The 144,179-nt window shown below is 45.3% G+C and overlaps 1 protein-coding gene across 1 annotated transcript; it reads left to right on the top strand.

Moving 5' to 3' along the window:
* Positions 1–80,506: 80,506 nt before the first annotated feature.
* Positions 80,507–140,019, top strand: TRIM67 (tripartite motif containing 67). The gene is made up of 10 exons (XM_054446170.2): positions 80,507–82,457; positions 115,459–115,554; positions 117,309–117,431; positions 118,409–118,519; positions 119,627–119,780; positions 122,212–122,357; positions 125,183–125,321; positions 127,477–127,780; positions 131,658–131,820; positions 133,209–140,019. The coding sequence occupies exons 1-10, from the start codon at positions 81,417–81,419 to the stop codon at positions 133,272–133,274; spliced, it is 2,343 nt and encodes a 780-aa protein (XP_054302145.1). The 5' UTR covers positions 80,507–81,416; the 3' UTR covers positions 133,275–140,019.
* Positions 140,020–144,179: the final 4,160 nt, after the last annotated feature.

Below are 144,179 nucleotides of genomic sequence, written 5' to 3'. Positions count from 1 at the left end.
ACCTGCGATCCTTCGGAGGAGAAGAGGCGTTCTGGTTTTTGGAATTTGCAGCCTTTCTACTCTGTTTCTCTCCATCTTTGTGGTTTTATCTACCTTTGGTCTTTGATGTTGGTGACCTACAGATGGGGTTTTGGTGTGGATGTTCTTTTTGTTGATGTTGATGCTATTCCTTTGACAGATTATTTTTAAAAATATTTGTTAATTCATTCAAGATAATAAACCTATTACATGTTTATACAAATAATCTTTTGTTTTTTGGAGACGGAGTCTTACTCTGTCTCCCAGGCTGGAGTGCAGTGGCATGATCTCAGCTCACTGCAACCTCCGCCTCCTGGGATCAAGTGATTCTCCTGTCTCAGCCTCCTGAGAGCTAGGACTACAGGCACCTGCCATCATGCCTGGCTAATTTTTGTATTTTTAGTGGAGATGGGGTTTCACCACGTTGGCCACTCTGGTCTCAAACTCCAGACCTCAGATGATCCACCCGCCTTGGCCTCCCAAAGTGCCGGGATCACAGGCACGAGCCACTGTACCTGGCCACAAATAAACAAATAAACAAAATGAAATATGACAAGAACTATACTGCATTATGTTCTTGCCCATCTCTTTAATGTCTGGCTTAGTGGAAAACAGCTGACTTCTCTGTCATATCTGCTTCTGCATTTAATGTGTTTTGATAAGTTGTTTTGGTGGAAGTATATAAAGAAAATCTTACTTTGCACAGACGTGTAGTTAGAAAATGGAGTTCAATAGCCTTTCAGGTACTGAGGATTTTCTTGTTTGATTCTACATCAAAACTCAACAAGAGGTAGTTTTTAAAGGCTAGTTGCAATGTGGAATCTGAAATTTTATCAATGAAACTTTTATATACTTTTTTGTTTGTTTGCTTATTTGTTTGAGACGGAGTCTCGCACTGTCACCCGGGCTGGAGTACAATGGCGTGATCTCAGCTCACTGCAACCTCTGTCTCCCAAGTTCAAGTGATTCTCCTGCCTCAGCCTCCCAAGTAGCTGGGATTACAGGTGCACACCACCACGCTCAGCTAATTTTTTATATTTTTAGTAGAGACAGGGTTTCACTATGTTGGCCAGACTGGTCTCGAACTTCTGACCTCGTGATCCACCCGCCTCAGTCTCCCAAAGTGCTGGGATTACAGGCACAAGCCACCACGCCTGGACCTTTTATATATTTTTACACTAAAATCTATCGGTCGGTCATCCTGCACTTTGTTTTTGTTTTTGTTGTTGTTTGTTTTTTGTTTGTTTGTTTTTTGAGACAAGGTCTCACTCTGTTGCCCATGCTGTAGTACAGTGGTGCAATCATGTCTTACTGCAGCCTTGACCTCTTGGGCTGGAGTGATCCTCCTGCCTCAGCCTCCTGAGTAGCTCAGACTACAGGTGCGCACCACCATGCCCAGCTAATTTTTAAAAATTTTAGCAGAGATGAGTTCTTGCTGTGTTGCACAGGCTGATCTTGAACTCCTAACCTCAAGCAATCCTCCAGCCTCAGCTTCCCAAAGTGTTGGCGTTACAGGCGTGAGCCACCACAGCTGGCCTCAGACTGCACTTTGAATGGCTCTTTTACCCACTGGCAATCTGGAAAATATTTCTTCACTGAATTGTGCAGAATTTCCAAATAACAACATTTCACACAATATCAAAAAACCACATTCATTAATTTTACTACCAATCTCACTGGAAAAGTTTTAGCAGATAAAAGTTTTCCAAAATTCTAATTTCCACTTGAAAACTTGAATTTATCAATTGCAACATTGATAGGCTCATTTTATTCATTTTCATGAAAATGTCCATATGAACAACTCTAGTTTGCCTTTCAGTTGTTCTGTCAAGCAAAATTGATGATCCTTGAAGCTGGTTCAGCTCCGTCACACGTGCTTTCTGCAAGTTCGGCACACAGCAGCAATGCTTCATGGATGCTTTGCATTTCACCACTTGGAATATTAAAGAGATCTTTATTAAAGGGTTGACACAATAATAGTCTTGGGCCAGGTGCGGTGGCTCACGCCTGTAATCTGAACACTTTGGGAGGCGGAGGTGGGCGGATCACCTGTCAGGAGTTCAAGACCAGCTTGGCCAACATATAGTGAAACCCCATCTCTACTAAAAAAAATACAAAAATTAGCTGGGCGTGGTGGCACATGCCTGTAATCCCAGCACTTTGGGAGACCGAACTGGGAGGATCACCTGAGGTCGGAAGTTCGAGACCAGCCTGGCCAACATATAGTGAAACCCTGTCTCTACTAAAAACACACAAAAATTAGCTGAGCATGGTGGCACATGCCTGTAGTCCCAGCTACTTGGGAAGTTGAGGCAGGAGAGTCACTTGAACCCGGGAGGCAGAGGTTGCAGTGAGCCGAGATCGCGCCATTGCACTCTAGCCTGGGTGGCAGAGCAAGACTCTGTCTCTCAAAAAAAATTAATTAAGTAACTAATTAATTAATAGTCTTTAGTCCTTCATCCAGGACATTCTTAAGTAAGAGTGGCTTTTATTTTCAACCACAAGCGTGTGGTGGGAAAGAAGACTATGACAATGACCAGTGGTAGAGTTTAGTGCGCCTGCCTTGATCTATGTTTTATCCATCACTGCTTCTGCACTAAGGGTGCAAATGGAAATAAAGTTCCAAGATAAATCATGAGATTCAGAAAGTTATTCAATCCTTTGAATATTTGTCACCATTTGTATCTGTTGCTGAGCATTCATATCAAATAAGTTACTCTTCAAAGAATAGTTGGTGCTGACACAGCAAGTCAAGCCATGTCTGTAGAATTGCTCAATTGTAAGGCGAAAGGAAATTTCTGAAAATAAGATATCAACTTGGTCTTCACGTTGTGCAGCTGAATCTTTAGTTCAATGAGTCCCGGCAACATTTGAAGTGTCACTACCTTGCATTTTCCTGACTTTTCAACCAGTAGGCATTCAGGAATGTCAGCTGCTCAAGACTTTCTTAGTCTCTCAGCTATCGTGTGGGCTTCTCCAGCCAAGGCAATGTGGCAGCTCACCGTTAGATAGAGGCTTCAGTGACTTTCTCATTTCTAGTTTGAAAAGCTGAAAGAAATTTTGGTTTTTAAAGAGCTCATAGGGCCTGTAATCCCAGCACTTTGGGAGGCCGAGGTGGGCGGGTCACCTGAGGTCGGGAGTTCAAGACCAGCCTGACCAACATGGAGAAACCCCGTCTCTACTAAAAATACAAAAAATTAGCTGGGTGTGGTGGCACACGCCTGTAATCCCAGCTACTCGGGAGGCTGAGGCAGGAGAGCCTCTTGAACCCAGGAGACAAAGGTTGTGGTGAGCTGAGATCACGCCATTGCACTCTAGCCTGGGCAACAAGAGCAAAACTCTGTCTCAAAATAAATAAATAAATAAGTAAGCTCATAGTATGTATGCATAAAATATTCAATTCCTTTTTCTTTCAACGCTAAACGATCTTGAAAGAATGCCACAACTTATTGGTACCATAATACTATATGATAATGTCCTGTTGCATAAGACACAATGGGGTACATAATGAACATCTATAGAGCTGAGAAGATAGCTTTCATTATGATTTCATTTTTCTTTTTTTCAGTTCTTATTTGCAGTTTTATCCAGTTTCTTTGGCGTAGAGTCCTCCTTTATACTTGTTGATATGCCCATTTCGGTATCTTTAAACAGAAGTCGCAGCTATGGGTTGAAAAGGCAAATCTTCTCATCTCTCTTTTTAAAGCCAACGATCCATCCTCCTCAATTCTGAAGACGAAGCTTTGGCTCTGTTTTCAAGTTCTTGATAGATTCTAATCACTAACCCTTTGTCAATTTGTGTTGTGAATGTTTTCTACCAGTTTGCAGCTTATCTTTTCACTCTGTTTATGACGTGTCTTGATGAACAGAAGTTCTTATTTTTAATATAGTCAAGTGTATTGATCTTCCCTTTATGACTTGTATTTTTTGTGTCTCCTTTAAAACATCCTTTTGTTTTAAATATTGTCTTGTAGAAGTTTTATAGTGTTGTCTTTCACATTTTAGACTTTATCTGGAATTGCTATTTGTATACAATATAATGCAGGGATTTGATTTCATCATTTCCCCCACTCATCTGAAATGCTACATTTGTCCTAAATGAAATATACATATGCATGGGCCTATTCCTAGGCCCTCAATTGTGTTTATTGTTCAGTGGGTATATCTTGTGCCAGTACTACACTGTCTTTATTATAGCTTGGAAAATTATAGCTTACTTATTATATTTCATAGGCAGGTCTCTCTACCTTGTTCTTTTAAGGAGTGTCATGACTATTCTTGACCCTTTTTTCATCCTTATAAATTTCAGGAAAAGGCTTTTAGATTTTATTTAAAAAGAAGAAGGAGGAAGAGCACGAGGAGGAAAAAATGGCAAAAAAGAAGATGAAGAGGAGAAAAGGCAACAGCAGCAAAGAAAACAACTGTGTGGGGATTTTCACTGGAATTGCATTAAAATACAGATTGGAAGAGAAATTACATTTTAAGATATTGAGCCTACATATTTAGGAATGCGGCATATTTTTCATTTGCTTAGGTGATCTTTCATGTTTTTCATTAAAGTTTTATCCTTCATCTCCATAAAAGAGACTTGAATATTAGATTCGTTCCTAGGCATTTTACCTTTCTGTTGCTAGTATAAATCTTTTTTAAAATTACCTTTTATAACTGATTAAAGTAGGTATGTAGAAATGCAATTGAAATGCAGTCAAAATATTGATTTTGTATTTAGCCATATAGTTTTTGGGTTTTTGTTTTGCAATGGGGGTCTCACACTGTCTCCCAGGGTGGATTGTAGCTCAATGTAACCTTGAGGTCCTGGGCTCAAGTGATCTCCTTCTTCATCAGCCTCCCGAGTAGCTAGAACTACATGTGTGTGCCACCACACCCAGCTAATTTTTGTTGTTTTGTAGAGCTGAGTTCTCACTATATTGCCCAGGCTGGTTTCATACTCCTGGCCTCAAATGATCCTCTTGCCTCAGCCTCCCAAAGTGCTGGAATTATAGGCATGAGCCACTGCACCTGAACTAAAATCTCTCTTTTTTTTTTTTTTTTTTTTTTTTTTTTTGAGATGGAGTTTCGCTCTTGTTGCGCAGGCTGCAGTGCAATGTCATCATGTCGGCTCACTGCAAACTCTGCCTCCCAGGTTCGAGCGATTCTCCTGCCTCAGCCTCCCACGTAGCTGGGATTACAGGCATGTGTCACCACGCCCGGCTAATTTTGTATTTTTAGTAGAGACGGGGTTTCTCCATGTTGGTCAGGCTGGTCTTGAGCTCCCGATCTCAGGTGATCTGCCCACCTCGGCCTCCCAAAGTGCTGGGATTACAGGCATGAGGCACCGCACCTGGCCAAATCTCTTATTAATTTTGATAATGTACCTGTAGATTCTTTGGGATTTTCTACATAGGCAATGATATCATGCTCAAGTAATGACAGTTTTGTTTCTCCATTTCCAATCCGTATTTTCCCCCTTGTTTTACTGCACTGGAAAAGAAGTGAAATCAATTGTGCTGTGACTTTGTTCCTGATCTTAACAAGATGAGTTCAATATTTCACTTTTAAGTATTATGTTTGCTGTAAGTGTTTTGCAGATGCTTTTTAAAAATCAGGCTAAGGAAGTCTCTTTTCCTCCTAGCTTGCTAATAATTATTTTTAAAATAATGGATGATATTAATATTATCAATTTTTTTGCATCTATGGAGATACCTGTCACATCCACCAAATTTTTTAAAATTATAGTTTATCTGCCAGACGTGGCGGCTCATCCCTGTAATTCCAGCACTTTGGGAGGCCAAGGTGGGAGAATCGCTTGAGCTAGGAGTTTGAGACCACCCTGAGCTTCATTAAATCATTCTGATATTTCTATTTTTCAGGAAGAAGTAAAGATATAATATTTACACTTTAAGTTAAATATTATAATAAAATATTCACTGTAATCTCTAAACCAGTGCTGTCCAACAGAAACAAAATGCTAGATTTTATATATATATATATATAAAAACACACACACGAATGCAAGATGCATATGTAATTTTAAGATTTCCGGCTGAGTATGGTGGCTCACACCTGTAATCCTAGCACTTTGGGAGGCTGAGGCGGGTGGATCGCTTGAGACCAGGAGTTTGAGATCAGCCTGGGCAACATGGCAAAACCCTGCCTCTTACCAAAAATACAAAAAAAAAAAAAAATAGCTGGGCATGGTGGCATGCACCTATAGTTCCAGTTACATGGGAGGCTGAGGTGGAAGGATCGCCTGAGTCCAGGGGTGTCGAGCCTGCAGTGAGCTGAGATCACACCACTGCATTCCTGCCTGGGCGACAGAGTGAGACTCTGTCAAAAAAAAAAAAACAAAGAAGGAAGGAAAGAGAGAGAGAGAGAAAGAGAAAAGGAAGAAAGGAAGGAAGGAAGGAAGGAAGGAATTCCAGTAACCACATTTAAAAAGAAGACACAGGTGAAATTAGTTTTAATTATATATTTTAGAAGGCCCAGCATGGTGGCTCACACCTGTAATCCCAGCATTTTGGAAGGCTGAGGTGGAAGGATTGCTTGAGCCCAGGAGTTCAATACCAGTCTGAGCTACACACTGAGACTCCATCTCTAAAATATATATATGCATATATAAAAATGTAAAGCAATAATTAACAGAAGAATGCACAGAAAATTTCAAATCTACTATCAATAGTGGAAATTATGCTATACTTCTCTTTGTAATTGATAGAACAAGCAGGCCAAAAAAATCTTTAAGGATATAGAAGATTTGAAGAGCATATTAATATATTGGGTTAGTTGATGAATTTATGAAGAACATTACCTCTAAAAATTAGAGAATATATATTATTTTCAACCACACGTAATATTTTTAAAAACTAGCCATGGGCTAGATCATAGAGCGAACTTCAACAAATTTCAAATGACTGGAATCATACAGATCACATCTGGCAACAATACAATTAAATCCATGACAAAAAAGATACCAAGAAAAATCTCCAGCACATAAAGGATATCAAAACACACTTCTACACAGCTCAGAAGCAAAGAAAGCCACCGCAACAGAAATTTTTAAAACTTAGGACTGAGCCATAACAAATGTAACACATATACAAATTTTTAGAATGGCAAAAACAAAACTTTGAAGGACATTTGCTGTCTTAAATGCTTACCTATGAATAGAACAGAAGTTCAGATTAAATGAGCTAAACATCTAAATTAAGAAGTTAAAAAAAGTAGAGTAAGACAAAAAGAAAGGAAATAGTAAAGGTGGCAAAAATTTAAAAAATATATAACAATCATACAGTAGAAAGGATCATAAGGCTAAATATTGGTTCCTTAAAATACTATTAAAATAGCCCAAAAGATTTATCAAGGAAACAAGGAAGAAAGCACAAATAAATAACTTTAATAATAAGAGAGGGCTATGACAATAAATGCAGCAGAGATTTAAAATATGATATGAAGGCCGGGTGCGGTGGCTCACATCTGTAATCCCAGCACTTTGGGAGGCCAAGGCAGGTGAATCACCTGAGGTCACGAGTTCAAGGCCAGCCTGGCCAATATGGCAAAACCCCATCTCTACTAAAAATACAAAAATTAGCTGGGCATGGTGGCGGGCACCTGTAGTCCCAGCTACTCAGGAGGCTGAGGCAGGAGAATTGCTTGAACCTGGGAGGTGGAGGTTACAGTAAGCTGCGGTCGTACCACTGCACTCCAGCCTGGGTGACAGAGCTAGATTCTGTCTCAAAAAATAAAATAAAATAAGAATAGTTTCATGCTAATACGTTTGAAATCTTAAATGAAATGGATAAATGCCAAAAAATATATAGCTCATCAAAACTAACTCAAAAAGAAATTGAATATCTTCATCATTCTATAATCAGTTAAGAAATAAAACCTATAGCTAAAAATCAATTATAGATTCAGATGCTTCACAAATTCTACTAAACATTGAAAGAACAGATCATTTCAATCTTACACAGAAAAGGATGGAAAATTTAAATACTAGCAAATAAAATCCAGCAATGAATTTAAAAATATATTATTTTTCCAGGAATGCAAGATAGTTTTAAAATTAGAATATTGATGAATGTATAATATTTTGCTACATTCATAAGCCCATTTCTCACATCTGTAATAATTCTCTGACACTGCTTTTAAACAAGTCAGACACATGTCTCCCGCCCTCGCTTGCTATACTACACCAGCTGAGAAGTGTTCCTTGGAGTTGACAGAGAGGAAAATACCAGGGAGATTAGTGAGAATGATTTCAATGCCACGTGGGGAGGTGGGGCCAAAATAGGACCACAGTGGATTGAAGACAAATGGGAGGTGAGGACCCTTTGTGAAGCTGTTAAGAGTTGGAGGCAAAGGCTGGGCGCAGTGGCTCACACCTGTAATCCCAGCACTTTGGGAGGCCGAGGTGGGTGGATCACGAGGTCAGGAGTTCAAGACCAGCTTGGCCAAGACGGTGAAACTCTGTCTCTACTAAAAATACAAAAATTAGCCCGGCGTGGTGGCGGGCACCTGCAATCCCAGCTACTTGGGAGGCTGAGGCAGAGAACTTCTTAAACCTGGGAGGCGGAGGTTGTAGTGAGCTGAGATGGTGCCACTGCACTCCAGCCTGGGTGACAGAGCGAGACTCCATCTCAAAAAAAAAAAAAAAAAGTTGGAGACAAAAAAAAAGAAAACAACAACAAACAAACAAAAAGAGATGGAGACAGAAGAACCGAGAGGCAGATACAGTTTCCCAGCTTCCTGGGCCCCTCCTACAATCCCAAGAGGGTTTGTCTGCATTTCCTTCATACTTCCCATTTTAGTTTGCAGTTTTATTTGAGCCTATTCAAATCAATTTCTGCTCTAATGATATTCACCTAAGATAACCGCCTTCTTTGTGAAGGAATTCCTACTTATCTTTAAGACAGAGCTGAAGTTTCAACTTTAATGGGATGTCTCTCAGATGCTCAGACATATTTGTTTCCTTCCTTCTATGTGATCTTGTAGCACTTTGTTTATAATCGTCTTTATTGTCTAATTTCAATACCAGATGAGAAGCATCACTTATGACATCACATTACAATCAGTTTTTAAGATACAGATTTCTTTTAATGCCTGGGATATACTAATGGTATATCCTCAGCAACTGTTTCTTAAATAAATAATATCAGACATTATTATGTACTGGGCACTGTGTTTGGTGTTTATGCACATCAACTCATCTAGCCTTTATAGCTATGAGATACATACTTTTATTATCCATTTAATAAATTACAAACTGAGGAACAGAGTAACTTGCCCAAGGTCACATAGCTAAGTACTTAGACTAGGGTTCAGATCCAGTCAGTTCCCAGAACCCTCTATTATGATATGGAGGTCATTCCCATTTTAATTTGAAACATTTATTACATTATCATCTTAACTTGAAAGGTTTTTCCAAGGGACTCTGTCTACAATCAGAGGGAGACTGTAATTTACCTGTATATTTACATCTTGCACAGTGACTTCCACGGCTTTAGGAAGGTAAGAATGGTGTCTTAGTCTGTTTGCAGGTGAACATAGCTCCCTGAGGTTGATCATTAGTCACTGGGACAGTGACATGGGGCTTAGGAAATGGTGAAGGTGATGAGAACTGGAGTTTTTTGTTTTTTGTTTTTCTTTTCGAGATGGGGTCTTGCTCTGTCACCCAGTCTGGAGTGCAGTGGTGCAATCATAGCTCATTGGAATCTCAAACTCATGGGTTTAAGAGATTCTCCCACCTCAGCCTCTCAAGTAGCTGGAACCACAAGTGCACACCACCAGGCCTGGCTAACTTTTAAAAACTGTGTTGTAGAGATGGGGTCTCGTCACGTTTGCCCAGGTTGGTCTCAAACTCCTGGCCTCAAGCAATCCTCCTGCCTTAGCCTCCTGAAGTGCTGGGTTGATAGGCGTGAGCCACTGTGCCCGGCCAGAACTGCTTTCTAAGCTACATGTTGCCCAGTGTTGCCCACAGATACTGTGAGGTCGTGGTTATTATCCATTTCTTTTACCGTCTAGGATTTGCAAATATCTGTTTTTGAGAATGATGTTCACTAGTTCCACTAGTGCATATTCCCTAGTTCTCATTGATTTCCAGGCCCTGTGCTGAGCACTCCATTATTCCACGCTGTCCTCGTAGTACAGAGGAGGAAGGTCGGGCTGAGAAATATCAGGATAACGTGCATAAATTTTACACAGCCAGGAGGAGATGAAGCGAGAGTCTGACTGCAATGCATGCTCTGAACAACCGTCCTCATGAACACCACGTCGCCTACGCTCTGGGTCCCTGAACGCGGTCTCAGCTGCTCACTGGTCTCCAGAGAGCCCAATATGGACTCTGGCTGGGTGTTGGGATGTGGTTAACTGGGATGGAGGAAATCCTTGTTTTTCCTAAGGTTGCATCGACTGGTCTTTATGTTGTGTGTGAAATCCGCCCTCCTCAAAGCACACGGAGAAGGTGCTCGTCAGCGCCCCCTGCTGGTCTCAGAATGCTAAAGAGGGTGGATTTATGGGAACCCCCGCGGCCAGCTCTGCGTGGTCACAGTATCCAACATCCAAGCAGATCCCTCTTTCTCAACAACAAGCACCACTCTGTTGTAAGGTTGCTAGAGAGCTGGGCCAGCATGTGTGGGGAAATTCATACACTTCCAGCATGTGTGGGGAAATTCTCCAGCATGTGTGGGGAAATTCACACATTTCCCAAGGCTTTATTGGGGATCATGAAGGGATTTTATTTAAGACAGAGTAAGCTGCATGTGGCCAAGGGACCTTGCAAATTTAGTGGAGGCAGCCGGCAAAAAGGAAGGGGTATGAGGGGGGGGAAGGATAGGCCAGAGTCAAATCCTGGCTTCTGCGTTTATGAGCTTTGTAAATTGGTAAGTTGTTTTTCCCCATTAATTCATTGCCTTGTTTTCCCCATCTGTAAAATGGGACTAGCCATGCTTAATTGGCAGTTCTGAAAATTACCCAAGAAGATGCAGCCAAAGTTGCTCAGTAGCTCTTCAGTTAGACTGTCTGTGAAATCCACGTATGGTTTAGACCCAAACACCCATATCAATGGTTTGACAATTCCAAAGGTAGCTGCCGAAATGAAGAAAATTAAGGGTCTAGGGGAAATCATTTTCTCTCTTGAATATGTTTCTTTAAAAAGAAAAAGAGCCTAATATAAGTGACAATGTGTGGATTAATAGCTGGGTGTTTCTAAAGGGTTGAAAATTAAGCGCCCAGTTATCTGGTCAACTTTAAAATAAAGGCAGTTAAACACACTCTGGGCCAGGCGTGGTGGCTCACACCTGTAATCCCAACACTTTGGGAGGCCGAGGCAGGCAGATCACCTGAGGTCAGGAGTTGAAGACCAGCCTGGCCAACATGGCGAAACCCCGGCTCTACTAAAAATACAAAAATTAGCCGGGTATGATGGTGCATGCCTGTAATCCCAGCTACTCAGGAGGCTAAGACATGAGAATCATTTGAACCCAGGAGGCAGAGGTTGCAGTGAGCTGAGATTGCACCACTGCACTCCAGCCTGGGCAACAGAGTGAGACTCTGTCTCAAAAAATGAAAATTAAACACACACACACACTCTGTCATAGAAAAATTTCTGGGCACTGTCTAATTAAGGACACCGCTCTGCTCCAGAGAACCTACGGGGTCATGTTCTCACTCGCCGCTCCCTCGTCCTCAAAGGGAAGTGCTGCATATATAAAATCACTGAAAGAATCACACGATTTCCTTTATTTCTCTGGCCTTAAAACCTCCTGAGTGGGTAATCCGACTCACAGGTCTAGGAAAAAGGCCATTCAGGATAGTAATATTGGCGGGTATTTTACAATGGAGCTGCAGACATCAGCACCAGCCTCCCAAGGACACCTTGAAGAGGGACACAAAGGATGCAATTCATTCTTGAAGAAGAAGAAAAAACAATCCACACAACTCAGCCAGGGCCTGCTAGCATTACCAATCCCCACCCTTCCCTCCTGCTTTTCTTATTTCACAGGCTCTGCGGCTCCCTGCAGATGGAGCTGCTGCCTGTGCTCCCAGGCTGCTCTTTCTGTGGCGCGGCTGACCATTCTGCTGCCCTCTGCCCTGGGCTCCCATTCAGGCAGAAATTCCCATTAGACGCTCTGCACAGAAGACAGGACTCGGCTGGCAGGTATTGTGCTGGGCTGAATTGGTGCAGCTGCTGTGTGGCATTTTGATTGATGCTGAGTCCGGATGCGACCTTTTGAAACGCAGTTTCCTTTGGAAAGGCAGCTCGGAAAATCACTCTGGCTGTGTGTGTGTATGTTTTCATGTGTGTGTGTTCATGCGTGTGCTCTGCACGCTCTGAGTGACTCTACAAATACACGATTTGTTCCTATTGAATTTAACTGAAGCATCCCCAAAAGAGCAAAACAACTTCCTTATCCACAGATCCTTAGCAGAGGAGAGATCCAGGCCTTTTCATGTCTAAGACACACTAAGATTACCCATCATTTTACCTTGAGCCGGGTGCAGTGGCATGTGCCTAGAATCCCAGCTACTCAGGAAGCTGAGGTGGGATGATTACTTGAGCTCAGGAGTTCTAGGCTATAGTGTGCTGTGATCACGCCATTGCACTCCAGCCTGGGCAGCAGAGTGAGATCCCATCTCGGAATTTAAAAAAAGAAATCACTTTGCACCTAATACTTCAAAATAGGCATTTGTAGTGAGTTTCCATGATGCCCCCAGGGTATTTCCAATTCCAGGAGCTCACTGCTGTGCCTTCCCCTTACAGGTAAGTACAAAAATGTAGCTTTGTCCCATAAGACATTAGACAAAAAAAAAAAAAAAAATCCAGCCTTGCAGTTGTTCCAGCTATTTTGGAAAATAAGACCTGGTGATTCTGGATTCCACAGTCTAAACAGCAGTCAGAGTGACAAGATTCTATAGAAGCTGCACTTGTATAATCCAGTTAATAACCAAATCAGCCATTAGACACACATCCACTGGAAAGCAAGTCGATTAGTTCAGGTGGTTGTGAATGGTCTCATCATTTCATTTCACAGCAAGCTGTGGCATTTCTTTTGAACTAAGGAAGACACGAAATACAAAGCTTTTTTCCAGTTCATGGCACTGCCAAACTATGAGTTAAGAAATCCATTTCGTGATGTTATATTTTTTGCACATGGTAGTCTTTCTCATTACACTCTTCCCAGTTGCGGTCATTCCTCTCTACTACACAGTTCTTACTCAGTGCAACATTTCAAGAGGCACTCATGGTGACCTCACAGTCCCACCCTTGGGATTTGGAGGAAGGGGCACCATTTGAGAGACAAATGAGTGCAAAACTAACACATCAATGATGGTAGGAGCAGGCCAAGCCCCAAGAGAGAGTTTCCATATGTTACCTAAAAGGCCTGGAGGACACCAAACCTAAAGGGGTGAACAGCTCATATCCGTAGAACTGGAATGTAATTTAAAACACACGCCCAGACTGGACATGGTGGTTCATTCTTGTAATCCCAGCACTTTGGGAGGCCAAGGCAGGTGGATTAACTGAGGTCAGGAGTTTGAGATCAGCCTGACCAACATGGTGAAACCTCGTCTCTACCAAAAATATAAAAAATTAGCCGGGCATGGTGTGGCCACCTGTAATCCCAGCAACTTGGGAGACTGAGGCAGGAGAATCACTTGAATGCAGGAGGCAGAAGTTGCAGTGAGCCGAGATTGTGCCATTGCATTTCAGCCTGGGCAACAACAGTGAAACTCTGTCTCAAAAAAATAACTAAATAAATAAATACAAATAAAACACACCACTGAACCAATTCTGGTAACCCCATATATGAATACGAGATGTACTAACACCAGGATGGGTGTGAATTGCATTTGAAGGCTAAAGAGCAGGGAGGCAGAGTGTCCAAATGTGCAGGCAGAGTGTCCAAATGTGTACTGTCTGTGCCTCAGGCAGAAAGGGTGTCCTCATTCTAGAACACCCTTGTTCTTTAGCCGGAAATGCTCCAGGTGCAAGAAGGGCATTTTTCAATCTGCTTTGGGTGGATAGAACTGTCCTTTGGTAACCATTTATTTTGCCTGCTTCAATTCTCTGCTCAAAACACAGCTCTCTGACCTAAGAGCTGTGTCCCATATTGTTTACTCTGCGGGGCGTCCTGGGCAAATGGCTGCCCACACTCTCCACCTACAAGGGCTTCCCATCTAAGGAATGCTTTGCCCTATCAATGGGTGCCGAGTGAATTTGGCCAGTGAGCCTGCCCCAAGATGGTCATCAACTCTAAGGGGAAGGATAAAATTATGTTTCTGGCCTTTTAAACCTGGATCCCTGACTCTGAACCATGGAGACTGTTGAAGGTACTGCCCACCCACGAGGCCCCATGAAAGCACACAGTAAGGCACCCTGCGGCTTGAGCTCCTCTCTTAGTTGTCATAAGCATGCCTGTTCAGCTTACTGGCATTTGATATTCATCAAGCTGGAAGGCACAACTTGTCTCTACAGTTTTTCACAGAGAGATTTTGGTAGGTTCAGATTGTATTTTTTTGGTTTATGTTGGGTCGGTTGTTTAGTTGGTTGTTTAGTTGGTAATTTGGTTTCTTGCTTGTTTGTTTAGTTGGTTGGCTAGTTGTTTGTTTGTTTGGTCTGTTGGTTGGTCGGTTGGTTGCCGAAGTAAGATTGTGAGGAGCTCATTGCACACCCACATTTGCTCTGACTTACCACTTAAAGTGAAGTCCAGGGGCCTGGGTTCTAGTACCAGCTCCATCCCTAGCTAAGTGTCACCCCCTGGGTGTCTTACTTTGGGTTCCCTAAAGGCAAACTCTGAGACAAGAACTTGGGAACGAGTGGCTTATTTAAGCAGGAAGCACAAGTGAGGCATGGGGAAATGAGGCCAGGAGGGAGAAAAGTCAGGAAAGGGTGTGCTGGGTTCTCCCAGGGCACCTGAAGCTCAGTTCCACCAGAGGCCCTCAAAGGAGAGTGTAGAAACACTTCAAAGCTGTCCATGTGAAAGATGGGGAGAAACCCACCAATGCCACCTGATGTGGCTGACGTTTGCCCTTGGAGTCATGAAATCCTCAGCATCGTCCAGGCTACCCCACATACAGACTGAGCAAGATTCCATGATGGAAGCCATTGGCCTGCAGGGACTGCCCACTGAAAATATAGACTAATGCAGAGGTGGCTGAGGGGACAAGGATACCAGGGTCTTTGTCAGTAAAATGAGGAAGATGAACTAGAGCACATCTCTGGCTCCCTCTGCCTGGGCAGTGACTCTCGCATTCCTGGACTGCAAGGCGACAGGACAGCACCTGCTTGTGACCTCAGAGAGCTGCATGTGGTGGGCACATCCACACAGGTGTCCAGTGCACTGCAGAGGGGCTGCACAAGGGCCTGGCTGCACCAGAGATTCGGGTTCCAATGTTCTTATAAAGTCAGGAAGGAAATGAAAGTATTCTAGCAATTGCAAGGTCTTGAAAGTAGCTATCCCATGAAGAGGCTGCCGTTTCCCTCGGAAAACTTGCGTTATGATGGTCTGATGACCCTTTCTTTTTGCTTACTTTCCACTCAAAAAGTGGAGAAATATGTTTTAATCATTAATAAACAAAATAATTGTACACACTACATAATTCATAAATACCTCCACATCTATTATCTCACTTAAACTCCCCAGTAATCTTGTAAGATAGGTAGGAAATATATCCCCCACTTAAAGGTAAGGAAACTGAGTATTAAAAGAGTTAAAAATTAATATTAATAGTAAGTCACACTTGGATAGCACTTCACACTTCCCTGAAGTCACGGTGCTGTGTCCTGTTTTTGCCTGCACCTGGCGACAGACTCAGTCCTTGACCACAGGGATGGGTGTGTGGCTGTCACGGTAGTCCATGCCCCTGGGCATGGGCTCAGTGACTGGTTCAGAAACAAATCAGTTAAGATTCTTCTTCTTTTTTTTTTTTTTCCTGGTAGAGCTAATAGGGAGAGTCTCTCTTTATTCTCAAATCCTGGATTTGGAAAAAGGAGATTCTGGGTCTTGTCATAGAAAATGAAAGAAGAAAATGAATCCACGCAGAGCTGAGTAAGGAGATTGGGGGAGGCTGAGTGAAAGGGATTCCCATGGATGCCTGAGGCCCCATTTCCAGTGCCTAAGACCCCAGAGTGGTCTCGTTCTGTGTCCCTCCTGAGGTTTATTTAATAATTAATCCCTGAAATCTATAAGCCATCTTGTATGCTCTCAATAAGTACCCCCGCCCCCGTTTTCTTCTTTTTTTCTCTTTTGAGATGGAGTCTCACTCTGTTGCCCAGGCTGGACTGCAGTGGTGCCACTTTGGCTCACTGCAACCTCTGCCTCCCGGGTTCAAGCAATTCTCCTGCCTCAGCCTCCCAAGTATCTGGGATTACAGGCCTGCACCACCATGCTTGGCTAATTTTTTGTATTTTTAGTAGAGACGGGGTTTCTCCATGTTGGTCAAGCTGGTCTTGAAATCCTGACCTCAGGTGATCCGCCCGCCTCAGCCTCCCAAAGTGCTGGGATTACAGGCATGCCCAGCCAATAAGTCCCATTTTGAGTTGAGCCCCTGATCAGCCTACACTTACCAGGGCTCCAACCATCAGCTCTGCAGCTATTCGCTTCACTAAGAGACATCAGGGACACATTCCCGACTGTGGCTTCAATGTATTTAGGTGGCATTAAAAGAAAATATTTGCAGGATGATTTTTCACCTTAACTTCAACTGCTTCTAGATTTAAATTTAATTTTGTAAATTTATTTTGATTATAAAACCAACACAAACTTATTTCAGAAAATGGAAAGTTTAGAAGTGTACAAGAAAGCAGGTAAATGTTTACTTATAATCCCACCACCCAGATACCTTTGTTATTAAAGTTTCCTTCTAGCCATTTTATGTATGCCCCAAATGCCCTCCTCATGGCTCACCTGGGAAGCCAGCAGTGTCACTGTGCAGTACTGTCACACTACAAGGTAACTCGTACCTCACGTTTCCTGTCGTTGGCAGTCTAGCCTTCTCATCTGCACCCTCCAATCCCTACACACGTAGCATTTCCGGGACTCCGCAAGAGGGATTCCCAGGTCTCCCAAGCCCATCTGGGGGCCACCCGTCCTGCTGGCCAGCCACACTCACACTGGACTGTGGCTGTTCCAGAATGTTCCTTCTCCTGTCACTTCTTCCACCTTCATAATCAGCTTCTCTAACTTACCATTGCTTAGAGTCGCTACTGATTTCTGTGTAACACATTACACCAACACTAAAGAAACATTTGAAATGTTTTCTAAAAAGATAAAAAATAATGTTGGTTATCTTACTGCTTCTGTGGCTAAGGAATTCAAGAGCGGATGGGTGTTTCCGGATCCAGGTATCAGGTGTGTTTGCAGCCAGAACGTTGGTAGGGGCTGCAGTCTTCTGAAGGTTGGACTGGGGCTGAAGGATCTGCTTCCAAAATGGCTCATGTTAACTTGGAAATCACACAATTTATAAATTTGGAAAGGAGACTTTATTTCTTGTATAGGGTTATAGCCTGCAAGGTGGCCATTTTGAGAGGGGGGGAAGCATAGCCTCTGGCCAAAGCTCCAAAAGCAGGCACTTCCTGTATTTACTTACAATCCTTATTGTTACGTGGGTAGGTATAAGAGACCACCTGAGCAGGCTTAGTGTGAGCAACAAGGCTGTTTATTCACTTGGGTGCAAGTGCGCTGAGTCTGAGAAAGGAGTCAGCGAAGGGTGGTGAGATTATCATTGGCTCTTATGGGTTTGGGATAGGCGGTGGAGTCAGGAGCAGGGATGGATGTTACAAAGTACATTCTCAAGGGCTGGGAGAATGTTACAAAGTACATTCACAAGGGCGGGGAGGGTGCATTGTCACAAGGGCGGGGGAGGAATATTACAAAGTACATTCACAAGGACGAGGAATTTCACAAAGCACATTATCACAAGGGCAGGGGGATATAAGGATGGCTTGACCGTGGTGCAGCCAGCTCAGAGGATCTTAGACTTATAATCCCGCCACTCAGATACTTTCATTATTAAAGTTCCCTTCTAGCTGTTTTATATATAACCCATATAAAACAGGGAGTGGTAGGTCAGGAATTTAAGCTGAATGGGTTGGTCAGGTGAGAAATATTTACTCAACAGGTTTTAGGAAGAGCTATGAATATTCATGAAGGTGGTCCTAACACATGCACATTGATCAAACATGGATTTTATGTCCAACCCCATTCACCTTGGGACTTCACATTTGAATGCATTACAATTAAGGCCCATACATCAAAAGGGCTTTCAGAAGGCCCTCAAGTGCACTGCCTCTGTAAGCCAGCCAGAACTGGTCCATGGTCAGTGGTCTTCTTACAAGGAGAAAGTTACTGACATTAGTCTTTTGCCCAGTCAAAGCTGTAATTTTGGTTTGTGGAACGGGGGGGTCAGTTAGTCAGCATCTGGCAATGGAAGAGCTTTAAATTGTTCTAATATCGCTTATCTTGAGGCCAGTGCTTGTTTAGGTGCTGGAGGAAAACAAAAACCTTGTGGCAGTTAGAACAGAGTTTTTAAGCATAGGGGCACATGATTTAACCCTTACCTGGCATGACCTTAGGTCCAATTTCTAATTGGGTATCTTACACCACCAAGGGTCCGTTCTGTCAGTCTTATGATCTCTATTTAACATTAATGCTGGTTAGTCATTGTGTCTAAACTGCAAAAGTGAGAGGTTCTAACAAGGCATGTCTGACCTCCTGTCTCATCATGTCTGGAAACTCAGTTTTTAAGGTATTTCCGGGGTGCTCTTGGCCAAGAGGGGGATTTTTCAGTTGGCTGAGGGGCTTAGGATTTATTTTTAGTTTACACTCACATAGTTAGCAAGGCTGTCTTGGCAGCAAGCCTCAGTCCCTCCCATACAGACCTTGCCATCATGCTATTTGAGTGTCCTTAAAGCATAGCAGCTGGCTTCTTGCAGCGTAGGAGATCCAACAGAAAGAGCAAGACAGGTTGGGCACAGTGGCTCATGCCTGTAATCTCAGCACTTTGGGAAGCCGAGGTGGGCAGGTCACCCGAGATCAGGAGTTCGAGACCAGCCTGGCCAACATGGTGAAACCCCGTCTCTACTAAAAACACAAAAAATTAGCCAGGAGTGGTGGCAGGCACCTGTAGTCTCAGCTACTGGGGAGGCTGAGGCAGGAGAATTGCTTGAACCCAGGAGGCGGAGGTTGCAGTGAGCCGAGATGGCGCCACTGCACTCTAGCCTGGGCAACAGAGCAAGACTCCATCTCAAAAAAAAAAAAAAAAAAAAAAGGAAAGAGCAAGACAGATGACATGGTATCTTTTGTGATCCTGCCCTTAAAGCCACATTCAGTTGCTTCCATGATATCCTATTGGTTATACAACCCTATTCAGTGTGGCGGGAGACTACATAAAGGTGCAAAACCCGAGGGACAAGTCAATAACATATGTATATGGCTTAACAATCCTAACATTATCACCAAGATTATCATCAAAAATAACAGTTGCCAGTATATACTGTTAACTTCTTTATCCTATTCTCCTTTTGTCTACCTTAATTTCTTTCTCTCTTTTTCTTTTTTCTTTTTTTTTTTTTTTAAGAGATAGGGTCTTACTCTGCTACCCAGGCTGGAGTGCAGTGGTGTGATCACAGCTCACTGCAGCTTCAAACTCCTGGGCTTAAGCAGTCCTCCCACCTTGGCTTCCCAAAGTGTTGAGATTACAGGTGTGAACTGCTGTGCCCAACCCTATCTTCTTTTCTAAATAAAATACTGTCACACAAATTCCTAGTTTTTCAGTTCCTACTTCTTCTATCAGTTGACTTTCCACTGTGGAAGATGTGGCGTTAGATCCCGTATGTTGTTCTTCTAGCCCTACCCTTTGCCATATACTTCCTTCATCTTCCCAATATATTAATAATTAGATAACTATTTTTTGGTTAAATCAATATAGTATGTTCTTAAAAATTATGTCCATGTAGATGTTATTTACAAAGGAAGCTATGTTGCATGCTATAATACATTTCCTTGTGTTCATTTTCCCTAGAGTTATTAATTGCCCCATATTTCACTTGTTTAGTATTTTATTCACCTTTCATCTTCAATATATCTAAGAGAACTTTTTTAAAAATCTTAGGCTGGGCATAGTGGCTCACGCCTGTAATCCCAGCACTTTGGGGGCCAAGGCATGTGAATCGCTTGAGCCCAGGAGTTTGAGACCAGCCTGGGCCAACATGGCAAAACTCCATCTCTACAAAAAAATAAAACCAAAAAAAAACTTAGCTGGGCGTGGTGATGTGCACCTGTAGTTCCAGCTACTCTGGAGGCTGAGATGGGAGGATGGCTTGAGCCCAGGAGGCAGAGGTTGCAGTGAGCCAGGATCGCACCATTGCACTGCAGTCTGGGCAGCAGAGTGAAAACCTGTCTCAACAAACTAAATAAATAAAAATAAAATAAAAATCCACTCCAATGGGTTCAAACAGTATGGTGGCTCACATTCACCCACATCCCCTACCCCATCCACCCTCAAATAAAATGTCTTTTTTGGAGCCCTCTGTCTTCTTGCACCGATTTGGTCTGCTTCTCTGTAGGACTGCTGCACCACTGTTGCCCTGGGATTTTCCCCATCAGGAAATCCTAGGGATTCTTTCTCTTCACTCTTGCTGGATTCCCTATTTTATGAATGCCTCTCTTCCCCTTTCTTTATTAATTGACTTATTTTGGTGAAGAACATCATCTAGCAGCTTTTTGTGAAAGAGTATATGAAACTTAAATTTTTGAGACCTTATAATACTTGAAGATGTCTTTATTCTATCTACATTTAAACCATAAAGTATGGAATTCCACTTTTGAGATAATTTCCCAGCATCCTGAAGGCATCACTCCACTGTCTTTGACCTTCTGGGGCTACTGTTGGGCAGTCCAGTGCCACTGTCTTTCATGTCATAGGCATTCCTGAGGTGTCTAATAATTCTCAGTTGATTATTCCTATTTAAAAGTGAGATTCTAAAATCTTTGTTTGGAAGCTTCACGTGAATGGATGAGAACTTTTGACTTTTTTGTTTCCCTGTAGGGTGATCAGGTGGGAAATGCTTTGTTGGAAAACTCCCAAAGGCCATTAACGCTGGTTCTTTTCTCTTGGGCTCATTCATCTCACTAGAGAAAAATCCTCCAACCTCCTGCCTATTAACATTCCGTGCACAAGAGAGGGGGAAAACTGGAGACAGGGTGTCACCATTCAGTATGTGGACGTTTACATACACACTCATGTTCAGCTGCACCTGGTGCCCCACATTCAGAGGGAGACTCAACCTCCAGTTTTCTGCTGGGGCAGGGTAGACGCGATTGCTTAGCTGTGGAGAAGAGGGGATCCTGAAATATAACTACCCCTTGTAATCATTTCAATGGATCCTCCTATTTTTGTCCATCCCTCCTATCCCTGTTTTTAGAGGTACCTGGAACCTCCAATCCCGGTGCCTTTTTGGAGCTGTAGTGAGAATTGATTTGCTTCTTTTTGGCTTCCTTGCCCATTCCCGTTGCCCGCTCTTGTGGTCTCAGGTTCTGCTCTGACTACTGAGTCAAGTGCCATTGGTCTATCTGCCCTCCAACTTCCAAAATGATGTCCGTATCATTCATCTGAGATCTTTTCTCTCATATTGTGGAATTATAATTGTTTCTTTCTTTCTGCAATTTTAGTAGGCAGTACGAGGGGGAAGAAAGACAAATACGTATGTTCAACTTACCATGTTTAACCAGAAGTCTTTTCATAGGCTTCTATGCCGTCGTTGTTGTGGTGGTGGTGGTTGTTTTTGAGACAGGGCTGTCTCTATCACCCCATCTGGAGTGAATGGGATGATCACAGCTCACTGCAACCTCTGCCTCCCGGGCTCAAACGATTCTCCAGTCTCAGCCTTCTGTGTAGCTGGGACTACAGGCATGCACCACCACACCCGGCTAATTTTTGTGGTTTTGTAGAGACAGAATCTTACCATGTTGCCTCAAACTCCTGGGTTCAAGTGATCTGCCCACTTCAGCCTCCCAAAGTGCTGAGATTACAGGCATGAGCCACTGCTCCCAGCCTCTATGCTGTTTTTTATTTCATTTTTTGGTAACTCACCAATTTATGTTCTTTCTCCACTGATAAGATTATTCTTCTTTCTTTACTAATATTTAGGAGCTCTGTACATATAAAGGTATGATTATTTTAAATATATTGTTTTCATTTCAATTTTTTAAAGCATGTTCTGAATTTTTCTGGTGGACCAGAGTACTATCAAGAATTTTTATTGCCTGCATTTGCATTTGTGAAGTTTGTGAACTAAAGCCTAAATGATATCATGGCACACCCTATAAATGAAGAGTTTGTAACACCTTGAATAAAGTGGCAGAAGAATTGAATCAGCCATAGCATATGATAATATAAATATGCAGAATTCTAAAGATCCTATTCTCTGGAAGGCAGTACCATTTTCATATTTGAAAGTGGTTATATGGAGTGTTCTGCATCTGTATGTACCAAATAAAACAGTCTATTAGCAGGGAAGAGTGCCTTTCTTCCCACTTCCAGCAATAATCGAATTAGATAATAGTGAATATATATTTAAATAATGCTACAATGCTAATGTTATCCTCCAATGACTAAAACAGCCTTATAGAATTATTATTTGAAGATTGCTTCTTGGTAAAATTTTAATTATCAGTTCTAATTTTCCAGGAGTTATAAAATAAAAGTTTAAAGTTTTTTTATATTGTTTTAGACAATGCACTTATATAAACAAACTTTCTTGGCTTTAGGGTTTTAAAAATCAAATGCAGAAACAGATGAAATACCAAAACAGTTCTAAGAGGACATCTTTCCACTATGAAACCTGACATCAGTAACTGCATGCAACTAACAATACCTGTCACATTACATTCCAGTTGTTCATATCAATTTTATTAGTTTTGTAGTTTAGGGGTATTTAACTTTTAGATTTGTGTATTAGTCAGGGATCTCTAGAGAAACAGAACCAATAGGGCATGCGCACGCGCACGTGTGTGTGTGTGTGTGTGTGTGTGTGTGTAGAGAAAGAAAGAGATGTATTTTAAGAAATTAGCTCACACTAGCTGGGCGCAGTGGCTCACACCTATAATCCCAGCACTTTGGGAAGCTGAGGCTGGAGGGAGGATCGCTTGAGCCCAGGAGTTCAAGACCAGCCTGGGCAACATAGCGAGACCCTTGAGTCTGTTTTTTTAAAAATTGTTATATATTTAAAAAAGAAAGAAAGAAAGAAATTGGCTCATATGATTATGGAGTTTGCAAGTCCAAAATCTCCAGGGCAGGCCAACAAGCTGGAGACCCAGGAGAGAGCTGTTGTACAGTTCAAATCCAAATGCCCTCTCCTGACAGAATTCCTTCTTGCTGGGGAGAAAGCAGTCTTTTTCTATTAAGGCCTTCAACAGATTGGACGAGGCCCACCTGTATTGTGGAGGGTATCTGCCTTACTCAAAGTCCACTGACTCAAATGCATTAATTTCATCTAAAAGAAAACCTTCATAGCAACACTTAAAATAATGTTTGCCCAAATATCTGGGTACCATGGCCTAGCTAAGTTGACACATAAAATTAAACATCACAATTTGTTTTGGTTTTAAAGTTGTTTAAGAGCCACAAGGATCAGGATTTCAAATCTTGCCTTAAATACATATTTTTGAAGTGTTATAATAAAAACACTTTAACAGCACTGGGGCGGTGGCGGGGGTGGGGGGTGGGGTCTGTACTTTTTTTCTTTTAAAAGCATCTGAACTATCCTCAGGCTGAAGAGCACTATCTTCCAGAACTGAAAAGCTTGTTAAAGATTTTCCCCCCAGCCAGGCGCGGTGGCTCAAGCCTGTAATCCCAGCACTTTGGGAGGCCAAGACGGGCGGATCACAAGGTCAGGAGATCGAGACCATCCTGGCTAACACGGTGAAATCCCATCTCTACTAAAAATACAAAAAATTAGCCGGGTGTGGTGGCGGGCGCCTGTAGTCCCAGCTACTCGGGAGACTGAGGCAGGAGAATGGCGTGAACCCGGGAGGCGGAGCTTTCAGTGAGCCGAGATCGTGCCACTGCACTCCAGCCTGGGCGACAGAGCAAGAGTCTGTCTTAAAAAAAAAAAAAAAAAAAAAAGATTTTCCCCCCAAAAAACTTAAAAGCAATCTTCCTTCAAAGATGAATCCTGCCTCTGCTCATAACACAGAGAGGGAAATTGCTGGCAGCTCCATCCAGGCCCTGGGCTTCAGGGTTTTAGAAGTGTGGCTCTGCTTATCTACACAGCATATGATCTGCTTTTTTCTCTTAACGTTTGGAATAAGGCTCTATGTCTTCCTTCTTAAAAGATGTTTTCCTTATTGGTTTGATTTCTATGAAATTGATTTCAGTGAAACATAATAAAGTTATTTACAATGATCACTGGAAATAATAGCTACAATATGGCCTGAAAAAGAACATTGTGAACCAGCATTAAGATATGTTGAGGGTAATGGTGTATTATGAAGTTCATGTGTATTTAGCAAAAGATTTTATATAAAAGGATCCTTTAACTTCTTTATCCTCAATTCCTGAGTAAAAAACACATCCCATGAATGTCATCTCACTCAGAAAAGAGAACTGAAGTAATAGTTTCATTAGAATAGAAAAATCATCTGAATAAAAATATCAGATGATTCATTAAGCAAACCCCTACCCACTGCCTTAAAACCCTAGGCTTGCTGTCATTTAGATTTCCTGTCAGGAACGCTCGTATTTCAGCTATAAATAGAACATGGCAGCAGATAGAGCAGCTTTTTAATGAGGTCATACCAGAGTCTGCATGATTTATTTTCTTTGAGTCTTTGCCATTTTTTACTTCAGATGTGGCCCCTTCGTGATGATGATGCAACGTGACAGAATCATACCAGACTTCCAGAGCACTACCCTTGCCGCCCAAGTGCCCGCTCTCCCTCCTCCTTCCTCTCCCTCTCTGTCCTCCTTTGCACAGTTGCTTTTTAGAGCCTCCTGCAAAGGGGAAGCAGCCAGAGGCTTCCCTCATATGTTTAGAGACCACCGATTGGGTCTCACTTTTGATCACTCTCCCATCAGACACTAAATATCCCAACTGGAGCTTGGCTCATGTCTGGCTCTCCTAAGGTTGTTTACCTTCTTTCCTGAACTTTATGATTGATGATAGGGGTGTGAGGGGTGTGGAATAGTTGAGACAGACATAAGACTAATAAATTAAAAGCAACTGAGTGAACTGAGAGTTTTCCCATCTTTCTTATTAAACCTGACTCTATAATAGCTCCTACTAGCTCCTAAAAGAATAACAGAAATGGAAAAGACCATCTCTAGTCAATACCCCTTCACTCAATGTGATTTTCCAGATGCTGGGAAGGGCCCTCCAACCCCAGTTCCCCACTCTCCTGCCCCCGTCACCAGTGCATGATTATACTTACCTAGGGACAAAAGCCTTTGTTCCCAGTGGTGACAGTTTTGGTGGCTCTGGAGGCTTTAGGGTTCCCTGATTCTAGCAACACCCTGAAAGACACACCAACAGTCCTTCCAAATCTCCACATGATCTAAGTTAGAGCTCGGAGGAAGCACAGCTTCACAAGGCCCATCCTCCCCAGCGGCCTTCCCAGGCCCTCCAGCCAGCCCACCCTCTGCCTTCATCCCAGGGTTGCTTGGCTCCTACTGGGGGTCTATGGGCGGGAGCACCACAGCTGCGTCACTGAACACATTCCTGCCTCCTGGTCTAGAGGCCTGAAAAAGGCTGGCTGTTGTTTTCACAACACATTTAGCAGGAGCACCTGACTTGACCTGAGCCCTCCTGGTGGAAAACCCAACCGGGTCTTCTGTGAAGTGTTTCGGTCTGGACTTGTCGGCTGAGGGACAGCTGCGTCCATCAGTGTCCCTTTCCCAGCTGGGAACTACTTGAGGGTTCCCAGGACTGTGCTTCTTTGTCTTTGTATCTCCAGTGCCTAACACAGGAAGGGCACGTAGTAAGTGCCCTATAAATATTTGCTGAGTTTAATTGAATCTTTATGTGAACACTTAGGAAAAAAGCAAGTGACACCGCATGAAACGCTCATTCACGGAATCAGTCCTTCATTTAATTAACATGTATCGAGGGCCAACTAAGCCTAGGTTTCTGGCTTTCTACTGTGTCTCAGGAAAGTAAAAGTGAGTAATAGGCAATCACTGTGCTTGTTTAGTTCACAGACAAGTAGGAAAGACAGCTAATAAGGCAGGATTTTAGTACAGTGTGATAAGAGTGCTGATAATGGTGCATACGTCACAAGAGCACAAAGCCAGGCATCTAACCTCGTTGTCTGGAAGGGACATTGAGGCAGACAGAACAGTGCAAACACTGGCATGGAGATGTGGGAGACGTGAAGTTTTGTGCAAACAGCTCAGTGAGGCTCCAGGGTGGCCATCACAGGAAGATGATCATGGCAGAGTCACAAAAGGAAGCAAGACAGGAGCACTCAACGAGGCCCAAGCAAGGGGAACTTGCCTACATGCTAAGGAGGCTGGGCTCTGTCCCAGAGCACCGCAGGAGGGGATTAAGCTGGAGAGTGACAGGATCAGATTTGCATTCACTGTAAAGCCAAGTGCAGTGGCTCACGCCTGTAATCCCAGCACTTTGGAAGGCTGAGGTGGGAGGCTCGCTTGAGGCCAGGAGTTCAAGACCAGTCTGGGCAACATAAGGAGACCTCATCTCTGCAACAACAATAAGAAAGAAAGATCACTTTAAACACTAAAGGCATTACTGCTTGTACATAGAGGATGGTTGAACATAATTACCGTGAGGTGGAGAGTCGTCTCCATGGGGTCCTAGCTTTAAGCTCTGGACAATTGACTGAAGGAGACAGCCCTTAGGAGAGAAAATAAAAGCTGAAAATGACCTGAGTTTTACTACAATTGGACATGTTACTCTATGACTCCACATGGCTCCTGTCTACTTCCACCAAAACGGCACCACCTTCCTGTTCCTAGGGATTCCCCCTAAGATAGAGGGTGGCAATGTTACTTCCTTCCATTCCGTTAGAGGCCTTGGGTCCACGAAATGTGGTCCCCCTCCCTGCAACTTCCTGGGGAGGGCCTTTCCGAGGCAACTAGAAAATGAGAAATTCCCTTCCTCTTCATTCAGTGCCAGAAGAGGAGTGGGGGATTATGGGACTAATGGTCATGAATAGCATGAAGAGGAGACAGACATGTTCCAGGGAGTGATGGGGGTGTCTGCAGAGCATTCAGAGGCCCAACTGTCTGTTGTTCCAGGAAAATTAAGGTGGGAATCAGGGTATGTTTTGCCAACTCCAGCAGAGATCTTCCGCTCCAGATAGGGCTCCCATTTGTGTCATCTGTGGCATGTCGCACCACCCTAATTCAAATATTATGACAAGGTAGCAACCAGACATGTTGAAGGACTGTGAGGAAACAGGCAGTGTTAAGAGTACTTCCTGCATAAGAAATGATATTTTCATTTTTAAAATCTACATTTCCCCTCTTGGCAGTGGCCCAGCGATGCAGACAAGGGCTGTAACAATGACTAATGTGCAGCTCTTAATGTACCTGCTAACTACAAGTCAGGGCACTTTTACACCTGTATCACAAATCTTGATGTTTCAGTAGTAGTTACACACTAGCAGGCAATGCCTTCCCCCCTCCACCCCCAAGGGAATAAACTCCCCTGGAATAATATGTGAGGAGTCCTTGGCATGCCGATAGGGGTCAGCTGCTCCTGATGCAGGAGGAGGCAGCTTAGACCTGCCTAGAGGCCATCAGAGCTGCCACTGGAGTTGAGCCTCCAGTGTCTGCTAATCTCAGCTTCATGAGCAGCAGGGCCGCCTCTACTAGGTGGGGCCTGAAGTCTCTGGTCAGTCTGGGGAACTCAGGAGGACATCTGCCACTGTCACAGTGTTGCTGTGTGGACCCTGCTGATCTTGGTGCAGACCCCTGTCAGTTTGCCAAGGCAAAAACCATCCCATATTTGAGAAGTGGCTTCTTCTCTGTGCCACACTCTGTACTGGGGTTCCCTATCCCCAGCAAATTGATCTGCTTCCCAAGGTAGTAAGTTTCTTCAGATTCACTCAAGAGCCATTTCCCAAGGTGACCCCACAGCTCAGGGGTGGGTGGCTTGGATGGGCCCTAGTACTAAGTTCTAGTTCTGTGCTTAGAGCTAAGCCTTCCTGATCCTCTGACTTGTTGAGGACCCTCTGTTTCATTTTCCAAGCCACCTAGGACCTTGCTTGTGTATTACAAAGATGCCCCCTAGAGTTTGGATCCTAGTTCTGATTTTTTTTTTTTTTTTGGTCACCCTTTTCCTTTATGCTGAGCCACCTTTCAGGAGCTCCAATGCCCTTTTCTGCTCCTTGGCCTGAGTCAAGACCTTGCCCAGGCCATGAAATATATTTTTACAGTCTGACAACTCAATGGGGGACTTCTGCTTCTGGGAGGATACTCTCCCCTATTCTTCCCACTAAGTGAAGCTCAAAACCCTTGGACTTTGTATATACAGTAAACATAAGAAGGCTCTGAAGGTAGAAAGAAGAGGGCAGACGGGCCAGGGACCTTGGGACCCAAGTGTCATAGGCCGAATTGTGTCCCTCCAAAAAATTCATATGCTAACATTTTCATCCCCATTGATTACATTTGAGGATAAAGTCTTTAAAGAGGTAAGGAAAAATGAGGTCATTTAGAGTGGTCCCTGTCATGCCGGACCCCTACTGACTTCAGTAGAGATGGTGCCATTTTTGAGAGGCTGAAGAAGAGACCTGGAGCCAGTGCATGAGACCTAGAGTTTATTGAGGGGACTTACATACAGGGTGGCCCAGTGGTGATGGGCTGGACAGGAAAACTGACCACCTGTCAAAAGCACGTGGTTTGCATAGCATTTTCACTTAGCACCCTCCCCTGGCAATCTCCATCTGGCAACTTTCATTCAACCCACGATGAAGCCTGCATTCCATGGGATGGGTCAGGGGTTCCAATGCTCCTCATAGATATGGAATGAATCTCCAGGTTGGCCACTCCAAGTTATTGCTGCCAGCTGCATCTGCCATATAGGCCCTAATCCAATGTGATTGGTGTCCTTTTAAGAAGAGAAGATTAGGACACAGACAAATACACACAGAAGATCACGTGAAGACACCGGAAGAAAAGAGCCATCTGCAATCCAAGGAGAGGGGCCTGAAAAGAAGCCAATCTTGCTGACACGTTGATCCCAGACTTCCAGCCTTCAGAACTGTGAAATAATACGTTTCTGTTGTTTAAGTCAACCAATCTGTTGTACTTGTTATGATAGTTCTAGATAACTGATATACCAAGGAATCACACAGTGGTGAGTTTCTTTAGCCTTGTGTATTCCAGACATGGAGCTCAAGAAGTTGGCAACCTGAAAACACCAACAGGTTTAGACCAGAAACCAAACCCCCAACAAAAGCCCACTTACCTAGCCAAAAGACAAGGAAAGGGTCAGCCTAGCAAGGCAGAGACATTTTAGATAATAACAGCTCTGCTCCAGACGAACATTATAGAGAAAACTGTGGCCTCACCCCTACCCATGCCTGCAGAAGCCAAGCAGGAAGCCTAGACTTCCAGCCTCATCAGGCTGTAACGAGGCATCCCTAGTTCTCTCACTGGGTTTGTGTCTGAGAAGGCTGAGTAGGGAGCAGGAACTTTCATTCCTGTAGGGTGGTAAAGAGCCTCCCTCCCATGGTGTCACTGAAGGCCACATGGGGAGGTGCAATGAGACACTCCTAACACTCTCAGCCAGGGACGTATCAGTGGAGGCCTAGTGAGGTCTGGAATACCCATCCCTGCCCAGGAGAAATGAGGATCCTCCTCCCTCAATTATCACCAGAGGCCAACTGGTGATAACTCCTCCGACCAGGCACTCCCCCTTATTCCTGCCAGAGTGGTATCAAAGGCAGCCAGCTGAATTAGCTCACTAAATTGTATTAGCCAATGCAATATGTAGCCAACTAAATATTTACTACATAAGCCTTTTTCAGAATCTCATAATACAATACAAAAATGTCCAGGTTTTAATAGAAAATCACTCAGCATATCAAAAACAGGAAGATCTCAAGTCAAATCACAAAAGGCCATCAATGGATGCCAGCACCAAGGTGACAGAGATGTTAGAGTTATCTGGAAAAAATATTTTAAACATTTTATGCTATTTATCTATTTATTTTTATAAACAGAGACAGGGTCTCACTATATTGATCAGGCTGGTCTCAGATTCCTGACCTCAAGTGATCCTCCTGCCTCAGCCTCCCAAAGTGCTGGGGTTACAGGCTGGAGCCACTGCACTGAACCAGACAAAGATTTTCTAAAGCAGCCATCATAAACATGCTTCAGTGAGCAATTACAAACAGGCTTGAAACAAATGAAAAATAGACTCTGCAAAGAATAGAGTGTTTCAGCAAAGGAGTAGAAGATACAAAGAAGGACTAAATGGAAATTTTAGAAGTGAAAAATGCAATAACCACTACATAATGTAAAAAAACACAGTGGATTGTCTCACTAGCAGAACAGAGGGAACAGAGGAGAGGATCAGTGAACAGGAAGATAGAAACATAGAAATTATGAAATCTAAACCACTGGAAAAAGGGAACAGAGCCTCAGGGACCTGCAGGATCCTAACAAAAGATCTAATATGCATGACATTGGAATCCCAGAAGAGGGGGAAAATGTTGAGGCTGAAAAAGTACAGAAGAAATAATGGCTGAAAACTCCCCAAGTTGGGAAAAGACATCAATCTATAGAACCAAGAGGCTAATCTAATTCCAAACAGGATAAACCCAACGTAATACACACCTAAGCTCATTGTAGCCAAACTGCTGAAAACTAAAGACAAAGAAAAGTCTGGAAAGCAGCATAAGAAAAATGCCTTACCTGAAGGGGAAAATAACTCCAGTGACAGAGGATTTCTCATCAGAAACCACGGAGTGAAGGAAGTGGCACATCTTTTAAATACTGAAAGACAAAAACTGTCAAGCTAGAATCCTGTAAACAGAGAAAATATTTTTCAAGAATGAAGGAAAATCAAGACATTCTTAGACAATGGAAAACTAAGAAAATTTGTCACCAGGAGACCTACCTTAAAAAAATGACTAAAAGAAATTATCTGAACAGAAGGGAAAATATTTTTAAAAAAAAGGAATCTGGGAGGAGGAGCCAAGATGGCCGAATAGGAACAGCTCCGGTCTACAGCTCCCAGCGTGAGCCACGCAGAAGACGGGTGATTTCTGCATTTCCATCTGAGGTACCATGTTCATCTCACTAGGGAGTGCCAGACAGTGGGCGCAGGTCAGTGGGTGAGTGCACCGTGCCCCAGCCGAAGCAGGGGCGAGGCATTGCCTCACTCAGGAAGCGCAAGGAGTCAGGGAGTTCCCTTTCCAGGGGTGACAGACGGCACCTGGAAAATCGGGCCACGCCCACCCGAATACTGTGCTTTTCCGACGGGCTTAGGAAACGGTGCCCCAGGAGATTATACCCCACACCTGGCTCAGAGGGTCCTACGCCCACGGAGTCTCGCTGATTGCTAGCACAGCAGTCTGAGATCAAACAGCAAGTCGGCAGCGAGGCCGGGGGAGGGGCGCCCGCCATTGCCCAGGCTCGCTTAGGTAAACAAAGCAGCCTGGAAGCTTGAACTGGGTGGAGCCCACCACAGCTCAAGGAGCCCTGCCTGCCTCTGTAGGCTCCACCTCTGGGGGCAGGGCACAGACAAACAAAAAGACAGCAGTAACCTCTGCAGACTTAAATGTCCCTGTCTGACAGCTTTGAGGAGAGCAGTGGTTCTCCCAGCACACACCTGGAGATCTGAGAACGGGCAGACTGCCTCCTCAAGTGGGTCCCTGACCCCTGACCCCTGAGCAGCCTAACTGGGAGGCACCCCCCAGCAGGGGCAGACTGACACCTCACACGGCTGGCCAGGTACTCCAACAGACCTGCAGCTGAAGGTCCTGTCTGTTAGAAGGAAAACTAACAGAAAGGACACCCACACCAAAAACCCATCTGTACATCACCATCATCAAAGACCGAAAGGAGATAAAACCACAAAGATGGGGAAAAAACAGAGCAGAAAAACTGGAAACTCTAAAAAGCAGAGTACCTCTCCTCCTCCAAAGGAACGCAGTTCCTCACCAGCAATGGAACAAAGCTGGACGGAGAATGACTTTGACGAGCTGAGAGAAGAAGGCTTCAGACGATCAAATTACTCCGAGCTACGGGAGGATATTCAAACCAAAGGCAAAGAAGTTGAAAACTTTGAAAAAAATTTAGAAGAATGTATAACTAGAATAACCAATACAGAGAAGTGCTTAAAGGAGCTGATGGAGCTGAAAACCAAGGCTCGAGAACTACATGAAGAATGCAGAAGCCTCAGGAGCCGATGCGACCAAATGGAAGAAAGGGTGTCAGCCCTGGAAGATGAAATGAATGAAATGAAGCGAGAAGGGAAGTTTAGAGAAAAAAGAATAAAAAGAAACAAGCAAAGCCTCCAAGAAATGTGGGACTATGTGAAAAGACCAAATCTATGTCTGATTGGTATACCTGAAAGTGACGGGGAGAATGGCAACAAGTTGGAAAACACTCTGCAGGATATTATCCAGGAGAACTTCCCCAATCTAGCAAGGCAGGCCAACATTCAGATTCAGGAAATACAGAGAACGCCACAAAGATACTCCTCGAGAAGAGCAACTCCAAGACACATAATTGTCAGATTCACCAAAGTTGAAATGAAGGAAAAAATGTTAAGGGCAGCCAGAGAGAAAGGTCGGGTTACCATCAAAGGGAAGCCCATCAGACTAACAGCGGATCTCTCGGCAGAAACCCTACAAGCCAGAAGAGAGTGGGGGCCAATATTCAACATTCTTAAAGAAAAGAATTTTCAACCCAGAATTTCATATCCAGCCAAACTAAGCTTCATAAGTGAAGGAGAAATAAAATACTTTACAGACAAGCAAATGCTGAGAGATTTTGTCACCACCAGGCCTGCCCTAAAAGAGCTCCTGAAGGAAGCGCTAAACATGGAAAGGCACAACCGGTACCAGCCACTGCAAAATCATGCCAAAATGTAAAGACCATCGAGACTAGGAAGAGACTGCATCAACTAATGAGCAAAATAACCAGCTAACATCATAATGACAGGATCAAATTCACACATAACAATATTAACTTTAAATGTAAATGGACTAAATGCTCCAATTAAAAGACACAGACTGGCAAATTGGATAAAGACTCAAGACCCATCAGGGTGCTGTATTCAGGAAACCCATCTCATGTGCAGAGACACATATAGGCTCAAAATAAAAGGATGGAGGAAGATCAACCAAGCAAATGGAAAACAAAAAAAGGCAGGGGTTGCAATCCTAGTCTCTGATAAAACAGACTTTAAACCAACAAAGATCAAAAGAGACAAAGAAGGCCATTACATAATGGTAAAGGGATTAATTCAACAAGAAGAGCTAACTATCCTAAATATATATGCACCCAATACAGGAGCACCCAGATTCATAAAGCAAGTCCTGAGTGACCTACAAAGAGACTTAGACTCCCACACATTAATAGTGGGAGACTTTAACACCCCACTGTCAACATTAGACAGATCAGCAAGACAGAAAGTCAACAAGGATACCCAGGAATTGAACTCAGCTCTGCACCAAGCAGACCTAATAGACATCTACAGAACTCTCCACCCCAAATCAACAGAATATACATTTTTTTCAGCACCACACCACACCTATTCCAAAATTGACCACATACTTGGAAGTAAAGCTCTCCTCAATAAATGTAAAAGAACAGAAATTATAACAAACTATCTCTCAGATCACAGTGCAATCAAGCTAGAACTCAGGATTAAGAATCTCACTCAAAACCGCTCAACTACATGGAAACTGAACAACCTGCTCCTGAATGACTACTGGGTACATAACGAAATGAAGGCAGAAATAAAGATGTTCTTTGAAACCAACGAGAACCAAGACACAACATACCAGAATCTCTGGGATGCATTCAAAGCGGTGTGTAAAGGGAAATTTATAGCACTAAATGCCCACAAGAGAAAGCAGGAAAGATCCAAAATTGACACCCTAACATCACAATTAAAAGAACTAGAAAAGCAAGAGCAAACACATTCAAAAGCTAGCAGAAGGCAAGAAATAACTAAAATCAGAGCAGAACTGAAGGAAATAGAGACACAAAAAACCCTTCAAAAAATTAATGAATCCAGGAGTTGGTTTTTTGAAAGGATCAACAAAATTGATAGACTGCTAGCAAGATTAATAAAGAAAAAAAGAGAGAAGAATCAAATAGATGCAATAAAAAATGATAAAGGGGATATCACCACTGATCCCACAGAAATACAAACTACCATCAGAGAATATTACAAACACCTCTACGCAAATAAACTAGAAAATCTAGAAGAAATGGATAAATTCCTCAACACATACACCCTCCCAAGACTAAACCAGGAAGAAGTTGAATCTCTGAATAGACCAATAACAGGAGCTGAAATTGTGGCAATAATCAATAGCTTACCAACCAAAAAAAGTCCAGGACCAGATGGGTTCACAGCCGAATTCTACCAGAGGTACAAGGAGGAGCTGGTACCATTCCTTCTGAAACTATTCCAATCAATAGAAAAAGAGGGAATCCTCCCTAACGCATTTTATGAGGCCAGCATCATCCTGATACCAAAGCCTGGCAGAGACACAACAAAAAAAGAGAATTTTAGACCAATATCCTTGATGAACATTGATGCAAAAATCCTCAATAAAATACTGGCAAACCGAATCCAGCAGCACACCAAAAAGCTTATCCACCATGATCAAGTGGGCTTCATCCCTGGGATGCAAGGCTGGTTCAATATATGCAAATCAATAAATGTAATCCAGCATATAAACAGAACCAAAGACAAAAACCACATGATTATCTCAATAGATGCAGAAAAGGCCTTTGACAAAATTCAACAACACTTCATGCTAAAAACTCTCAATAAATTAGGTATTGATGGGACATATCTCAAAATAATAAGAGCTATCTATGACAAACCCACAGCCCATATCATACTGAATGGGCAAAAACTGGAAGCATTCCCTTTGAAAACTAGCACAAGACAGGGATGCCCTCTCTCACCACTTCTATTCAACATAGTGTTGGAAGTTCTGGCCAGGGCAATTAGGCAGGAGAAGGAAATCAAGGGTATTCAATTAGGAAAAGAGGAAGTCAAATTGTCCGTGTTTGCAGATGACATGATTGTATATCTAGAAAACCCCATTGTCTCAGCCCAAAATCTCCTTAAGCTGATAAGCAACTTCAGTAAAGTCTCAGGATACAAAATCAATGTACAAAAATCACAAGCATTCTTATACATCAATAACAGACAAACAGAGAGCCAAATCATGAGTGAACTCCCATTCACAATTGCTTCAAAGAGAATAAAATACCTAGGAATCCAACTTACAAGGGATGTGAAAGACCTCTTCAAGGAGAACTACAAACCACTGCTCAAGGAAATAAAAGAGGATACAAACAAATGGAAGAACATTCCATGCTCATGGGTAGGAAGAATCAATATTGTGAAAATGGCCATCCTTCCCAAGGTAATTTACAGATTCAATGCCATCCCCATCAAGCTACCAATGACTTTCTTCACAGCATTGGAAAAAACTACTTTAAAGTTCATATGGAACCAAAAAAGAGCCCGCATCGCCAAATCAATCCTAAGCCAAAAGAACAAAGCTGGAGGCATCACACTACCCGACTTCAAACTATACTACAAGGCTACAGTAACCAAAACAGCATGGTACTGGTACCAAAACAGAGATATAGATCAATGGAACAGAACAGAGCCATCAGAAATAATGCCACATATCTACAACTATCTGATCTTTGACAAACCTGAGAAAAACAAGAAACGGGGAAAGGATTCCCTATTTAATAAATGGTGCTGGGAAAACTGGCTAGCCATATGTAGAAAGCTGAAACTGGATCCCTTCCTTACACCTTATACAAAAATCAATTCAAGATGGATTAAAGACTTAAATGTTAGACCTAAAACCATAAAAACCCTAGAAGAAAACCTAGGCATTACCATTCAGGACATAGGCATGGGCAAGGACTTCATGTCTAAAACACCAAAAGCAATGGCAACAAAAGCCAAAATTGACAAATGGGATCTAATTAAACTAAAGAGCTTCTGCACAGCAAAGGAAACTACCATCAGAGTGAACAGGCAACCTACAAAATGGGAGAAAATTTTTGCAACCTACTCATCTGACAAAGGGCTAATATCCAGAGTCTACAATGAACTCCAACAAATTGACAAGAAAAAAACAAACAACCCCATCAAAAAGTGGGCGAAGGACATGAACAGACACTTCTCAAAAGAAGACATTTATGCAGCCAAAAGACACATGAAAAAATGCTCACCATCACTGGCCATCAGAGAAATGCAAATCAAAACCACAATGAGATACCATCTCACACCAGTTAGAATGGCAATCATTAAAAAGTCAGGAAACAACAGGTGCTGGAGAGGATGTGGAGAAATAGGAACACTTTTACACTGTTGGTGGGACTGTAAACTAGTTCAACCCTTGTGGAAGTCAGTGTGGCGATTCCTCAGGGATCTAGAACTAGAAATTCCATTCGACCCAGCCATCCCATTACTGGGTATATACCCAAAGGACTATAAATCATGCTGCTATAAAGACACATGCACACGTATGTTTATTGCAGCATTATTCACAATAGCAAAGACTTGGAACCAACCCAAATGTCCAACAATGATAGACTGGATTAAGAAAATGTGGCACATATACACCATGGAATACTATGCAGCCATAAAAAATGATGAGTTCATGTCCTTTGTAGGGACATGGATGAAATTGGAAATCATCATTCTCAGTAAACTATCGCAAGAACAAAAAACCAAACACCGCATATTCTCACTCATAGGTGGGAATTGAACAATGAGAACACATGGACACAGGAAGGGGAACATCACACTTCAGGGACTGTTGTGGGATGGGGGGAGGGGGGAGGGATAGCATTGGGAGATACACCTAATGCTAGATGACGAGTTAGTGGGTGCAGCGCACCAGCATGGCACATGTATACATATGTAACTTACCTGCACATTGCGCACGTGTACCATAAAACCTAAAGTATAATAATAATAATAATAATAATAAAAATAATAATAAAAATAAAAATAAAATAAAATAAACAGGAATCTGGGGACATCAAGAAGGAAGACAGGATATGGTAAGCAAAAATACCAGTAAATATGATATACTTTCCTTCTTTTGATTTTCTATATTATGTTTGACAGTTGAAGCAAAAATTATAACACTCTTTGATGTGGTTCTAAATGTATGTATAGCAAATATTTAAAACAATTATAAATAGGGCACATAAAGGGATGTAAATTTAGGTAAAGTTTCTATACTTCACAGGTAACTTACTCAACTTGATACAGAACATCTACCAAAATATCCTATAACTATACTTAATGGCAAAAGACTGAAGGTTTTCCCAAAAAGACTAGGGATGAAGCAATGATGTCCACTCTCACCACTCCTATTCAATGTAACGCTGAAAGTTCCAGCCAGTGGAATAAGGCTAGGAAAAGAAATAAAAATATATGGGCTGGAAAGGAAGAAATAAAATTGTCCCTACTTGCAGATGACAGGATTGCCTATATAAAAAACAAGAAGGAATCTACAAAAAATCTTCTATCGCTAATAAGTGATTTCAGCAAGGTCACAAGATACAAGTAAAAATACAAAAGTCAAATGTTTTTCTATATGCTAGCAATTAACACATGGGCATCAAAATTAAAAATATAATACTATTTACAATCACTCAAAATAAAATGAAATATTTAGCTGTGAATCTAACAAAATATGTATAGCGCCTATATGCTGAAAACTACCAAACACCAATGAAAAAAATAGAAGAATATCTAAATAAATGATGAGGCATATCATGTTCATAATTGGAAGATGCAACATTGTAAAGATGTCAATTCTCCCCAACTGATATGCCGATTTAATTCAACTCCTATCAAAATCCCAGCAAGATTTTTGTAGATAATAGGCAAGATTATTCTACACTTTATATGGAGAGGCAAAGGGACTAGAATAACTAAAATGATCTTGAAAAGATCTGAGGAATCAGTCTACTCATTTTCATGACTTACAGTACAGCCACCGTAATTATGACTGTGTGATATTGGCAGAGGCGGAGACACATAGATCAACAGAACAGGCAGATAACCCAGAAATAGATCCACACAAATTTACCCAAATAATTTTTGACAAAGCAATTCAATGGGGGAAAGATCACTTTTTCAACAAATGGTGCTTGAATAATTGAACATCTGTAGATAAAAGACCAAAAAACAAAAACCACCTCAACCTAAATTTCATACCTTATACAAGATTAACTCAAAATAGATTACACACTTAAATGTAAAAATTGAAATCTGTAAAACGTTAAGATTAAAAGAAATAGGAGAAAATCTTAGAGCTAGGCAAAGAGTTCTTAGACTTGACAACAAACCATGGTACATAAAATTTAAAATTGATAAAATGGACTTTATGTAAATGAAAGACTTTTGCTCTAAGAAAGACACTTAGGAGGATGAAAAGACAGCCTACATAACTATGGGAAAATATTTGCAGACCACATATCTCAAAAGAACTAGTATGTAGCACATGTAAAGAACACTCTGAGGACCAAGGCGGGAGGATGGCTTGAGCCCAGGAGTTTGAAGCTGCAGAGAGCAATGATGGCACCACACTGCCCTCCAGCCTGGGCAACAGAGCAAGGCCTTGTCAAAAAAAAAAGAAAAGAAAAGAAAAAAAACCCTCTCAGAACTCAACAATAAAATTCAAACAATCTAACTGGCAAAAGGCATGAAGAAATATTTCACCAAAGACAAAATACAGATGGCAAATAAGCACTTGAAAAGATGTTTGGCTGGGCCCGGTGGCTCATGCCTGCAATTCCAGCACTTTGGGAGGCTGAGGCAGGCAGATCACTTCAGGTCAGGAGTTCAAGACCAGCCTGGTCAACATGGTGAAACCCTGTCTCTCCTAATAACACAAAAATTAGCCAGGCGTGGTGGCAGTTGCCTGTAATCCCAGCTACTCGGGAGGCTGAGGCAGGAGAATCGCTTGAACCCAGGAGGCAGAGGTTGCAGTGAGATGAGAGATTGTGCCCACTGCACTCCAGCCTGGGTGACAGAGCGAGGCTCCATCTCAAAAAAAAAAGAAAAAAAAAGAAAAAGAAAAAAAAGAAAAGATGTTCAACATCATTAGCCATTAGAGAAATGCAAATTTTAAAACACACCTATTAGAATGACTAAAATAAAAAAGTTGTTATTATTTTTAAATGGGGCAAATAAAGGGAGGTAAAGGCAGGTAAGGTTTCTATACAAGGGTAACTTAACTTGATAAAGAACATCTACAAAAAAACCGTATACCTAACAGTGTGCTTCATGGTAAGAAAGAGACTGAAGGTTCTCCCAAAAAGATCAGGAACAAAGCAAGGATGTCCATTTTTACCACTCATATATAAATATAGTTGTTGCTATTTTTATTTTAGTCTTTCTGATCAGTGTGTTTTAAAATTTTTCTAATTATTATTGAATGCTGAGGAGAATGAAGAAAAACTGGATCAAGATCTAGAAGGTTTCCCTTACCACAATTTAAATTGCCGATGGAATTGTAAAGTGATATGGTCAGTTTGAAAAACATTTTGACAGTTTTAAAAAATATTAAGCCTGCCACTACCATGTATTTCTTGGCCTTTTCCTTACAGAAATGAAAAGCTGTGTTCACATAGAAACCTGCACATGAATGTTTATAGAAATTTTCTTCGTTATATCCTAATATTGGAAATAATCCAGATGTTCTTCAGTGGGAATATGGTTAAACAAACCATGGTACAGCCATACCGTGGAATACTACTTGACAGTAAAATGATATCAACTTTCATTCAGGCAACAACCTGGATGAAGCTCCAGGGAATTATGCTGAGTGAAAAAAGTGTGTGATTTATATAATTTTTTTTTTTTTTTTTTTTTTGGTCAGAGTAGTGCTCTGTTACCCAGGCTGAAATGTAGTGGCACAATCTTGGCTCACTGCAACCTCCATCTCCCGGGTTCAAGCAATTCTGGTGCCTCAGCCTCCCAAGTAGATGGGATTACAGGTGCACACCACCATACCCAGTTAATTTCTTTTTCTTTCTTTCTTTTTTTTTTTTTTTTTTTTTTTTTAGTAGAGATAGGGTTTCGCCATGTTGGCCAAGCTGGTCTTGAACTCCTGGCCTGAAGTGATCCACCCACCTCGGCCTCCCAAAGTACTGTATTCTTGAAGGTATAGAAATTATAGAAATGGAGAACAGCCAGTGAGTGGCTGCCAGGCACTAAGGAGGAGGTGATGGTGGAAGGCAAGTGGGTGTGGCTATAGAAGGACAACATGAAGATCCTGGTGGTAATGGAAACCTTCTATATCTTGACTGTATCAATTCCAACATCTCAGTTGTGATATTGTGTTATAGTTTTGCAAGATGTTATCACTGAGGAAACTAAGTAAAGTTTCATGGAATCCCTCTGTATCATTTTTTACAACTTATGTGAATCTGCAATTATCTCAAAATAAAAAATTATATTCTGTTGGGCATAATGGCTCAGGTGTTTCTCTCCAGCACTTTGAAAGTCTAAGGTGTTAGGATTGCTTGAGCCCAGGATTTCAAAGTTGCAGTGAGCCATGATTGTGCCGCTGAACTCCAATCTGGGTGAAAGTGAGAACTTGACTCAAAAAAATATTATTTTTTTTTGATTAAAAGAAAAATCCTAGCGATTATTTCTGGCTTTATATAGTATAGCCAGTTCAGTATTTCCTCCCGCTCTTCTCAGAAGCCAAGCAAAAATAACAAAGAAAACAAGCAACAGACATGCTAACACCATCCTTGACAAAACTAGGAAACAGTAGAAACCCCAAATCACGCGACAGTAGGAAGGGTGGTCTAACAATGAAGGTCAAGTTGAAATGCAAGCAGATGCAGAAGATGCAGATTTTTAAGAGGAACCCTGTAAAGGCTAAAGTGAAACAGCGGATGCAGACTGATGGTAAGGGAAGAAAAAAAAAAAAACTCCTATGGACTCAGTTTGATTCCAAAGCAAAGTAGAGGAAGTAGAAGCTGAATAAGCCATTATACAGACAACCTGCATCTTTAGGGAGCATTTTGTCAATGTGGCAGGATGCAGGAGAAAGACTGCATTGTGAATCACCCTCAGTAACTATCTCAGTTGTTGAAGGAAAAGTAATCATTAAAGAAATCATTCACATACACAATCTTGCAGGATGAGAAGAATTATTCAGACTGTACCAGAGGAGAGAGTTTCCTCCTGCAAGTGATGAGTCTAGGAAGGACTCACTTCATTCAAAGATGAGTATTCAAAATGGAAAACCCCTCCCTGGGACTTATATTTTTTTCTTTTTCACTATAAGAAAAGAAAGGGGGGAAAGTTAAATGGAAGCAAGCAGCAAACAGAACAAAACAAAAACCTCTTTGGGACTTCTGCTGATAGCAGTGATGATGTGGTTTGGATGTGTGTTTCCTCCAAATCCCACGTTGAAATGTAATCCCAGGGTTGAAGGTGGGGACTGGTGGCAGGTGTTGGGGCCATGGGGGTGAGTCTCTCAGGCTTGGTGCTGTCCTTGTGATAGTGAGTGAGTTCTTGCTCTGAGATCTGCTTGTTTAGAACAGCATGACGCCTCCTCTCCCCTCTCTTGTTCCTGCTCTTGCCATGTGACTGCCTGCTCTCTCTTTGCCTTCCACCATGATTGGAAGCTTCCTGAGGCCCTCACCAGAGGCAGGTGCTGGAGCCATGCTTGTGTAACCTACAGACCTGTGAGCCAATTAAACCTCTTTTCTTTATACATTACCCGATCTCAGGTATTTCTTTTTATTATTATTATTGTCATTTAGTTCTTATTTCATAATCATAAACTGAACTTTGCAATCCAGCTAGGCATGGAAGGAAACCCATAGAACCCAAAGGGAACTGCAGTGAGAACACAAAGATGATAGAATACTGTGAGCAAATGGGGTGGGGCGTGCTCTCCTGAGCTACAGAAGGAATGGTCTCATGGTTAAGATAAAACACAAGTCAAACTTATTAGCATTGTCCACAGTCAGCAATAGTGACCTCCTTGCTGGTCTTGCCTTTCCTGGACCCAAAGCGCTCCATGGCCTCCACAATATTCATTTTCTTCTTTCACCTTGCCAGAGACCACATGCTTGCTATCCAGCCACTCAGTCTTGGCAGTGCAGATGAAAAACTGGGAACCATTTGTGTTGGGTCCAGCATTTGCCACGAACAAGATGCCAGGACCTGTAGGCTTCAGGATGAAGTTCTTGTCATGAAATTTCTCTCCACAGATGGACTTGCCACCAGTGTCATTATGGCATGTGAAGTCACCACCCTGCCGCATAAGCCGTGGAATAATTCTGTGAAAGCAGGAATCTTTAAAACCATATCTTTTCTCTCAAGTGCTCAGAGCACAAAAGTTTTCTGCTGTCTTTGGAAACTACTCTGCAACAGATCAAAGGAGACGCAGCCCAAGGGCTTGCTGTCATGGTGATGTCGAAGAACACGGTGGGGTTGACCATGCTGGTATTATGGGGCTCCTGGCCGCAGCAGCATCTGCAAAGCCAAGTATTTCTTTATAGCAGCACAAGAATGGTCTAATACAGGTGGCATGAAGTTTTTCAGCAAACTTGCAACAAAAAGTTTTTAAATAAAAACTGTAAAAAAAAATTTTTAAACCATCTGAAGGCATTGGAGAATGACCCAAATGGATGGAAACTGCAAGATAATTTACTCCTGAGAGACGATTATAGGAGTAAGAATTGCAAGTTTATGCTCTATTCTCCCTGCAAATGTCTTCCATCCCCAACCCCAAATCCTGCTGCAGAAAATCACAACCTTTCTAGTTAAAGGTGTCAGAAAACAGAGGGTGGGGTTGGCAAAACAGTAGGAGATTTAGGAGTGAAATCCTGAAATCAGGAGAGTTCCAGCAGAAGTGAGTCCCAAAATATGAGTATAAATTCTGCCCAAACCTTTGACTGACTACGGAACTATGCATACGTAAGAGAGAGCCCAAGAGACTCAAAGAACTAGCAGGTAGATGTGAGAGAGGAAAGTGTTCTTGAACACCTGCCTCAGGTGAGATACGCAAATGTGCTGCTCTTCTAACTGTGCATTCCCAACCGAGGAGTAAAGCTGAAGCCATAATGGTCTGCGGTGCCAGAAAACAGAACTGGGGCTGAAGATCAGCTGGAAGCAAGGAAATCTCAGAGAGAATAAGTCCCGATATTTCAGTGTAAACTCCTCTCAAACTTTTGACTGACTATTTAACTGCACAGATGGAAAACACCTTCAGAGACAAGGCTATAAATGCAGCAGCTGGAAGAGAAAAGAAAGCTGGTCAGAGATGTCAGCTGATGCACTCTACAAGGGAGAGAGTGTTTACAATTAGAATTTAGGCAAGCAAGTTAATGGCTTAATAGAGAAAAGTTCAATAATCTTCAGAAGAATATAACACATTACAGAGTCATTACAACATGTCACCTACAATATCAAGTTTTTAACCAAAAAATTGCCAGATGTGCAAAGAAACAAGAAAGGGTGGTCCATATTCAGGATAAAAGGATGTTTATGGAATCTTACTGAAAGTGAACTCAGATGTTAGGTTTAGTTGATAACAGTTTTAAAGCAGCTACTATAATCATGCTCAGAGAATTAAAAGAAGCATTGTGTTGATGAGTGAACAAATAGCAAATCTCAATAGAGAAATAAAATTATAAAAAAGAAACAAATAAAAACTCCAGAGCTGAAAAGTACAACTGCGAGACAAAAAAATTTTACTAGATAGGCTCAAACAGCAGATGGGAGATGGCAGAATAAAGAATCAGTAAACTTGGAAGAAGATAAGTAGAAATTATCCAGCCTGAAGAACACAAAGAAAAACAAGTGAAGAAAAATAAGCACACTCTCAGAGGCTTATAGAACAATATCAAACAGTCCAACATAAGGCTTAACTGGAGGAGGAGGAGGAGGAGGAGGGGAGAGAGAGAGAGAGAGAATAGTCTTCATATTTCTTTATTTATGAAAAAAAGACAGAACACTCCCGATATCCGGTAAATATGAGTATATATTGTAAAGCCCCAAAAACCCCACATTGGAGACCTTCAAAGAAAATCACACCCTGGTACAGAACATTGATTCACACCACAGAATGCCAATGATAGAGAAAATCTTGAAAACTGTCAGAAAAATAAGATATTACAAACAAGATAATTAACTTATAATTTCCGCTCTGACAAGTGAAGGGCTTGGAAGTCATTACTCCCATCCTTAGAACAAGAAAAAGCTAAACAAGCTGTCAATTCATGACCTTTCTTGGACACATCAGAGAACTAAGTTTGCAGAGCAAACAGCCACCCCCAAATCTGGAGAGATGGGCAAGCCCAGAGAGTCACAAGGTCACCTGCTCACCTGGAGCAGAAGCCAATGAGGGCATCAACTCTTAGAAACATGTCCATGATGATTTCGGCAAATTGCTGCAGTGAACTATCATGAAAGTGACAAACTCCCAAGGCCTGCAGTTTTGAGGTGGGGACCTATGTTTTCATGGGTTTCACCTCCAGAAACCCCACCAGGTTCTCATGGTGAAGAGCCAAGAAAGATCCCTTCATGTTTCTGGCAGGAGTAGAAGAAGAGGCCAGGCATGGTGGCTCACGCCTGTAATCCCAGCACTTTGGGAGGCTGAGGCGGGTGAATCACCTGAGGTCAGGAGTTTAAGGAGTAGAAGAAGAACAAACATTGTGAGATGTGCCCAGAAGATTTTTCACGACAATGAAAAACCCTCTATAATAAAGGTGGTTGCTCTCGAGTTTGTAATATCCATTTTTAACTAACCTAAATTCACCTTCAAACAGTGCTATACTGCTTTTGTGTATTACAGGTACCATATAGTGGGATTACCTTATAATAGAGATGACTTTTCTTATTTGCATATAAATAAATCTCAATTCCTAGATGGAGAAAATTATTTTCCAGGAAAATAAAAATTTACAAAACTGACTTTAGGCGAGAAAAAAATCTAAATGGATCAATTACTATAGAAGAAATAGAGGAATTTGTCCAAGAGCAGCTTCCTAACTATCACTGACCTTTTACTCTAGCCCCCAAAAGAATCAGGCTCCAAGTTTTCACAGGGCAATTATACCAAACTTCTCAGGAACAGATGGCTACAATGCACTTTCAAATTTTCCAGTGCATAGAAAAGGGAAAAAAAATCTTTTAAACTTTTTATACAAAGCTAGCAAATTGATCCTAACAGTGGTAGCCCAAAAAAGAAAACTACAGACCAAATTTACTTAAAAATAACTGATGCAAAAATCCTAAATAAAACATTAACAAACAGAATCCAGCAAAGGTCAAAAAGGTAATCTTCTAACCAAGTGGAGTTTATTTTCAGAATACAAGAAGAGATCAATAAAGAAATTCAGTATTAAAGCAATTCCCAAGGAAGAAAAATAGTATGATTATCTTCAAAGACAATCCATTTGATAAGCATCCATTCTTGATAACTATTCTGAATAGATGAATAATTACAAGGCAATCCCTTAGAGTGATTAAAAACTGTATCTACCTCACCCAGTTTACCATAATGTTTATGAAATCCCCTCCCCAAGAAAGTCCCATTTAAGTCAGGAACAAGACAAAAATGTCCATTAACATCATTTTGATTTAAAGATGTTTGGTGCCCTAAGCAAGTCCGAGAGACTAGCAGAGGAAAAAAAGAAGCATAAAAATGAGAAAGGAGAAGGCAAAATCATCATTATTTGCAAACATTATTGTATATCTAGGAAACCTCAAAAAATCATCTAAAAATTAGTTCAACCACATAAATGAGTAAGGTCAGTACCAAACTGCAAAAATAAATCAGCAGTCCTGGTGGCACACAACTATAGTCCCTCCTTCTGGGGATGCTGGGGCAGGAGGGTCCCTGGAGCCCAGGAGTAGCAGGCCAGCCTGGGCAACATATCAAGACCCCATCTACTTAAATTAAATAAATTTAACTTATTAAATAAATAGACAGTTTTCAAATGTACAAACAATATCCACTTAGAATATACGATGGAAGGAAAGACCACATCTACAGTAGCAATAAAAGATGAGCTTACTAGAAATGAGCTTAATAGGAAATGTACAAGCATTATAGAAAATGTAAAAATACCACTGAAGGCCCCTCAAAGAAGAATTGAGCCTAGGGAAAGGTAAGATTGGTTCTTGAAGAGGAAGTCAACCTCATAAAATGTCAATTATCCTAAGTTAATTTACATATTTACTGTGATCTGAGTGAAAACACTAACATGAATTTTTTCTTGAACTAGATAAGGCCGAGTGTAGTCATATGGGAAAACAAACAGGTGTGAAAAGCCAGCTGAAGTCTGAAAAAGAAAAATGAGGATAGGAGAATCTGTCCCATAAATATCAAATATATTTAAAAACTACAGATTTAGGACAGTGTGGCAATGGGTCATGAGTAAACCCATCTTGATGTCCATGCAAATATGCTTCTCCTCCATTCTTCCCCACTTGAGACAATAAAGCACCTCCATCCACCCAATTATGGCATCTTTGGCATACCCCTTTTCTTCAAAAATAAAGCACCTCCATCCACCCAATTGTTCATTTCAGAAACATACAGCATCTTTGACACACCCCTTTTCTTCACCATTTATTATACATTTCATTACTAAATTGTGCAAATTCTACCTGCAAAATACCTCTAAATATTGTCCGTATCTTTCCAAATCACTTGCAACCATCATAGTCTGGTCGGTATCCCTGCTCACTTCTGCAGAAGCCTCTCGTCTTCCCCTCCTTCCACTTCCCAGCCATTCTCCACACGGTCAGAGTTGGTTTTAAAAGACAGATCTGATCACAACACTGTCCTACTTCCAACCCTTCCCTTGCACTTAAGACAAAATCTAAAAGAGCTGGGAGAGCCCTAAAGCCTTTGACTTTCTTTTTCCTTCCACCAAAGCCTCTTCGCTGGCATAGTCCCCCTTGCTCCTGTGCTCTGGCCACGCTCTTTTCCCTCCTTCAGCTTGTCGAGCCCTTCCCCCTCCAGGCCTTCACTGGGAACGTTCTTCACATGGCTAACACTTGATCATTGTTTTCCTTCTTTCCTTTATTATTTTTTTTCTGAGATGGAGTCTCGCTCTGTCTCCCAGACTGGAGTGCAGTGGTGCGATCTCAGCTCACTGCAATCTCCTCCTCCCAGGTTCAAGCGATTCTCCTGTCTCAGCCTCCCAAGTAGCTGGGATTACAGGCATGCACCACCATGCCTAGCTAATTTTTGTATTTTTAGTAGAGACGGGGTTTTGCCATGTTGGCCAGTCTGGTCTCAAACTCCTGACTCCAGGTGATCTGCCCGCCTCAGCCTCCCAAAGTGCTGAGATTACAGGCTTGAGCCACTGCGCCAGGCCGATTGTTTTCTTTTTTAAACAAACTTTTAGTTTTGAGGTGATGCTAGATTCACCTGCGGTCACAAGAAGAAACATGGAGAGTTCTCTTGCACACTTTCCCCAGCTCCTCCCAGTGATAACACCTTGCGTAGCTACAGCACAGTGTCACAACTGCAAATTGGTATGTATGCAATTCATGACATTCAGATTCCAACAACTTTACACGTGCTGGGTGTGTGGGTGTGTGTGGATTTAGTTTTATGTAATTTTATCATAGAAATAGATTCACGTGACCACCATCATGGTCGAGCTACAAGGCAGGAATCCAACACCAGCATCCCTCAGTCTACCCTATTACAGCCACCAGCACCTCCCCACTCCCTCCCTCAGCATTTTAAAAATGAATCTTAAACATCATTTACTCAAAAAAAAAAATCGTCCTTGATCATCTAGGCTACATTTTCCTCTCATCATAATGCCCCCAATTTCTTCTTTATGTCTTCTTTTCACAATTTTGAGTTAGGAGTAATGGGTTTAATGCCCTTGAAATGTCTGTCGACTTAGGTTTCCTCATTGGTAAGCAGTTTTTCTATCCTTGCTGCCCTCTACTCTGTTTCCAATGAAAGGGAGAGGGCAGGTACTACTTTAAAACAAGGAGGGGCCGGGGATGGTGGCTCACACCTGTAATCCCAGCACTTTGGAAGGCCAAAGTGGGAGGATCACTTGAGCTCAGAAGTTCAAGACCAGCCTGGGCAAACATAGGCAGACCTCATCTCTACAAGAAATTTAAAATATTAACCAGTCATGATGGTATGTGTTTGTGGTCCCCACTACTTGGGAGGCTGAGGTAGGAGGATCGCCTGAGCCTGGGAGGTTGGGGCTGCAGAGAGCCATGGTAACACCACTGCACTCTAGCCTGGGCAACAGAGCAAGACCCATTCTCAAAATTAATTAATTAAATAAATAAATAAATAAATAAAAGGAGAAGACCATAGTATAGAAGTGTCTTAACCCAATAGAAAGGAAAAGGTGAGAAATCAGTGTTTATACTTCAGTGTCTGTGGGAGGAGGAGGACAGAGGAGATAGAAGCTTGCAGAGATGCCTGTGTTGTGGCCTCCTGTTCTGGGCTGAGTCAAAGAGTGGAGAAGAAGGTTACACAGAAGGAAGTAGACAGCACATGGAAGGTTGTCCTGTTTCCAACCTGGGACTCTGAATAGAGACCTCTTTGCTGAACTTGGGGCAACTGCAGAGTCCGACAAAGTGAGCCTCTGTGAGGCCTCTTGCGTCATTCGGGGCCCTCTGTGCCATAGAACCGGCTCACAAGTCCCCATTGTCTCCTGTGACAGGGAGACGGCAGTTTCTGAGACCGTACAGGGAGCTGGCCAGAAAAAAAGGTCCATGTGGAGACTGAGGTGAATGACATTGGGGCCTAGGGCTAAAGCCAGGCCGATCAAGCCAGGGATGGAAATGAAGTTCTGCAGCCAGAGCAGGCATCAGGTTCAGCCAAACCGACGGGAGGAACCCTGGGCCAAGAGACGCACGTTCTGTGTTGCCCCATCTCAGACATCGGCTCCTGATAGCAACCCCACTATTAACCTCGCTAATCCTGCTAACCTCACTAATCCCGCCCAGACCAGCCCACTCGGGGACTGGAGCCCGTGTAGCTCCTTCTTTCCACACTACGTGGCCACACAAGCTTCCTACACACCCACAGGCCATTTTGGACACAAATCGATAGAAGATGAGGAAACCTGAAAAATGGATTTGTCCAAAAGCAACTGAATTTGAAGGGCTGGATTAGACTGCATGTAACAGATTGAAATGATTTTTTAAATTTCCTCTAGGAAAGCCTGCAGGTGGCTTTGGGGAAGATTAGATGAGGTTTGGAAAACATGGGGCCTCTTTTTCTTTCCATAGCTGAGTACAGTGTGGGTAAATTTGCAACCCTGTGACATATATATTTGTTGATAGGATTATTTATTTAAAATCTACTTATTCCATTGGACTATAAGCTCTATGGGGGGGAAATATTTTGTTGTTGTTGTTGTTATTGCAATATCTGCAGTGCTCAGCACATGGCAGGCACTCAAATATTATTTATTACAAAAATTAATAAATGCCTATAGATTCAGCTCTGCACTTCATTAATGATTCACCCAAGATAAAAGGTTTCGTTGGCTTAGCTTTCAATAAAAAGCTGGTCAAGGTCAGGACTTTTTATTATGTTACACATAAAACATAAATGGCTCGGTGGCTTTCCCCCAGAGTACAGGGCACTGCCACTAACTCATTATATACTCTGAGAAAGGAATTGAACCTCTTTGGTGGGGAAGGGAGGTGAGAGTCTATATTTTTCTCTCCATAGGAAGAAAGAAGGACTGACACTCCCAACTTCACTGGTAAATGAAGAGTAACTAATAAATACAATTATGGAATTTGCAGACTATGAAGACATGTGTACCAAAAAACAAACTCCTCCAGAACTAAAACACTTTCTACTCACATAAGTTATACTATTTCAAGACATCCTCCTAAGGCTGTGCTGGGGAATCCTGAGCCCGATCTTCAGCTGAGTTCAGTAAGTCATGTGTGCCACGGGAGAGGCAGTTCATAGCTTGCAAAGAGTTGCCACACAAAAAGTGCAGCTCCGTAGGAAGTCAGCTGTGAGGGCAGGTTCCCTCCTTAGGAGAAATGATGTGTACCACAAACTAGCAACCCCTTCAAGCAGCTCGCCTCTGCTTGAAAGAGAAAATCACAAACCACCCCAAGGCTGTGAGAACAAATGGACCCCTGCCGTGACCTTAGTGTTGGTAGTTTCAGTAGTTTTGCACCATGAATGACACAGACATTATTTACTGTAAGGGCTGAGGTGCCAATCCAAGTTATTTCTGGCCTTAACCTCTTGCTTTGCTCCCATGAGTGTGTGGCTGTATTACACAGCTGAGGACTTTTTACTGATGAGAATAAGTCCTTTTTTTTTTTTAATTTAAAGATTTGGCAATAGGTGTTTATCTCACAGGCGACTTCTCAGAGATCATTTATTTCCATAGTTGTAGTTTTGGTCCTGGAATAGAGTGAGGTTGGATTTTAATTAAATAATTAATTGATATGTTTTTAACATGCTCATATGCCAGGGACTGTGTCCATTCATGAGCAAAATGAAGAAGCCCAGATCTCCTCTAGCTTAGTCACACCTCTTGGTTGCAGATAATGGAAACTCACTCAAATTAGCTTAAACAAGAAGAAAGGAATGGAGTGGAAGGATGCAGGAATATCCATGTACAAGAAATTGGACTTCCCATGGGACTGGAACCAGGACCTGGAAAGCCAGGGAAAGTTCATCTGTTTCTTTTTGGAAGTTTTTGGTTCCTTCTCTCTGCTTCTCTCTGAGCATCTATTGATTTTTCTCTCCATAGTCTCACTTGCTTTGTTTTTAGAAGAAAATGTCTCTTTCAGTCTTCTACATATTCTCTTGCTTCTAGTACTGCCAATCACTAGAAATCTCTTTGTTCCAACTGTAAATTTTTAGGAAAGAAAATTCCACTTGGCTCAGCCTAGCAGTCAATGAATTGGCTCTCCTAGGGTCAAGGGTGCACCCCTGGTCCTTTTGGAATAGGCTGTCTTGTCCATTGAAATTTTTTCAGGGAGACAGAAGCCACTACATGTATGCAAGGGTGAAGGTTTTATCACGTGGAATAGGAGAGCTGCACAACTACTGCAAAGAGTGAAGGCAGGATACCATGGAATACTATGCAGCCATGAAAAAGGATGAGTTCATGTCCTTTATAGGGACATGGATGAAGCTGGAAACCATCATTCTCAGCAAACTATCGTTAAGGACAAAAAACCAACCACCACATGTTCTCACTCATAGGTGGGAATTGAACAATGAGAACACTTGGACACAGGAAGGGGAACATCACACACCGGGGCCTGTCGTGGGGTGGGGGAAGAGGGGAGGGATAGCATCAGGAGATATACCTAATGCTAAATGACGAGTTAATGGGCAGCACACCAACATGGCACATGTATACATATGTAATAAACCTGCACGTTGTGCACATGTACCCTAGAATTTAAGTATTAAAAAAAAAAAAAGGTACTGCTCTGGGAATGAAAAAAAGAAGAGTGAAGGCAGGATAATCAGGCAAACAATTGCCAATCATCCCAGCCTGCACAGCCAAGTGGGTGACTTTCAAGAACTCACCCTGAAACCATTGTGAATCTCAAGAACTTCAGTGTTACTCTCCCAACTTATCTCAGCTTGCAACAGGGTGATTCTCAGGACATTCACCAAGGAGCTGCTGCAATGATCAAGAATTGCCTGTCAGCTCCCCTCTGTATTATCCTACAGCACAGATGAGTGATTCTCAGAAGTGGTCATCAGCTCTCTCAGCTGCCAGTATCCCCAGACTGGGTGGTCCACAGGAGCATCCCCAGAAACTGCTGCAACCTTCACATCTGCCTGTAAATGACTCCAGACAATAATCCCTTCTCCTCATCTGTCTGCTAAGTCTGATGAGTACCTTTTTTCTTTCTTTTTTTTTTTTTTTTTTTTTGAGACAGGGTCTCACTTTGTCATCCAGGCTGGAGTACAGTGGCGCAATCTTGGCTCACTGTAGCCTCGACCTCCCAGGTTTAAACAATCCTCCCACCTCCGCCTCCCAAGTAGCTGGGCCTACAAGCTCATGCCAGCACACCCAGCTAATTTTTTAATTTTTTGGACAGATGGGGTTTTCCCATGTTGGCCAGGCTGGTCTCGAACTCCTGAGCTCAAGCAATCCACCTGCCTCAGCCTCCCAAAGTGCTAGGATTACAGGCGTGAGCCACTGCACCTGGCCACTCATGAGTACCTCTTAATGGAAAATTCCAATCAGAATCCTGTGCGGAGGGGCGTTCTGGCAAATATTGTTCTGGGTTTCTCTTGTATGATGTAGAGGAGATGATAGACAAGCACACTGGTGGGAAGAACTGAAAACAAACAATTGGTATAGCCTGGAGCCCCAGAAATGCAGGACCACAGTGCAAACCCGGCTACAGAGCCCTCAAAACTGAGCATTCACATGTGTGTACATGCACATATGTGTATAGGGAGTACTAACAGGTATGGGACAGATAGGTCTCAAGGAGAAACTGGGGCACTGTCTGGGCATTACTTACAACTGGAAAATGGCAGATTTCTCAAACTTCCTCCCTCATCCTTTCCTACGCAATCTGAGCCACCCAAGCAAGCTGGTCTGCAACGAACATTGGTTGCTCTCTCCTCCTGAGCTTTCCTCCTCCTCCTTCTGGCAATAATGTGAGGAATTTTCTCGGGTGGGGAAGCCTTGATTACCCCCTCCACAGTCATGTGAGCCAGGACCCTCCATCCAACTCCCAGCCCCAGCCTGGGGGCTCAGTGACTGATAAGGCAATGGGTCTAGGTCCAAGTGCAGCAGATCAGAGTTCTCCCTGAGAGGGACTATGGAGGATTGCAAAATTCATTGAATGTGAGGCCTGAATTCATGCTCTTCTCATAAAGAGAGCCTTCCCAAGATATGGAGAGAAACACAGAGCCCTGATGACCTCTTTGGTGTCCCTCAATTCAACTATATCTGAGGCCATTAATTCTGGGCTTTTAAATTACATGAGTTAATAAGTTCTCCATTTTGCTTAAGTCGGTTTGAGTTGAATGCCTCAACTTTCCAACTACTGCATAAACAGAGTTAAATCTGCTCCAGATTGTTCCTCTGCTCTTGTGTTCTCTAGGCCTGTTCCCCTACCCCATCTCTCTCTCTCTCTCTCTCTCTCTTTTTTTTTTTTTTTTTTTTTTGAGATGGAGTCTCACTCTGTCACCAAGGCTGGAGTGCAATGGCATGATCTTGACCTACTGCAACCTCTGACTCCCGATTTCAAGTGATTCTCCTGCATCATCCTCCCAAGTAGCTGAGACTACAGGTGCGTGCAACCAGACCTGGCTAATTTTTGTATTTTTTTTTAGTAGAGATGGAGTTTCACTCTGTTAGCCAGGCTGGTCTCAAACTCCTGACCTCAGGTGATCTGCCCGCCTCAACCTCCCAAAGTGCTGGGATTACAGGCGTGAGCCACAGTGCCTGGCCCCCATCTCTATCTGTTGAAATCTCACGCACCCTTATGACCAAGCCAAGCTTCACCTTTCCAAGAGACATGTGGCTGTGGGTACCTTATTACCTCTGCACCCTCTGTTCTGCATGAGCGGCCCCACGCATTTCCATACGCAATGCGAACAGTGTAACATGCCAGCAGGCGAGATCTCATGCATCTTTATGTTTGCTGATGGCCTAACTGGATTATTGCATATAGTAGCTCCTAGCTAAACATTATTGAATTAGAAAATGCCTGAAATCAACAACAACAAAAAGTCAGACAACTCAATTCCAACTTAGGCAATGGACTTGAATAAACATTTCTTCAAAAAAGACATACAAATAGACATACCTGAAAAGATGCTCAACAGCGTTAGTCATTAGGGAAACGCAAATCAAACCCACAATGATATATTACTTTAGATCCATTAGGATGGCTACTATCAAAAATACAGAAAACAAAGCCTGGGCATGGTGATTCACACCTGCAATCCCAGTGCTTTGGGAGGCCAAGGCAGGAGGATCGCCTAACACCAGGAGTTCAAGACCAGCCTGAGCAACATAGTGATACCCCGTCTCTACAAATAAAAATAAAAATTAGCTGGCATGGTGACACACACCTGTAATCCCAGCTACTTGGGAGGCTGAGGCAGGAGGATTGCTTCAGCCCAGGAGTTTGAGGTGGCAGTGAGTTATGATCAAGCCACTGCACTACAGCCTGTACAACACAGTAACACCCTGCCCACTTCTCCAAAATACAGAAAAGAACAAATACATACACGTACAATATACCCACAAAAATTAAAATTAAAAAACACAAAACAAAAATACAGAAAACAAGTATTGGTGAGGATGTGGAGGAACTGGAACTCTGGCACACTCTTGATGGTGCAACTGCTGCGGAAAAGAGTATGGCGGGTCCTCAAAATGTTAAACAGAATTACCATCTGATCCATCAGTTCCTCTTCTAAGAATATATCCCCTCAGAATGGAAAGCAGTGTCTCAAACAGATGCTTACACACCATTTTCATAGTAGCATTATTCAAAGTAGCCACTCCAGCCTGGGTAACAGAGCAAGACCTCTTCTCAAATAATAATGATAAAAACTTCTCGTTTTCCCCTTACTCCAGCCACTGGCAACTACCATTCTACTTTCTGTCCCTATGAATTTGACTACTCTAGGTATTTCATATAAGTGGAGTGATACAGTATTTGTCCTCTTATGACTGACTTATTTCACTTAGCATAATGTCTTCAAGTTTCATCCATGTTGTAGCAAGTGTCAGAATTTCCTTCCTTTTTAAGTCTGAATAATATTTTATTGTGTGTATAGACTACATTATTTTTATCCATTAATCCATCAGTGGACACTTGGGTTGCTTCCACCTTTTGGCCATTGTGAATAATACTGCTATGAACATTGGTGTACAGTTGGCCTCTGTACCCATGGGATCTGCATCTGTGGACTCAAGCAAACTAGGATCAAAAATATTCTTTCAGCAGGGCACGGTGGCTCATGCAAGTAATCCCAGTACTTTGGGAGGCCAAGGCAGGTGGGTCACCTGAGGTGAGGAGTTTGAGACCAGCCTGGCCAACATGGTGAAACCCCATCTCTACTAAAAAATACAAAAATTAGCCAGGAGTGGTGGGGGGGCACCTGTAATCTCAGCTACTCGGGAGGCCGAGCCAGGTGAATTGCTTGAACTTAGGAGGTAGAGGTTGCAGTGAGCCAAGATCATGCCATTATACTCCAGCCTGGGTGACAAGAGTGAAACTCCATCTCAAAATAAAAAATTTTATATATATATATATATATATATGTGTGTGTGTGTGTGTGTTCTTTAAAAAAATGGATGGTTGTGTCTGTACTGAACATATACAGACTTTATTTTTTGTTACCATTTCTTAAACAATACAGTCTAACAACTATTTACATAGCATTTACATTGCATTAGGTATTATAAGTAATCTAGAGATGACTTAGAGTATATGGGAGGATGTGCGTAGGTTATATGCAAATACTGTGCCATTTTATATCTGGGACTTGAGCATCTGTGAATTTTGGTATCCTCAAGGGGGTCCTGGAAGTGCTGGATGATATGGTAAATCTATGTTTAATTTTTTGAGAAACCACCATACTGTTTCCGTAGAGGCTGCATCATTTAAAATTCCCACCAACAGTGCACCAGAGTTCCAATTAATCCACATCCTCACAAATGCTTATTTTCTGAGGTTTTGTTTTTATATAGTAGCCAACCTAATGGGTATCAGGTGGCATCTCATTGTGGTTTTGATTTGCATTTCCCGAATGATTATTGATATTGAGCATTTTAAAAATTTCTGTATTGCTCATTTGTATATTTTCTTGGAAGAAATGTCTATTCAAGTCTATTGTGCATTTTTAAGTGAGTCTGATATTTTTTGTTGGGTTGTAGGAATTCTTTACATATTCCAGATATTAACCCTTTGTCAGATATATGATTTGTAAGTGTCATCTCCTGTGCCATTGATTGCCTTTTCATTCTGTTGATTGTGTCCTTTGATGCATAGAAGTTGTACATTTTAGTATAGTCCATTTTTTCTATTTTTTTCTTTTGTTGCTTATACTTTTGGTGTCATAGTCAAGATATCATTGCTAAATCCAATGTCATGAAGCTGTTCCCCTAGGTTTTTTTCTAGGAGTTTTATAGTTTTAGGTGTTATGTTTAGGCCTTTAATCCAATTTTGAGTTAATTTTTGTATATGTGGTAGAGTAAGGATCCAACTTCATTCTTTTGCATGTGGACATTCAGTTTTCTCAGCACCGTTTGTTGAAAAAACAGTCCATTCTCCCTTTGAATGGTCTTGACACCTTTGTTGAAAATCATCTGACCATCTGTGCGAGGGTTTGTTTCTGAGCTCCCTGGTCTATTTTAGTTGTCTATAAATTTATCTTTATGCAAGTGCTACACTGTTTCGATTACTGTGTAGTAAATTTTGAAATTAGAAAATTTAAGACCTTCAATTTTGTTCTTTTTCAAGATTGTTTTGGCTATTTGGAGTCCCTTGAGTTTCCATATTAATTTTAGGATGAATTTTTCTATGTCTGCAACAAAAACAACAATAAAATGTGGCCAGGCATGGTGGCTCATGCCTGTAATCCCAGCACTTTAGGAGGCCAAGGCAGGAGAATTTCTTGAAGCCAGGAGTTCAAAACTAGCCTGGGCAACATAGCAAGACTCTGTCTCTACCAAAAAAAAAAAAAAACGCCAGATATGGTAGACTCCAAGCCACAGGATGACTTAAGCCTGGAAGTTCAAGGCTGCAGTGAGCTATGATCAAGCCACTGCACTCTAGCCTGGGTGACACAGTGATAACCTGACTCAAAAAAAAAAGTTTTTAATGCCCCTGGAATCATGATAGGGATTATTATTATTTAATCTGTAGATCACTTTGAGAAATATTGACATCTTAACAATATTGTCTTCCATTTCATGGACCTATTTTTCCATTTATTGGTGTCTTTAATTCCTTTCGGCAACATTTTGTAGCTTTCAGTGCACAAGCCTTCCACCGCCTCCTTGGTTCAATTACTTCCTAAGTATTTCTGTCTTTTTGATCCTTTTGTAAATGGAATTGTTTTCTTAATTTCCTTTTTGGACTGCTCATTGTTAGTGCATAGAAATGTGGGTGATTTTTACATCTTAATTTTGTATCCTGCAACTTTGTGAATTTGTTTATTAGTGCTAACAGGTTTTTAGTGGAATCTTTAGGGCTTTATACATAAAAGATCATGTTGTCTGTGAACAGAGATAATTTAACTTCCTTTTCAATTCAGATGCTTTTTGTTTATTTTTCTTGTCTAATTGTCCCGGCTAGGAATTTCAGCACTATGTTAACTAGAAGTGATGAAAGTGAGTAAGCATCCCTGATTTGTTCCTGATCTTAAAGAAGAAGGTTTCCATCCTTCACCATTGAGAATGATATTAGCTTGTGGGCATGTCATATAAGGACTTTATCATGTTGAAGTAGTTTCCATCTCTTCCTACTTTATTTAGTGTTTTTATCATGAAAGGGTGTTGAATTTTGTCACATGCACTTTCTGCATCAATTGAGGTGATCGAGTCGTTTTTTCCTCTTTATTCTGTTAATGTGGTGTATTAGACTGATCGTTTTCATATGTTGAACCATCTTTACGTTCCAGGAATACATTCTACTTGCTCGTGGTGTATAATCCTTTTAATGTATTGTTGAATTCTGTTTGCAAGTGTTTTGTTGAGGAATAACACCAATTATTACAGATAAAGAAATTGAACTCCAAAGAGGTTTCCCCAAGGTCACTCATCTAGTAAGTGGTAAGAGTTGGGGTTCAAACGTAAGCCTGTCTGATCCCAGAATCTGTGTCGTTTTCAATATACCATGCTGTCTTGTATCACCCCACAGTGGGATAAGGGAGCTAAGTGTGGCCTACTAGCTTTATGACTTTAGAAGAAAAAGAAAAATGTTGCCATGTCTGAACCTCAGTTTGCTCATCTGAAAATAGGGATCAAAATGCCAATTTTCCAGAGTTATCATAATGTTTAGACAAGGTAAGGAATGTAGCACCCCAGGAACATCATAAGCTTTTTAAAAATTGTGGCATGGGTGGCCTTCAGCCTCATGTTGGGCCTCCAACCTCCAATGAAAGTTGCTCTGTGACCTTGGACAGAGGCTTCATGTGCAGCCTTTTGGCCAAACCAGTTATTTCTTTTCTCTGCTATAAATACTTTAGAACATAAGGTCTTCAATAAGTTGTCCTGTGACTTTATTTCCTGGCCAACAGGGAGGTTTTCATTTCCTCTATGATTCATCTATTCCTTTTTGCAGCTCTCCTCTAAATACCTCCAGCCAGTGACATTTCAAATATCCTTGCCTCTTGGCTTCCCTTCAGCAGCCTCAACTCATGTCCAGAATTCTTTCTCTTCCTTTTCTTCTTTTTACTTTTGCAAGCTTGGTGACCAGAGCTTTGCTGGCTGAGATACCTAGTGTTCATAGGAGAATTTCCTTCCCTTCAATGGAACATCCCCCTGCAGACTGTTTCTGGGCCCAGTGTATAGACAGACTTCATAATGGTGATGAGATTTCCCAAACAGCCTAAGGGGAAGAAAAGGAAGAAGAGAATGGCAAATTCCCCGGTCCTACTCTTGGCTTTCTGGGTTACATGGTCTTCCATTTAACAAGAACTTATCCCTTTCCTGGGAAATGAGAAGTGCTATACAAAGCACAGATTCTGAGGATAACCTTGCACTATTGCTTTGGGAACTGTGTGCTGTGTGCTGACCACAGGGAGCAAATCGTGAGTTTCTCTACAAGGGCTGCAGTCAGAACTGCTAATAAGCTGTACTTCATATGAAGTACATCACAGACAACTGGGCTCCAAGAGCTAAAGTTTACTTAGTGCTTTTCACCCCAAAGGCCCAAAGCCCTCACTAAAGCTATAAATACCAGAATCACTTCATCTTTGAAACACAGCCAGAGTTCTAGGCCTTGCTTAAATAGCCCGGAGCCTGTACATACAAGGCATGTGTATGTGGTGAAAGAGGCCCTTATGGATTTGCAGCTGCTGGAGGCCAAAGAAAAGGGTGAGTGGAATGTACTGGAATGTCTGGCAAACAGCAGAGGCAGATTCTGCAGCTAAGCTGCTTGGTGGGCCCTGTGGGGTTGAGTTTTAATCTCTGTCACATGTGGGACTGTAGGATACCTGCCCTCCCAGCCTCTGTAGCTGCCTCCACAGCCAGAAGAATTTGGCTTGGAAACAGGGACTCCCTTTGGCGAGATCTAGATCCAGAGAGAAGTCAGAGTGTGTATTCTCTGGCCCCCTTGAAGTTTGGGCATTCATACCACTGGTGTTTGCCCTGGCACCCTCCCAAGCCTGAGCGAGGCTTTTCTCCCTGCTAGACCACATCCCAGCCTCCCCTTTGTGTTCAGCGATGTGAGTGATGTGCATGTCCTGAGCAAGGTCATAGGGCCAGCATTTCCTCTTGCTTACTCATCTATCACTAATTCATTCACTCATTCAATTACAGTTTTGAGGACCTACTATGTATAACACACACTGCTAGGCTCTGAGGATAGAACAGTGTGAAGACAGACATGGTCTTCACCCTTAACACTATGCTTTCTGGCCAGGGAGCAAACCACAGAAAAGTAAATAAACAGAAGGTGAGAGAATTGCAGATTGTGAAAAGTTATTTCAAGAAAGGAAAAGAACCAGAGAAAATAGCAGTAAAGAGGAAGGACCGTGACACTTATATGGGTGGTCAGAGAAGGCTGCCCCAGCAGCCAGGTGGGTGATGTGCGTGGGTGGGGTGGGTGTGGGGAGCATTCTGGGAAGCAGAAACAAGTACGAGGCAGAAGTTTGGAAAGGGCTTAGTGTATTCTGGGAGCAGCAAGGAGGCCAGAAGGGCTGGAGCCAATGAGCAAAGGGAAGAACATGAGATGGAGAGTCAGCAAGGGCTATGTCCTCACAAGATGCGACGCACCTGGTAGGAAGCTGTTTATTAGAAGATCAAGGGGAAGCAATAGAAGAAATTGAAGTAGTGATTAAGAAGGGTAGTTTTGTGTATGTGTGTGGTGTGTGTGTGTGTGTGTGTGTGTGTGTGTATTTTAAATCACTGTAGATCCAGGAATCCCATTACTGGATATATATCCAAAGGAAATGAAATCAGCATGTCAAAGAGACATCTGTACCTTCATGTTTTTTGCAGCATTATTCACCATAGCCAAGAGATGGGAATCAACCTAACTGTCCATCAGATGAATAAAGAAAATATGGTATGAATAAAAGAAGAACAGATGAATAGATAAGATGAACAGATGGGCCGGGCACGGTGGCTCACACCTGTAATCCCAGCACTTTGGGAGGCCAAGGCAGGTGGATCACGAGGTCAGGAGTTCGAGACCAGCCTGGCCAACATGGTGAAACCCTATCTCTACTAAAAATACAAAAATTAACTGGGCGTGGTGGCGCACACCTGTAATCCCAGCTATTCAGGAGGCTGAGGCAGGAGAACTGCTTGAACTCGGGAGGCGGAGCTTGCAGTGAGCTGAAATTACGCCACTGCACTCCAGCCTGGGTGATAGAGCAAGACTCCATCTCCAAAAAAAAAAAAAGATGAACAGATGAAGAGATGAATAGGTAAAGACAGTGCAGAAGAAAATGAATAAAGAAAAAAAAATATATATATGCACACACAATACTATTCAGCCATAAAACAGAATGAAATCCTGTCATTTGCAGCAACATGGATGGAACTGGAAGCCATTATGTTGAGTGAAATAAGCCAGGCACAGAATGACAAACACCACATGATTTCACTCATATGTGGAATCAAAAAATGTTTATTTCATAGAAGTAGAGAGTAGAATAGTGGTTCCTAGAGGCTGGAGAGGGTCGCGGGGAGAAGGGGACTGGGAGAAGTTGATTAACAGGTATAGAGTTAGAGTCAGATGGAAGAATAAGTTCTGGTGTTCTATTACATGGTATGGTGACTAGTGACTACAGCAAGTAACAAAGTAGTGTGTATCTCGAGATAGCTAGAGGATAAGATTTTAAATGTTGTCACTACAAAGAAGTGATAAGAGATTAAAGTGAAGAATACGGTAATTACCCGAATCTGATCATTATACAGCATATTCATGCATTGAAATATCACACTGTACCCTATAAAATGTACAATTAGTATGTGTCAAATATAAACAAAAATTAATTGTAAAAAAGAATTTAAAATTGTAAAAATGTACTATAGCTGCTGAATGGAGAATGGATTAAGGGGGTAAGAGTTAAAAAGGGAAGATTAGCAAAACAGAGTATTGGGATTGCCCAGGGGAAAGAGGATGATAACCTGGACTAGAAGGGTGTGGGTGGAATTGGACTGATTAGAAATCAACTCAAGTAGAACCAATAGGACTTGGTGGTGAATTGGGACACAAGGGAAGAGTGAGACATCCAAGGTAAGTGCTGGGCATTTTACTTAAGCAACTGGGTAGTAGATGGTGCCACTTTCTGATATGGGAAAACCTAGGGGAAGGAATATGTCTTAGCAAAACAGTGACTAGGGACATGGCAGCTTTGGGGAAGAAAAATGGGATTCAAGTCATCAGTGGCTTCCCCGGGTGGGTTCTTTACCCAACCCCACCCTTCCCTCCAGCCAGACAGAGTGTTTCCCTGTCCTTCAATGTACCTGGGCTAAGCTCTCCACCTTGAATGTGCTTCCCCTTCTTGCCCTCTCCTGAGAAGCCTCTTCCCTCCCTTCTTCACCACCCAATGTACCTTCCCTGCACTGTCTCTCCCAAGTGAGGAGGAAACCTATAGGTCTTTATGCATGTTGGTGTTGCCTCCCCTTGCTTCTCAACATTCAGCTCTCAGAACTCAGGCTAAACCATTCTGAGATCTGGCAGTGCAGGATGGAGAACGAGGGAAAGAAACCAGGGCCAAGCTAACCCTATGTAGAAAAGGCTTCCAAAAGTACAATCACATGCAGAGTGCCTTAGGATCCCAATGGGTATGGAAAAGTCCAGCCCTAGAACTGAGGGATCCAAACCGGTTGATGAAGCCAAGGTCAAGATGCAGCATCCTTGTGGATCTGAGTGACAGTCTTATTGGGAAAAGGACACTAGATATCAGCCACATGGACAGGGGATGGGGTCCAATCCCAGAGGAAGAGGAAAAGGGACAAGCAAGAGCTGAATGGAGCCTATAGCTAGCATCATTATCAATGGTGAAAATTTGAAAACTTCTCCTGTAAATTCAGGAATAAGACAAAAATGTCCATTCTCACTACCTCTATTCAACACTGTACTGAAAGTCCTAGCCAGAGCAGTTAGACAAGAAAAAGAAATTAAAGGCATCCAAATTGGAAAGGAAGAAGTGAAATTATCTCTGTTTGCAGACATGACCTTATATATAGAAAATCTTAAAGACTTCACCAAAAAACTATTAGAACTAATAAACAAATTCAGTAAAACTGCAGGATACAAAATCAACATACAAAAATTAGTAGCATTTTTATACACAATAACCAACTACCTGAAAAACATACCAAGAAAAAAACCCCATTTACAATAGCATCAAAAATTAAAATATTTAGAATAAATTTAACCAAAGGGATAAAAAAAATTATACACTGAAAACTATGAAGGCACAAACAAATGGAAAGATATCCCATGTTCATGGATTGGAAGAATTAAGGTCATTATAATGTCCCAAAGTGATCTACAGATTCAATACAATTCTTATCAAAATGCCATTTTTCACAGAAATAGAAAAAAATTCTAAAATTCATGTGGAATCACAAATGATCCCAAATAGCCAAAGAAAGCAATCTTTATCAAAAAGAACAAAGCTGGAGGCATCACACTATCTGCTCTCAAAATCTACTGCAATGATATAGTATCCAAAAAAAGAACAGTACTAGTACAAATACAGACATGTAGACCAAAGGAATAGAGGACCCAGAAATAAATCTATGCGTTTACAGTCAACTGATCTTTGAGAAAGGTACCAAAAACACACAATGGAGAAAGGACAGTGCCTTCAATAAATAGTGTTGGGAAAATCTGATATCCACATGCAGAGGAATAAAACTAGACTCTTATCTCATCCCTAATACAAAAATCAACTCAAAATGGAATAAAGACTTAAATATAAGACTTGAAACTGTAAAACTACTAGAAGAAAATATTGGGAAAAGCTTCTTATCATTGGCCTGGGCAAATATTTTTTTGGATATGACCCCAAAAGCACAGGCAAGAAAAGCAAACATAGATAAATGGGACTGCATTAAACTAACAAACTTCAGCATAGCAAAGGAAATAATCAACAGAGTGAAGAGACAGCCTACACAATGAGAGAAAATATTTGTGAACCACGTATTTGATGAAGGGTTAATATCCAAAATATATAAGGAACTCAAACAACTCAATAGCAAAATATAATAATAATAATAACCTCATTGTAAATGGGCAAATGATCTGAATAGACTTCTCTCAAAAGAAGACATATATATGGCCAACAAGTATATGAAAAGATGCTAAACATTATAATCATCAAGGAAATGCAAATCAAAAACACAATGAGATATCATCTTACTCCAGTTATAATGACTATTATCAAAAAGTCAAAAAGTAACAAATGTTAGCAAGGGTATGCAGAAAAGGAAACTCTTATGCACTGTTGGTGGGACTGTAAACTAGCACAGCCATTATGGAAAACAGTATAGAGATTCCTCAAAAAACTAGAAATAGCCAGGTACAGTGGCTCACACCTGTAATCCTAGCACTTTGGAAGCCTGAGGCAGGAGGATTGCTTGACGCCAGAAGCTGAGGATCCGTCTAGGCAATATTGCAAGCCCCCATTTTTACAAAAAAAAAAAAAAAAAACTAAACTAAACTAAAAATAGAACTACCATATGATCCAGCCACACTACTGAGCATATATTCAAAGGAAATGAAATCAGTATGCTAAAGAAATATCTGCACTTTCACGGCCGGGCGTGGTGGCTCATGCCTGTAATCCCAGCACTTTGGGAGGCCGAGGCGGGCAGATCACCTGAGGTCGGGAGTTTGAGACTAGCCTGACCAACATGGAGAACCCCATCTCTACTAAAAATACAAAATTAGCCGGGCACGGGGGCACATCCCTGTAATCCCAGCTACTAGAGAGGCTGAGGCAGGAGAATCGCTTGAACCCGGGAGGTGGAGGTTGCAGTGAGCCAAGATCATGCCATTGCACTCCAGCCTGGGCAACAAGAGTGAAACTCAGTCTCAAAAAAAGAAGAAAAGAAAAAAGAAATATCTGCACTTCCATGTTTATTGCAGCACTATACACAATAGCCAAGATGTAGAATCAACCTGTGTCCATCTACAGATGAATGTATAAAGAAACTGTAGTACATATATACAATGGAATACCGGAAATGGAAATAAGCCAGACACACAAAGATAAATACTGCATGTTCTCATTCATATGTGGAAGCAAAAAAATATTGATATCACAGAAGTAGAGAGTAGAATAGTGATTATTAAGGCTGGGAAGGGTAGAGGGGAGAGGGAATAGGGAGAGGTTGGTTAATGATTACAAAATTACAGGCCAGGTAGGAGGAATAAGTTCTAGTGTTCTATAGCACCAGAGAATGACTACAGCTAATAAGAATTTATTGCATATTTGCAAATAGCTAGAAGAGAGGATTTTGAATGTTTCCAACACAATGAAATGATAAATGTCCGAGTTGATGGATTTGCTAATTACTTTCATTTATTACACATTGTACACGGGTATCAAAATAACATACTGCACCTTATAAATATGTACAATTATATGTCAACTAAAATTTTTAGATTAAAAATAAATAAATAAAAACAACAAGTACAAGAAAAAAAAGAAGACATTCAATGGCCAATAGGCATATTAAAATGTTCAGCGTCGCTAATCGTCAGGAAAATACAAATTAAAACTACAAAAAGATATCATCTTATACCTTTTAGGATGGCTATTAGCAAAAAGATAAGAAATAACATGATATGTTGAAAACGTGGAGAAAAGGGAACTCTTGCACACTGTTGGTGTGAATGTGAATTAGTACAGCCATTACGGAAAACTGCACGGAGGTTCCTCAAACAATTAAAAATGGAACTACAATATGATCCAGCAATCCCACTTCTGGGTATATATCCAAAGCAAATGAAATTAGCATGTTGAAGAGATAGCTGCACTCTCATGTTTATTACAGCATTATTCACAATAGCCAAATTACAAAATCAACCCAAGTATCTATCAATGGATAAAGAAAATGTTGTACATATACATAATGGAATACTACTCAACTTTTAAAAAGAAGGAAATTCTGTCATTTTCAAAAAGATGGATAAACATGGAGGACATTATGCTAAGTGAAATAAGCCAGGCACAGAAAGACAAATATTGCACGATATCATTTATATGTGGAACCTAAAAAAGTCAAATTCAAAAGCAGAGAGTAAATGGTGCTTGCCAGGAGCTGGGGGAGGAGAGTTTGGGAAGATACTGGTGCAAGAATACAAAATTTCAGTTAGAAGGAGTAAGTTCAAGAGGTCTTTTATACAACCTGGTGATTATAGTTAATAACAATATATTATGTACTTGAAAATTGCTGAGAGAGTACATATTACATGTTTTTGCTACAAAAAAGGATAAGTATGTGATGGAATACGTATGTTAATTAGCTTTATTCAGTTATTCTACATTGTATACATATATCAAAACATCATGTGTATATTTATACCATAAATATATGAAATTTTTATTTGCCAATTTAAAAAAATAAAAAACAAACTACAAAACAAAAGAGGTGGACAGAGAATTAGAGACTGGGGCCCGAGCCCAGATATGAAGATTGGGGCAGTGCAGCAGAAGACAGTTATGCGGTCTCCCCTGTCTGCCATGGGTTCCATGTCCCCAGGCCACAATAAAGCCAGACTCTCCACCAGGTGTATTTAAGCTCTCTACACAGCAAAGGTTGCTGCCTAGGTGTTAGAAGGAGAACACCACACCCAAATGGCTTAAGTAGTGGCCACAAATAAGAATTCAGAGGCATCTCTCCCACCTAGCCAGACTGGGCTCCTCACTTTCCCACTGCTTCCTTTAAGGAGAACCTTGTGTTCTCCCAGTGTCCCAGGGAAAACCTGGCCAGGGACAGCACCTGGTTCTTCAGATGGAAGGCATAAAGTCAATACACCATCACAATAGGAAACAAGTTCAAACATTTTCCTGAGCAGGAAGAGCACAATAATCAGGATGTGGACACTGAGACTCAGACAGGTTTTATAAATTTGCCTGGAGGTTCAAAGGTGGTATGTGGTAGAATCGGGAAAGAATCCCAGGCATGTCACAGTTCAGAATCCACCCTCTCCACTATAGCACCTTGCCTTGACTGAGCTTAGCTCAAAGCCCACTGCGTAGGTTGACGCTCATGGGAGTCTTGGGAACAGTTGAGCCAGGCAGCAGGCAACTCACCCTTCAACCCGCTCCATGGTCTTGGCACAATCTCTGCCCAGTTCCTTCTTCTGTGATCTGCAGTGGGGGAGCCTATCAAAGCCCTGGGTCCTCCAACTCCTAAATCCTATCTACCGCCTTATTGCATAGAAAGGATATGCCAAGCACTTCGATAAGACTGCAGGACAAATTCCCACCCCAGAACCATCTCCCATGAGGCATGCTTCTGTCCTGCCTTGGTCCTTTGCATTCTTTCTCACATCTACAGGAGCTATGTCTTACACCTCAGACTAGTGCTTTGTGCAATCTTTTACCTGATAGTGCATCTTAAAAATGATGACACTGGTACAGCTTGTAGGGGTAGACAGAAGAGGTTTGTCCAGCGACATTATGGTTGAGAAGCTCTGCCCCAGACACCTAAATGGAGACTAGTTATGGATTCATCACTGTAACCCCCCCAATTTTGGTTCTCCTCTTTGCCTTATTGGGAACAGAATCCAAGAACGACCCAGCTTTGCATTCTGACATTCACCACCCCCCTCCAACACTGTGTACTGGAAATTATGTCTACCTCCCACCCCTCTCTACTTCCACTCCCACCATTTCCTTTGAATCAGAGGCCATTTGATGCTTTATGTATGTAAAATGTCTAGCATTTTTCTGGCACATGGATAAGCATTCAAAACATGCTAGCCTAGTCCCCCTTTGTCCTATCCTAACATAAGTAGCAGGAAAGTAACTGGATCATATGACAACAATATATCCCAGATTTTCTGGGACAACCCCAAATTTAAATACAGTCATGCACCACATAATGAGATATCAGTCAATGACAAACCACATATACAATGCAGATCCCATGAAATTAGAAAACCATGTTTTAACTGTGCCTTTTCTACGGTTAGATATGTTTAGATACACAAATACTTACCGTTGTGCTACAGTCACCTACAGTATTCAGTATAGTAACATGTTGTACAGCTTTGTAGCCTGGGAGCATAGGCTCTATTTAGCCTAGGGGAGTAGTAGGCTATATCTCAAGATTTGTGTAACTACACTTTATGATATTTGCACAAAGACAAAAATCACCCAACAACACATTTTTTAGAACATACTCCCACTGTTAACATTCGCATAACAGTAATTTTATCTTTTTCAAAAAGGTATCATTTTCGATGTATAATTACATGAAATTTAATTTCTAAAGGAAGATTTCTGCAGATATTGTGGCAGGCAGAATTCTAAGATGGCACCAAGAATTTCTGCTCCCTACTTCCTGTATATTCCCTGCCTAATCCCAGGCCTGTGTGTATGATGGATTTTACACTCATAATGAGGTTGTGTTGTAGGGCTCAGGTGACCGCAAGATAGGGAGATTTTCCAGGTGGGCCTGACCATATCACAGCAGCCTTTCAAGGCTGGGGGTTTTCTCTGGCTAGTTGCAGAAGAAGTCAGAGAGTAAAAGTCCAAGAAGGATTCAATGTGCCATTGCTGGATGGAAAATAAAGAGGGCCATGTGGTAAGGAATATAGGTAGCCTCTGGGAACTGAGAGCTGATCCAGACAAGAACACCACCTGATCAACACCTTGGTTTCAGCCTTGTAATACTCTGAACCCAGAACCCAGCAATAGCCTACCAGGCTTTTGACTGACAGATCTGTGAGCTTACTGAGTATTTTAAGCTGCTAAATGTGTGATGATTTGTTACATAGCAAAACAAATGAATACAGGTGTAAAATAACTTATAAATAATATTCAAAATTTTATTACATAAAATAAGTTCACCACTTTCAAGTGGCTAGCTCAATGAGTTTTAACAAATTTATTAGGTTGTGCAACCACTCTCTCAATCAAATATAAAGCATTGCCATCACTCCACAAGTTTCCTTGAGGGGCACAATAGAACTTTTGGAGTGATGGCAATCAGTTCTCTCCCTCAATCCCTGGTCCCTAAGCTACCTACCTATTTTCTGTTTCTATCCCTTTCTGCCTCTATATAAGTGGAACACTGTGCATGTAACCTTTTGTGTCTGATTTCTTTCACTTCACATAATGCAATTGAGATTCATCTGTGTTGTTGCATGTGTGTGTTAGGCTATTATTGCGTTGCTATAAAGAAATACCTGAGACTGGGTAATTTATAAGAAAAGAGGTTTGGCCAGGCACAGTGACTCATGCCTGTAATCACAGCACTTAGGGAGTCCTAAGTGGGCAGATTGCTTGAGATCTGGAGTTCAAGACCCATCTCTACAAAACATGCAAAAATTAGCCAGGAATGCTAGTATGCATTTATAGTCCCAGCTACTTGGTGGGCTAAGGTGGGAGGATTGCTTGAGTCTGAGAGGTTGAGGCTGCAGTGAGCCATGTTCATGCCACTGCACTCCAGCCTGGGTGACAAAATGTCTCAAAAAAAGAAAAGAGGTTTAATTGGTTCACAGTTCTGCAGAGTGTACAGGAAACAGTGTCAGCATCTGCTTCTGGGGAGGCCTCAGGAAGCTTGTACTTGTGGCAGAAGGCAAAGTGGGAGAAGGCACTTCACATGGTGAGAGCAGAAGCAAAAGAGAGTTGGGTCAGGGGCTGGGGAGGTGCCACACACTTTTAAATGACCAGATCTCTCAAGAACTCACTATCGTGAAGACAGCACCAAGCCATGAGGGTCCCACCCCCATGACCCAAACACATCCCACTAGGCCCCACCTCTAGCACTGGGGATTACAATTCAACATGAGATTTGGGTGGGGACAAATATCCAAACTATATAATTCCATCCCTGACACCTCCCAAATCTTGTGTCCTTCTCACAATGCAGAATACAATCATGACTTCCCAATAGCCTCCCTAAGTCTTAAGTCATTTAGCATGAATTCAAAAGTCAAAAATCCAAATTCCAAAGTCTCATCTGAAGCAAGGCAAGTCCCTTCCACCTATATGCCCGTAAAATAAAAAAAAAAAAATTCATTACTTTGAAGATATAATGGGGGTACAGGCATTGAGTAAACATTCCAAAAGGGAGATATTGGCCAGAAGAGGCTACAGACCCCACACAAGTTCGAAACCCAGAAGGGCAGTCATGAAATCTTAAAGCTCCAAAATAATCTCCTTTGACTCCAAGTCTCATATCCAGGGCACACTGGTACAAGGGGTGGGCTCCCAAGATCTTGGGCAGCTCTGTCCCTGTGGTTTTGCAAGGTTCAGTCCCTGTGGTTGCTCTCACAGGCTGTTGAGTGCCTAGGGCTTTTCCAGGTGCAGGGTGCAAGCTGCCAGTGGATCTACCATTCTGGGGTCTTGAGGATGGTGGCACCCTTCTCACAGCTCCACTAAGCAGTACCCTGGTGGAGACTCTGTTGGGGGAGTTCCAACCCCACATTTCCTGTCTGCACTGCCCTAGTAGAGGTTCTCTGTGGGGGCTCCACCCTTGCAGCAGGCTTCTGCCTGGGCACCCAGGCTTTTTCATGTATCCCCTGGAATCTAGGTGGAGGCTGCCAAGCCTCCTTAACTCCTGCATTCTGTGCACCTGCAAGCTTAACACCATGTGGAAGTCACCAAAGCTTATAGTTTGCATTCTCCAAAGTGGCAGTTTGAGCTGTACCTAGGCCCCTGCCCCTTTGAGCCCTGGATGGAGCTGGAGTGGTAGGGATGTGAGAAGCAGTGTCCTCAGGCTTCTTAGAGAAGCAGGGCCCTGAGTCTGGCCCATGAAATCATTCTTCCCTTACAGGCCTCTGGGCCTGGGAGGGGCTTCCCATTAGATCTCTGAAATGCCTTCCAGGCCTTTTTCCCATTGTCTTGGATATTAACACTTGGCTCCTTTTTAGTTATGCAAATATTTCTAAAAAGTGTTTGTTCCATGGCCTGCCTGTATTCCCCTCCCCAGAAAAGTATTTTCCTTCTTTGCCACATGGCTAAGCTACAAATTTTCCAAACTTTTATGCTCTGCTTCCTGTTTAAATATAAATTCCAACTTTAAGTCATTTCTTTGCTCCCACATCTGAGCCTAAGCTGTTAGAAGCAGCCAGGCAAACTCTTGAATGCTTTGCTGCTTAGCAATTTCTTCCACCAGTTACCCTAAATCATCACTCTGAAGCTCAACCTTCCACAGGTCCCTAGGGCATAAACATAATGCAGCCAAGCTCTTTGCTAAGGCATAACAAGGGGGGCCTTTACCCCAGTTCCCAATAAGTTCCTCATTTCCATCTGAGACCTCATCGACCTGGATTTCACTGTCCATATCACTACTGGCATTTTGGTCATAACTACTTAATTAGTCTCTAGGAAGTTCCAAGCTATTCTTATCTTCCTGTCTTCTTCTGAGCCCTCCAAACTCTTCCAACCTCTGCCTGCTATCCAGTTCCAAAGTCGCTTCTACATTTGTATGTATTTTTATAGCAATGTCCCACTCCTCAGTACCAATTTTCTGTATTGGGTCATTCTAGCATTGCTATAAAGAAATACTTGAGACTGGGTTATTTATAAAGAAAAGAGGTTTAGTTAGCTCATAGTTCTGCAGGCTTTACAGGAGGCATGGTGCTGGCATCTGCTTGGCTTCTGGTGAAGCCGCAGTGAGCTTTGAATCATGGCAGAAGGTGAAGTGGAAGCAGGCATATCACAAGGCAAAATCAGGAGCAAGCACATGTGCTCATGTGTGAGAGAAAGAGAGAGAGAGGGAAAGAGAAAGAAAGAGAGAGAGAGGGAAAGAGAAAGAGAGAGAGAGAGAGGGAAAGAGAAAGAGAGAGAGTGTGTGTGGGGAAAGGGGAGGTGTGACACACTCTTAAATGACCAGATCTTGTGAGAACTCATTATCACAAAGACAGCACCAAGCCATGAGGAATCTGTCCCCATGATCCAGATACCACCCCCAGGCCCCACCTCCAGCAGTGGGGATTACAATTCAACATGAGATTTGGGCTGGGACAATTATCTAAACTATATCAATGTGTCTGTAGTTCATTCTTTCATTGTGGAGTAATAGTTCATTGTATTATTATAATTTGTTTATTCACCTGTTGATGTATACTTGAATTGTTTCCAATTGTTGGCAATTATAAATAAATGCTCTGAGCATTTACATAAAAGTCTTTGGTGTGGATATCTAAGTAAATATGTAACTGTGAAATTGCTAGATTCTAAGATGTTTGTGTTGAACTTATGAGAAACTGTCAAACTGTTTTCCAAAGTGACTGTTCCAATTTGCATTCCCATCAGAAAATTTTCTGTCTCACCAATTAATGGCCCAGCACACTTGAGCAGTTATTTAATCTTTTCCATCTCTTACATTCTCATTCATAAAGTGAGATTATCATAATCCCACTTTACAGGTCTGTTGTGATGATTAAATAATGAAAGATACAAATCAAGCATGAATCTCATCCCACAAACTTAGGGTTACAAGAAACGTAACTTTATTATTGTTGCTACAGGTGAATTTAGCTGCTATTTCAGCCACCATTCTGCTAGATGATGGAAATTTATTAACAGCCAATTAAGTGTCTGGGTGATTTCCAGGCAAACTCTCAGCCCTCCCTCCTCATCTCCCTGCAGTAAACCTCAGTTCTGGAGTGTTTTCTGTTGTGAGAGCATGTGTCTGTGTAGGTGGACTAAGTATCTAGGTTCCTATCTAGGTAGCTATCTAGGTTCCTATCTAGGTAGCTATCTAGGTTCCTATCACTGTCACTGTCATCCTCACACACACTGACTTCTGCTGAGATAGCTGTTTTTCAGTCTGGCTTCTGGTCATATGGCTCTTATAGACTCTGACTAAAAGGCTGCTGTAGGTTTGCCAGTTTTCTGGGCTAGGTCTGAGACACAGAAGAAAACATTCACGTGCTTCTGGTGCACTTATGGGGAGTATAGGGACCCAGCTGGGCTGCCCTGGCCTGCCTGTTTGAACACAATGTATAGCCACTTCAGGTCCTCCATGAAGCTTGTAGCTTTTCAAGACTTGACTCTTCTTTCTCTCTGGTTCTACTATGACAATAAGAAATTATTTTTAAAAATTGAAACTATTTTGATTAATATATCAAAATATTATCCAGTTACATTATATAAATTATGTGCAAGTACTACTAGGTCATAATGTCTTTATCTGGCATTCTTTCACTAAAGGCTTTAAAATCAATGTTCTTAACCCTTAATCTATAGACAGCATAAATATTTAAATGTATCTCTTTGTTTCCTTTGCTTTTTTTTTTGAAAAAAAAAAGCTTGCTCTGTATTTTTTGCAAGTTCATTATTTCCATTTTTTTTTGCCTCTAGCTATGATCATTGCTTTAAACATTAAGCTCCTCTAGAGCAGAGATTGTATTTTTTCTAGATATTACAGCCATTTCCTGATAGTTCTGATAGCTCTTCCATCTTCCCTTCTCACTCACAAAAGGCAAGAGGCTCACTCTCTGCACTATTCTCAAATATAGCCTGACACTCTAGCCAAAACAGTCTGCTTGCAGTTCGCCTATTCACAAATATCTGCTGAGAATCAGCCATTCAACGGTAACCATGTCCTGTATTATGGGGCCAAGGGGCAGAAAATTAAAAAAGTAACAACACCTAATGTTTGTTGAGCACTATACATTGACTTTTCTAAATGTTTTATGTGTGTTATTTTATTGGGTAGTCCCAGCTCTTTGAGGTATGTACCTTTATTATCTCAGTTTTACAGATGAAAAATTCAAGTGGCTGAGAGGTGAAGCATCTTGCCAAAGTTTTCTCAGCTAGTAAGCAGTAGAACCAGGATTCTAACCTATGTGGTCTGACTTCCAAGCCAACACTCCCAACTACCATGCAGAACTCAGGAGGTCTGTCAAGTTGCTACCAAACCTAAGGGCTCCTTATGCAGAAATCAGTCAAATGTGGTTGCTGGTTGCTGTTAAGAAACTGTAGTCATTGCACTTGAATGGTAATTTCCACATTATAAGTAACGCTGCAGGCTAGTGAATTGGAAGGTGACATGGTTCTCAGTGGTTTATAGCATGTTGCCATGTGAAAGGTGCCCTGTCTTGTGGCATAAGCATTTTTTCCCTGGTGGTAGAGCCTTACAGAGGAAATGGCTGAATAAGGCTATCAGAGTTTGAAAGCACTTTTCATGCCCTGTTCCACAACTTGTGCTCTGATCTCTCTTATCCTCACCAAGTAACAAGTAACTTGTTATCCCCAGTATAGCACGCTACAGTTTACAAACCTCGAGGGTTTGCTCTTTGTCTTAATATGAGAGGCTGTTGGAGTTGCATGCACCATCAAGTGCAATCTAACATTGATTTCCTGTTCAAGAGAATATTGAGTGGAGAGAACAAAGGCATCATGGAGCCATGGCTCTCGCTGTGGTCAGGGAGAGGAAGCAGGAGCCCAAGGAAGGGAAGCAAATGGCTCATTAGAGTGGGTGGTTAGGATGAGAGCAAAGGGAGAAGTGGAGCTTAATGGACTGAAGTGGTTAAGCTATGAGGAGAAAATAGCATCCGAGAATGACAAGGGCAAAATCAACAAAGAGTCAAGGTCAGAATTCAATAAAGAGAAGCTGGGGAGAAGAAATATTTCAATATCCCAACCGAGGTGACTAAAGTGTCCAACTAAATAAGGGTGTTCCCCTAATTGTTTGAATAGGCCAATGGGTCAACCAATCTTATCCTTCTGAAGTACCCCCTCATCTCAGCCCCAGCTAGTTTTGGAACAGAAAGAGGGTGGAAGGGTGGGGGTAGGGTGGGGGGAAGAAAGAGAGAAAGAAAGGAAGAAAAATAAGGAAAGGAAATTACATTTTTCGTAAGGGTAGAAGGGAGTTTTATTCATGAATGTAGCCAAGTCTCAGAAACATGCACGGTTGTGAGACCTCAGGAGGGGTCTTCTCTTCTTTTTCTGCTTTTCTGCTTTATTCTTCACTCTCTTTTTCTTTTTCTTTTTCTTTTTCTTTTTTTTTTCTTTTTTGGGACCACAACAGTTCCTTAACATCTGTGTTAGAGGCCCATCCCGATTCTTTCTCTGGTTTCCAATTCTACATTTCAGGAAGATAAGATTCTGACTGGCTCAGCCTAGTCAGTTGCCCACCCGTGAACTAAACAATTGTGCCTAGATTTGGGATCAAGTTTTATTAGCATGGCTAGTAGAAACCTACCATGTGGTTCAGGGTTCTTTCTTCATTTTCATCATCTCCCAGGCCAACCCACGTTGCTGTGAGGATTAAATTAAATAATGGGGCCAGGCACAGTGGCTCACACCTATGATCCCAGCGCTTTAGGAGGTCAAGGTGGGAGGACTGCTTGAGGCCAGGAGTTCAAGACCAGCCTGAGCAATGTAGTAAGACCCCATCTCTACAAAACATGTTTAAAAAAAGAAAAATCGGCTGTGTATGCTGGCATGCACCTGTAGTCCTAGCTACTCTAGAGGCTGAGACAGGAAGATCCTTTGAGCCCAAGAGTTCAAGACTGCAGTGAGCCATAATCACAACACTGCACTCCAGCCTGGGCGATGAAGCGAGACCTTGTCTGAAATAAATAAAATAAAATATGTGAAGGGGTGCCATGAAAGTGTACAGCACTACTGCAGTTCTTATAGCTGAAATATGTAACCAGAGGGAAGTGCCAAAAATTGCTTTTGTGGTAATAGTATTAGTTTTCATGTATTACAAAGATACCCTGGGTATATAAAGAATCTTCTAAATTGAAATCAATTTTCTTCATCTGGGATTTGATTCTAAACTCTTTGGCTTGCAAAAGATGCAGTGAGGCAAAAGCAGGCTTTCTAAGACCAGATCACCTGATCTGTACAGAAGATGAGTCTCGGAATTAGAAGGGGGTGGTCATCATTTGGTATTCAGAAATTAAAACAAGGTTGTTAAGCACCAATCAAGGATGTTTGAAGGGAAAAGTGGCTAAATTTTAAGATTACTCAAGAGAAAGTGTTTTCTGGAAAAGAAGCCAATTACACACCCTGGGGAGAGTGCTTTATGTTGTTAGTGATAATTGTTCCCATTAACTTTGCTGCAGAGACGCTTTGGTACACTATGCCTAGATGTGGATATGGTCACTTTCTTTGAGTTAAATGTAAACTACTTTAGACCAGATGGCTTCTGGTCTGTAGATTTCTATTGAATTTCCTTTATTCACCTAAACTGTTAAAAAAAAAAAAAACCCAAAAAACTAAAAGAAAAAATATCATAAGCTTTCATGTAAAAATTCGTTTTAGAGATTCTTATACTTGAGATTACAGCATCTGATTTTAGCTGATAAAGCCTTAAATTCCATTCTGCTTCATGCTTGAAATTCGAAGCATTCTGAAAGGAATGCAGATGATTTACTTCTAACTTGCTGTGTCAGCTGGAGTAAATTATTTAACTGATTTGTGCTTTTTTTTTGAGGAGAGGTTACATTAGTCAGCCTCTTGAGTGTTTCTGGGACCCTTAAGTGTAAAAACCATCCTGCAGTACATTATCCAAGGTAACTCATGGCAGAGTCTGTTTTTCTCTGCTTTGATAGCAGTAGATTGTGGAGTTTTAATTACTAATGTACTTTCCATGCGTCCAAGTGATGATAAGATGCACCATCAATTTAATAGGAAATTTTCAAAGCAACAGTAGGGAGAGCAGAAGTATGTATCAATTGTAGTGTACTTTTTAATTTCAGCAACATTAAAATGTAAACATATATACATATTAAAATTGAAGAAATGTGGTGATGCCTAATTCCCAGAGATGTTCTGAAAATTAAATAAGGTTCTCATTCCACACTGTTAAGTGTTACAATGAAAATATTATTACTTGCCTCACCCACCCCACAGCCCAGCCTTTAATAATATACTAGGGACTTGAAAAAAATAGATATGTCATTCAATTTAGGGATCAAATTTTTTCATGAGTGTCATTTTTTAAAGGGGAGATATGTTATTCGTTTTTTTGTTTTTTTTTTTTTTTAGACAGGGTCTCACTCTGTCACCCAGGCTGGAGTGCAGTAGCGCAACCTTGGCTCACTGCAACTTCTGCCCCCTGGGGTTCAAGCAATTCTAGTGCCTCAGCCTCCCAAGTAGCTGGGAGCATGTGCCACCATGCCTGTCTAATTTTTCTATTTTTAGTAGAGACAGGGTTTCGCCATGTTGGCCAAGCTGGTCTTGAACTCCTGACCTCAAGTGATCTACCCGCCTCAGCCTTTCAAAGTGCTGGGATTACAGGCATGAGCCACCACATCCAGCCAAGGGATATGTCATTCTCAACAATAGCTAATACACAGAGACTGTAGAACCAGAAGGAATTCTTTTTTTTTTTTTTTCTTTCTTTGAGACAGAGTCTTGCTCTGTTGCCCAAGCTGGAGTGCAGTGGCACCATCTTGCCTCACTGCAACCACCGCCTCCCAGGTTCAAGCAATTCTCCTGCCTCAGCCTCCTGAGTAGCTGGGACTACAGGCACCCGCCACCACGTCTGGCTAATTTTTGTGTGTTTGTTTGTTTGTTTGTTTGTTTGTTTGTTTGAGGCGGAGTCTCCCTCTGTCGCCCAGGCTGGAGTGCAGTGGCACGATCTTGGCTCACTGCAAGCTCCACCTCCTAGGTGCATGCCATTCTTCTGTCTCAACCTCCCAAGTAGCTGGGACTACAGGCGCCCGCAACCACATCCGGCTAATTTTTTGTATTTTTAGTAGAGATGGGGTTTCGCTGTGTTAGCCAGGATGGTCTTGATCTCCTGACCTCTTGATCCACCCACCTCGGCCTCCCAAAGTGCTGGGATTACGGGTGTGAGCCACCGCACCCGGCCAAATTTTTGTATTTTTAGTAGAGACAGGGTTTCACCATATTGGTCAGGCTGGTCTCGAACTCCTGATCTTGTGATCCAGCCGCCTTGGCCTCCCAAAGTGCTGGGATTACAGGCATGAGCCATCGCGCCCAGCCCCAGAAGGAAATTTAAAGTTCAATGAATTTTATCCCCAAAGTTTATAATAGAGAGAAACAGAGGTTCAGAGAACTAAAATGACTTCTCTATATGCATATGGTTCATGGCACAGTTGAGACAGAAAGAGGACTTTTTATAGATAATGTTGACAATTGTTAGTAATTATGATTATATACAGTGAAGCATTGAAGCTAGCTTTGTAACTGCAGTTCAGACAAAGGAGTGGTAGGATGCTAATCCCCCAAATGCACAATGTTTTAGCAAAAGTACAGTGCAAGGATAAGCTGATTTATGTTGTAGAATTGAGGTGGTGGGGATTGAGAGAGTGAAAGCTGTCAGAATCAAAATGGAGTCACTAATGTTAAAAAAAAAAAAAAAAGAAAGAAAGAAAAACAGAAAAAAAAAACTCTGACAAATAGAGCAATGAAGGGAGAGTTTTCATGCATAAATGTCTCGTAACAAAAACGACCGCAAAAGACTCCAAAACCTACAACCTTGCACAGAGGCCATCACAACCCTACACCAAAAAATACTTCTATCAGGACATCTGCCCAGCAACTGCCTGTCCAGCCTTGAACTGGCATCACCCCTGTTATTGATATTTGTAGCCAAGGGTAATTATTTCGAAACAATTATGCAACCTTCCTCATTTTTTTCCCTTAAAAACCTCTGTCTTCTGTTACCTCCCTGAATACACACAGAGTTTACTATGGCAAGCATCTTTCCATTGTGGTACTTTTTTCCCAAATAAACCTCTTCTTTTAGAGAGCCTGTCTCTTTGTTATTTAGGTGACAAGAGTGCATGATAAATGCATAGGTGTAGAATTCTGATGTACTAGATCACCTGCTCCCTGTGGAAAATGAAACTACACTCAGCCTGAGTGGAGGAGTGCTTGAACTGTAAGTCCTTCTGTACATGAAAGGAGTTACACACCCCTCCAGGAGGCCACCCCTACCCCCAAGCAGTTTGTTTTGGTCCAAAAATGACAAAGGAGACTGGACCTCAGCCATATGGCTACTGGTCTGGGGCAGACCTGTTCACAGTAGAACCATAAGAGGTTATGACTTCCCTGTGGTCACCAGGAGGCTGGGCTGAGCTGGCGTAAATGATGGCACTTGCTAGGATCACAGGAATGCATCTTTAAGTTCATTCAGTTACAGACCTACCCATACACTGCATTTCTGACATGACCCTGTAGATTCCATAGCACATTTCTGGAAGGCTTATCTGAGAGTTGCAGGCAGGATCCAGCTCATTGTGGCTTTATCTACACAAGGCTGATGAGGACAAGGTTGTTACCATCTCCCATCTGTGGCTACTGATGCCTGGTTAAATAATTGTTCCAAGCCCCCTAGCTGAGGGGAAGTGGAGTCAGGTCTCTTAATGCTGTGCGATGCTCTATCTGGCCTTAGCTTGGCCTGCTCTTCAACTTTGACACAAACTCGAAGCAAGCTGCAAAGCCGGACTAAAGGTTCATAGGATTTTAAAACAGAGCCTGGCGTGGTGGCACAGGCCTGTAGTCCCAGCTACTTGGGAGGCTGAGGTAGGAGGATCGCTTGAGTCCAGGTGTTCAAGGCTGTAGTGAGCTATGATCGTGCCACTGCACGCCAGCCTGGGCGACCCAGCGAGACTCCAACCGCCGACCCCACAACAAAAACAGAAAGTAGGAAACGCCGTCTGTATTTACAACTAGCTCTTTTAGTTTTCAGACATGAGTATTATGACAATATTCATTTGGTAGTTCAGGATCCGAGCGAGGGAAAGCCTAAGCGAGCTGCTGAGTGGGGCCAGTGGTCCCGGGGCGTCCTGACTTCCAAGGCTCTGGGCCTTCGTGCTGCGGCCAGGAGCGCGTCGCCACGCCCCTCCCCAGGGGTCCCCCTGCAGGGGTTCCTGTCCCCTAGGCACCGAGCCCCAAGCCCCGGGCGCAGACTGCAGCTTCCCCCTGCCTGACCCCGCCAGCCTGCGCCTCCTCACCCGGGGACTAGCAGAAGCCTGGGCCTGCGCCTGGCGCTACGACTCCGGTCTTTAGTCTTTGTTTGGAGCACGAGAGAACCTGGGACGGAGGGAGGCATGACTTCAATATTCATATCGTTGTTAAATAAACGATTTCCTAATTTGTATCTGTTTCATGCCAGCGTGAAACTTCTGTAGGCAGAGCCGGCTGCGCTGCCAGTACTTCCTTCTGCTCGTCCCCACCCACCTCTGCCTCCCCCACCCAGCCTTCCCTCGGCAGCAGCGGGGAAGAACAGCCGAGCAGACCAAACAGCCGGGGCCGCGGGTGGGAGGCTGTTCCTGCAGCTCGTGGCTGGCGTTGGAGAATGTGGAGATTTTCCCATTCATAAAAGGAAGGTCCCCACTTGCTGCCTTCCAGCCCGCCGCACACCGCCACATCCGCAGCGGGGTAGGGCTGGGTCTGGGGGCGCCGGGTTCCCCGGGGCCTACCCGGGCGCGCTCTCGCCTTTCTCGGGAAGCCCCATTTTGTGAGCGGCACCGCGTGTCCTCGCTCAGTCCGTGCACACAGTTGACCTGGAGCGCGGATGAGCACCCTTGGTTGAAAAGAAGAGACAAAATGGCTTGTGGTTCAATTCATAAATAAAACCTCACCCTTGGACTTCAGGCTGCCCGACATTTTGGGACCTGGATTTTTTTGCTTTATCATAGTTTTAGGAAGCGACTGTCAGGCCATGTTGGCTATCCATTTCTAAACGACTGGCTTTTTAGGATCCCGTTTTCACCCTTCTATGGCGGTGGGTTGGGGGTGGGGGGTGGAACTGGAGTGGCCCAGGGAGACGATGGCAGGGGCGGGGCGGGGCAGGGCGTTGTACTGATTCAAGATGCAATCTCCATCCAAATAATGGATTGTTATTAACAATGATCCTCCCTGCAAAACCCTTAAAATTGCCCCTTGATTCCCTAGCAGCAAGAGGCGAGCCCTTATTCGCTGAGCTGAAGCCTCCTCCCCCCTCCTCCCCATTACTCTCTGCTCTGGAAATTACAACTCCTCGGCGCGCCGCGCGGGGAGGCAGCGGCAGCGGCGGGAGGGAGGCGGGCAGGGGATTCCCGAGCCAGCCGGGCGTTCGCCCTCCGCCCGCCGGCTGCAGCTTCGCGCGGCCAAGGTCAGAGGCGCCGCAGGAACAGCAGCTGGGAACCAGGGAAGCGGGTCAATCCCGGCCGCAGGGAGGAAGCCCCAGGGCGCAGTCAGCCGGCGTCCACAGCCGCCGAGGAGGAGGGTGAGCGGCTGTCTCCGGGCCGGTCGGGTCCCGCCGAGGTGGCCGCGGCCCCAGCGACCCGACGGGTGGCGGCCCAGGGGTCGGCGAGCGGGCAGCTGGAGCCCCACCTTCGGCTCCCGGGCGCTGTCCGCCGCCTCGTGGTGCTGATCCCAGCCCCACGGCTGAGCGGCCTTCGCACCTGCCTGCTCACCTCGCGATCACCCCGATAAGGAGCTGGGCGGGGGCAGAAGAGGGGCCTCGGGGTAGCCGCCCACCGGAGCCAGGGGCTGAAGCAGCGAGCGCACAGCAGCCCGGCCGCTGGTCCTGGGGTGGAGAGGAGGCGCGCGCTGCAGCCGGCGGCGGCGCTGGTGCTGATTCATCACCTAAAGCTCCTCGCAGGCTACCGCTAGGGCAGCCGACCCGCTCCGGACTCTGGCAGCAGGTTGAAGCCGCTGGTGCGGGAGCCTCGCGCAGGAGGTGAGGACCCCCTCCCTTCTCTCGCCCCCCAATCATCTTAGGGCGGTGGCTACAGGACAGAGAGAGGGGCGTGCCCCTCGGCTGTGAAGTGGGCATGCCCGTGTGATGCCCCCGCCCGCCGTCTCACCGGGGCGCACCACGCTGGTCCTCCTCCGCCAGTCTCCCGAGCTCCGGCCATTCATCCCCAGCGCAAAGCAGCGCGGGCAGCCCGCGCCGCGATGGAGGAAGAGCTGAAGTGTCCCGTGTGCGGCTCTCTGTTTCGGGAGCCTATCATCCTGCCCTGTTCCCACAATGTCTGCCTGCCTTGCGCTCGCACCATCGCGGTGCAGACCCCGGACGGTGAGCAGCACCTGCCCCAGCCGCTCCTGCTTTCCCGGGGATCGGGGCTGCCAGCGGGCGCCGCCGCCGCTGCCTCTCTGGAGCACGACACTGCGGCGGGCCCGGCCTGCAGCGGTGCAGGCGGGAGTGCAGCTGGCGGCCTCGGCGGCGGTGCGGGAGGTGGCGGAGACCACGCGGACAAGCTCAGCTTGTACAGCGAGACAGACAGCGGCTACGGGTCCTACACCCCGAGCCTCAAGTCCCCCAACGGGGTTCGCGTGCTGCCCATGGTGCCCGCACCACCCGGCTCCTCGGCTGCGGCGGCTCGGGGTGCCGCCTGCTCCTCGCTGTCCTCGTCTTCGAGCTCCATCACGTGCCCGCAGTGCCACCGCAGCGCCTCCCTGGACCATCGCGGCTTGCGCGGCTTCCAGCGCAACCGGCTGCTCGAGGCCATCGTGCAGCGGTACCAGCAGGGCCGCGGGGCCGTGCCGGGGGCGTCTGCAGCCGCGGCGGTGGCCATCTGCCAGCTGTGCGACCGCACCCCGCCAGAGCCAGCAGCCACGCTCTGCGAGCAGTGCGACGTCCTCTACTGCTCTGCCTGCCAGCTCAAGTGCCATCCATCCCGGGGACCCTTCGCCAAGCATCGCCTGGTGCAGCCGCCGCCGCCGCCCGCGCCCGCTGAGGCAGCCTCCGGGCCCACTGGCGCCGCCCAGGGCGCCCCCAGCGGAGGCGGCGGCTGCAAGAGCCCGGGAGGAGCGGGGGCCGGGGCGACTGGGGGCAGCACGGCCCGCAAGTTCCCCACGTGTCCCGAGCATGAAATGGAGAACTACAGCATGTACTGCGTGAGCTGTCGAACCCCGGTGTGTTATCTGTGCCTGGAGGAGGGCCGGCACGCCAAGCACGAGGTGAAGCCGCTGGGGGCCATGTGGAAGCAGCACAAGGTGAGCCCGCGGGACGCGGGAGTGCAGGTGCCAGGGAAGAGGGTACGAGGAGAAAGGCTCTTGGCCTCTCCCTTGGAGAGCTGGCAGAAAGTCGGTCAGAGGGTCAAGCAGGAATTACCTCACTCATTAGCCATTCATTCTATTAGATAGTCATTTGACAAACACGTAAGGGACTCCCGGTACTTTGGACTGGATGCTGGAGATGGGAAGGTTTTAGGATTTATGTAGGCACCTGAGGTTTTAGGATTTATGTAGGCACAGGGCACCCAAAACGCAGACACAGGGATCTTTTACTCCCAACGTCTGACTAATAAGTTACCTTGATGGTCCCTTTTGAGTTAAGGCATGCAGGATCTCCTTTTCCCCTCTGCCATTTTCAGCAACTTATGGCTGGCAATGTGTCCTTGTATCTGATACTGCGAGAAAGAGAGGAGCCATCAAAATCTGGTTAGGTCCTTGATCAGACCCCAAGTCAAGACTAGAGTTGGTTTTTCTAACATTCACCTAAATTTCCCATCCAAAGGCCAAAGATGAGCAATTGGACTCACTTCCCCAGAGGTCAATGAACAACGCCTGGCAGAGTTAGAATCTTGTGGGAAGGACCCCTAACCGCCTCTGGAACTTCAGACACCAATTATTCCTTGTAGTCTTACCAGTAAACTCTCACTGCAGAGGCAAGAGGTCTCCACACAGCCCAGCCAGAAATATATATTTGAATTGAGGAGGAAAACAAAGTAATTGGCCGAGGCTATCCAACTGGACATAAGCAAAAAGTGAGCACAGATGAGAGGAAGAGACTAAGAGACTAACGATTCCTATATAAATTTGTTGTTCATATATAATTACTCTATAGTATTATCTGCTATAATGAGCATATGTTGTTATTATAATTTAACATTTTAGAATAAAAAATTAGAAAAAACAAACATGAAACACTTTAGGAATCCACCTTTAAGAGGAGAATTTGCATAATACATAGGAAAAAAAGATAAATATGTAGTCAAATCCCTAGTTCTAGAGCAGTAGTTCTCAACTGTGTCCAATTTTCACCCCTTACCCCAACCCCTCCCCAACATTTTGCAATGTCTGGGGACATTTTTAGTTATCACACCTAGAAGGTGCCACTGGAACCTAGTGGATAGAGGCCAGGGAAGCTGATAAACATTCTACAGTGCACAGGAAAACTCCTCAAAACAATTATCCAGCCCCAAATGTCAACAGTGCTCTGGAGAGAAATCCTGCTCTATAGTTACACAGACCTGTATCCAAATCTTAGGAGTTGCAATTTACTAGCTGTATGAGTCTAGGCACAATTTAAAACCCATTGGAAAAAAATACCAAACTTAGACAATTGTGGTAAGGATTAAGCATAATACTGTATGTTTAGCCTCTAGCACAGCACCTTAAATATAATTGATAAATAACGTTAAATGTTACTGCTTATTGTATAGTCCTACTACTTAAAACCAGTGAATTTGCAGAAAGCTACAGGGCAGTAGCAAAGAGTGCTTATTTGGCCTCATTGTCTTGGTTAGCTGGAGAAAACATGAGCTGGCAACTTTTGGTAGGGTTTATGCTGAGTCCTAAAATAGCTTTGAGCTGAATCAGAATTGTTGCCTTGAATTAGTTATCATTCATATGATATTTTGTTGCATATTGCTTCACGCTAATTGTAGCTATCTTACTTATTTCATCTTTTAAGTGAATAAACATCATTTTACAAATAAAGAAATTATTTGTAAAAAGGGCTGTGACCAATTACCAAGACAAGAAGTACAGATTCCAAATCTCACATTCAGATTTCACAAACTGCTAAATCTTCACAGCTTAGAGAGCCAAAACTAATTCTGAGTGTTGCCACTCAGATGTTCAGAATTAGTGAAGAGTGGAAACCAAAGAGTTGAGATGAGAATTTGCAATTGTAAGAGAAATTAAGTGTCTTACATGGAAAAGTGAGTTGGATAATGAACTATGGTTTAAAGAACTAAGGTTATACAGGAAAAATCATTGGTCATCCCTGGCTTGGTGTCAACAGCAGTTATATAAAATTTCTATCCGCAGCCAACAATGCAAAGTTATGAGGAAATCTGGGAAGCACATGTGATATCTGCCCCCTACAGTGGGCAGTGTAAACTGTGGGAATATGACTATGCCGGATCTCAATTTTGTGACATCCTCCTAAATCCAGAAGGAACACTATGAGATACTTTTGTGAACACCTGTTTTCAAGAATGAATAGAAGTGCTGCTGTTCTTCTTCAGCAGGTGCTGTTGATTTCTACAGAAAGGAAAATTACATAGTGCTTATTATGAGCATTTCACCTGGGGGCTGGCAATCAAAAGAAACAATAAATGGGAGAGCCTTGGTCAAACACTGTTGGTCTTGCTTTGTGGCTGGGCATCTAGACCAGCATGTACACTGTGAGGGTGGCTACTTTTGAAAGACAAACTAAAACACTGCATTAAGACTTCCACTGTTGGCAATTTAAGTTTTTCAGTAAAACACGAAGTCTCTGGATTTTGTTGTTGTTGTTGTTGTTGTCATCTAAGAATCTCAGAATCTTGACAAAGCCTCATTGCATCACCAGAACTAGAATTGGGACAGCAACATTTCTCTAACATTCCTGTGATTAAAGAAGCTGTCATCAAAGCCTTGCTTTAATTTTTCTCTGGCGTTACTGCAGCTTGCCTTCTGATTAGTGATTCTTAAGTAAAGAGACATATATGTGACACTGAAATCTATTTTAAAATAAGATTATCACCTTTTAAAAGCAGTGTAAAAAACTTTAGGTCTTGGCTAAACACATTTCTGTATGAATTTCTTGGGAGAGGATTAACTGTTTCAAAGAGCTTCTGATGTGAAGATGGGATAGGGAAGGGTAACTGTACAGGAGAGCTTTTGGTTTTTTACTTCTTGATTATGAAAATGTTTTTCCTGAAGCTGGAGGAAAGGGTTACTGTGTACCATAGCTCTTTCCTAGTGTGACATGCCACAGAACGTCAACATCTATAACTCCTAGCTCAGGGAGAACTCTGACCTGCTGGGTGCAGATGGCTAGCTCTGAATTAAACTGGGTAGGAGTTGATTCCTAAGTTGAGGTTAGAGAATAATTCTTTTTTCCTTATAGTTAAGCTCTTCTTCTGGAGTTCTTTGAGAGCCATGGTAAATAGAAGAGCCTTAAAAGAAAATCTCACTGATACTCCAGGAGTACTATTCCCACTGAGTCAGCACCTCACAAAAGCAAGGGAGAGGGTAGCCTGGAAAGCTCAGGAAAGACAGGACTTTTGATCATTCGAATGTCTTTTTTTTTTTTTTTTAAGAGATAGGGTCTTACTACATTGCCCAGGCTTGTCTCCAACTCCTGGCCTTAAGTGATCTTCCTGCCTTGGCTTCCCAAAGTGCTAGAGTTACAGGTGTGGGCCACTGCACCCAGCCAACTCCCACATCTTAAGGCTCTGCCAAAGGGCAGGTGGCTTCTCAGCCTGCTGTCTTACCTTATTTTGTGAAAAGGGTATGTTAGGCTTTAAAGGCTCAGAAGAAACACTTCTTCTATTAAAGGGGATAATACATACGTGACAAAGAACATGGAGTCATAGATGCACTGTGATCACAGGTAAAAATATTTTAATGTTTGTAATTCTTTTTTTTCTTTTTTTAATATTTTGAGACAGGGTCTCTCTCTGTTGCCCAGACTGGAGTGCAGTGCTGCGATCACAGCTCACTGTGGCCTCAACTTCCTGGGCTCAAATGATCCTCCCACCTCAGCCTCCCAAGTAGCTGGGACTACAGTCACACCCCACCACCATGCCTGGCTAATTTTAAAATTTTTTGTAGAAATGAGGTCTTGCTCTGTTGGCCAGGCTGGTCTCAACTGAACTCCTGGCCTCAAGCAATCCTCGCACCTTGGCCTCCCAAAGCCTGGGATCGTGCCTGTAGGCGTGAGCGACTCCACCGGACCAACGTACATAATTTCTGACGGCTGCCTGCCACTTCCTCATAGGCATTTATATTTTATTTCATTAACACCTTAATACTGAATTTTGGGTTGTTTTCTGTCTTTTGCTGTTACAAACATTTTGCTCGTTAAATCTATGCCTACACTGTTAATTATCTCCTCAGGTTACATTTCTAGATATGGAATTGCTATGTCAAAGGATACCTGACTTTAAGATATCTAATTAATGTTTCCAAATTACCTTTCATAAAGATGACGCCTACTTTCTTTTTTAATGACAAAATTATGTAAACAATTAAAAATTCACGTGGATAGAGACCACAGGGAGAAATGATAAGGTGGATTGTCTTCTTTCTAGTAATTACTGTTTGTTATTTTCATTACATTATTGTTAGAACTATTTTTAAAAAGAAGGTGACATGTATCTAGATTTTCATATTTTTAACTACTAGTTAGGGATCTTCCCTCAACAATTGGTTTAACACGTACAGATATTGCTCACTATGACCTCTTGGATTTTAAGGTCCGTGAAAAGACAAGGCCTTGGGGGCCCACCTAAGGCATTTTTGGGTGGGGTTGGATGGGCAAAAAGAGTTAGGTAGGGAGAAGTGTTTCATAAAAACTTTCCAGGGGGCCTGAAGTCTACAACTCTATGGCTGATGATTGTATACTTGCTGCCAACTTTAAGCAGAGTGTTTGGAGTCCAAACTGAGAAGAGTCCGCCAGGGCTCTCAGAGCATGTGGCATGGAAATATGCTCATTCTCATTCTGAGTGGAAGCCCTAGATTTTCTTTTTTAACTTTTATTTGCTGAGATACAGTCTTGCTCTATTACTCAGGGTGGAGAGCAATGGCACTATCTCAGCTCACTGCAACCTCCGCCTCCCGGGTTCGAGTGATTCTGCCTCAGCCTCCCGAGTAGCTAGGATTACAGGCATGTGTCACCACACCCAGGTAATTTTTAGTATTTTTAGTAGAGACAGGGTTTCGCCATGTTGGCCAGGCTGGTCTTGAACCCCAGACCTCAAGTGATCCGTCTGCCTTGGCCTCCCAAACTGTTGGGATTACAGGTGTGAGCCACTGCACCAGCCTTTGATTATTTTCTTTTTTCCTTTTTTTTTTTTTCTTTTGAGACAGCGTTTCTGCTCTTGTTGCCCAGACTGGAGTTCAGCGGTGCACCATGTCAGTTCACTGCAACCTCTGCCTCCTGGGTTCAAGCGATTCTCCTGCCTCAGCCTCCAAGTAGCTGGAATTACAGGCATGCACCACCATGCCTGGCCAATTTTTGTATTTTTAGTAGAAACAGGGTTTCTCCATGTTGGTCAGGCTGGTCTCAATCTCCTGACCCCACGTGATCCACCCGCCTCGGCCTCCCGAAGTGCTGGGATTACAGGCATGTGACACCACACCCGCCCCGAAGCCTAAATTTTTGAGAAGTTGAATCTTTTACCAACTCTGAAGTTCTGGGAAAAGAAGTGCCTAGGCTGGCTTCTCTCCTATCTGCCCCAGATTGGCTAAGAACCAATGGCAAATCTGCTCAGAGCCCTGGGGAGATGAGCTGACTCCCGTAACTAGAGGCTGCAGCACTTCACACCATCTCTGTGCCAACATCACCACTGTCTTCAAGCCACCTTGTCTGTAGCCCTACCCTATGCTTAGATTTAATTCCAAGTAGGTAGGTAATTCAGGGACCCTTATGTTACCCCTTTAAAATGTTTTTTTCTTTCTCTTTTTTTTTTTTTTTTTTTGAGACGGAGTTTCACTCTTCTTGCCCAGGCTGGAGTGCAGTGGTGCAATCTCGGCTCACTGCAACCTCTGCCTCCTGGGTTCAAGAGATTCTCCTGCTTCAGCCTCCTGAGTAGCTAGGATTACAGGCATGTACCACCGCGCCCAGCTAATTTTTTATTTTTAGTAGAGACAGGGTTTCCCCGTGTTTGTCAAGCTGGTCTCAAACTCCCGACCTCAGGTGACCCGCCCACCTCTGCCTCCCAAAGTGCTGGGATTACAGATGTGAGCCACCGCGCCCAGTCTTTTTTTCTTTTTAATATGCTTTCCTTGTCACACACATCTAGGAAACAAAAAAATGGGTTTGAGGAAAGAAGGCAAGAATCCAGAAACTTGAGTTGCTTTATCTTCTCTTTGAAGACTATTTATATACAGAAATATAAGAGTTTAAAAGTTGAAGACAACCTCAAAGGCTGCGAATGAACAATCCTCCTGTCACTATTCATGAATGTATTTCATAATGTTTGCTGTGGTGGTCACTGTGTCGTTAAGGTATTGTTATATTTTTAGCCTGCAATGGAAAGGCTTTTATGCCAGTAGACATTCATGGTGATGGAGCTTACATGTGGAAGTCAACAGTATAGAGTGTTCTAGATGGGAGGAATCTCCTAATTCCTGAAACAGACCAGGGAAAGGGTCAGCAAACTGTGGCTACTGCCTGTTTTTGTAAATAAAGTTTTATTGAAACACGGCCACACTCATTTATTTACTATTGCCAATGGTTGCTTTTGGCCATATTTGCTTTTGGAAGAGTTGAGTGGTTGCAACAGAGATGATGTGGTCTGTAAAACTGAAAGTATTTACTATCTGGCCCTTAATAGAAAATAATTTGCTCTCCTTTAGATTGCAACCTTGTTGGTTGCAATCTAAGTGTGGTCCTCCACCCTGCAACAACAACATCAACCTGGGAGCTCATTGAAAATGCAGAATTTTGAATTTCAAACAGTCCTGCTGACTCAGGATTTGTGTTTTAGCAAGATTCTAGGTGATTTGCATGTACATTAAACTTTGAAATGCCCTAATGGGACTGCTTTTAGAGCTCCAGGGTGCTAGGCTCATGACTTCCACTGCAAGTCATCTGAGAAGAGGATGTGTCTCCTCTAGGGGGTCTGAGAGCTTTGAACTAGAGTCTTATTTAATTACCCTGGGCACCAGTCGGGATCTTTAGGTTACACAAACTCTGGGTACTGGGAAACCATATGGTGCTCAAAGACCACCTGGCCCAGAGATGGGCAGGAATCTCTAAGGGGTGGGAAGTGTCTGCAAATCTGTATGAGTCCTCTTGAGTTAGAGCAGAGGGGCCTGAGGAGAAAGAAATTCTGGAGAAATGCTTTCTGCTGCTTTCCTGGGATTGAAAAGAAACCTACTTAGCTGTTTGTACCTTGGGTTTCATATTAGTTTGGGTCTTAGTTGTTCTCTAAATCAGCAAAGAGAATGCTTTATCCACTCTTTAGCCATTTTCGGTGGGGGTGCTGCCCAGGTAGTGGTGTAGGTTACGAGAATCATAACCAGGGAACCTCAGGAATAGCAGAGAATCCAGACAGACATTGGGAGGGGGCTTTAGCAAATTCCTTCCTCACAGTTTGGAATTTCCTTTTGCGAAGTTCTTGATGGGAAACTGAGGGTTTCAAAATGTTTATTTTCCAGGGTCTGCTGTTCTCTAACAGAGATTATGAGTCGCAACCTCCTCATTTTGCAGATGAGGAAACTTGAGAAGAAGGGGCTTGCTAAACTTGTACAGCAAGTTGTGAAATGATTTTGCAAAAAAACAAGTCTGGGCATGGTGGTTGATGCCTGTGATCCCAGCATTTTGGAAGGCAGAGGTGGGCGAATTGCTTGAGGCCAAGAGTTTGAGACTAGACTAGCCAACAGAGAGAGACTGCTTCTCTATAAAAAATAAAAACATTAGCCAAGCATGGTGACACGTGCCTGTAGTCTCAGCTATTCAGAAGGCTGAGGCAGAGGGAATGCTTGAGCCCAGGCTGTGGTGTGCTATGATTGCACCACTGCACTCTAGCCTAAGCAACAGAGCAAGACCCCAACTCTAAAAACAAACAAACAAAAACGGCCCCCTTTATTGCTCCTCACTGTACATTTTGAATAACTGTAAAAATGCAACAGAATGCTATATGTATATTTGAACAAAAACAGATGCCCATGGCATCAGCTGAAGAGTAGTTATGCATAGAAGAAATAAAGCGTTAGCAGACAGCTATTTTTAAAAGTAGGGGGAACGGAGATGGAGCACAACCTCTCATTCAACTGGAATGGGGCAGCAGAAAAAGGGAATCGAAGGTGGGGACGGGATAGGGGAGATTCAGTGTCCTGTTTGGGACAAATAAGGCAAGAGTTTGGGGACCAGAAGGGATGTGAGAGAGATCACTAGCGTTCCCTCTCTATTTTACACATGGCTACAGTGGCTACAGAAAGGACATGTGGTGTGGAGGAGAGAAAGGGTGCAAAAGGATTCACAAGGACAGGGCAAGGTGAGCTGGGTTCTGGGAACCAGGAGTGTGGATGAGGCCTCAGTGACAGACGTATCAGTCGGGATGTGGACACCTGCCAGCACTCACTCCAGAAGGAGAGGCGGGGCCTTAGTCACATGACATCTAAAAAAATCTGTCCAGACGGCGCATAGTTGTAAAAAATTAGGTCAAGGTTGTGTTAGGAAATTTAGACACATACTTGTATTTACTCAATCTCCCAATCCTTATAGTTTGATTCCGGGTGATATCTATAAAACCAGGAAACCAGTGAACTATGAATACTCAGAAACAGCAAGCCTCCTAAAATGAAGAAATGAGACTTTCCCTCACTCAATAAATTATTTGTTGCCTTATGGTTGGCTTTACCTATCAGCTGAGCTGGGTACCCACAACCAAAAGTCATCTCTAGCACTTACTATAATGTAAATACTGATGCTGTCTCTTGACCATTACATCCTTTTTCTGAGCCGATGCTGCTAATGATTATTTCTCCTTCAATTCACCTAATTACTCATTCAGTCAATGAGGACATCTTGAATGCCTATATATCATATCAGACACAGTTCTAAACACTGAAGTGACTGATGGAATTTTCTTTCCTCAAAGAACATAAGTCTAATCACAAAAGAAAGAAAACTGACAAGTAAATGAACAAATAAACAAGCTGGATAGTGATAAATACCAAGATGGAAATAAAAACAACGTGATAAAAAATACTTAGGCAGGGCCAGACACAGTGTCCCATGCCTATAATCCTAACAATTTGGGAGGCTGAGGCAGGAGGATTGTTTGAGGCCAGGAGTTCAAAACCAGCCAGGGTAACATAACGAGACCTTGTCTGTATTTTAAAATAACAATAGTACTTAGGCAGACCTCTTTGGCAGGAAAGTTGAAAAACAATCACTGAGGAGGATGTATTCAAGCTAAGACTTGAAGACTGGATGGGAAAGAACCAGCCTTGCATGATTCTGAAGGCAGCACATTTCACAGAGAAGACAAGGGCCAAGAACCAGGGGCAGGTGACGCCTGGTATGTTTAAACGACAGAAATGGGCCAGTGTGCTTGGGGCATAATGAAACAGATGAATAAGGGGCAGAAGCAGAGAGCTAGGCAGAGAGGCAAAAGGGTACAGGGCCTGGTGGGCCACGCAGAACAGGTTGAATTTAATAGTAAGTGCTATGGGTAACCACCAGAAGGATTTAAGCTGGGGTGTGATGTTTCTTTTCTAAAAGAGCTCTCTGACAGAGGTTTGGAAAATGGATAGTAGGGGGACAAGAGTGGAGGCAGGATGTATAATTAGAAGCTGTTGCAGCAGTTTGGGCTATAAATATGGGGACTTGAATTAGGAGAGAGGCAGCAGAAATGGAGACAGGCTTATGCATTCATATCCTGCTGGGGGTTCTCTGAGCTTCTTGGACTTTTGGTTTGGTGTCTTCTATTATTTTTGGAAAATTTTTATGTACTATATCTTCAGAAAATTCTCCTGCTCTATCCTCTCTCTCTTTCTCTTTCTGTCTCGCATCCTTCCAGAATTCCAATAACAAGTATATTAGATTGCTTGCTATTGTCACACAGTTCTTGGATGATCTGTTCTTTTTTCTTTTCTCTTATTTTCTTTTCTTTCTTTTTTTTTTTTTTTTCTATTTAGAGACAGGGTCTCATTGTGTTTCCCAGGCTGGAGTGCAGTGGCACAATCATAGTTCACTGCAGCCTTGATCTCTTAGGTTCAAACAATCCTCCTGCCTCAGCCTTCCAAGTAGCTAAGACTACAGGCACATGCCATCGTGCCCAGCAAATTTGTTAAATTTTTTTTTTTTTTTTTTTTTTTGTAGAGGTTGCATTTTGCTATGTTGCCTAGGTGGGTCTCAATCTCCTGGTCTCAAATGTCTCCCACCTTAGCCTCCCAAAGTGTTGGGATTATAGGCATAAGCCACCATGTCCAGCCTTTTATTTTACTTTTAGTCTTTTTTCTTTAATCACTCCTTTTGTTTCTTTGTGTTACAGTTTGGGTAACTTCTATTGACTTCCATTTCACTGGTTATTTTTTAGGCTGTGGCAAGTCTACTGATTAACCCCCCTCCCTCTCCCTTCTCCGTCTCCACTCTGCATCTTCTCAGATGTCCTGCCCTTTCCCCAACAGTCAGGCCCCACTAATGCTATGGGCCTGTGTCTCTTTTCTCTATCTTACCCAGGAAGAAAGAGTTTTTTCATTTCCCTTCCCTCAGCTACTACAGATCCTTGCTGTGCTCTGGGAGGTTGTTTTTCTCTTTTTAAGTTACGCTTTCTTGAAATTTATAAACCCTTGCAAACTGCCTTATGCTCTTTTTGAAATTAATAGATGCACAAACAAACAAATAAGTATTCTACTTGAATACAACCAAAGAGAGCTAAGATCCTTTGGCAAGTCTCATTAAGATAGTCCCCTTGTTGTGAGCAGTGCTACAGTCACTGTCAGAAAAACTGAATGCTGCTTGGAAATGATTGGATCAAGAAACAGATATTCTCGGTCCTTCAGCCATGCTACTGCCCCCAGCCAGTCCCACACAATAAAGAGAACTTTGCCTTGGGCAGACAGTGCAGCTATTCATCATATTTCACGTTTCATGTGAATGTCACCACACACCATCAGCTTGCTGGGAGGGCGTGAGTTTTACCTCTCACATTGGTTTCCTTCATTGAACTATCTGCAGCTATCAGCGATGAGTGTTTGTCCTGCACACAGTCCTGTCTCCCCAGCAGGGTTCTACACCTGTAACCTACTGAGAATATGAAGATGCACAGAAGGGGACATCAGGGCACACCAAAGGCAAGAAGACCCTGCTGGGGGATCTCACGAAGTGTCAGGGGTCTGAGTTTTTAGCCTACTTACAAGCCAACAAATTAGCCTGCCAGAGTTTCATGGGTGCAGTCAGAAGACATTAGACTCCTAATTCAGAGATGGAGAACAGTTTATTACTCACAGCAACAGCAGGAGCCAGAACATCCACATGCTGGACCAGTTCCCATAAGGGGATGTGAAGAGGGCTAGATCATGACACCTGCACACGCAACCGGTTGCATTACAGGAGAGGAGCCTTGAGCTTAGCAAACCCCAATCTTTTTACAAAGGGCAGTAAACAGCAGCCCGTTGCTCCCAAGGGAGATACCGTCTCTATCTTCCCAGGCTGTCCTCATCCTTAGAAACATAGCCCAGAACAAAGAGCAGTCAGTGCCTCACTTGCAAGATGTGGAGAAACACCAGAAACCCATGGAAAACTATCTTCCACCAGGAGAATTAAGTCAAAATTCAAATAGATCCTTGAGTGATTTCTGCCATTTGGGCCTCATGTGCATTGTGGGTAACTTCCCGAGGCTCCTCTGGTTTGCAAAATATCTTCTTTCAATTGGGGGCCACAGGTCTCAGGGCATCTGGGCAAAGCAAGGAGGATCTGTGTTGTCATCTCTCAGGCTTCTTGCACCTTTGGGGTTTGCTGGGTGTCATGGGATGGTGGAATGTGGGACCCAGGTAAAGTTTCCCAGTTAAAGCTGTTCAGTTAAGGTGGCTTTCATTCCTGAGTCCATCTGTGTCTCTTCCAGGATGTGAAGGAGAAATGTCGTCTTGTGACTTTCCATATTATCCAGTCAAAACAATCCACTGGTTAAGAATTCTTTGAGTGCCTCCTGTAATCCATGGGCTGTGCTGCAGACACACATAAAACAGGCCACAAGACGGCTCACAGCCTGCTGCAGGAGATCATTGTACAGCCAACCTGATGTATATATGCCTGATATGAAAAGTGGAATAAGTGCCCTCCTTGTAATGTGAATAAACGGATGGGGGAAGAGTGAAGAGAAGGCAGTGAATTTCCCCTGGAGATTAGGAAGGGGAAGAGGGAAAGAGTGGTAAGTGGGGAGACTGAAAATAAGATGATGCTTGAGCTGGGGTCATGGATGGTGAGTAGGTTCATTAATCAGGAAAGAAAGAAAAACTTAGCTGTACATCATTGCATGAGACGTTAAAGAAGATGTTTAAAATATAGTTCCTGTTCAAACAGCCGATTGATTATCTGCTGGTAGAGTGCCAGGGATTCATCCATATTTACACAAAGCAGAGAAACATTGACGAATATGATGTCATGTCTAATAAAAATGAAGGAACTCAGACTACCAATCCTTTGAGTATCTAAGCTAACATACTGGATCTGGAGACAATGGGGGAAAGGATGGGATAAATAGATTCAGAAGCCAAATTTAAGGGGACATCTAACTTGACAGGCAAAGAAGGATTAAACTTTAGCCTCATTTAAATTTCAGTGAAGAACGGGAATAGCCAGGCTATAATGTTTTTGAAGTTTCTTGTAAATTTCAGTCATTTTACCCTGCTTGCCAATAAAATCTGGCCAAAAAAAAAAAAAAAAAAAAAACCTTTCAAACATCTCAATTTTCTCGGCTAAGTTAAGAGGTTAGAGATGGGGAGAGAGGGATAAAAACAAAAGAAGTGAGGAAACCGTAACATAAGAGATTCCCAGGAGGAAAAGGGCAGTGATATGGACTTACTTTAAAAGAAGGCTAATTTTGGCCATTTAAACGGACAGGAGGGCTCATCTCACCACTTACGTGCAAGAAATCAAGAACAACACCAGAGCACAAATAATTGGTGCTAAAATATGTGGAACTATCCTTAGGTATGAATGAGCACGGAGCAGAGAGTACAGAGATGGGAGTTGAGTTGGGTTTCAAAGGATTGGAAGGATGGGGTAGGGGGTGCATAATTTGATGACAGGGAGAAAGCTCTAAGACAAATTCTCATCAGACACCTATTGTCACAGAACTAATTCTATTGTTGTTCCAAGAGACCGGAGCTGGCCTGATGCTAAAGAAGCAGTTTGGTTACCAGGCGATGAGAACCTCCCCTGGATTGGCTCAGCAAATGGTCTTCATACATTGGCAAAGTCAGGAGTCTGGTCCTGGGGTTTCATGCATCAGACATCCCATCGCAGGCTTGTTTTTGGTGCTATCAGAGCATGAGCTGATTACTCTTTGGTCTCTAGCCTTTCTTCATGGAAGTGTGACTTGCTGTGCCCAATTATAATTTCCTGCCAAATGGGATATTCTTAGAGTCTCCATGGGCATTTTTACTAATAACTCCAGGCAGCTTTAAAAATAAAATCCCATCTTGATTAGAATTTTACACCCATCAATGTGTCTTGCAGCTAACAGAAACTAACAGGATCTCTTTCTTTTTAAGACCAGCTTTATATGTCATATGCATAAATAACACTATATTTTGAACACTTTGAGAACAAGGACTGTGTCTTATTTATCTTTGTAATCCCAGTACCCATCAGAACATCTGACACCCAGTCAAGCACAAGAAACATCTATTTAATAAATGAATAGGACTTAACACTAAAATGTATTCTAATATCCATGCCATAAATTATGATTTCAGAGCAGTCTCTATTAACTGTTTGTTGAATCATAGAATAGAATGATTCATAAAGGAAGGGTCATTCCTGGGGACAGTATGGAAAAGGAGAAGAGGAGGAATTATGCATTTTCCAGGGCCCCATATTGAAAAGAGCCATCCATGCTCATTAGCATGGCTCTCCCCTCCCTCCTTATGTGTGATAATCATGTGAGAAACAGTCAGCTGAGCTTGTGACATGAAAAAAGCTAGCTGGGAAATGTTGGCATGACTTTTCCCAGATGTTAGCACTGCTTCAACTTTTGAGACAACACACTGAGTGTAAGTTTACTAGACTGACATTACTAAAATCATGGGTGCTGTAGAGGCAGGAGAATACAGGGAATAAGAAAGCTAGTTGCAAGCCAATAATCCTAAAACTCTTCCTCTTGCCATGGACTGACGGCATATTAAATGAGATAATGCATTTTAAGGAATTAACAGTGTACACCACATATGCGTGTTCAATAAAAGAAAGCCACTATTATCATCACGATTATTATTGAGCGTCAAGGCTGAGAATGCTGTGAAAGGAGGGAATTGCTTTCCTGTCCAAGGCTGGGCACAAAACAGTCTTAGTCACGGTGTCCTCTTGAGGTAGGGCTAAGAAGCAGCGTTTAACCTAAGTGAGCTCACTGGCCCTTTGGCAAGGCCACTTCCGCTCCTCACGCTGAGCGGGTGCCTAGAAAGATCTATTCTGGGATCTCCTGGACCGGCTTTCTGCTCCATCATTGGCTAATATAATGGAAAGATTATTGGAATTTAAATAAAAAGATCCGGGTTCCATTTGGAACTATACGTCTTTGGATATCTTTCTTAACTGCTCTCAGCCAGCTTCCTTACACACAAAATGCTGGTGTGAGGATGAAGTCAGATGAGGTTAGTAAAAGGTTCCTATTACACCTTCGGGGCACTCAGTTTATTCCTGAAAATATGAGAAATTTGGTCTTCTTCCCCTGTGTCCTAGAGAGCCCAACACCCATTTTTATGATGTGGAGAAAGAGTATATGCAGTATGATTTTCTGTGAATATATATGTAAGGGTATGTATTAGGAGGTAAAGCTGTACATAATATATTTGTTTGTTAAGGCTTCCATCACAAATTACCACAAGCTGGGTAGCTTAAAACAGCAGACATTTCTTGTCTCACAGTTCTGGAGGCTGGAAGTCCAAAATCAAGGTGTCAGCAGGGCGGTGTTCCCTCTGAAGGGACCAGGAAGGACCTGCCCCAGGCCTCTGTCCCAGCTTGTGGTGGCTCCTTGGCTTGTGGCAGCAGAAGTCTAATCTCACATGGCGTTCTCCCTGTATGCATGCACGTGTGTGTTCAAATGTCTCTTCTTTGTAAGGACACCAGTCATAATGGATTAGAGCCCATTCTACTCCAGTGTGACCTCCACCTTAACCAATTACATCTGTAATGGCCCTATTGGCAAACAAGGAATCATTCTGAGGTCCGGTTAGGGATTAGGCTTTCAACATGTGACTTTTTGTGGGACACATTTCAGCCTGTAACACACAAAACATTAATTAGTTGGTTAATGTTACAGTGGTCATTAACCCATTTATGCCTGAGGTTGCAATTTTTTGAATTTTTGCAATCAGAACTTGGTGATGACCTTGAACAGTAGGATATGAATAACTCCCACCAGCTTAGCAATCCAATAATGGAACACTAGGCATAAATGGGTTTGGGTGCAACAACGAAACAAGAAGAGTGCTGGCAATTGAAAAAAATTGAAAGTTACTAACTCAGGTAGGTTAAACCCATTGTTCCCTCATACTCTGTGAACATATTCAGCCAGATTGTGCTCCTCTGAAGCTAGCGGAGAAGTGGGGAATTTTAGATCCCAGGTGTGAGTTGGGGTAAGGAAGGTTTAAGGTAGGGGAGGGGCAGTGTGGTGCTGATTAGAGGGCACTGGGTAGGGTCCTGCAGACTGGGCAAAGAGTAGGAGAAGGGATGGAGGAGAGATGGCAGATTTCAAAGGGAGTCTTTTCATCCTCTCAACTTTCTCCTGTGCCTTTGTGACAGTCACCAAAAGTAAGTGTATTGAAAAAGTGACCTATCCAGGGTTATAATGAGAAGTGTTATCATTGCAGCAGGACATTGCCCTAATGCTTAAATGTCCTGAGGTGTTTGAGGGAAAGAGCTTTGCTTTCCACTGAACAATCTACCTTAGAGATTATCCTATGTGTCAACAAATATAGAAATACATTGGCATTTTAATGGATGCTGAGCATTCAGTTATGTGGATATTGCATCATTTATATTAATCACTATTCCTGAACATTTAGGCTGTTCACAAATTTTAATATTTTTTAAATGTAGTGACCATTCTTGTATATACATCTTTGCATGCTTATTCTATTATCTCTTTAAGATAAAGTTCTATAAAAACATTCTCTAATTAAGAAAAAACACTCTATGGATTGATTTCTTACCTCTCTGTAAACATATGCAGCCAGGATCCTGTCTTTAAGAACAACTTCATTCTTACCTCCCTCCCAGCGTGCTAGTCTCCCTCTCCTGCACCCCCCTCTCAGATACTGTTCTACCCTAAGTCATATCTGGATGCTCCTGCCAAATCTATTGCATTGAAGATAGCAGACTGGAGCACGGATGAAGGGGGTGATGGTGGAGGAGGAGTTGGATTAATCAAGGGAAGAAAGAAAAAAGTCGCATGTGTTAATATGTTATTTATTTTTAATTGCCACAACTTAGAGGTAAGCAATAAAATCCCTAACATACGCACTCTGTAGGAGAGTAAGAACTGGCCCCAGAGCACAGGGCTAGTAAGTAAAGCCAAGGTCTGTCTGAATGCAGAGGCCATTTTTGCTCGATTTTATCATTTGTTCAAATGTTTTCTGCTATCCCTGTGGGAGAATTATACTTCTTGTCCCATCATTGTAAGGCTGGGCCCTCTAACTTGCTTGGGTCAATGAAATGTGAGTGGGATGGATAGTGCCACTCTCAGGAGAAGGTCTTTTTTGTTTGTTTGTTTGAGATGGAGTCTCGCTCTGTCACCAGGCTAGAGTGCAGTGGTGCGATCTCGGCTCACTGAAACCTCTGCCTCGCAGGTTCGTGCGATTCTCCTGCCTCAACCTCCTGAGTAGCTGGGACTACAGACGTGCACCATCGTGTCCAGCTAATTTTTGTATTTTTAGTAAAGATGAGATTTTACCAGGTTGGCCAGGATGGTCTCGATGTCTTGACCTCGTGATCCGCCCTCTTCAGCCTCCCAAAGTGTTAGGATTACAGGCATGAGCCACCGCGCTTGGCCAGGAGAAGGCTTAAGAGCAAGCGTGTGTTTGGGCTGTAGCTCCTTTTCTTCTGCTATGAGTCTACTGTGCCTCAAATGAGAAGCTCCTTCAGCCTGAATCCTGAAATGCGGAGGACAGGAAATAGAGCCGCAGGTGACCTGCAATGGGCACTCAGTGTCAGCAAGAAGTAAACATTTGTGGTTGGAAGCTTCCAAGTTGGGGGGTGGTGTTTGTTACTGCAGCATCACTAGCCTAAGCTGTCTGATACAACCATTCTCTCTCTATTTCACTATCTTTCCTCTCTCTTCTGAGCCTTGCCCTGGTCATTGGCCAAAATGTTTCTATCCTTTCCTTTGGTCACAGAAAAATGAGAAAAAAGAAAAAAACTTTAAAAATCTAGCAGTGTCCTCTACTAGGTCCATATTTAGACTTCTTTTTAGACTTGATTTTTTTGGTGCCTTTTTTTGCTTGACTCCCTGAGCTGTAGAGAGGTAGACATTCCCACCATACATACAGCTCCTGGAATAGGGCCCACTATCCAGAGTGAATAAACACTGTTTTACTGACAACCTGCTTTTCCTTTGAACTTCTTTTATCTATTCTGAACTTTCTTCTGAATAGTTTGATTTGGCTTAAAATCTATTTCTTCTGCTATAATTCAAAATGGTAGAAACATAAGCCTAGCACTTCTGGAGCCTGTTTTAAAGGGATGGTTTGAGATATTTAGCATACTTCCGGAGCATGTTATCCTCATATCTTCACGTGGCCAGTGACAAATGAGGGCCTTGCTCTAGTAGGTTACCCCAAAGTGTAAGAAGTGAAATTGTGTGACTGTTCTAATATAATATTTCATATCAGGTGCAAAGCTAAAGTGGAGCTCTGGTCCTTGCTTCTGATCCTTGCTTCATTTTAGAAACTTTCCTGTCGTGTTGTCCAATTAAACACTAATTCACTTATTCAACAAATATTTATGGGACATACACTGGTAGCCCATGCAAAGATGAAACAAGCAAGGTCTCATCTCCCAAGATGGCACAATTTAGTGAAGGAAGAAGGAAATGTTCTCAGCTGTCCAGGAGGATAACGTGGGAGGACCGCTTGAGGCCAGGAGTTTCAAACCAGCCTGGGAAACACAATGAGACCCTGTCCTAAAAAACAAACAAAAAAATAGTAAATACACGATGACAGTGGAATGGAAAGAGATCCACATCTCGTTGGCACAGGGAGCCAGAAAAAGGACATCTCAACAGGATTTAAAGGGGGAGGTTGCACAATCCAGCATAAGGAAGGGACACTTGAGCTGAGGTTCGGACGACTGTGGGGCACCGGTGCAGCAATGGGAAAGGACACATCCGGCAGATGAATGGCAAGGGCACAGGCATAGAGGCACACAGCAGCTTGGCAGGTTGCGTGAAGGTAGCTTGCGTCTTGAGGGTGGGTACCGGCTCTGCCCCTGCCTGCCCACTTCAGCAGGAACTGACAAGCCCAAGTCCAAGGGGAGGCATGGATTTCCCAATTACTCTGGGGCTGGCTCCTGCACACGTGAGCTTCTGAAGGTCATTTGGCCCTCACTGACCGCCTTGTCAGAGGAAGAAGCCCCCATGTGCCTGCGAATATAGCTAATGACCGGAAGTCAGTTTCTGGCAGTACTGCCCATCAGCCCTGCCTCTTTTTATTTTGACTTTAGCATTAAGTTCTAGCTAAGGAAATTTGGTTGGTGGCTCTGACATATCAATCCTGGCAACTTAAAATTCACTGTTAACAAGCCAGGCTGCTCCTCCCTGCAAGCCTCAGGGCAGGAGCTCATGGGGAACTCCTAAGCAGTCAGGATTTTGGGAGTCAGAGTCTGAAGCTGAGTTGTGGAAGGGATAAAGAAGAGACCTCTCATCATCACCATCTCCACAAGCATGGACTATACCAAGGCTCGGCATGAATCACTAATTGTAGCATAGCTGTCTTTGCATTTGTTGGGCATCCTAACCACTAAATCTGCTAGAGTCCTTTGCTGCGAGCAAAGGAATCCAACTCTGGCTAACTTGAATAAAAGGAAATTATCAGAAAAACAGGCCAGGCAGAGTGGCTCACACCTGTAATCTCAACGCTTTGGGAGGTTGAGGCAAGAGGATCACTTGAGGCCAGGAATTTGAGACCTACCTGGGCAACAGAGCAAAACCTCATCTCTACAAAAAGTAAAAATTATAAAATATAAAAATTACTTGGGCATAGTGGCACGTGCCCAACATCCTAGCTACTTGGGAGCCTGAGGCAGGGAGGATCACTTGAGCCTCGGTGTTTAAGGCTGCAGTGCTTCATGATGGCACCACTGCACTCCAGACTGGACAACAAAGTGAGACCCCCATCACTCCCTCCCAACAAAAAGCAAAAAATACTGCTTTTTTCTTAAGCACTCATAGAATCAATAGGAACTTTGAGAGCCAGGTTTGAAACTGTAACAACAGGGAGCACGTAGATAGCATTGAGTATGTGCCAGGTACATTTTACATTTATTAACTCACCTAATCTTCACTATAGCTCTGTTAGGTACTTACTGCTATTACCCGCCTTTTGCATTTGAGGAAAATGGGGGCAGGGAGAGTAAGTGACTCACCTAATGTCACAGAGTCAGTGAGCTGGGATTCAAACCCAGGCATTCTCGCTCCCAAGGCTTCCCCAAGTGTGAAGAAGCAGCATGTACAGGAATGCTCTAATAGCAGGGGTCTGCTCAAGCAACTATGGAACAAACACCCATCTCTCCAGGTCTCTTTGTCTCTTTGTTCAGTTTTGAATTCCAAGGAGTTATCATCCTGCTGGCCTAGAATAGGGTGTTAACTAATCCACTGAAAATGAATGTTTTTAAAAAGAGACTTTATTCCAACCAGCAGTTTGCCAACCAGGGAGACTCAGCCTTCAGTACAAAACAAAGGCATGTCTACCAGAACAAAGAGAAGGGCTATCTTGCATAGAAAAAGTTTCTGCTTAGATTCAAATTCCAGTTCCCATTGCATCTGAGGGATGCAAGCTTGTTTAGTTCTGATTTGCTGATGTTAAAGTTGACCACAGGTCACATTTCACTGGTCAGGTTCAGGTGGCAGTATGAGGACTTCAGCAGCAGTTGATTCTGGCAGTGTGAGCAGGAACAGACAGCTAAGAATGCCCCAACATTGAGCTACTGTTCAGCTTGCACAGGGCATGTAGGGAACCTGCAACAGGCAACTGGCTTTCGACGCCACTCAGAATTCAGACCCGGATAGCCCCTCAGGATCCATCTTGAAGGGCTGGCTCTCTCAGGGTTCACACAGGCATGTGCCTTCCCCTTGTCAGGGTGAAGGCAGTGGTACTGGAGTCCTAATTCCAGCCCTACCAGGCTGTACTCATGGAGAAAAGGCAACTTCTCAAAGCAAAATTGGGATACTGTTATAGAGGATAATGGAAGGTCAATGGCAGGAAAACAATGGTCCCTGCAGCTGTCGGGGAACCTCTCTCTGGGGTTCTCATTCTACCCAGAACCACCATGAGTAGAGTGCCAGTCCCTGAACCCAGGTCCTTCCATGCACACCATCATTAAACCTTGAGGCAGGTCTTTGGGGTGGGTATCATTACCCCAATTCACACGTGAGGACACGAAGTCTCACAGAGGGCAAGAAACTAGGTCACGTAAAATTAGGGCTTCAATTCAAGGCCCAACCCTGAAGCCTAGCTCTAAGGGTTGCTGGATGCTTACCCAGCAGTGCTCCTGAATGGGTGGCCGGCAGGTCGGGGAGGGTCAGCTTATTCTGCTCGCAGGGCCTAGGCGAGTGTGGAGCTGAGCTGGGGCCTGGACTTCCAGAGAGCGGGGCACCTCAGTCACCATCTGCTGGCCCCTAAATCCGAGTTGCTGGCTCAATGGGAAATGTGTGTTGTCCGGCCAGCCAGCCTGTACTCCATGGCATCCATTCCTGCACCTTCCACCCTTCTCAGGATTCCCAGAGCCTTTATCTGAAAACTCCCTGTGAGAAAGGAGTCTCCCCTCGTCCCTGGACCAGCTCTCCCTCCCACCCTCCCACACTGGAGGGATCAGAGAAAGGAAAAGGAAGGAAAGTCAGAAGGGAGAATGGCTCTTGTTTTCCTCATCTGAAGTGGGGAAGAATCTAAAACAGCCCAAACAAGTGGAATCCAGGAGCTCCCACCACGGCAGGACCCCCAGGAAATCTGTGTTCCGGCCCCCAATGCAGGACAAGGGAGTGAGCTGGGATGAACAGGCAGCGAGGGGAGGCCACACCGAGAGTGAGAAGTGGGATCCCTAGTAGGAGACATAGAGGATGCCTTGGGCTGCAGCGCTGGGACCTTTGCCTAGGGGAGCCCAGACGCGTCCTGCCCTTTTGCGGCTCCCCGGAGCACACGGCACGAAATCAGTGAATTCAGAAGACACTATTGAGGTGCCCATTCTGCACAGGCTCTGTACTAGGGACACAGAGATGATTGAACGGCTCACTCTGGAAGTCCTGGTCTAGTGAGGGACACTGTCAAGTAGATAAGTAACTAAGACCTCAGACAGGTGGTGGCGAGGGCCACAGTCGGAGGTAAGCGACAGGTGATGACAGAACAGAGAAGACGGACCACACAAGTTCATGGAGTCTTGGGGGAAGACTTCATGGAAAAGGAGGATTTGAGCTACACATGGGCAAGCTGAGCTAGGACTGGAGATGAGTGTGATAAATGGCCGTGACAGCCGGGACAAGGGCTCATAACTAGGGGAGAAGAGAAGGAGGCGGGTCTTCTGGAAGATAGGTGCTTGGGTTGCAGATTTTCCCAGGGAAAAAGAAGGGGATGTTCCCTGTGAGCAGAACTCACGTCTCTCCTGATAGGTGGCCGGCAGTCACTTGCTGAATGAATACATCGGTGAATGGACGAAGGGCTTGACAGCCAGGCTGAGGCGCTCCCTCTTTGTTCTACATGAATCACAGCAGGGGAAACCTTGAGCCCAAAGGGCCAGAAGGAGAGACAAGAGTACATTCTGGCAAAAGCAGGAGTTCTTCCTGAAGGAGGAGCACATCTCTAGTCAGAACAGGACAGATCGGGCCTGCCCTGGATTCCTGGTTTCAGCCGCGCATCTGTGGACCTCCTTTTAGTCCCTCTGTATTTGTTTGCTAGGGTTGCCAGAACAAAGTACCACAAAATGGATGGCCTAGAACCACAGAAATATATCATCTCACAGTTCTGGAAGCCAGAAGACTGAAATCAGGTTGTCGGCAGGACTATGCTGCCCCTGAAGGCTCTGGGAAGGACCTGCTCTGGCCTCTCTCCCAGCTCCTCGTAGATCCTTGGCAGCATAACTCCAATCTTCACGTGGTGTTTTCCCTGGCACCTGTCTGTCTCTATGTCCAAATCTCCCCTCTTCGTAAGGACACCAGTCCTGTTGGATTAGGGCCCACCCTAATGACCTCATTCTAACTGAATCACCTCTTCAAGTACAGTCACATTCTGAGGTGCTGCGGGTTAGGACTTCAATGTCTAAATTTTGGGGGACACAATTCAGTCCATCGCCCTTCCCCTGAGGCTGGTCCAGGGTACAGGCTTGCATTGAGCAGTATCTCCAATCGTGTGAAAATGCCAGGCAGCCTTCCCCAGCCCAGCACCCCAGAGGCCTAAGATGAAAGCTTGGATGATGGGAAGGTGCTTCTCAGGCTGTCTGGGCAGCTTTCATCATCCTGCTAGAGGAAGCGGACTGCTTTACCCGCACATCCCACGACATCCACGGCTGCCTCATCAGCAAGGCTAATGAGGATGCCCATCTCACGAGCATATGGATCTCGACCAGGAGATCAATCTAAGTCTAAAAACAGAAAGCTGAAAGCTTCCCAGGCAATGGTGTGACCGGGAAGTCATAGCTATGTTGTTGGATCCCTCTTTATATTTCACCTGGGAAGACAGCGTTTAAGAAGATGAAGGAAAATAGCCACATTTAAGCAACAAGGGGGAAGAAAGAAGATGCAGGGAAAAGACCTGCCTCTGTTGGCCCCAGGCTCCCCAAGTGGGGAGTAGGACTTCAGGATAAAAGGAGAAGGAGGTCACCTGCCTGGTGGAGTGTGCCTCAGTGGTATCCGTGCCTCTCTCAGGAGGTGCTTAGAAGTCAATTTCTCTGCTTACCCAGGAGCCTCTACCTTTTAATTTTTTTAAAAAATGAGTTCTTTACATTTTTCATTTATTTCTACTGTTCTGCCAACAGATGAGGGCATTTTTAACTTATTAGGCATTATTATCAGCCACAGGTTAAAAAAAAACAATACCTTAGCACTGAGGGGCAGATAAAAAGGTGAGAGAAATCCTCTGTGGTCCATTTCACAACTTCCTTTGTACCCAGTGATGGTGTGAAACTCTCAGTGAAGCTTCGATTCCTGTTTTAACACACGCCCCATCTCTACTGTCTCCCAAGTGGGGCATCAAACTGCAGGAGGCGGGGTGGGAAAGGTGGGCAGAAGGAAGCCAAGTGGCTGGGTAGCCAGACGGACAGTGGGCAAGCTCTTTCTGATCCACTCCAGGCACAAAGGAGCTGCTGTAGTGCTTCTGGAGAGAGACCCAGGCAGGCAGATGCTTGGTTAGGCTGTGGGAACAAGAAAGTAGCTCAGCACTCCAGAGGCCTAAGATGAAAGCTTGGCTGATGGGAAGTGACAGGAGTGAATCTACGGGATCTCCCTTGCTAGAGAAAAGCGAGTCCTGTTCTTTCGTGTTCTCTCCCAGAGGACAGCTGCCTGCACTTCCCTGACCTACCAATCCATTTTTGCTTCCCACGCTCTCCCACTCTCACAGAGACAACTTTGTGAGAGTGTGATCTATGACTGTGTCCACATAATCCCTTTCACCCCTCCGTCACACTGGGATCCGTGTTACATGGCACCATCTTGCTATTCAAGGCAGTCTTGGTTGCTTCTGCCTCCCCCAGACACCTTGCTCTGTGTGGGACAGGAGCAGGAGGAGGTGGTGGTCAGTGTCTTATCCTCCCACTTGTGTCCCCTGCAGTGCAGGGACAAAGCCCAGACTGATGGCAACATTGCTTTATCAACATTCTCAAAGTGGCTGTGGAGGCTTCCTACACAGCTGCACATTTGAAATCCTAATGAGCTGGAGAGTGGAGCTTGGGTCTGATGAAACCGTCATTGGCAGACAGGCAACCCTGCCCAAGCACACAGAATGCCAGGGACAAGGGTCCCCTGGAGAATAAAGATGCAGCTGGAAGATGGTGGGTGGTCTCAGTCCAGCAGCCCTGCTGGACTGAGGGATTTTAATGGGAAATTAGGTTTTGTCCTCCTTCCACGTTGGTTGAATATCCAAAGGGCAGTGCAATGGAGTGCAAAGAGCATAGGCTTTGGATTCAGAAAAATCTGGGTTTGAGTCCTGGCCACACTACTTACTAGCTGTGTGACTTTGAGCAAATTACTTCCGCTCTCGAGCCCATGCCCTCTTCTGTAAAATGGTGTTAATATGGCACCTCCTTGTTAGGTTACGAGGAATCAGCTAAGTTTGGCATGTAAAGAGCTCAGCACTTAGCAAGTTGTCGATTGTTATTGTTATTGCTATTAATGGGAAGTCACCAGTTGCTACTGATCCTGTCCCACCGCAGGAGAGGAGAGGCCATCAAGTCCAGGATGTGACTGGGTTCAGGCAGTCAGTCAGAGCTTTGCCCTGTGGCACAAAAATGACATTGTTCTACACACAACCCACTTTTCTGGCCTCAGCGGGTGGATCTGTGTCTGGTGGATGTTGGTTCCGTGATGGATCTTGTCCTGAGAACTGCCTCATGGGCCCAGTACAAAGCTGACGATCCAGGTAGAAACAGACCCTCAATCAGGCACCATTTATAGTGGGTCCTGTGTACTAGCCTCCGGGCTCTGAGCTGGGGATGCGACACTGGATAAATCCGACATGACTTCATTGAGTGCACAGTCCTCTGAGCAGCAGACATTGAACAGTTCTGTGGCCACATGTGAAATGAGGTTTTTAAAAATGATAAATTTAATTGCCAGTCATAGCAGGCTCAGTGATGGCCTCCAAGGATGATGTCCATATCTTTATTCCTGGAACTCGTGAATGTTACCTAACATGGCAAAAGGGCTTTGCAAATGTGATAAATGTGATGAAGTTAAGCATCTTGAGATGGGGAGATTATCCTGCTTTATCCTCAGCTGGGTCCAATGTCACCACAAAGGTCCTTATAAGAGGGAGACAGGAGGATCACAGTTAGTCATAGGAGATAAGGATGGAAGCAAGATGTTTTAGTCTTCAGGATGCTATAACAAAATACCATAGACAGGGGGGTTGATAAACAACAGGAATGTACTTCTCACAGTTCTGGAGGCTAGGAAGTCCAAGATCAGTGCCTAGCAGATTTGGTGTCTGGCAGGACGTTTTTGTGATTCATAGATGGCACCTTCTCACTCTGGGGCCTCACTCTCGGGCCTGTTTTGTAAGGGTTCTAATCCCCTTCATGGGGGCTCCATCCTCATGACCTCACTACCTCCCAAAGTCCCCACTGCTGATATCACCTCTCCTGGGGTTAGGATTCAACATATGCATTTGGGGGAGATGCAAGCATTCAGACCATAGCACATGAGGTTGAACGATGCCGGGAAGGGGCCACAAGCCAAGGAATGTGGGTGACCTCTGGAAGCCAGAAAAGGCATGGAAGAGGATTCTCCCTTAGAGCCTCCAGAAGGAACCAGCCCTGCTCATACCTTGATTTTAGGCTTGTAAGACACATTTTGGACTTCTGACCTCTAGAACCATAAGATGATAAATCTGTGTTCATTTAGGCCACAAGGTTTATGGCAACTTGTCACAGCAGCGATAAGAAACTAATGTCCCATAGGAACCCATGACAGAGTGAGCCTGGGGATTCAGGGAAAGGCAGATCCTCCCAGAGAGTTCTCTTCTTTTGCAACAGCCCTAGATGAAGGCAGTGGTGGTGCCTTCAAAGAGATCTAGTCTGTGTTGACAGAGTCATGGCAGCAGGCTCCATGTAGCGGTTCTGAGAATTGGATGTGGCTTTGTTGCACTGAACAGAACACTGGATCTGTTCTGTTCTGGAGAGCCCCATTCCAATCCCAGCTCTCCTTCTTACTGGCTTAGTGACACAGACACAGGGAACTGCAGGGACAGGAGCTGATCTGAGCTGCTTTGCCTCAGGGGACCTCTCCCCCAACTCTGGGCCACAGCCACTGCAGAGAGAGGCTGCCTGGATCAACCCCTGGCTCCTAGTTCTTCTGCCAAAGACCCCTTCTGTTTCTGGGGGGTCACCTTCAGTCTGTGGCCCCCAGCCTAACATACCAGGGGCTGCCACCCAGGATTGCTCCCTTCGTAGCCAATGCTAAGCTGGCTCCTCCCTAAGTGGACTTCTACCCAGGGGCGTGCCCTTTCCCCTGTGCCCTTACCATCAACCCCTCATGCTGCACGGAGCAAAGTCTCTGTGGCCTGGATCCTCAGGGTCGGGGACTGGATCCTGGGAGCGGACTGGGAGCGGGGAAGCCAGTGGGGTTGGGGAATCTGGGAGTTCTGGCTGCCACTATTTCATGGGACAGGGGTCTGCCCAAGTCTCCCTCTCTGGACCCTCCTTTGTCCTATTCTTTCCCCACTTCCAGGGTCTCCACGCGCTCATCTCCTCCCTCTCCCATCCCTGTGAGTCACCTCCAGTGACTCCGTGGGTCACACGTTGTTTCCAGTCTCCAGGCCTGTTGCTGCATCTGCCTCAGTCACAGGGTGATCAAGGCTCCCCACCATGTTTCTGAGCCTCAGTTTAGGCTGGACGCTAGGGAAGTTATATTTATTCATCATCATTTTTTTTTAAGAGACAAGGTTTCACTCTGTCACCCAGGCTGGAGTGCAGTGCTACAATCAAAGCTCAGTGCAGCCTCAAACTCCTGGGCTCAAGCAATCCTTCCACCTCAGCCTCCTGAGTAGCTGGGACTACAGGTGTGTGCCACCACACTCAGCTAATTTTTGTACTTTTTGTAGTGACAGGGGTCTTGCTGTGTTGCTTAGGCTAGTCTAGAACTCCTAGGCTCAAGTGATCCTCCCGCCTTGGCCTCCCAAAATGTTCGGTTTACAAGTGTGAGCCACCGCGCCAAGACTGGAAGTTATCTTTATTCTGGTTACTGGGCTCTTGGAGCCTAGGCCTGGCCATTGAGAGAAGACTAGAAAACAAAGCCGCTCTCCGCAGACTGGGCAAGGGGTGTTGAGATGGTGGGTGGGGGGCTTCCCCAGCTGCTGGCAGGTTGCTCAGTAAAGGGGGAGAGCAGGCAGGGCAGAGGAACCCTCTGGTGTGCAATAGAGACAGGGCATCAGGAGCGTGGGGCATCAGAAGCCCCATCCAGTGTGACTAAATGTGAATCAGGTCAGTGGCGGCAGTTAACCTAGAAATAGTTAACACCCAGAAGTCATAAAAAGCGGGTCAGTCCCCAGAGTAGGGTCAGACTGCTGGTGCCCGGGACCATATGGGGCTCCATGCCCTAGAAACAGTGGGTTTGCAGTGACCACATGGCCATTTTAATTATGCCCAGTGTGGGAGAGGATTGAGACTTGAATATCTCAGGGAGCTAGTCAGACAAAAATCTAGAGCAAAATCAATTCACTGACACAAATATTTATGGAGCACATTCTACATGTCGGGTACTATGCTGCCTACGCTGTGGCACTCCAACTCTGCTCAAGGCAGAGATCTCCAGGGTGCAGTGAGGCAGCAGGGCAGGGAGCTGATGCAGCTTTCCTGGGCCACCCATCTTCAGAGAGTGAGAGGCCAGGCGAGGTGGCTCAGGCCTGTAATCCCAGTGCTTTGGGAGGCTGAGGCAGGAGGATTGCTTGAGGCCAGGTTTTTGAGGCTGCAGTGAGCTATGATTGCGCCACTGCACTCCAGCCTGGGTGGCAGAGAAAGCTCTCCAGATCTCCATCTGTCTCTCTCTCACTCTCCCTATCTCTCTCTCTCTCTGTCTTTGATACAGGGTCTCACCCTGGGCTCGAGTGATCCTCCTGCCTCAGCCTCCCAAGTAGCTGAGACTACAGGCACATGCCACCACACCTGGCTAATTTTTAAATTTTTTGTAGAGACAACATCTCACTATATTACCCAGTCTGGTCATACTCATTATGTTGTCCAGGCTGGTCTTAAACTCCTGGGTTCAAGCAATCCTCCCACCCTGGCCTCCCAAAGTCCTGGGATTACAGGTATGAGCCACTGCTCCAGAACTCCATCTCTTAAAAAAAAAAAAAAAAAAATTTGTTCTTTCACTCCAAAAACCTTTGCTCATTTTCCACTAGAATTATCAGGTCTGATTTCCACAATTCTATTCCCTGAGCAAGGAGAAGTGACTTGTGGTCATTCACACACAAAGGACTAGGTTGAAGAAAAGGACCAGTGTGTGCTTATGAGGACATCCCTCGACAGCAGCTAGCCCTCACACTGCCCATTTTGGCTCTTCCATGGCTGCAGACCAGGGCACGGGGCCCTCACATGGCTGAGCACACGGCAGGCCCCAATGTGGGTTGCATTGAGGTGACCTCACCAAGGGGGCATCAAAAAGCAGTGGAGGGAAAAATTAGATGGCAAGTCTGATGGACCTGGAAGCAGTGTCCGCTGAACTGTGAGACTCTCCCCCTTTCAGCCAGGCATTAGCCTGCGGTCACGGGTCTCCTTCAAAACCATTCTGTTTTTGGGCTCCTTGCCAAGCTCCTTGGTCTTCTTGCCAAGCAGGAAGAAGGTCAGCAGGCTCTGGGGAGGGCTGGGCTCCTGGAAGGCTGGCGCTGGCTGGGGCAGAGCCATCCTAGCCCCTGGTACTGGGCAGATGGTGCGTGACCCTAATTACCCCGCCTCTCCGGCAGAAGCAAACTTGCTGAGTTCCTCCAGGAAGGCGTTAGCCGCGGTGATGAATCTGCAGTGATCTATCCCACTCTTTGCATGCACCTCTAGTCAAGCAATTGTTTTGCTTTGTATTCAGCCAGGGAGCATTCTTTCAGCTCCTACTTTGTGCAGCACAGTGGGATAGAAATGTAGAGACAAAAGACAAAGTCTCTCCACTGAGGACTGTATGATGAGTGGGAGGTGCTATGAACTGAATGTTTGTGTCCCTTCCAAATTCATACGTTGACCCCTAAATCTTCAATGTGCTGATACTAGGAGGTGGAGCCTTTGGGAGGTAATTAGGTTTAGATGTGCTCACATCCCCCTCTGATAGAATTAATGCCCTTAAAAAAAGAGAAAGAGACACCTGAGCTCTCTCTCAAGCTCTCTCTCTCGCTGTCCTCTTGGTGCACACACCAAGGAAAATCCATGCATCTTAGTCCATTTGCATTGCTATGAAGGAATACCTGAGTCTGGGTCATTTATAAAGAAAGGTGGTTTATGGGGCTCATGGTTCTGCAGGCTGTACAAGAAGCATGGCCCCAGCATCTGCTTCTGGTGAGGGCCTCAGGAAGTTTCCACTCATAGTGGAAGGGAAAGGGGAGCAGGTATCACATGGCAAGAGAGGAATCGAGAGAGAGAGGAGGGAGCTTCCAGGCTCTGTTTAACAACCAGTTCTCATGGGGACTAATACAGTGAGAACCCGCTAAGCAGGAGGGGAGGACGGTACCAAGACACTCATGTGGATCCGCCCCTGTGACCAAACACCTCCCACTAGGCCCCACCTCCAACACTGGGGATCAAATTTCAACATGAGATTTGATGTGGCCAAAAATACTATACCCATGACACCACGGGAGCACCTAACCCAGAAGAGGGCCCTCGCCCAGAACCAACCGCACTGGCATGCAGATCTCGCACTTCCAGCCTCCAGAACTCTGAGAAATCCATGTTTGTGGTTGAAGCCCCAGGTCTGTGTGTTCTGTTGCTGCATCCTGAGCTGACCAAGAGAGGAGGGGCCAGCCACAGCCCCAGGGGGCCCATGCTTTGGGTGGGTGTCTTGGGAAGGGGTTGCTATACTTTCCCTGTCCCTGATAAACTTCAACTTGAAAACCCCTGTCATTAAAGATACCCTCCAGGGCCTGTGAATGATGCTGACCCCTCAGCCTCCTTTTGAGGGTGAGTATCCTGGGATGAGTGGAGTTGTCCTGGGCTCTGCACCCCACTAAGGATGTGGCAAAATTAAGGCTGTCAGGGCAGAAATAATTCGATGAAAGTTCATTGGAAGCCAAGTGTGAGGCTCAACTGGGGAAGACACACCAACAAAGCTGGGCATGTTCCAGAGCCTGTCACAGGTTGGAAGGCTTATCTACAAAGCGAAGGAGAAGGGAGAGCTCCTCCTATCAGAGTTGTCCTTTTCCATTGGTGGCTGCAACACAGAGGTTACATTCATTGGCTACTGATGACAACATACAGGCTAACAGTCCAGGTGCAAGACGATCAATGAAACTTTGTGATTCAGAACAAATGTGTCATTTTTGAGACACAGTCTCACTCTGTCACCTAGGCTGTAGCACAGTGTCATAATCATAACTCATTGTAACCTCAACCTCCTAGACTCAAGCCATCCTCCTGCCCCAGCCTCCTGAGTAGCTGGGACTACAAGCACACACCACCATGCCCAGCTAATTTTTAAAATTTTTTTATAGAGAGAGGGTGAGGATGAGGGAGGAAAGTGGGGCCGGGGGGTGCGGCAGGGAGGTCTCTCTATGTTGCCCAGGCTGGTCTTGAACTCTTGGCCTCAAGCAATTCTCCTGCCTCTGCCTCTGAGTAGCTGGAATTACAGGCATGAGCTACCCCACCTGACTTCAGTGTCCTTTTTGATGTCAGTAGGTTATGTATTAATCAGTATGTCAACAGTTTGAGGAACTCGCAGTAAGATTTGAGGGCCTTGGGATAAGAGCCTTTTCTCAGAGACAGGATATAAGCCATGAATCACGAGGCCCTTCCCAGGTGGTTAATCCGGAAGCCTGCCAAATGTGACCTGTAGGTTATCAGATGGGTGTCAAACCTGTACTCTCCAAGACTAGCCACTGGCTAATCACACAGGCAGTTGCAACTTACCCTAAATAATATGAAAAGTCCAGCTCCTCAGTCACATTAGCTACTTAAAGTGCTCAGTACCCACAGGCAGCTAGCGGCTACCGTCAGGGACAGAGCAGACCTGGGACGCTTCTGCCATCACTGTACATTCTGTGGGATGTTTCACTGCCTAGGTGCTGGCAACAGATGGTGGTACTCTGTGGGCCAGCTATGGAGGGGAGAGCCCAAACCCACTGAGGTGGGGCTGGGGGGTGGTGGGGCTCATGGTGTAGGAAAAAGCTTCTCCGAGGAGCTGCACCACCGCCGATCCTCAGCCTGAGGCTCTTGCTCTCTCTGAGCAGACAGCCTAGACCTTGACCTCTCCTTGCGTGCCGGTGCTCCTGGGGACCGGGTCCCCTTTCTTGTCTTTCCACCTACCCCCTGTGTCTTTTTGTGGGCTTCCTTTGCCATCTTCTCCATAGGTTTTCAGCGGAGGCCGCACTTGCACAGTCCAGGGGATCTCAAACTGCATCAGAACCCCCTGGAGGGCTTGGTAAACCGCAGACTCCAGGGCTTCACCCACCACCTCTGATCAGCAGATCTGGGGTGCAGCCAGAGACAGTGCACTTCAACAAATAGCCCAGTGATGCTGATGTTGCTGGTCTAGAACCACACTTTGACAACCGTTGGTGTGGTCTAAAGAATCCCATTCACTGATTCATGCATTCAACAAATATTTATTGAATGCCACCATGTGCCGGGTACTCTTCCAGTGCCAGGATAAGCTGTAAGCCACCCAGCAAAGCCCTTGTCCTTCATTCTAGGACATGGAGATGGACAACAAACAAGTTTTCTAGGTTGGGTGGTGACGACTGTTAGGAGGAAGAATAAGCCAGGGGAAGGCAAGGGGGCTACTGCACAAGGTCGTGAGGAACGTCCTCACTGACACAGTGACGTCTGAGCAGATATCTGGGAGGGAACTTGGGGGAGAAGGAGACCCTGGCCCTTCTGACTCTGCTTTGTTCTATCCTCAGCTTTTTAATGTGGAAAATGAGATTCATGTTAAAAATCAAGGTCACAGTCTGGACGGGCGTGATGGCTCACACCTGTAATCCCAGCAATTTGGGAGGCCAAGGTGGGAGGATCACTTGAGGCCAGGAGTTTGAGACCAGCCTGGGCAACACAGCCTCTGAGACACCATCTCTACTAAAAAATGCAAAAATTGGCTGGAGGCTGATTTGGGAGGATAACTTGAGCCTGAGAGGTTGAGGCTGCAGTGAGTCATGACTGAGCCACTGCACTCTAGCCTGGGCAACAGAGTGAGACCCTGTCTCAAAAAAAAAAAAAAATCAAGGTCACAGTCTGCTCAATAGCTAGGTTTTAAAGACAAATTCAATTGTGTGTGTATGTGGTTCATTACAAAGAAGGCTGGTGCCAAAAGCCATAGATTTGAGCTCAGCTTGCAGTTTCACCCTCGGGCCACAGCAACTGATCCTCGTGCTTCAGAAGCCTCTGCTGGCCACACCCCTCTCTGCAGGGTGAGGAGTCCCCAGGGCTAAGGGTACCAGGCTAGGAGCCTGTGTGCCCCTTTAGAGGATGCCCTAGGATTACCAGTCCATACACCTAGTCCAGTTCCAGGACCTACAGCCTCCTTCCTGTCCATCCCTCAGGGCAGACCAGGCCCCAGGGTTTGCACCCCAGGCCAGGAGATGACTGTGTAGGAACAGGGTGGACGGAACTTGACCTGGGGTCTGGAATGTCCATACAAGCGTGTGCTGATGATGGATAGAGGGGGCCAGACCAAGCCAAGGGCTCTATTTATCTTCTTGTCTTGGGCTCTGCAAACATCAGGGGCAGACCTGTTCACTTCAACTCATTAGTTGAGTGCTCCTTACCTCTATCCAGCTTTGGGGACGAGAAAGGAGAGTGTAGGCCAATCGACCACTGTTGGAAAAATAAACAAATGTAGAGATCATGGGTCAGTGGTGGTCCCTTCATCAATGAGAACAGGAGACACGTGGGATCAGTCCTATCCCCTCTTATAAACATAAGCTTTTATGATGAAGTGCAAATTTTGTGTGCCTTTCACGACTAATTTTTCTTTTCAATATGTGATATCTTTTTAAGGCACAACTATCTCAGGCCTTAAATGGAGTTTCGGATAAGGCAAAGGAAGCAAAGGAGTTTCTGGTTCAGCTAAAGAACATATTGCAGCAGATCCAGGTGAGCACAGCTCTGGCGTGGGGAGAAATACTCAGTGTGGAAACTCGTTGTGCATCATATTAAGAAGAAGGGCCAGGCGAGGTGGCTCATGCCTGTAATCCCAGCACTTTGGGAGGCTGAGGTGGGCGGATCACCTGAGGTCGGGAGTTTGAGACCAGCCTCACCAACACGGAGAAACCCGTCTCTACTAAAAATACAAAAATTAGCTGGGCGTGGTGGCACATGCCTGTAATCCCAGCTACTCTGGAGTCTGAGGCAGGAGAATCGCTTGAACCTAGGAGGCAGAGGTTGCAGTGAGCTGCGATCGTGCCATTGCACTCTGGCTTGGGCAACAAAAGCGAAAGTCTGTGTCAAAGAAAAAAAAAAGGAGGAGGAGGAGGAGAAGGAGGAGGAGGAGGGGGAAGAGGAGGACAGGAGGAGGAGGAGGAGGAGAAGGAGGAGGAGGAGAAGGAGAAGGAGAGGAAGAGGAAGAGGAAGAAGAAGAGGAAGAGGAAGAGGAAGAAGAAGAAGAAGAAGAAGAAGAAGAAGAAGAAGAAGAAGAAGAAGAAGAAGAAGAAGAAGAGAAAAGTCTTGTAGCTAGCATTTTCTCAGTGATGGACATTAGAAGGGTTATGTCCTACCCTATAGCCTTGGGTGCTGAAAGTATCGGATACTCAACTCACTGGCACACATGTGACACCTGATACAGGAAAGGACTTTTACAGAGAGCCAGTTAGAGAGAGCTGGAAAGATGTGATTTAGCACTCTACATGCCATGTCATCCTATGTGGTATCTGTATATGGTACTTTTGTGGCCAAATATGCCCATGTCATCAATGCATCAAAATACAAATGCATCATTTTCTAAACAAATGTGTTTACTGAACTTATGCTGTGTCATGTACTGAGCCCAGCACAAGATACAAAGATCAATGAGGCACCATCTGTGGCCTCATGGTCTGTCTATAGGGGAGAACATGCACACACAGATGCTCCTGTGTGAATGTGCACACGCAGAGAAACTGCTCATAAGATGAGAACCCCATAAAACATTAACATATCTGGAGGAATAAGAGGGACTGAGGGCCCTTGAATTCTTCTTTTTTTTTTTTTTTTTTTTGAGACGGAGTCTCGCTCTGTCACCCAGGCTATAGTGCAATGGCACCATCTCGGCTCACCGCAACTTCCGCCTCCCGGGTTCAAGCGATTCTCCTGCCTCAGCTCCCTGAGTAGCTGGGATTACAGGCATGTGCCCCCACACCCGGCTAATTTTGTATTTTTAGTAGATATGGGGTTTCTCCATGTTGGTGAGGCTGGTCTCAAACTCCCGACCTCAGGTGATCCACCCGCCTTGGCCTCCCAAAGTGCTGGGATTACAGGCATGAGCCACCGTACCAGCCTGTTCTATTACTTTAAACACACACACACACACACACACACACACACACACACAATGTATGAGATTATGCTGTGAACAACGTGTATCCTGCCTTTTTTCTTTCTTAACAGTCTCTCATGAGCATTTTCTCATGGCATTAAAAATGTCCTATGAACAAGATTTGAATGACTGCAGAATATTCTGCCATATGGCTGTGCTGAGATTCATAGTACCTGCCCTCATTCATATAAATATTGTCTCTAATTTAACAACATTATAGAGAAATCTAGGATGAACTTCTCTGAAATATATCTTTGTCTATACCCCTCATCAGATTTTAGCATCTTCCCCCCTAAAACTCTCTGCTTCTTCCTAACCAACTCCCGACCTCTGCCAGGAAAATGGACTGGACTACGAAGCCTGCCTGGTTGCTCAGTGTGATGCCCTTGTGGATGCTTTAACTCGTCAGAAAGCCAAGCTGCTCACCAAGGTGACTAAAGAGAGGGAACACAAGTTGAAGGTAGGTACCTGGGGGACTGACACATTGAATCCCTGCCACATCCTCTGCCCCCAGCGTGGGGTGGATCACACGTAGGCACTGGGTAAATATCAGCTAAGTAAGTGAATGAATGAGCTAATGTATGAATGAGGCAAGGAGGGGATGCACCAGCTGGTTCAGTTACATTCATGTGACCTGACAGAGACCAATCCATATGCCCTGCATCTTGAGGATCTCAAGTCAGAAGCCCACCTTCTCCCTCTCTGTTTCTATCTAAGGGACTATTCTTGTTCTCATTTTGCAGAGCAGAGGTGACCAATGACAGTGACTAGCCCTGACCCTGTTCAGGTCTCCAGCTCTGTCCCCTTCTTTAGGTTCTCTCTGATAGCTCATGTACTCAACAGTCAGCAATAACATACACAGCCACTTCCCACCAAGGGAAGATGAGGCTCTCCCCTCACATCACGCTGAGTCCCTAACTCAGCCAGGCACCCATAAACTCTCTGAGTTGATGACAGGCTGTCACTATTTGAGGAGCTCCATCTATGCTAGAGACATTTCATAACTGGACCAGAAAATATTCCTGTCAAGAAAAGGAGGAATGCATGCTGGAGATGATCCCATGGTTCATAAGTGAGGGGGCGAAGACCATCGCGTTACGCAAGGCCACTGAGAGGTCAGAAGCCAGCCAAGAAGCTGGTCACTGATTGTATGGAGAGTTCCAGATTATGCTCTTTCTCTGCATGACTATCATGAGTTTAGAAAGGTTTCTGTGTTGGGTGTTGTAGCCCCGCTTGTTGGGAAGTGAGTCCACTTATTTCCCAGCAAAGAGGACACATGGAGCTTAGCAGCAGAGCCAAGAGAGGAGCTGGTGCAAGGTGATCCAGGCCAGCGCCGCCTCTTCCAGGCTGTATTGGCACTAGTTCTCTGACTCTTGCAGTGGCCTGCCTGCTCTTCCTCTCATGAGACAGTTACTTAGAGAACTCTTTCCATTGCAGATGGTTTGGGACCAGATCAATCACTGCACATTGAAGCTGCGTCAGTCCACCGGACTGATGGAGTACTGCCTAGAGGTGATCAAGGAGAACGACCCCTCCGGGTTCTTACAGGTGAGCCTGCCCCTGGAAGACACCAGGTGGGCTTCCTCCAACTTCTCCACTGTTCCCCAAATCAGCCCAAGTTCTAGGCAAGATCCTTTCATGGCTTGGATTGAGTAGATTCTCCTTTGCTCAATGATTCCAGAAGACCTAGGCTCTCACCTTGGCTCTGACTCTCACTAGATGCACTAGATGTGACCTAATTTTGCAGCATGCTTGAAATGAGGAGGTGAAATGACATCATCTCTAGGGCAGAAATGCCTCACTGCAACATTTTCCCCAAAAAGACAGTCTTGCCAAAAGAGCTTGACAGATTGCACCGGAAGAAGCAAGTTAGCAGAATCCACATGGCCCATTATCTCAATGTGCAGAGTCCTGCAGGCCTGGCTAGTGACCAGCTGCCTACAGAGACACTGCAATCTTCTCGGGGCTATCTCTCATGCATTCAGGCTGACTCAGGGTCATGAGTATCTCTCAGGAACATGGCAGTGATTCAGCCTCTGTCGGTGGGGAAAATGATGAATCCCTTTGACTATTTCCCAAGAAAGATACACGAGATCCTGGCTCGACAGGGACACGTGCAAATGTCTGATAAGCAGGACTTTCCAGCAAAGGGGAGCAGAACCAGGCGTGTGATGCAGTCAAGTTTGGAGCAGAAGTTGCAGAACAACTCAGAGGAAACTCATGGGCAGGGGGCAGATGGGGGCTTCAAAACTTTAGGGGTGTGGAATATGCTTTCTTTAGACACTGGGGCAAACTGCTAGTATGTTTCACTTTGCAAAGTACTAGATCTAGGAAAACAGATCTAATGAAGGATGCTTTGTATATTTAAAAAGCATCTTGTATTTCTCAATAGTGTTTGATACAATCTCTTTAAGCAGCAAGCGCTCCTTTTCATTTCATGTGATTACGAAATATGATTGAAACAATATTTCAACGCATTTTTAGACAGCCTGTGATGGGTGGGCAGGGGTCATTTAATCCCCGCCATGGCTCAAGAGCACAGCCCTTTTCTGTCTTTGAGTCCCATAGAGACAAACCGCGTACCTTTTCCTCACCCCTGGCTGCACAATTTTTCCTCTGCAAAGCAAAACCTTAAACTTTTTGCTCCCCTTTAAGATCTCAGATGCTCTGATCAAGCGCGTCCAGGTGTCTCAGGAGCAGTGGGTCAAAGGCGCCCTGGAGCCGAAAGTGTCTGCGGAGTTTGATCTGACCTTGGACAGCGAGCCGCTGCTGCAGGCCATCCACCAGCTGGACTTCATTCAGATGAAATGTAGGGGTGAGCCGCGGTTGGTCTCAGTTCAGTCAGTGTTTCTTTCAAAAGAGGCATGCAGTCTGAGGGGGCAGCTCGGTGCCATAGGGAGACCTGTGATGCACGGAGTGTGGCAGGGTGGGAGAGTGGGAACGCCAGAGTCACGGACCTAAGTTCAACTCCCAGCTCAGCCCCTGACAGCCATCTGAGCTGGGGTGAGAAGCATCAGTCAGAATCTGAGGCTTCCCATTTGTGAAAAAAAAATCATTTGTTCAACAACAATCATTTATTCATTCAGAAGTGCTTGGGAAGTGTCTACCATGTGCCAGGCACTATTCCACATGCTCAAGACGCAGTTGAACAAGTCTACCAATTCACAAGATTGGGCTTACACTCTAGAAAAGGAAATAGACACTAAACAAATGTATAATAGAATGTTGGATGGTGGCAGGTGCTATGAAGAGGAATCAGAGGAAGGGACAGCAGTAGATGCCATGGGGTGAGATGTGAGGTGAGGAGGAGGAAGTGGTGGCAGAGGAGGAGGAGGTGGAGGAGGTAGTCATGGAGGAGGAGATGGAGGAGGAGGAAGAGGTAGTGGAGGAGGAGGACATAGTGGAGGAGGAGAAGGAGGTGGAAAAGGAGGAGGTGGTGGCTGAGATAGTTGAGGAGGAGGAGCGGGAGGTAATGGTGGAGGAGGAGATGGAGGAGGAGGAGGAAGAGGTAGCAGAGGAGGAGGAGGTAGTGGAGGAGGAGGAGGTGGTGGAAGAGGAGGAGGTGGTGGCTGAGATAGTGGAGGAGGAGGAGGTAGTAGAGGAGGAGGAGGGGGTAGTGGAGAAGGAGAAGGTGGTGGCGGAGGAGGAGGAGGTGGAGGCGGTCGTGGTGGTGGTGGTGGTGGAGGAGGAGGAGGAGGAGAAGGAGGGAGAAGAATCTAGGCGAAGAGTTTTGCAGGCAGCAGAGGGATAGCAAGTCCAAAGTCCTGAGGCAAGAATCAGTTTTCTCTGTCCCAAGAGCAAGAAGGTCAGAGGTGAGAGCAGAATGAGCAAGGCGGGTTCAGAGACCCTAGGGGGTTAAGTAAATTTTGCATAACTTGCCCCATTATGAAATCAGCAAATACTGGCCAGAACCAGAGTCCTGCTCTGCATGCTGCCCCTCCACAGATGTCAAGGGAGGGGAAATAAAGCTCTTTGGTTTTTGAGGACTGAGGGCCACACTTGCAGAATCTGTGAACTCAGGAAGTCCTTACCTGCAGAATTTGTGGCCATTTTAAACTAAAGAAGGAAGTCTCTCTCACATTGCCATGCTCACTCCCACACAGCTTGCACCTCCAGTAAGGTCTGGAAAGGCCATTTGCCCTAGGTGTAAATGGCACGCAGTGCTGAGAAGCAGGAGGAACCTGGCAGAGTGGAGGAGCTGCAGTGGAAGAGAGAGGTCCCCTTGGAAAGTGGGGGCGTGGAGGGGGGGCTTAGGGCCACTCCAGATGCTGCTCCCAGCTGGATGTGGTCACTGGACTGGTCAGGGGTAACTGGACTGGATGGGGTCACTGGCTGGTCAGGGTTCAGAGAGGAAGCGGGAGAGCAGAGTAGCAGGGCCCAAGGGATGGAGTGAGGACTCCTACCGGCTCGTTAACTGAGGCTGGGAGTCAGGCTGTGCTCAGCCGGTCCCGTGCCCGAATACTTGGAACCAAATTGAAATATGTACTTTTAACAAAACCAGTATTTCAATTTGCCCTTTAAAAAAAAAAAAGGTCAAAGTGGCCTCTATTGATTTCTAAAATCTCTTGAGCCTGAATAGAGCTAGAAAATTTGCAAACTTCTCCCACTCTCACCTTAATAGGACTTCTGATACAACTGATTCAAATCCTTAGTTCTTTAGGTTTACTGTCCAATACTCGAGACTTGCTTCTGTTGCCTGCATCTCGTCCCCTGACCTTTTAAATGCTTCCAGCCAAAGGTTTAAAGACATCTCCCCTCACCTTCCCAGTTCCAGGCATGAGTTGCAGGCTGGCTGCCACTTAGCTGTGGGCCCTGCAGAGAGGATCCCTAGGGGCTTGTGCCACGCACAGGAGCACAGGGAGCCTGGACTCTGTTGGAACTGTTTATGCGTTCCTCATGAGTCTCAGGGGCAGTGGTTCTCAGGGGCAGATGGGAAAGAGGACATGCTTCCACAGGGCCATAGCCTCAGAGGGGTGGGGCCATCTGCCACAGCCCCCTGAGATTCCAGGAAGGACAGCCCCCAGGTCTGAGAAGTGCAAGGTCACCTGTGCTTGGCTTCATCCCCAGCCCACCTGGAGACTGACTCCTGGGCGTCTGGGAGTGACTACAGGGTGGCCAGGGAGGGAATTTAGCCTGGCTGTCCTCCGGGGGCCAGCATCCCTGGGATGGGGTGGGGTGGGGGACTGGGCTGGGGCCCTCGGAGGGCTTCCTGCACTAACTCGTGCGTGTCCCCCTCGCAGTGCCACCCGTCCCCCTACTGCAGCTGGAGAAATGCTGCACCCGTAACAACAGCGTCACGCTGGCCTGGAGGATGCCACCCTTCACCCACAGCCCCGTGGACGGCTACATCCTGGAGCTGGACGACGGTGCCGGGGGGCAGTTCCGGGTGAGGCCTTACTGCTTATTTGGCGGGGACTGAGGGTACCAATGCAGAGGCAGGAGTGGCTCCCACTGCCCCAGACTCCGGTTCAGCCCATGGGGACATTGTGTTGCCATCCTGAGGGGACACTGGCCAAAAGGGTAAAGAAGGCTGGCCGGCCTGGGCTCACGGAGGTGGGGCTTCCCTCCCAAGGGCTAGGTCTGGGAGGACTGACACAGGCGTGGGGCTGGAGGAGAACTCAGAGAAGGTGTTTCCTGCACCCACCTCCTTTCCGGTTTACCCCCAGCCCCTCACACAGCAACACATTCCCTCAACGGGTTTTATCACATCTTGTCTTGTCTCATCCTCTAATTATTTCACCCGGCTCTGTCTTGTCTTGGGAGGTATCATTTCTGGAGACGAGGAAGCACTGTCTGACCCTCATATACCTGGCAAGGTGCTGGGCATATAGAGGATGCTGCATAAATGATTGTTGAGTTGGGACAACATTCTACAGTCATGTCCCTGATGATAGACTATCATGGGGGCAATAAAGGTTCTTAGTGAGCCAGAAATGCATCTTCTACTCCCCATCTGCTAGAAACCCTGGAGCAGGACTCCACCCCAACCCAGCCCTAATAGAGCACTACCTCCAGAATTCACTCCATGACGTTCAGGCGGACATGAATGCCAAGGAGCACAAACTCTGGGCCTTCTCAGATCACCTGGTTCCTAGCCCAGAGAAGATTAAATAAACACTCATTCTAACAAACCACTGCAATCATAACAACCTTTGCATCTCTTCTGGGAAGTTGCACCCATTTAACAAACCTTGCTGGAGGTCAACATTCCCTTAGTTTCTCTCAAAGAGGTGTACGTATGTGTCATTTACTTTGTGTTTGAAAAATACAGGAACGTAAGAATTAGGGAAATAATTGCAGTACTTCCTTGGGAATTACTGAGTCCCATGTGAATATGGGCCAGTTAGGGAGGTAAGATGAGGTAGCTCAAGCCAGGTCACTGCGTGTGGACCCCAGTCACTCCTGTTGAGCAAATGAGCCAAGAATTGAAAGAGCTCGTCCACCAGAAACCAAGAGGAGAGCGAGTATTTTTGAAATGGGAAGAAAGAAAAGGCTGTTTGGAAATATTAAAAGAAGCAGCCACAGAGCTCAAAAATGGTTCCTCCTCTTTGAGATGTGGCCACTAACAAAAGCTAGACCCAAGGGCTACAGTTTATAAGGAAGAAGGTCTTACAGTGGGAAAAGTGTGGATGTGGCATGCAGACAAACCTGGATTTGAGCTGTGGCTCCTATATAGATTAGCTGTGATCTTAGACCACATTATTTAATTAGTAGAAAGTAATGACATGGGAGAGGCAAAAGGCTATGCATTGGGGGGGTTGAATAGGACAAAGGTAACTTTGAAGCGAATGGAGAACAAGGTCAATCTTTAGAAAAGCATCTTTGGGGGCCAGGCACGGTGGCTCACACCTGTAATCCCAGCACTTTGGGAGGCCAAGGCGGGTGGATCACTTGAGGTCAGGAGTTTGAGACCAGCCTGGTCAACATGGTGAAACCCCATCTCTACTTAAAATACAAAAATTACCCGGGCATGGTGGCGGATGCCTGTTGTCCCAGCTACTCTGGAGGCTGAGGCACAAGGATCACTTGAACTTGGAAGGCAGAGATTGTAGTGAGTCAAGATTACACCACTGCACTCCAGCCTGGGTGACAGAATGAGACTCTGGCTCAAAAAAAAAGAAAAAAGAAAGAAAAAGAAAAGAAAGAAAGAAAAGTATCTTTGAGGCCAGATGCAGAAATGTCTTACCCTTTGGAAAGACCAGGAAAACAGCAGCTCCAGGAGGGCTAAGGATTGGAAGATGCCAGCCTCAGGGATGGGAGGAGACAAAGGAGTGGATGTGCCCTGTGGCTCAATACTGTTGTTGACCAGGTAGACGTTGGCAGAGTCAGGATGTTCCTGGTCAGTATCCTGGCTGGCTGCAGACCTGGGAAGCCTGCCTCACCAGGACCCCATCACGCCTCACCGCCTCACAGGCAGAGGGACCGGGCAGCCAGTAGTTAGGCATTCATGCCCAAGTTGGTCAAGTTCTGTGAGCCAGCCATGACTGAATATAATTTCCCTTTTTAATAACTTCTATTTGGGTAAGAATTTTTTTTTTAAATTTTTTGGCTGGGCATGGTAGCTCACACCTATAATCCCAGCACTTTGGGAGGCCAAGGCAGGAGGATCACCTGAGGTCAGGAGTTTGAGACCAGTCTCGCCAACATATAGGAAAACCCCATCTCTACTAATATATATATAAATACACATACATATATACACACACACATATATATACACACACATATATATACATATATACACATATATATACACATATATACACATATATACACATATATACACATATATACACATATATATACACATATATACACACACATATATATATACACATATATATATATAAATTAGCTGGGCATGGTGGTGCATGCTTGTAGTTCCAGCTACTTGGGAGGCTGAGGCAGGAGAATCACTTGAACTCGGGAGGCGGAGGTTGCGGTAAGCTAAGATCACGCCACTCCACTCCAGCCTGGAAACAGAGCAAGACTCTGTCCCTCAAAAAAATAAAAACAAAAATTGTTTAGAAATGGGGCCCTGAAATGTTGCCCAGGCTGGACTCAAGTGATGCTCCTACCTCAGCCTCCTGAGTAGCTGAGACTACACCTGGCAATAGCACTTTTAACGTCAATGTGTTTCCAGAAGCCATTTGCTAAGAGGAGTTTTCCAAATGCTAGAGGAGCCTGGTGAGCAGCATTGCTCTCTTTCAGGAAGTGTACGTCGGTAAGGAGACTTTGTGTACCATCGACGGTCTTCACTTCAACAGCACCTACAACGCCCGAGTCAAAGCTTTCAACTCTTCTGGTGTCGGGCCTTACAGTAAAACTGTCGTCCTGCAGACGTCCGATGGTGAGCATGGGGATCTCTTAGTGGGAAGAACAGATTCATAATTTTATCCAGTGACAACCAGACAGCCACTTGCAGCAGCTATGATGACGCGGTGGGGGTGGGGGGTGGTGCTGGGCACAGCCGGGTTCTCCAAGGGCGTGCCCTTCTGGGACCATAGGCGGGCTCCCAAAGGACAAAGATTGACTCCTAGGGCCAAACCACATTTCATCCCATGGACCAAGGGAAAGGATGAGCTGCTGAAGATGGGGGAGGGAGGAAGTGCAGGGCCGGAGGGGCCAGTTGAGGTGCATACGCCTCACCCTGCTCTGCACACACAGCTCCTTGCTGCACCCACGTGGCCTACAAGCCACAAAAGAAACATTCATTTACCCCATTGTGCTGGACTAAATGTGAAGTAGCTGAGGGAGGCTAAACTTCTCCCACTTCTCAAGGGCCGAGGAGTGAGTAGGACAGTCCCAGACAAGAAAACTACACGATAGATGCAGTGGGCCCACACCAGTCCCTACATTTGAGCCTTTCTCACAGCGGAAAAGTGCCCTTTAATCCCCAGCATCAGAGCTCACATCCAGTGGTTTATACACCTACCTGCAGCCTTTTAGGTCTTGGGCAACAACAGCATGTTGATATTAATTCAGTGGAATTTTGATCATCTGAGTTCTTAGCAGGCAGCGATGAGAGAAATAGGAATCACATTCCAAAGAGAGTCCTGCTCCCCCAGGCGTGGCCCAGCCCAGGCTGCAGAGGCAGTTTCCAGCTCCCCACTGCCTCCAAGAAGAAGGCAAATCCTGCATTCCTTGTTATCATTTAGTCCACACGTCCTCCGACTGCCACAGCTGGATGGTCTCCTAGAGGCAGGGAGGAGTAGGAGCAGGAGCAGATGCTGGTGTCAAAAGGCCCAGCCAGGAACACTTTTCTGAAAATGGTGCCACCTGCAGAGTCACTTTGTACACCCCTAGAGGAGAGCTCACTAGCTTCTGCCTCTAGACTCTCCTGCCTAGAGATGAGCGGTCCTTGCCCTGTGCATTGTGGTCATGACTTTAGAGTAAGGGCCTCACTTCTGACAACCTGGGGGGTTGGGGAGCAAAAGGGGGCACCACCTGATGGGCCGCAAAATGGAGAATTGAGCTTTGTGATTTTGGCCACATCGCTTCACCTCTCTGTGTCTCAAATCTCCTGCCCACGAGGTGGTTCATCAATATCTATTTCCTCCTGTACTTCTTTTTTTTTTTTTTTTTGAGATGAAGTCCCACTCTGTTGCCCAGGCTGGAGTGCCATGGCACAATCTTGGCTCACTGCAACCTCTGCCAACCTGTTCAAGTGATTGTCCTGCCTCAGCCTCCCAAGTAGCTGGGACTATAGGCGCCCACCACCATGTCCAGCGAATTTTTTTTTTTTTTTTTGAGATGGAGTCTCGCTCTGTCGCCCAGGCTGGAGTGCAGTGGTGTGATCTTGGCTCACTGCAAGCTCTGCCTCCCGGGTTCACGCCATTCTCCTGCATCAGCCTCCTGAGTAGCTGGGACTACAGGCACCTGCCACCACGCCCGGCTAATTTCTTTGTATTTTTAGTACAGACAGGGTTTCACTGTGTTAGCCAGGATGGTCTTGATCTCCTGACCTCGTGATCCTCCCGCCTCGGCCTCCCAAAGTGCTGGGATTACAGGCGTGAGCCACCACGCCCGGCTGCGAATTTTTGTATTCTTAGTAGAGACGGAGTTTCACCATGTTGGCCAGGCTGGTCTCAAACACCTGACCTGAGGTGATCCACCCACCTCGGCTTCCCAAAGTGCTGGGATTACAGGCGTGGACCACTGCGCCCAGGCTATTTCCTCCTCTACTTCTAACTGTGAGCATTTGGAAGGGTTTTAGAAACCAAGACCAGGAAATGCATCTAGATTTGAGGCTTTGAGGCCTGAAAATCCTTGGCAAGGCCGGGCTCGTAGGGCTGCCAACTTGGATGAACACAGAGCAGGGAGTGTGTGCATGTGTGTACGTTTGTGTGTGTGTGCACATGTGTGGTAATCATACAGGAAAGACCCTTCACTTCTGGGTGCCGACTTTCTAACAGAAGCGAATGTGTTTGTGTCTCTGAGCCGGTTAGAAACTACTAGCAAATTCCATCCCCTGACCCTGCTCTTCTCACCTCCTTCCTTTTTAGTGGCCTGGTTCACATTTGACCCCAACTCTGGGCATCGGGACATCATTTTATCCAACGACAACCAGACGGCCACCTGCAGCAGCTATGATGACCGGGTGGTGCTGGGCACAGCTGCGTTCTCCAAGGGCGTGCACTACTGGGAGCTGCACGTGGACCGGTACGACAACCACCCAGACCCCGCCTTCGGAGTGGCCAGGGCCAGCGTGGTCAAGGATATGATGCTGGGCAAGGATGACAAGGCCTGGGCCATGTATGTGGACAACAACCGCAGCTGGTTCATGCACTGCAACTCCCACACCAACAGGTGCGATTGGGCCCCATCCTGCCTCCCGTGGACACAGGTTGTTTGGGAATGAGGGTCCTGAAGACCAGTGTCCCTTCTGCTATCCCCAAAGCCAGCAGGAATTGAGAGGAGGTATTTTCAGCCACTTTGGTCTCCATTTTCTAGGAGGCTTTGACTCTGCCCATATAGAACTGGCCTGCAGCCCAGATGAGGGTATGTTATGGTGACTCTCACAGCACTCGCACAGATGGGTCTCCCAAGTTACCCAGCGGGCCACACGGTGGTCCTCTGCTGGGATATGGAGCTCGTAGTTTTTTTTCGGGTCCGGCTTCACTTTCCTTTTCAACTGTCAACCCAAGCTTGAGTCACTGCAGGGTGTTAATGGGCACCACTGGGACTGGTGTCCTCACAGCTGTGACCAGGTCATTGCCACTAACTTGCCTGCAGTGATCCTGGCCACTGCCCTGGTCTCATGTGGGCTTGAGCCTCGGCAGGGCCGGGCCCTTGACAGGGCAGTAGCAGAGGGCATGGCTGGGGTGCTCACTACTGACGAGTCTGCCAAGGATGCCCACAGCTGTGGCTTTGCCCTGAGACTGGCCCCGGGAGTAGGGTCACCAGCGTGGACACAGGAGACTCAGGTCCTGGCCTGTGAAACTACTGGGGCCTCTGTTAGGAGGCCAGATGGGGATAGGTCCTCCAGGGCTGCCCCTGAGGTCGGGGCTTCTCCAGGGTGCCTTGGTTTCTCTCCTCAGACACAGAGAAGGCAGTGCCCCCCCAACACATCTGCACCATAGCTCTGTACCCTTTCTCCTCTCCCAGGGATTTTGTGCTCACACCTGGCCGGGATGTGGGGATGGACGTGGGGGTGAAGAATCCCCAAGGCCAGAAATGGAGAGTTGCAAGTTGCAGCCACCTGAAGCCACCTCCTTGTTATGGAGCCTTGCTCCTGGTCTGCTAAGGGTCGTCTCCCCAGCAGGAAGGGGTGAGGAACTTCAAGAGCTGAACTTGATTTCGCTGGGCCCCAGCCCCAGGCAAAATTGACCCAGAGGCTCTCAGTGCTCTGGGCCCACCTGCAGCTCCTATAACAGCCCCTGGGGCACCTTCCCGCAGAGGAAGGACCAGCTTCTTCTTTCTCAGGGAAGCCACGTCTAATCTGGGCCAGGGACTTGCCTGAGGGCCCTCAGGACCCCGTCTGCTTGCCTCTTTGCTTGTAGGCAGGGCCCCTTCTCTCCTGAGTCCTGGGGAAGAGGCAGGCAGCTCTGTGCCTCTGCCCGGACACTGCAGGCTGGCCATTCTCCCTCCCACCCAAAGAGGGGCCAAGTCTAGGTCCATCAGCTCCGTCTCTGCTTGCTTAAACCAAACTGGCACCCAGATACCCTGTTTGCTGGCAGGAGTAATAACAAGAAGCATTTATCAAGCCCTTACTTGTGCTCAATGCTGTAGGAAGCACTCGATGTATCTGAGCTCATTTAATCCTTGCAAAAGCACTATTATTGTTGCCATTTTACAGACTATTAAACTGGGGCTTAGGCTGGAATGGTGGCTCGCACCTGCAATCCCAGCACTTAAGGAGGCCGAGGCAGAAGGATTGCTTGAGCCCAGGTGTTTGAGACCAGCCTGGGCAACTTAGTGAGACCCTGTCTCTATAAATAATAGTAATTTTAAAAATTAGCCAGGCATGGTACTGTGTACATGTAGTTCCAGCTACTTGGGAGGCCAAGGCAGGAGGATCACTTGAGGCCAGGAGTTCAAGACCAGCCTGGGCAACATAGTGAGAGACCCTCCTCTTTGCAAACAAACAAACAAAAAAAAAATTAAAAAGCCTGGGCTTAGGAAGGTCAGACAATGGCTCAGGTCACGCGGCCAGTTGATACTGTCAGGGTTGAGCCCAGGACCCCAGCCTTGGTTTGTGTGGTGCAGACTCCCCAGCTCTCCCGGCCATTGGCCACCACACCCCTCCCAAGGGCTGCGGAGCACTTCTTGGGCCTTTGCTGTCTTTGACGGCCCCTTGGTACCACCTCAGTAAGAAAAGCAGAAGGGAAGTCGGGCCATGAAAAAGTAGAGAGAACCTGCCCCTGTCTGCATGTCCTCCCACCCCTCGGATGTGGATCGGGTAGGGTAAGCGCTGTCTGGGAGGAAGCCGAGGCAGCCGGGAAGTTGGACCCCAGAGCTGACTGGGCCTGAGGCTTTGCTAAGGCAGGACTCATTCCTGCACCTCCCGTGGGTCACTACCGCCACCCGGTGGTCGGTGTCCAAATAGCACCAACCGTGCGGTTTTAGCTCACTTCTCCCACCTGCCGGATCCCGCCCCGGGCACCCTCGGGGAAACCCTGCCCTCTCTGGAAACACCTGTCTGGGCCGCCCACCAAGTCCTCCTCAGGACTTCCTGTCGTGAATCCTCGCTGCTCACCTTCCCTCTGCCCTACCAGCAGCGTCCAGGAGATCAACTCATTCTCAATCTGGAAGGACAAACATGATTTTCTTAGCAGAGTGGCGCTGCTAAGGTTAAGGCTAAGACCTCAGCCCTGAGCGGGCGCGGTGGCTCAAGCCTGTGGTCTCAGCTACTCAGGAGGCTGAGGCAGGAGGATCCCTTGAGCCCAGGAGTCCAAGACCAGCCTGGGCAACATAGTGAGGCCCTCCTCTCTATAAAATATTTTTAAAATTAGCCGGGTATGGGGTGTGCCTGTAGTCCCAGCTATTCGGGAGGCTGAGGTGGGAGGATCCGTTGAGCCCAGGGGTTCCAGGCAACAGTGAGCTATGATTGCACCACTGCCTGGGCTACAGGGAGAAACAGCCACTCAAAAACAAAAAACCAACTCAAGGAAGGGAAGGAGAGTCTGCAGGATTCGGCCCACGGGAGAAGGCGTGGTCAGCCAAGCCCCGCTTGGGAGCATGTTCCTTACTTTTATTATAGATTAACTTCCACCGCGTGGATGTGAATTCTTAACCACCTACGAAGTACGACATTGCCAACACTGATCAAGAGCACAATGGACATTCTCAAGGGTCCGCTATTGGTCACCTAAGGGATGGTGACTCCAACAGAGGACTTGATTTCAACTTCAGCACCCTTCTCCCTGCCATACGCTGCTTTTCGAGGGACCCTAGGATGTTTCTGGGAAGATGAGCCAATATAGGGTAGGGGCCTTTCAAAATTTCCTGAAGGCCTGGATGTCCACATCTTCATCTACCTCGGCATCCTCACTTGCCTAAAACAGAAAAGGGCACCAAGTCAGTTATTTTCTTTGGCAGGAAAAGGTCCCTTTCTTACCCATTCTCCATGCTCCGCAGTTTCAAATGGGACCTTCTCATCAAAACCCGAATTTTCTAGTTTGCAGATCCCAGATGCTGTCAGAAAGAGGGGGTTGAACAGCCTGGGGGTATTCCTCTGGGGGAGTCTTCATCATGGCCTGTTAACAAGGTGTGTCCACTGTGAGAGAAGGCTCATGTGCCCAGGAGAGCACCCCACCACCACCTTGGGAGCTATGTTTAAGTGAGGTTGTTCCCAGCATCCTATATATAATTTTCTTGGCCGGGTATGGTGGCTCATGCCTGTAATCCCAGCACTTTGGGAGTCCAAAATGGGAAGATCACTTGAGCCCAGGAGTTCAAGACCAGCCTGGGTAACATAGTGAGACTTCCATCTCTACAAAAAACACAAACAATTAGCTGGGTCTCATGTCATGCACCTGTAGTCCCAGCTACTCGGGAGGCTGAGGTGGGAGGATCTCTTGAGCCTGGGAGGGCAAGGCTGTTGTGCACCGAGATGGCGTCACTGCACTCCAGCCTGGGTGACAGAGTGAGACCATGTCTCTAAATAAGTAAATAATTCTCCTGAGTTATCACCTACATCCCAGGCTGGGTGTGGTGATGGTCTTCCTGGGGACTCTCTTCTCAGGACGGAAGGCGGCGTGTGCAAGGGGGCCACCGTGGGCGTGCTGCTGGACCTGAATAAGCACACTCTCACCTTCTTCATCAACGGGCAGCAGCAGGGCCCCACAGCCTTCAGCCACGTGGACGGGGTCTTCATGCCAGCCCTCAGCCTCAACCGCAATGTGCAGGTACACACCTCCCCGGGGCCGGACCTGGTCTGGCTGCTCCCCACTGTTTGCCACAGGTCTCTGCAGTGCCCTTGGGCAGAGTGGGCCATAAAGAAGCTGACCACAGAGCCTTCCCAGGCAATGCTTATCAACTGGCCTGCCTTGGACATTTCCTGGAGGCGTTCCATTCTGACTTGTTCACTTGGGACACCCAGTGGCCCTAAGGTGGCAGCCTGTGGAGACATAGACCTCAGGGCTGAGCCCAGTCCCTGGGGAGTGCTGGTAACTCAGAGGCCTGAAACAGAGAGAGACAAGAATGAGAGCCCAGGAGGGTGTGAGGGAGAGAGAAACAGGGAGGTGTCATCCTTCATCTTAGTAGAGTCCTCCTCCCCTTGGGATGGGGAGTTGGAGTGCAGGGAGGCAGGGTCCTGTTTTCTGGCCCCGAATATTGAGGAGTCTACATCAATCACTGATTGATCAATTCGATCCTCTACTCATTTGCAAAAGGGATTTGTGGCAACCTAAATATAGGCTTATGGCCAGGCGAGGTGGCTTACGCCTGTAATCCCAGCATTTTGGGAGGCCAAGGCGGGCGGATCGCGAGGTCAGGAGATCGAGACTATCCTGGCTAACATGGTGAAATCCCATCTCTACTAAAAATACAAAAAAAAAAAATAGCCGGGTGTGGTGGCAGGTGCCTGTAGTCCCAGCTACCTGGGAGGCTGAGGCAGGAGAATGGCGTGAACCCGGGAGGCAGAGCTTGCAGTGAGCCGAGATCACCCCACTGCACGCCAACCTGGGTGACAGAACGAGACTCCGTCTCAAAAAAAAAAAAAAAAAAAAGACAGGCTTGGCCCGGCATGGTGGCTCACGCCTGTAACTCCAGTACTTTGGGAGGCCATGGCAGGAGGATCGCTTGAGCCCAGAAGTTTGAGACCAGCCTGGGGAACTAGCAAGACACCATCTCTACCAATGAACAAATAAGCTTTTTTAAATCAAAAAAATAAAATGTTGGCTATTATTCCTCACAGTTAATAGAATGGGTTTAATAGGAAAGAAAAAAAGGTCATGGCTAGAAAGTAGACACAAATATGCAACCACGGGAGCCAGTGCATGAGAGCCGTGCTCCTGTGACAGCATCTACTTTGCCCAGCTCTGGCAGCTCTGGCAAAATGAGGAACCAGTCAGCTGGGTGATTCTTATTATGAGGAAAGAGGTGCAAACCAACATAGCCTGTAATTAGGGATATTGGGGGACGTAATAGTCAACAGCCTACAGCAGCCCTGAGCTGTTGCATGGATGGCCCTGGAGCCAGCAGGGGATCCTGCCGGTGTCTGTGGTGCCATCGGAGCACTCAGGGTCCCTGCGGCAGCCTCTCCCACCTTCACTTCCCCTGTCTTCTTTTCCAGGTCACACTGCACACAGGATTGGAAGTGCCGACTAACCTGGGGCGGCCAAAGCTGTCAGGCAATTAGCCCCGCTCCAGCTCGGCACTGCGCCTGTGACAGTGACATTCACAGGCAAAACGCCCACCATTCTCACTAAGCTCCAATAACCCACAAAAGCAGGATACGCAAGTCATGGGTGCAACCTGGCAGCGTGGAATGTCATAGAAACACATTTGCTTGGGGACGCGGGGAATGGGTCCACGGGCCATGCTCACAGCTGCCACTGTCAGTGGCAAAGGAAGGTACGTGTGTCACCCTTATTCCACCCAGACATTACGAACACTCCCCAAGAAGGACCTTTCTCAAGGGAGTCAGCATTCGGGCTTCATGTCTATGTTTCCTGCCATCTGTTTTCAAAGCTTGTCTTTTTTTGGAGGGAGAGGAAGGTAGACTTTGAGACTGGCCTCCTGAGAGCGGCAGTCGAGCTGCGCTGTAATCCCATGCCCCGGGTGTTGGCCCTCCGCGGGGACCCTGCCTCCTCAGAGTCCCGAGATTGCAGATTGTTATCATGCTGAGAAAGTTATCTTCTAGCTTCTTGGTCCTAGAGTCTTTAGTAGCACCTGCCACTTGTAGACCCAATGCAGGATTGATAGAAAGGGACATTAGTCATTCATGCTTGACTTTTGCCTCTCACTGAAGTGTTGAGAACCTTTTAAAATGGCTTCCTTTATTAATCAGCCAATTGTGTTCTCTTTCTCTCTCTTTTCCTCCTTCCTTCATTTCTTCTCCCTCCCTCCTCCTCTCTCTCTCTTCTCTCTCTCCTTCCCTCCCTCCTTCGCTCTCTCTTCCTTTCCTCCTTCTCTCTCTTACTTTGCTCCATCCCTGCCTCTTTCTTCCCTCTTTCCCTCTTTCCCTCCCTCCTTCTCTCTCTCTCTCTCTCTCTCACACACACACACATACACACACAGGCATGACAGTCTCCTAAAATTAATTCACTCAGTTCTTAGTTCTTAAATCCACGTGAAAACACAAGAATTTTAACAGCTATGTCATGAGTCTTCGCCTGGTGGTGGCTCCTTTCTGAAACTGGCAGCCCAAGCAGTTAACTGAAAATGCATCCAGATTGCTTTTCTGAGCTGAACCACTCTCAGGCTCATAAGCATTTAAGATGGGAGACCCTGGGAAAGCCTGTTCTAGTTACTCCACCCTATTGTCGTTATGAAAGCATCATGAACACAAGTGGCCCCTGTGCTAGGCTGGCACGGCTCTGCCCTGATGCGGTGGGCAGGATCTCTGGGGAAGGCAGGAAATAGAAGGGCAGTATCATGTACCTTGTCTCCCAGCTTCCCACTGTGAGACTGGGTATGCTGAGTCTGACCTGCCAGGGCAGGACTCTGGAAACACCAGGCTTCTCCCTTGAGATCCACACTGATTCATCCACACCTCTCAGAGACAGCTCACGGCAGGGGTTCTGAGCCTGCCGGGCTCTTGTTCCCAGGGAACCCTTCCTCTCCTCCCTCCTCTCATCTTCCCAGTCACCTGCCACCTCCAGCTCCACCTGGTAGTAACATTTCTCTCTCCTTTTAAAAAGAATATATTTTGTCAAGCATTTTATTTCTGAGGCTGAGAAGTGACTTGTCAATTTGCTGGACTGGATTTTTATAAAACTCGCCTCATTCACCGGCACCAACTGTGCGTCCTTGGTTCTGCCTTCCTGTTCAGACACCACGCCTGCTTTCTGAGTAACCGCCTGCCAGAGCCATGCAGGTACCCCCCCTCCACTCAGCAGGCCCGACAATCCTACCTCAAAGCTCATGCTCTTGGTCTGCAAGACTGCTTGGTCCGCTGTCTCTGCAGATACGGTCGGCAAGGCCAGCTGCCCCGTCTCCAGGAGCTGCTCGGTGCTGTGTTGCAGTCTCTGCTGCGGAGCCTGGGAGCTATCTGCTTCGTGGAAATCTGGGTCTTGCCTCTTCCTTGTCATCTCACCAAGCGGTTTCTGGCTCTCCTCCTCCCATCCCAGAGCCCCGTCCAGAGCCCTTGGTGGTAACACACAAGACCTGGGACCCTGTGTCCTTGCCCGCACCGCTGCCTCTGTCTCCCATATCCCTGCAGCTTCATCCTTAGCCATAGCTCTGGGTGGCCTTGGCTTGGAGCATGGAGAAGATCCCTAAAGATTGAGGATGAAGAGGAGCCACCACTTTCCTGGGGCCGAGGAAGCCATCAGCTTTGGGAAGTGTCTAGCTCTCTTCTGAAAAAAAAACAGGCCTACACCCTGCCCCCGGAATGAGAGGGGGCTACGCAGGGCTGCCTGGTGACAGCAGCTTCTCACAGGGGAGCCCCAGGGAAGGCTGTGGAGCCTCCACCATCACCACAGCCCGGGTCACCAGGTGGCCCCAGCTCTGCGGAAGAATCGCCCATCATTGGAGCACGAGCTACCTGGGGCTACCCTGAACCTAACCCCTTTGAGGGAGCAGCATCCAGGTCAGGAGAGAAGTGGAAAGTGCAGGAGGGAAATGCCCACAAATCCGGTGGCCTCTTTCAGAAAGAAATTTCCTGAAGTCCAGAGAGGTGCAGCCAGGACTCCCTTCTCCCCACTGCCGCCCTGAGCTTGGGGGCTGGGATTCTCCCTTTTCTGACTCCTCCAGGAGCCCAGAAGCAATACGGCTGATGCCAGGGACAGCATCCAGCTCTCCTTCACAGACACCTCTCCCGTCTTCAGCACAAAACAACTTCAATGTTCTGACTTCAAAGAGAAGGGCAGGTCCGTGCCACTCACTTGTGTTTTTGAGGGATCAGAAAAGTGAAGAAGGAACTTATCAATTCCTCATGGCCAGGAAGGTCCCGGGTTTCAGAGTAGAAATGACAGGTCATGGAATTCTCACCCACCATCGAATTCCATAACACATTACATCATGGTGGCACATTTGTACATACCTATAAATGATATCAAGATGAGGCTTTTGTTGGGATGGCTGAGGAGTAACTTGGTGTAAATCTATCAAGCAGTTTCAGTGAAAAAGGAATTCAAAGTAGTTTAAAAATGTCGAGTTCCATTGCATTGTAAATAGTGCCTCTGTAACGTGGTTCTGCAGTTGTTCTTTGCTAGTGAGCAAGTTTGGTCAAAGTGTATGCCTTTTCTTTTTAAAATTAATCTCTTCCGAAAATATCCACTAGCACCTCACTGCATACATAGCATCCCAGCTCCTAATTCAAAGCAGGGGAAGGTATTTCCCCAAAGCCTGCTTTTCCCCTCTCTGTTCTCCTTGGGAAAATAATGATTCCAATTAAAAAGGACACCAGTAATACTGACCCACAAGGTAACTGACCTAAACACTATAAAACTGTATATAGTTCCAGGCTGCATCTTCAGCCTGATACGTGCTTTGTAGTTGCAACAGTTCCCTAGGTGCCCTATGGCCCACCAAGCTTGAGGAGGGTGGTGCTTTCCAAATTGAGCCTGGGCAGGCTCTGTGGAGCTCACCAAGAGAGCTGAGGACAGGCCCACCCTCCTCTTTGTGCCCTTTCTCTCCCTCTTGGTGCCCTTGCCCTCCGCCCCACCACAGCACTCTCAGGAAAGGGTCAGAATGCAGGATCTTTGTGTATTTCTTCCAGGGATATTTGCATTTAAGCCTTAATTCTCATTGCAAGCGAAAGGCTTGGTCCCCCTGGGAAGGCACATTTCAGCACCGGTGGGCAGGTGGTTCAGTGTCAAGGAGACTGCTGCTGATCCCATGGCCACCTGCTGGCTTTGAGGTAGTGAGGGAGGGTCAATCCTTAGGGGGAGTCAACGTGTGAATGCTAAAGAACAATGATGCACAGCCTGTGGGGTGGCGCCAGGGTTTCTCAATCTCTACTGACATTTTGCGGTAGGTCCTGTATGCTGTAGGATGTTTAGCAACATCCCTGGTCTCTACCCATCATCTGCCAGTAGCAACCCCCAAGTTAGTTGTGACAACCAAAAGTATCTGTAGACATTGCTAGATATCTCCTGGGGGCCTCCACAAGTTGAGAACCACCAGGTTATGCCAGTGGTTTGTCATGCGTAGATCTGTAAAGGGACTGTGGTGCTCCGGCTGCATTGTTCCATAGAAAGCCTGTATGTGACAAAGCTGCCAGACTTTATATTGATACCCAAGCCCAGGATTTTCCATGGGTCTTCAGGGGGCAGGTAGGGGAAAATGGGGTGAGCCACCTCCAACAGATGCCAACCTGTTGGGTCTCGAATTTTCACTCACTGAAGATGCCCCCTGCCCACTCCCCACTTCCTAGAAAGCAAAACTCGTTACCTTTGTTTTCCTTGGCCACATTTTACTGGAAGCAACAGGAACTTCTTAATGGGTTTGTGGCCCTCAATTGGTTTTTTTAAAAAATCTAACAGATGTTATTGGCAAATATTCAAGATGGTGATGCTGGAAAATTTCAGGACTTTTCTTTTGCAAGTGAGCCAGTAGCTGTGTTTGTTGACCGCATTCTTTGGCAGTTCCTCCCAGAAGATCAAAGGATCCTGCGGCTTTAACCATATCTAGGCTGTAAAAATATGAGGGCAGGTTTTGGGCAGGATGTATTGATCAGACACCAAGTTCAGCCCTCAGTTACTTCCCTCTTTTAACCTGGCTTTAATAGTGATTCATGGTATGAGTGGGGGCCAATCTCTTATCCTTTCTGTGCCTCAGTATCCCCACCTGAAATGGGACTAGTCATACTAACCTACCTCCTCTGATGTATTGTGAGGATTATACAATAACATTTTTAAAGAAAAAAAGTGCAGTCTTTCATCTCTGGCATCTAAGCTAATGATTCCCATTCAGTGAATCAAACCTGTGGGGGGGTTTCCAGTGTTCTCTGACCAGTGTCTTCCATCCAAGCCTCCTTGTGACCAGGGCAAGGAGCTGCCTGGTCTCGAGTGGGTAAAATAGACCTTTAAGACAGGTTTCCTATGACCATAGAAAGTAACACCCCGTATGTTTCCATTCCTGGCGAGGCCTGTTTGAACGGCGCTCTGTGTGAGTGCTGTGAACAGGCTGCCTGTCAGCAGTCTCACTGCGAGGCCTCAAGGTCTCTGTGAGCAGAAGCCCCTTTAAACCAAGGAAGGACACTAACCCAGGCCTCTGCCTTCTTTGTTACCTAAGTTCTGGTATCTAAGGGGTCTCTCATCTCACAGTTTGTCTCCTTTGTTTCGAGGGGTCTCTGCAGTGTGAGTGGGTTTGAAATCCAGCATGGATAGTACAAAGAGATGCAACTGAGCCAAAGTTTTGAAGGCTGGTTGGGCTAGTGGGTCATCATGTCATTTTCAGATGACTGATAACCACTGGGACTGCTGGGGCTTCACCAGCACAAGCTATGCAGGTTGGGGGAGGCCCTGGCTTTTTCAATGATTGACATTGACATCAATCAGGAGCTGGGAGTTGAGACCTCCAGGGAAGTCTCGTCTGGTGCCATCGCTCTTCTCTCGAGGAGCGCAGTCCTGGGGAAGGCCTAGGGACTTGTGGGCCGGTGATGCGGGCACTGCAGACCAGGCCAGGCCCTCGGGTAAGGCTCTGAGGAGAGGCCAAAACCAGGCTTCAGGTTCGGGAAGGTGACTGTTTGCAACTGCAGTAGCAGGAACGTGTCAGGTGCTTACTGGGTGAGACCCAGCCCAGGAAGCTTCTCCAACTCCTCCTAGCCCTGGAAACCAGACATCCAGAGCCCCAGACATTCTCGGCACCCAGAGGAAGCGGGGAGCGGGCAAAGCAGAAAACGTTCAATGCATGATGTAGGATTGCTGCCTTGGCACTAAGCTGTTGTATTAAGCATGAGAGGTGTTTGTTTAACGTTGGCAAAGGGATTTAACAAGAAACAAAAAGCTTCGTGTCCTTGTTTTGACCGTCGACAGAACTCCCATTTTCTTGCCTTTCTTTATTCCCATTTCTCCTCATCCCTCCCCTTCCGCCATTGCACCCACTTTCGGTCACTCGTTGTTGGTATTTGGTGGCAGCTCTTGGTCCTGTTGCTGTGGATATTCCACTGAAAACATGGGGGGTAGGGGGGAGTGGTAAGAAAGCAACTTTTTTCTAATTTTTGTATTGGTATCCACAAGCGTTTGTATTTTTTGAATTGCAAACACTGTGTTTTCTGGTCTTTGGGGGTTGGTTGAACTTTCTGTATTACCTTTTGGAAAACCTGAGTTTTACCACAGTCTTAAGCAGATTTGAAATAAATTCTTTTGACACTGCCAACAACAGAAAGACAAGGTGTGGTCTGTAATTCCTGCTCCGCAGTCAGGTCCACCTTTTTCCCTACGGGCCCTGACTGCCCACCAGACAGGGCAGAGGCTACAGGAAGGGAGGCCACACGGTCTCTTCCCCCAGTGGGGCTGGGGACTAAGTAGCAGGGTCAATGTGGTTCTGCTTCGCGTGCCCAGGAAACCTCAGGGTGATGACATATGACTCTAAACTAGGCTGGGTGCTGTGGCTCACACCTGTAATCCCAGAACTTTGGGAGGCCAAGGCAGGCAGATCACTTGAGGCCAGGAGTTTGAGACCAGCCTGGGCAACATGGTGAAACTCCGTCTCTACCAAAAATACAAAAATTAGCTGGCTGTGGTGGTGCACCTGTAGTCGCAGCTACTCAGGAGACTGAGGTGGGAGGATCGCTGGAGCCCTGGAGGTCAAGGCTGCAGTGAGCCATGATTGTGCCACTGCACTCCAGCCTGCATGACAGAGCAAGACCCTGTGTTAAAAATAAAAAATAGCCATGCAGGATGGCTCACGCCTGTAATCTCAGCACTTTGGGAGGCTGAGGCGGGTGGATCACTTGAGGTCAGGAGTTCGAGACCAGCCTGGCCAACATGGTGAAACCCCATCTCTACTAAAACAATACAAAAATTAGCCGGGTGTGGTGGTGCATGCCTGTAATCCCAGCTACTTGGGAGCTGAGGCAGGAGAATTGCTTGAACCCGAGAGGCGGAGGTTGCAGTGAGCCAAAATCGTGCCATTGCACTCCAGCCTGGGCAACAAGAGCGAAACTCCCTCTCAAAAAATATAAAAATAAAAAATAAAATATAATAAAACAGAAGGCCCAACCACAAACAGTAGGAACGTCATAAAATTCATTTTTACAAGAGGGAATAGGGCTGGAGATACATAACAGTTACCATGTGGTTAAGGTCAATCCATGAGTGCAAAGTAGATCATGCGTTCCACGTAGAGATCTGCGGAAAACATCCCAATGAACCCGTGAGCATCAAGGAGACTCACCTGCCCCTTCAGCTACACAGACTGAGGCCAGACATGCCTGACCTGAACTCTGTCCTTTGCTGCTTTCTCACCTCATGATCCTCAAGAGCAGCTGTCTCACATGGCCCCTGACAACCCGTAACACCAGTTACCTATGGGATTACCGAATGGACTCAGCTGAGGAGGAGGCAGATGCAGAGATGAGAGCAAATGTTTCTTAGGGCGAGCTCTTGGGATCAACACTCATGGAGGCCCAGGGAAGGAAGCAGGATTGGATGGAGGGAGATACGGAGCTGCGCGAAACCAACAAAGGCCTCAGCTAACTCAACTCTGGAGTTGTCCTGACTTGGGATGAGAGGACTGGGCTTTAACACCCTCCCATGGATCTTTCATCGACTGTGGGTTCCCCTGGCAAGGGGATGAGGCAGTCCCTGCAGAGGGCTGACAGCTGAGGCCTGTTTTCCCTAATCACTCTCAGCAGCTGAGGGAATAAGTCCTTCATCCACGAAAGGGAATCTAGTGGGACGTTACAGTGCCCACCACAACCCACCACAGTGCGAGGTCTGTGTTTCACATAGTGTGTGTGGGGAGAAGCTCTACCAGAATTCCATCGAGACATGCTTATAAGAGGGAGATGAGCGTGGTGGCTCACACCTGGGCATAGTGGCTCACACCTGTAATCCCAGCATTTTGGGAGGCCAAGGCGGGAGGACTGCTGGAGGCCGGGAGTTTGAGATCAGCCCGGGTAACATAGCAAGATCCTGTCTCAACTAAAAAATTAAAAAATTAGCCAGGCATGGTGGTGGCTCATGCCTGTAGGTCCCAGCTACTCAGCAGGTTGAGGTGGGAGGATTGCTTGAGCCCAGGAGGTGGAGGCTGCAGTGAGCTCTCATCACACCACTGTATTCCAGCCTGGGTGACACAGCAAGACTCTATCTCTAAAAAAAAAAAAAAGGAAAAAAAAAGAGGAAGGTCAGTGGAACCAACTACATTCCCTGCCACTGTCACTGGCCTCAGAGCTGCAACTGCACTATCTGCCTCCTCTCCGAGACATTCCAGATTCCCCTCACCTTTGGTGAGTGTCTCTGCTGACCTTGGTAGCTTATCTGCTGGTGTGATCCAGATGCTCATCCCTGGGGGGTCTGAGCCTTAGGTCACGGGGCCCCTCTCACTTCAGGATTGTTGCACTTGTCTGTTTACTATCAAAATTGGGTAAGGTCAGTGTCCAAAGATGCCTGAGTGGATGGCCAGGGTGCAGACCGGCTCCTCCTGGCCCCTCTGTGTGACAGCAGCCTTGCTTCCTCTGGAGAGTCCTGGTCAGTCAGCCCTGCAAGGTGCTGGCTCTTCTTGCCCAGGCAACAACCATAGCTAATGATTCAGTGGAATACTGTGTCCCCTGCTCCCCTCTTTGGGAAGCAGGGTCTGTAAGTCCCAGAACCAAGAATTGTTGGAACAGGAATCCCAAGTTCCCCAAGTGGGTCCTTGGGAGTCACAGTCATTTCACTGGGACACAGCACCTTCTAAGTGTAATGGCTGTGTTTAGGGTGATTTAAGGCATAAGCTGCACTCTGAAAGATGCCGCCTCCTCCTCACAAAGTGTCACCTCTGAGATGGCGCCTCAGCTGCACCTGCACCGGGCCTCCCCCTCGTTCCACCAGACCAGCAGTTCAGGATCATGAGCCCTAGAACACGCGCCTGGTCTTGCACCTCCTTAGCTGCCAACTGGGTCCCTTGGTTGGAAGCAGTGTTGTCCTGTGGAACCACCTGCCGGGTGACAAGCAAACATTCTGTATACCCTTAGGCTACTGGAGCTGGCCAAGGCCCTCTGGGCAGGAAAAGAGAACCTATGACAGGGATACGTATTTCCTCCCATCACCTTCCAGGCTATCAAAGCTCTGACGTAGCCCACGTGGTCTCCCCGGGGGATGGTCCCTCCTCAGGGACGCGGCACTGACCTCTGTTGCGGCAGTTTGCACACTCTGGCAGCAGCATTAGCTGGATGTCTCTGAGTGAGAACAGAACAGAGCTGCTGACACAGGTGGGGCCCGTGTCAGAGGGAGCAGCGTGTTCTGAGAGGGTAGAGGACCGGGCAGGTTTAGGAAATGAAAAACACATAGTTCAGGGCGAAAGAAGCATCAAGGTCAGGTTGTGAAGGCTTTTGAAGTCATTTTAAGGAATCTGACTGTGTGTGATGGGGAGTGAGGGGCCGCTGCAGGAGGACAGTGGCATGACCAGAGTCCCATTTAAGAGATCAACAGGAGGATTGTGGAGGGAGGTGCACTGGCTGGAGCCTGGGTACTGAGCCTAAGACTTAAGGAAGTCACGATCCTTGCAGAGTCCCACCATCCAGGCTCTGTCAGACCTGCCGTCACACAAAGTTGGGTGGGCCCTGAGGCCATCTGCGGACCTACAGGATCAAGCACTGCAGGCTGTGTGGCCAAAACCTGGACGCCTGTGACATCCCACCCCACGTGCCGCTCCTCCCTCGGCCCACACCTGGGATCAGCTGGCAGAGCGGGAAAAGACTGTGCTTCACTCCTAGGCCAGCTCAAGTCCAGCCTGGATGGCAGCTCTGTTCTATTCTCACTCAGACAGCAAAGTCAGCGTGGGCCCCACCCCCACCCCAGAGTATGGGGCCCAGCCTAGGACCTGAGTGCATAAATCAGTGAGCCAGCAGACTTTCAAGACTCAGCTCTGAGCTCTGCTTCAGAAAGGCTGTCCATACTCTCAGATAAGCTTAGTTGGCTTCAGTGCTACCAGGTCCTTTTTGTGTACATCCACATTATCACACACACTAGGGATGAGCATCTCCTCACCCCGGCACCACCTCTGACTTGTCATTCATGCTCAGTAAGGGATGTTTGAGTCCTCCTGAGGACTGGAGCCTGAGCCTGAAGGATAGATAGGTTTGGAACATAGGATTTTCACACCTGATGCCAAGTGATCCTGTGGCCGCAAGTTCCATCATGGGCCTGGTCCTGTCAGACTTGCTGTTGCAAAGTTGGGTGGACCCTGAGGCCATCCATCGGGGAGAAGGGGAGCAGTCATCCTAGCTGAGAAAACCCAGCAAATGATAACAGTGCAATTGCAATGTTGGGAGCAGCCAGGCCACCAGCTGGTGGGCAAAGCGGGTGGGCAGTGCTGGGAGGGTGTAAGAGGTGGTATTATGGAGTGGAACTTTGGTTCTTTTCCCCTTAGGCTGATAACAAGCAAATGCTTCCTTTCACCATTGGTCCAAACGAGGCAATAAATGATTAAGGTAAGAGTTTCCACAGTTACTGTAATGATGCTTTTCTACTTTGTCAGCAGAGGAATTGGGCTCTGCAGCCATGTCCTGGCAAATTCAGCTCATCCTAAGACTAAGGTTCTGGAGGCATCCCTGTCCAGCCCCCTCACCTCATGCAACCCTGGCCAGCCACCGTGCTAATGTAACGTGCCCCGCACAGCACGCTGGACCGAGCCACGCAGATGCACATGGCTGGAAAGCAACCCCCACCCAGCGGAAAATGATAGCACAAAGGAGGCAGAGAGTGCAAGTGCATGTTTGCCCTGGATGCTGAGACCCTGATCCCTTCCCTGGATGGCTACTGCGAGAATCTTGGTCATGGCCCTGTCTTCCTTTGGATGCTCTTTTCATTGTCACTTTTCTCTGTTGCTGACCTTGCTAGGGGAAGCCTTATCAAACGGAAATAAGAGCATGGCCTGAAACTTGATCTTTAAGTACAGTATGGTTTGTGCTTTTAGCCCCTAAACCTCTAAGTGTTTCCAGAGCACCCAG

Source organism: Pongo pygmaeus, chromosome 1, assembly GCF_028885625.2.
Source record: "Pongo pygmaeus isolate AG05252 chromosome 1, NHGRI_mPonPyg2-v2.0_pri, whole genome shotgun sequence".
NCBI classification, from domain to species: domain Eukaryota; kingdom Metazoa; phylum Chordata; class Mammalia; order Primates; family Hominidae; genus Pongo; species Pongo pygmaeus.
This window is presented reverse-complemented; position numbering and strand designations above follow the sequence as displayed.

What these genes read in the sequence shown, in the direction of transcription:
- TRIM67 (XM_054446170.2), top strand. Translation starts at nt 81,417, where the DNA reads ATGGAGGAAGAGCTGAAGTGTCCCGTGTGCGGCTCTCTGTTTCGGGAG. An exon ending in ACCCCTCCGGGTTCTTACAG is followed by an intron (nt 118,520 to 119,626) that starts GTGAGCCTGCCC and finishes CTCCCCTTTAAG; the next exon opens with ATCTCAGATGCTCTGATCAA. An exon ending in GTGCCGGGGGGCAGTTCCGG is followed by an intron (nt 122,358 to 125,182) that starts GTGAGGCCTTAC and finishes GCTCTCTTTCAG; the next exon opens with GAAGTGTACGTCGGTAAGGA.